At 37.3% G+C, this 115958-nt stretch overlaps 1 protein-coding gene across 1 annotated transcript; it reads left to right on the top strand.

Moving 5' to 3' along the window:
- Positions 1–58702: 58702 nt before the first annotated feature.
- On the top strand, positions 58703–115722 carry GABRA2 (gamma-aminobutyric acid type A receptor subunit alpha2). Its single transcript, XM_062493492.1, has 9 exons — positions 58703–58773; positions 61309–61424; positions 84161–84228; positions 96445–96665; positions 98965–99047; positions 101985–102128; positions 102845–102997; positions 111262–111464; positions 115414–115722. The coding sequence occupies exons 1-9, from the start codon at positions 58703–58705 to the stop codon at positions 115720–115722; spliced, it is 1368 nt and encodes a 455-aa protein (XP_062349476.1).
- Positions 115723–115958: the final 236 nt, after the last annotated feature.

The raw sequence follows: 115958 nt of genomic DNA, 5'->3' as shown, positions 1-115958 counted from the left end.
ATAAAATAAAATAGACATGAATGGCATAAAATAGAAGTGTAATACAAATATGTAAAGCAGAAATACTTGTCATTGATTTTGTTCTTTTAATTCTTTCCAAAGATGTCATAACCCATCAGACTGTGGCTATTTGTCTGATTTGAAAATCTTTCCTTTCAACAAAAAGTGAAATGTTTCCATGGAGATCAGCCAGAGATAGCCAAATGACGAACTTCTTGGCTGTACTTTCGGTTTGGTTTCTATGGTTTCCAGACAAGGAGGGGGTAACGTGAAGTCACTGAGCTTTCTTTTTCTTTCTTTCTTTCTTTCTTTCTTTCTTTCTTTCTTTCTTTCTTTCTTTCTTTCTTTCTTTCTTTCTTTCTTTCTTTCTTTCTTTCTTTCTTTCTTTCTTTCTTTCTTTCTTTCTTTCTTTCTTTCTTTCTTTCTTTCTTTTTCTCTTTTCTTTCTTTCTTTTCTTTCTTTCTCTCTCTCTCACCTTTCTTTCTCTTTTCCTTCCTTCCTTCCTTCCTTCCTTCCTTCCTTCCTTCCTTCCTTCCTTCCTTCCTTCCTTCCTCCCTTCCTCCCTTCCTCCCTTCCTCCCTTCCTCCCTTCCTTCCATCCATCTTTGTCTTTATTTCTGTCTTGTTTCTCTTTTTCTTTTTCTTTTTCTTTTTCTTTTTCTTTTTCTTTTTCTTTTTCTTTTTCTTTTTCTTTTTCTTTTTCTTTTTCTTTTTCTTTTTCTTTTTCTTTTTCTTTTTCTTTTTCTTTTTCTTTTTCTTTTTCTTTTTCTTTTTTCTTTTTCTCTCTCTCTCACCTTTCTTTCTCTTTTCCTTCCTTCCTTCCTTCCTTCCTTCCTTCCTTCCTTCCTTCCTTCCTTCCTTCCTCCCTTCCTCCCTTCCTCCCTTCCTTCCATCCATCTTTGTCTTTATTTCTGTCTTGTTTCTCTTTTTCTTTTTCTTTTTCTTTTTCTTTTTCTTTTCTTTTTCTTTTTCTTTTTCTTTTTCTTTTTCTTTTTCTTTTTCTTTTTCTTTTTCTTTTTCTTTTTCTTTTTCTTTTTCTTTTTCTTTTTTTCTTTTTTATTTTTTCTTTTTTCTTTTTTTCTTTTCCCTCTCTCTTTCTCTCCCTGCCCACCTTATATTTTTGCAGGTTAAAGTTTATTGTAAAACAAGTTGTGTGGTCCCACAACAAGCCCACAACAAGCAAGGGTAATTGTAGTCATCCTGGTCCTTGAAAAGCCTTATGTAGGTCAATTGTGCAGTTTTACATTTACCCTTATTCCAAGATATAGAAATAAAGAAAAAGTGTAAGATTTTCTTAGAATTCTGTGCGAAGTTATAGGGAAAATAAGTTTAAAATTACTACATTTATCTTGACTATGCACACAATGAGAAAATGGTAATAGGATTGACACCACTCACTTCTTTTTAAAGGATACAAAAACTAACAATGAAATACTGAATCTTGGAAATATCTCAAGGCCTTCAGAATAAGAAATGCTGCAGGTCTTACTAGCAATACTAAACTGAATGGAGAAATTTAGTTATTAGAGTAGTAAGCGGGGTAGCTAAAGGATTTCTATACAGTGTCAAGAGAACTCCATAAAGCAAAAGATAACTGTCACCTTGGCTTCTAAATTCTCATCTTTCCTCTCACTCTGCATGCTGAAGTTGTTTTCTTCAAAAAATGTAACATGGTTGTTTGGAGCTGGCAAATACCTCCTTTCCATGCTACTTCAGAGAATGTTGTAAAGCACACTATCCATATTCCAAAGGGTGTTTCCTCTCCAACCTGCTTCACTATTTCTTCCATTCCCAAGTACAGTAACACAACTTATTTCCACTTCTTAATTTTTTTGAGGGCTAATTCAATTCTCTCCTACCACCTTTGCCATGTTTCTGAGAAGGCAGCTTCTGTCTGTTACCACCAATTGCATCCTTCTTTTTCTGGCTCCCTTGAAGAAACAAATTTATGATACCGTAGTAAAAGTCATAAGTAAGAATAAAGAAAACAAGGCTTGATGTTCTTGCTATTTGGAACTCTCTGAAGTGAGGACTGAGTGAGGCTTGATGATTTATAAAAGCTCTTATATCTGCCCAGTATGTACCACTCTACAAATTTAACTGTCCATGCTGTCTCCAGACAAGAAACTGATGAAAAATGAAGTATGTTACACAACCTGCTGTGAGGCCTAAACCCATTCTTTTCCAACAAACAAAAAACAAAGAAACAAGAAAGAGTAAAGAGTAGGACCTAGTTTAACAATTCAAGCCACCTTCTTTTCACTGAATAGACTGGTTAAAGAATTGAAAAAGCTGGCCATGATCCAAAAACTTTGTGGCTTAAATTAAAAAAAAAAAAAAGTTAAAACCCCCCTAGATATCAAACGTAGGGCACAATACATATTGAAAATAAGATTACAGAATAATATTCAGACATATTATATCTTCTTTCTAAAAGCTTCGAAAAGTATTTGAAATCTCTGTAGAAAAGTGATGGTTGGTGGTAGCAGAATAAGAGAAAGAGACCAGAAGGCATCATGAGCCTGACCCACAGTAAATTAGTGAGGGGGTTACAGTACTTTAAACATATGTGCAGCAATGGAAGGTGGCAGGTGCTGCTGCTTACCCTCCAATTGATTCCTGGTAACAGTGTTCACTGTTCTGCTGGTGAAAGGAAATGAAGAGATGGGAATAAACCTTGTAAAAATGGCACAGGAGAGGGTCATCCCTTCCACTTACAGCAGTCTCTCTTAAAATTGTCTTGTGTATGACTACAAGACTGCAAACAGCTGCAAGAAGATAAAACAAGCAGTGAGAATCTGGTACAATTGTTATCTTAAATACCCTGAGGTGAGATGCAGTTTGCAGAAGCATTGCCAGGGGAATCATACTGAAATTGGTCTGTGTGGTATGAGATCTGATTAACATGAACAACTAAAATATTAATCCTTTACTCCAAGATCACTGTATGAATGGAAAATTTTAGGTAACAAAATTTGTTACTTTGATTAAGTAATAAAAAATTAGTTCAAGTCATTCACTAGTGCCCATTTGTAAAGCATAAAAAAAAGGGTTTTCACCTATGTAACAATTCCTAATTGTATGCAATACAGAGTAGAACATATTGGCTTGCAGAATTGCATCTTAACTCTTGTAGAAAAGATTGCCCATGATGGAGAATATTTTCCCGGAAGGTATAGACTGCATGTTGTTTAGTGCATTAGCTTTCAGTGAAGACTGCATTGTGTTATTCATTGCCATTACTCTGCTTTCCTTTAGTTATATAACCTGTTAAGAATAATAGATAATTTTCAAAGTTTTTGCTCATCAAAGCAGAATTGAGATGTGGTCCATGTGCCAGATGTACTTTATAGCAAAATTCCTCCCTTCTACAGTGTGATTCTGTTGCCATTGCCTGTGTGCATCTAAGAACTGTCTCCTATCCTTGTGTCTGGGAAGGGGTCACAGAGCCAAAATACTGTGATGTCAATCAGAACCAGCTCTCATTTCACAGAATTACAGAATTGCTATGGTTGGAAAAAAATCTTCAAGATCACCTAGTCCAGGTGTAAACCCAACACTGTGAAGTCCACCACAAAACTACGTCCCTGAGTGTCACATCTCTGTGCCTTTTAAATACCTCTAGGCAACCTCTTCCCTGGCCAGTCCATTCCAATGCTTGACAAAAATTTGGGAAGGAATTTTCCCTAAAAGTCAGTCTCAACCTCATCTGGAACAACTTGAGGCTGCTTACTGTTCTCCTGTTGCTTTTTACTTGGGAGAAGAGACTGACTCCCATCTGGCTACAACCTCCTAACAAGCACCTGTAGACAGTGATAACATCCCTGAACCTCCTTTTCTTCAGACTAACCAACCCTCAGCAGCTCCACTGCCCTTCTCTGGACACGCTCCAGCACCTCAATGTCCTTCCTGTAGCGATGGGCCCAGAACTGAACACAGGATTCCCAGAGTGGCCTCATCAGTGCTGAGCACAGGGGAACAATCACTGCCCTGGTCCTGCTGGCCACCCTATTGCTGATACAGGCCAGGATGCCACTGATCTTCTTGTCCTAAATGGCACATGCTGGCTCCTGCTTTGTCACTGTCAACCAGCACTCCTAGGTCCTTTCTGCTGGCAGCTTTCCAGCTCTCTGCAGCAGTTTCTCTGCTGTGACCAATCACATACCTGCTGTGTGAAAAGCAACACTTCTTTTTAACACGTGCCAGATGTGCATCCTGCAACATCCATGACTTGCAAGGATGAACAGAGAGCAAGTTGTTCTGCCTGCTCCCCCACACCACAGTCCCATGACTGATCCTGCCACACAGCAAGGATGTGACTGCACTTTGACTGGGTACTGGATGTGCAAATAATCGTGACAGGAGAGGGGGATGAAGCTTCCAGTGCAGCAGAAATAAATCTATGGCCACCCTCTGGCTGCAAGTGTAGGTGTCACTTCCCTCCTCTGCACATTTTTGATAAGTTGAAATAGAATCACATTCCATAAATTATCTTCAACAATCCATATCTCCTCAGTGATACCTTTCTGCAGTGATCTCTGTTGCTTAGAAAAGGACAATAAATTAACAAGCACGAGGGTTTTTAACCACTGATTGCAGCCCTGGATTATCTCCCTGTTATCAGAACTTCACAGGGAAACTGCTGGTTTTCACCCTTCTAAGGAAATCTTTTCCATTTAAACTCATGACTCTCCTTTGCCTCTTTTAATCTTGGCAGAAAGTTCTCCCCAACCTGAAGCTTAGCTAAACATGCTTGGAGATGAGTGCAAGAATACTTGAGTGTTATTCTACCAGTGTAAAAAACAAGGAAAGACTTCTGTGATAAGTCTGAATATTTGGCTTTTGAATAAAAAACTGGAAAAAAAGCTTCAAGAAAATGAGCCTGATGTCATCTAGCTAAAATTTAAAGACAAGGTGATGCTAACTACATGATTTTGCTTAGAATCCACAAAAAGATTCTGAGACATATTGTGACCAATGAAGTCGGAAGAGCCACAAAAGCAGGTGGATGATAAAGGATTCAATCCATGGTGAACTAGCTATGTCTTTGTGAATTCCAAACAACAAAACTTTTTGATGCGAGGGAGAAAGAGGTAAAAAAAAAACAACCAAAAAAAAAACAAACCAAAAAAACCCCCAAAACAACAACAACAACAACAACAACAACAACAACAACAACACTAAAAGCCAAAAAAAAAAAAAAAGGTAAAAGAATTCTTACACCTGCTGGGAGAGCCGTGTGATGTGCTGAGGCATTTCCAGCTTGTCCAGTACATATATTCCCCAACCTTGAGCACAAAATGAAAATGTTAGAACCCTCCACAAGTCTAGCCATCTCTTTCCAGCTCAGCTTACCATACCACCCAACAAGCATACCATGGCACTGCTGATATGAAGCCAGAATTTAATGTAGTTTTAATGCCATTGACACTCACAGCACTTCCTGCTGTAGACATGCAAGAGACTGAGAACTCTACTGGATGTGAATTGCACTATCCCTGTTGCTGAAATTAGGACTGATTTTAGGCATCTAGAAGTGATGTTGTAGATTTTGCATTTTACGTCAGTCAATATCTGTGCTAGAAACTGCTAATTGCGCCAGAACTTGGGAAGTCTTAAGCAGAAGTAATAGATTGGCTACTGAAAAGAATAGCAAAATATTTTCTTTCTTTGCAAAATTACTTCCTAAAAGTATATAGCATGGTGCAGGAAATTAAAGATCTTGAAGTCAATGTTCTGAGTTCTTTGAATACTGAAATTGAACAATGAAATTCAAGGTTCTTAATCTGAATGCTTTGAAGAAGGCATGTTTTGCTCTTTTACTGGATATTATCTGTTCAGGATATTATATTGAGACATCTTTTGTGTGAAAAAATTATTAATGATCTGCTTTAATAGTTTTTTAGCTTAAAAATTTATGTTTATGAGCAGATATATCAAATATCATAGTAAAATCTGTCTCCCAAGCAGTCCCAACAGTGTCTCCATTTGAATGGCAGCAGCAAGGCTCAGTCCTATTCATTCCCATTTCCCGCATCCTTCAGAAGTCACCAGATCACTTGGCCAGTTTAGATAACCTGTCCAACTCAGTGAATTTACAACAGGTGGGACAGCAAAGAGATGCTTTAATGTGAAGATTTTCACTCTAAGAGCATGAGAAATGACGAAAGGGAGGAAGAGACAGGAAAAAGGGATGTTAAGGAATGGTACGGGGTGTTGGGTGTGAGAAAAAGTTATTTGTTATTAAAGAGACATTCTGTGAATGGAAAAAGTATTCTTTTGAATACATGAAGTGGCAGAACAGGAAGTTAAAATTTTGACAAAAAAGAGTCAAACTGAGTGCAAAGAGGGAGGATTTGAAACAGTTTTGAGACACTCCTGAAGAACTCATCTTTGCTAGGGAAAGGTTATTTTTAATTTACATTCAAATTTTCATGTAATATAAGTTGCATCTTTCTTCTAAACACACAAACTAGTGAAATTGTGTAGTGGGCTGTACCAAAGTTTCACCCCTTGTGAGCTAAAACTTGTGGTTTGCAGGTGCAAGTGACATCCTGACCTAGTTTGACTATTGCTTTCTCTCGTTGTTATACACCATTCTGGGACCTCCACGCAAACCAATAAAGACCCAAGCAAGCTCAGGGGTAAGCTGTGTTTTAGTTCCTGTTATTGCACCTGTTGCCAGTGTACTGCCAACACGCCGGGATATTTTCCTGAAGGCCATCTCCATAGCCCTGCTTTGTCGAGAGCGTTCCCCGAGCCGCTCCCCGGTGAGCCGAGGCTGTTGAGCCCTGGTGTGTGCGCTCTGCTGGGGAGCTCGTCCCGGATTCCCGCCGGGAGCCTTTCCCGGCTCGGAGAGGGCAGAGCCCTTCCCGGCTCCTCTCGGCAGAGCAGGAGCTCCTTGCTGCCATCTATTGATGGCACGGCGGAAGGGCCGGGACCGGGAGCCCTCGGGGACAGGGAGCCCTCGGGACAGGGAGCCCTCGGGACAGGGAGCCCTCGGGACAGGGAGCCCTCGGGACCGGGAGCCCTCGGGACCGGGAGCCCTCGGGGACAGGGAGCCCTCGGGACAGGGAGCCCTCGGGACCGGGAGCCCTCGGGACAGGGAGCCCTCGGGGACAGGGAGCCCTCGGGACAGGGAGCCCTCGGGGACAGGGAGCCCTCGGGACCGGGAGCCCTCGGGGACAGGGAGCCCTCGGGACCGGGAGCCCTCGGGGAACCGGGAGCCCTCGGGACAGGGAGCCCTCGGGGACAGGGAGCCCTCGGGACCGGGAGCCCTCGGGGAACCGGGAGCCCTCGGGACAGGGAGCCCTCGGGGACAGGGAGCCCTCGGGACAGGGAGCCCTCGGGGACAGGGAGCCCTCGGGACAGGGAGCCCTCGGGGACAGGGAGCCCTCGGGACAGGGAGCCCTCGGGACAGGGAGCCCTCGGGACAAGGACCCGCCGCACCCCGCCGGCCCGCCCCACGCCGCTTTTACATCTCTGTTCGTAGAGCTAACGAGAGAGGGGGGTTCCTCTCAGTGACTGGATTAGCAGAAAATTGTTTCAATTTGATGCAGGGTGAGCGAGGTTTCTGCGTGACCCGATCTCAGCCCCGGGTCACGGCGTATGAGGGTTCAGAGCTTCAGAGATAGGGAGGGAGGGAGAGAGCGAGGGAAGGGAGAAATGCCTCTGGGGCTTTGCCAGAATGAATTTCACAGTGAATTACAATAAGAGTTGAAAGAACTGGCACGGAGATAATAATAATTGCAAAGCAATGATTGTTAGACAGTTTGGAAGCATGAACATCCCTTTGCAGGGCTGTAGAAAAGGCAGAGGACCACGGAGGCTCCCTCGCAGAGAGCCAAGCGGAGAGCGCGCCGGAGCAGCGGCACAGCCAGGACACTGTGGGACAGGAGCATCTTCCCCAGGACACGGGCCCCGGGCTGGAGCGGGGACGTGTGAGGCTGTGACCGGCTCTGGAGCTTCACTGATCATGGATAGTGTGCAGGGTGGCTCTGGAAACTGCGAGAGACACCTGGGACCAAAGATCTTCAGTACTGGATATTCGTATCAGTGGGTGGGGAAACTGAGTCTAAAGACTCAGAAAGTTGTGGAACTTTGTGTTTTGATTTTTGTGCAAACATCTTTGTGGTTGTTCATGTTTAATTCCCTGAATTGATCTCAGTTTTGTTTCCGTATGGCTTCGTTACATACAATGACTTTCACACATAGGAAGATTCTGCCTGCAGGAGGTTTCTGTCATTTTTCCATACATTTCAGGGAATGGCTACAAGCTGTTTCTCCTATGAATAGAAGAAATCAAGAGATATTTTTTCTTCCTATCTTTGCTCACAAACACCCAGTAAGAGTAAAGTGCCACCAAATTAAATTCAAAGACATTACATGGACATTATGTGTGAGCTGCTTGCTGTTAACTTAATGTTCATATGAAAATTCTAAAATTAGAAAGATAATATGGAGTAGATGAAAGCAAAAAGCCTACCTTTAAAAATTAACCTAAAACCAACACACTGAGGAGTACTTCAGACAAGTGTGGTTTTCTGTCTTACAGAAGTTTCTAATTTTTTTTTTCTGTTAGTGTAATTAAGGATAATGAAAAGATCTTCAACAACTGCAGTCTACATCTGGAAAGGTACCATATTAATGTCATCTCCATTTTTTCTGAGGTCATAGGGGTAAAGCAATATTGGATATTGCACAGATTATTTTTTGTTGTGTTTACCATCAAAAAAGAGTGCATGTAGGAAAAAAAAATCTCTTAGAAATAACCCAGGCTTTTTTAGCAAAATGTAATTAATAGATAAGAGTGAGAGTATTATTGTCTGCTTATTAGGATCCTAGGATTCCTCAAAGGCTGTGATCTTCCCCTCAGGACACTCCTAACTGCTCCATTGAACCAGGCCAGCTGCTGAAGACAGAACTTGGCCAAGACATAGCTGCTGATGCTCACGATGCTCATAATTCCAGTTTTACTTCTGATTTATTTTTAAAAATATTCGTTTGTCAGACCATCTACTTTTCAAAATATTGATGATTCTTAAGTAGTCTTTAACTCTAATTAAGAACAACCTTTCTGTAAGTTATGGCTTATTACCATTATATAGATTATTTTACCAGTATGCAGCCAAAGTTTTTTACAATTGTATGAAAGCTTGAAGTCTTGCTTTCTAAAGTAAACATATCTACAGGTGAAGTTGTAAAATAAGTGAGAACAGTTGATGTTACAGCAACAAGAAAAATTTTTCTGTTTTGGTAACACACAAGTTAACACACTGTTTTTATTGGTATCCCAAGTATATTTCTGTGGTTTATACTTGAATTTTATTGTCGATTTTTCAGGCAAAAAGATGGATATGATAAACTTCTATGAGCTTTCAGCTCATAAGATATACCATTGGCATCACTTCATCACTTCTGTTTTTGTGGTTTCTGTCTGCTCAGTATACTCTTTTATACAGTACACTTACTTTATACATGCAGATCCCCTTCTAAAGCATAAGCATGACTCAATTTTTTGACAAGTTATCTCCATAAGTTGCTATTACAGCTACAGGAGTGATGTGTCTTGTATAGCAAGAAGACACTCTTGTTGTATTGTTTGTGTTTTGACCAAAGAGTTTTTAGATTTATAGCCATTTCTAGAATGGTTAAAATCAAACTTCTACCTGATGTTCCATATTTGATATGATTCATAATGCCACATTCTTGTGTTTATTTGAAAACCTTGTTTAAAAAAGCACAGGATGTGAAGCAATATAAAATTTACCAAACTTCCTTCTAGAATCACTTGCTTTAGACTGAGTACACTTGGGTTCAGAGCTAAGAGGGTGTCTTCCCTTTGGCTTCTGTTAGTAAAAAACAGATTGCATATTCATTTCCTGAACTCGTTCAAGCATTCTGTGTCACCAAGAAAGCAGTCAAAATACAATACATGAGATACTGCTCTTTGAGTGTTAAGGGCATGAAGTTCACTGGAAAGTTTCTTACAACAGAATGTTAGGGCAAAATCAGGATCAAAATAATGGGAATTATATGAACAAAATAATCAGTTTTTATATCAATATTGAAAGCTGTTGATTGGTATTTCAAGAAAATAAAACATTTTTTATTTACTACTGGCTCCTTGATTGCTATTTATCACCTCTACTGAACATGAAAAATGGGATATATATTGTCACCTATAATTAAATTAAAGGCAAAAAAATGTACCTCAGGAATATACAATGTCCTTATTTAAGTAGGAAAGTCTGATTTATGTATTTTTCTCCTCATAGATTTTTCTTATTCTGTGTGTATACATGACTCCTGCAGCAAATAAAAAGCATAAGATTAAGAGGGTGGTATGTCTCAGAGAGGTTATCTGAATTATTTTAGGACTATTATGCATCTGTTCAAAGTCCACAGACAATGGAGAAGCTATGCATGAGCAGATTTGAAAATTATGTTTATCATCATAAAAACTGATATACTATTGATTTATGTTTTATTGCTTGTGAATACCCTAAATTGATATAAAGGCTCTGAAATGGTTCCTGAATTATTATTGTATGAATTTGGCATAATGAAAAAGAACTATTAAATGTGACTTATGAATTGAGTGGCTTGCCCACTGGATTTCATTGTTCATAAAATGCATGACTTTTTACAGTGTTCCCAAAGTGGCTTTCTACTCAGCTTAGGGTTTGGATGTTTTTTGCCTTCTCCAAACACCAATGCTTAACATTAAGACCAATAGCTTTACATGCCAGGTAAGCATCTCTCCAAAACCAGATGCCTGCCATGGAAAGACAATGCCGGGGAGATATGGAGGTGCTGGGACTCTGTGGGAGCTGTAACCATTGGCTGCAGGCATATGTGAGACATGCACTCACAGTTACCTGATGAGATTTCAGCAGACAACAGCCAAAAAAAATCTTGTTTTTACATGCTGTGTCTTTGCAGCACACGTGCCACAAAATGAAGCACTTTGTCACCTGCTTTAAACTGAGATGTTTCTCTGGATGGTAATAACTCTGTTTACTGCATCTGGTGGGCTAATAAAATGCTCATTCCTCAAAAACCACCAGCCTATGGAACTGCATAATGCTTAATCTGTAGGAAGAACTGGAAAGCAATCAGCCTAGTGGTGCCAACTTTTGCCAATTCACCAGGAAGTCAGGGATTACTTTGGGGTCATTGACCACCAGGGACCACCAAAGAGTCTCCCAGGGCAGAAGATTGGATGTGTAAAGGGGAGGGAAAATAGGTTAATGATTTTGGGGAAATAATTGTCATCTCTATGTTTATTCTGGGAGAATCAATGAACATATATGGAATGTGCAGTACATGAACAGGAGCTTTTTCTCTACTCAGCATGCATGATTTTTGGAGGAGATATCCCCTTGTGGTACCCCTTATTCTGACTGAATAAAGAATGCCTGCTTCTTAATGCTGCATTGGTGTTAAGGTGTTTCACTGATTTTTGGTAATACTTCCTTTCATTGCTGCAGTTAGAATACCTAAGTAAGGTAATAGAAGACGCTGAACATGGCAATTTTAAATGGCCAAATAATCCACTCCTGAAGTTAATGTGAAGGTTCTTCTTTTTTCTTTTTTTCATTGCAGCTATTTATGCTAACAGAGTTAATTTGGTAGAGTATTATCCCTTTATACACAAGAGTCAGATTTGTCCCAGTGATTTGAAAGGAAGTATGTCTGCCAGACAGGAGCTGTTAAGTGCCCCAGAAGTCTGAGAGCAAATTAAGACAAATGTTCTTTATATCCTCTCTGATTATAAGGATTAATTATATGTTTCCTTTCCTTTATCTCCTACAGTCATGTTGCTTTGATGAGTGTTATATGGATTAACAAAACAGCCGAGTGTCAGTGGAACTGTGCTTTGCTGCTAAGTTTTAAGTGAAACATGTACTGTGGTTGCTGTTTGTGTCCTGCCTCTCATTTGTGTTGAGGTGAAATTAAGCACCCAAGAGGGCTTAGAATTCTCTGATTGCCTGATGCTGGAAGAGGTCACTTCTGCTTTATGCCAGGTGACACCAACGATTTTGGGTGGTATATGTGTGTGTTTTTTGGTCTGTCTCTGGGAAAAAACAGGGAAAACCAAAGTTATAGTATTGCATGAAGCTTCCTTGTAGAGACTAGTCCAAAAACACCACTCTGAGACACTTTCAAACTCTTGGAAAGAGTTACAGAATGGGATGTTACACTAGGTAATAATCCATTCTACTTAAAGAAGAGGAAAATATTTGTATTACATGAAGGCAATCAAACGTATTGTAAGTGTTAATCAAAGACATGGCTGATGAAATTGTGTAGAGGAATAATCAAATATCCATGAGTGCTTCGGCTAAAAGTCATGCAAACATTCTTTGATATATCTGAGGAACAAAAGACCTTTGTTTAGAGACACAGCTATTATTAAATCATTAATATTATTAATAATATTATAAATAAATATTATTAAATATTGATTATAAATGCTTGCATCCACAGATGAAAGTGGTTCAAGAGCTAGCCCTGTTCTGAAGCAGTGTAATAGTTCCATCATATAGGGTGTGGAAGGTAGGTTGCCAACTGTGAGACATTTATCTATGAAAATTAAACATCTCAAATTTACATGTTTTGACAGCATATACTTGGACCTTTAAAGGCACTCAAATTCTATTTTTATTCCAACCTATGTTTCTTCAACCATGAACCCATGAGGATGTTGAAACAATACAGCTGGGTGGTATTAAAAAAAACCCCACCAAACAAAAACCCATCTCCCTCTCAACCACAACATTCAATAATACCTGTGACCTGACCAAGAAGAAAGCAAAACTTTCAGTGGATGAGAATATTATACCAATCTTCAACAGTGAGGCACCAAACCAGAATGCGCTTCCTGGTCCACTCCTATCTGCATCAAAACCCAGGAGATTTCCCACGAAAACCTAAGAAATTAGAAACCTCCAGTTTCAAAGCAGGAGGCACTTTCATAGGAGGATAATTCGAGGGGCACTATTTCAAAAGATATGACATTGCACCAATTTCTGATACTTTAAAATGGAAGTAAAATATTTCCTACAATGGTTTGATATTTCCTACAATGGCTCTGTTTAACTCTTTTTTTTTTTTCTTTTTAAGGCTGCAAAACTAAAATATATATTTTACTTAGGAAGATTTTAACATCTGCAGCTACATTAAAGAGAGCTGGACATGAGCTGGCAATTGCACACTTGCAGCCTAGAAAATCAACCATGGCCTGGGCTGCATCAAAAGCAGCGTGGTGAGCAGGTCAAGTAGAGTGATTCTGCCCCTCTGCTCTGCTGTGATGAGACCCCACATGCAGTGCTGCATCCAGCTCCGGGGTCCCCAGCATCAGAAGGACACAGATCTGCTGGAACAAGCCCAGAGGAGGCCACCAAGATGGTTAGAGGGATAGAGCATCTCTCCTGTGAGGAAATGTTGAAAGAATTGTTCAGCCTGGAGAAGGGAAGGCTTTGGAGTTACCTGATTGCAGCCTTCGAGTACCTGAAAGGAGCCTACAAAAAAAGATGGAGGGGGATTTTTAAAAGGGCATGTAGTGACAGGACAAGAGGGAATGGCTTTAAACCAAAACAGAGTAGGTATAGATTAGATGTTAGGAAAAAATACCCAGAGAGTAGCAGGCACTCAAACAGGTTTCCCAGAACATCTGTGGATGCCCCATCCCTGGAAGTGTCCAAGCATCTGGGATGCTGCTTTCCCTAGGCTGGCAGGGTTTTTCTCTTGAAACTGAAGGTAGCACTGGAGCCTCTGTAAATTAGTTTGGATGTTTAATTATTTCCTTGACTTGGACATTGCTCTTTTGTTTGTTGTGTGTAAAAAATCTGTTTATTTATTCATCTAAAAAGTGTAAAACTTCTGTATAAATCAACTGATGGGGCTCTGTCTAGGTGTGTCTGCAAGAAATTACAAAGATCCATGACAGTGGTTACCCAAGTTTTAAGCCCTCATATATCATTGTGAAGCATTAGATTTACTTGTATCCTACATGCAAGTCATAAAGAAATGATGAATATGTGCATTTTGTTGTTTAGTAAACTGTAGATCAGCAGTGATAGGAAGGCCAGACAGATAAATGTAGGTAATGCAGTGCCTTTCTCTTTGTTTAAGCTCTGTAAACATGGCATGAAATTGGAGCTCTCTTTCTGTGTTTTGTTTAGTCACATTTTTATTAGCTGGCTGCTTTCTATGCCCATTTCATTCTTCTTTATTACCCTCCTCATCATTGCAAGACATTGCTTCATACATAACTAGACAAAATTGTTGTTTAGAAAGGATATTCATTCAAATAGTCCTGTTATTATTTTTAGAGGGCAAAGAAAAGTGACTTCTGTAAACAAATTTCTTTCTTTTTTACATTTTGTAGAAAAATCCAGGTTTTTTTAGCACACTTTTTTATACACTTAGCTGTAGTGTGTCTGAGGGAAGACATTTGGAAATATTTATTGCCTGAGAGATGAGAAAAAAAAAGGAAAAGTGGTGATCTAGTTAAGAGTAGAAAACATGAATCATAGTGGTTTGGTTTTTCTTTTCCTCAGTCTGGTGTGAAATAAGAGCAACCAGACATTCTTATTGTTAGTCTTTGGAAAAACTACTTCTGAGTGACAGTATCTAGGTAGTTCTGTAAATGTAAATGTAGGGAAACACTCCATGAGTGTCTGTGCATCTCATTTGACACAGAATAGAAAGTTATCCCAGAATGACTTCACATTAATTACTGCTATTGTTCCAGTTAGGAATGGTGCATACAAAAATTTGGCTCGTTGTTGTAACAAAATATCATCCATTCCTATCACTTTCAATACTCAATGAAGTATATTGAATGATTTTTTTTTTTTTTCTGTTGAAGGTGGTATTTGACATATTAAATTATGGAACTGGTCTTTGGGTGATGTGTTCAAGTGTTTTGTAAAAATAAGGCTACCAGTTGTATACAAGCTACTTTACCTTTTATGCCTGTTCAGATATACTTTAATTTAGGTACAGCGAAAGATAAAAGCTTGAAGAAATATTGATATTCCTGGATCACTGATCAAGGGCAGTTAATTACTAAAGCCAAAAGTCCTGCCTAATTTGAGTCTGAAAATATAAAACATGTTGTGACAGCAAGCTTTACCCTTTGCTGTACCTCAGTGTGTGGCTGGAGCTCTCAGGTGCACACACACTGTGCAAGGGGCTGGAGACCATAAAGATGTGTACTTTAAGTTGGAGACAAGGAAATAAATTTTTCAGTCATTTTGGAAGAAACCTAAGAAAAGAGAGAAGCTAAGACTTTTTAATGAAACATACAGCATACATGGTTCTTCAGTGGCTTGGGTAATTAATAATATTTTGCTTTAACCATTTACATATGTATTTATTCTTAAATATGCAATTATATCCTTATGTATACTTAATAGATAGGGTTAATGTACATATATTAAGGATATGCTTGTGTATTTATTTTTAAATATTACAGGGAATCATGTTTTATGACATCAATATTACTGGTGGTAATTTAACTAGTAGTACAGCCTGCGAGGTTGACGGCAAGGATACTACCATGGTATCACAGTACAAGATCAGAATGATTGATTCAGAAGCCTGTATGACTGAAGTCTTGATACAATGACATTAGTGGTATGATTTTGGTTTTGGTACTTCTAGACAAGTAGAGCCCATTCTGAAAAGTGAATGTTTTCATGGGGAAGCCTCACATTAGGATAAATGGTTACTCCTGTGAAACTCTGCTGGACTTTGGGGAAAATGGAAGCTTTGCTGTACTCAGTTCCATCAGAAGCCTGCCTGGGTCTTTTCACCATCACATTTAATTTTAAATAAAATGCCTGTTATAAATATTTATTCAGCTTATTTTAATTTTTCTGAATTCCAGAAAAGGAATTCAGAGAAAAAATATGCTAAACTAACATCAGGAGCCTGATTAAGCTGGGAAGATGCAGAGGTAGGACCAAACAATTCTTAATTTTGTGCTACTGTTTTGTTTGCAAGGTTCCTTTCCTGATAGACTGTAACAGCTGCCAAAGCATAACTTTAATGAAGTAAGGACTGGTTTAGCCTTGACTGTAAATGGTTCCTATGTTGTGCTCCCCTGCATTGGCTGTATTCTTGAGATGCATCCTTTCGTGTAAAAGACCTTTAGAGAGTAGAATGAGAAAGAACAGACTATAAAATGAACATGCTAACAGGAATTTAAATTCTAACCTCTGCTGTTGTGCTGGTATTGTGGCTGATGGAAAGTTTCATTTGAGCATGCTCACTGCAGAAGTACTTTTTGACTAAACAGGACTTTTGTATGAAAATAGGTGCTTTCCCCAGGAGGAGAGACTGACCTATAAAGGACAGCTAAAGAATGAAGCATGCACATTTTCCCGGAAAAGCTACCGCAGTGTTTCCAAAGTTTCACCAAAATATCTAGACTATAATATTCTCCTCATCCTTATGTAACATCCAACATTTTGGTTATGGCTACAGGTACAAACTGAATTAATAGATTCACTGGAAAACTTAAGCATGAAATATAAGAATGCATATACCTCACCAGAAACTAGGTAGCAATGAATTGAGTCAGAAGGGACTGCCGTGCACAGTATTTTGTACATTACTCAGGGAGCTGGAGGGCAGATCAGATTTGGTAGTAAAAGGCTAGAAATAGTGCTCTGAGTGATGAAGCTATCCATCATGAGGATAAAGTCCTGGGTATGTTGTATCAGTACTGACCTATGAAATTTGCCTCTGCAGAAGCTTGCTTTAATACAAATGTATAGAGAAGTCAACTAAACCTTTCTATATATCTCAGGGCTTGTTCATCTTGTTAGATGAACAAGAAATTTTAGCACTTTCCTGAAGCTGCATGGGCTCTGACCCAGCAAATTATGTTGGATCCAAAAGCCATTTGAATATTGAATTTGGGCTATGCTTAAATTCATAGTCTTTTTGACTTACCTGGTTTCCCACCAGAGATTTTTCTGAGAATTTTTTTTTTTGCTACTCTTGAAGTCACCCCTGTCTGTTGTTCATTCTTTTGTAGGAAAGGCAGCAAAAATTTTAGTGTGCATTTACAAATAGCAGGAATTTGTCCCTTGGGAAGAATTTCAGTAATAACTTCAAAGAGATCAAAACGGGAAGCTGAAATTATGCTAAATGTTACTCAGGAATCATGGAACGACACTGTTGAGGTTGTAAAGATAAGTGAAATTGACTATTTTCTGTAGTGGCCCCCTTTTGCAATTTAAACTTATAGGCAATGCTTAATCCTTAGTGAATATATGAAAATACTTCAATCTGTTTTCAGAAAAAAAAAAAAATCAGGCGATGTTTGTCCATCAAATACAAGTTAAAACTGACGAGTCACAGACTAGAGCGTCCTTCTAGTTGATGGTAAGTGGTATTTATGTTCCTCTGAGAGGAGATTAATCTAGATGATTTCCTGGGGTCTCTTAGTCCTTCATGTTCACAGTTCCTAGATGCTAACAGCAAGGGAACATTCAGTCAGTTCAACATGAAGCTAAGTAAAAAATACTTAAGATTTTTTTGCAATGCATAATTAAACTCTATCATGTATTGCCCCAAGATATCATTGCAGACAGATGGCAAACAGGAACCCAAAAAGTCTTAAATTTTATATGTCTCTTCACAATATTTACAGTTGCAGTAAAAGTGGGAATTATAGAAGGGATATAAACATTCGTACTTCTGCTGTTTATCAGATGGGAAGATGAAATAAAATTGGCTAGTGTCAAATGTTCTTATTTTAGAAAAACATACATTGTTTTATATGAGACAAATAGTCAAGGTTTGTGTGCTAAATTCTGTGCTCTTTAATTGAGTTATGGCTTTTTCCTGGCAAAAGCCTATGGAATTCAGCTCAGTTATGCCTTCTCTATCTGAGTCTTTTTTCATGCAGTGCACTGCAAATTAGGAGGCATTAATAACCACAATGCAAGTCCTGAAAAATTCACTGTTTTCATGGGTAGGAAATTATATTTCTTGGCCATCATAAGCCAGCAAACAGTGGCCTCTGTTCAGTATTTTATTCACCACGGGATAGCTTGACATGTCTTTGAACAGACGTTTCAGTGTTTTAGGTGTAAAAGATTCTGTATTGCTGAACAGACATGCAGCTGGCTGACTGGCTGTACTTTGAGCACTAGTGTATTTAGAGCACAGCTTTAGTGAAGTAAATAATAAAAATAATATCTTTTAAGGTTGGTCTTGTGGGTGATAGAATGAAAAGCATGTTCCCATAAGTTTAGGAAGACAGAGATTTTCATTGCTGTGATGCTAAAGTAGAACTAGCATTCATAGAAGATCTAAAAATTTTTTTCCATAATGAAATCTGTTCAGAATGCTGCTAATTTACACTACTGGAATGAACAAATTTAGAGGTGATTTGTATGTACACTATTCATAGCACATCTGAGTGCTGCATATGCTGAGCACCAAATTCCACCAAAGAGAATTCTCATTGAGACTCTGAATTAAGGAAAACACACTCTGCTGAGAGCAGGATTATTGTTGTTGAGATAAAATGTGCAGACAAACTGGATGGATTTTCAACCCAGGGCTTACTGGAAAAAATAAAAAGGAGTCAGCTCTTTTTTAATATACTAGGTTGTAACAGAATATACAATCTATATTCTTCTTAAATAACTTTATGTTTTCTGAAGTGTGTAATAATTTTGATGACTTCAATGTTTTGCCAGTGTTTAAGCTAATTTAATTGATATAATCTATTTAAATTTTTTAGAGCTATTCCATCAACTTAGTGACTATTCCATGAATCAGTCAGGGAATGTGTGAAAAGACAACTAGGTTTTGGAGAAGAAAATTTCCACTGTATTTTCAGAAATTCTCTTCATACCATTGGAACTGTTTCTGACTCTAAATAAAGTCTATTTTGTTTATTTCCAGTAGAATATTTTATTTGGATTTTTTAAAAAATTATTATTTTCTTTTAGGTAACCTAAAAGGAGTAGAAAGGCAAGGAGATCTGTTGCAGGGATGACACATGCCTCATTGTGTATATGATGACATATGACCAAAATCTGGTTAGAAAGAAGAAAAGTGCTCTGGAGGGTTCTAAACAGGTAAGACTAGATATTTTTTAAGTGGAGGAAAAGCAGAAGTTTGTGTTGCTCTTTTAAGCTTCTGTAGGAGTACTTTGGATATAAAAAAAAGTCTCAGCTTCAGTGGTTATTAGCCCAGAGAGCACTGTCAGTCACCTTGACTCCCTTGAACTACCCACTGCAGAGTCAGCAACAGTAGATGCCAGTGTCGTTGCCTATAATTTGGGGGAACCAAGTGGCTTTGGTTTGAAATTAATTTATAGCGCTCTGAATTTTTTTATCCAGAAACATTCTCTTCTTCTGGTTTGATGTTGATTGAGAGGAAAGAGGAAAACACTGTGCACATACATATGCTGAAGTGCACAGGTGTTCACAAAACCACACCCAACAAAAGCTTCTATAGCTTTCTGTCTGCAGCATTATCTCTCCTAGATGTACTAACATGGCATGAAATTATCTTTCACAAATAGAGCAACTGGTTGCTGTGAGAAGTGTGGTGAAAGCAGAGTGAGAAAAACAGCAGAGAAGAAAGGGAAGTTTCAGGAGGCTCAGGAAAAGCATTCAAAGCAAGGAGAAATCAAAGTGTACCTTCAGGGCTGCAAAACATTTTAGCTATTCTAGAAAACACTTTGGCTTCCTGCTGCTTGATTTCTCACCAATAACACAAAATCCCACACTGTCACTGAGGACTGGAGAGTCAGCAAGAGCCTCTTTTCCTTAGCTTGTTCAGGCACCCACACTTCTGCCCATGGCTCCTGAGCCTAGTAGGATTGAACATGCTCCTCTTCGCATACAGGTTCTGAACATGTGGCTCTGGATCTCACTTTTGAAACCTGCTGAAAGAGAAATGCAACAGAAAGGACACTTGTTTTAGTAGCCAGTGTCTGTATTAACATTCAAATATAAATATTTTGGCCTTGTATGTCTTACTGGCTGGTGCTTACTAAAAAAAGTGTCTTTGAAGAACTTGGTCCATCATTTGTTTCTATTGGTCATCTGTAGGCAAATAAGTAGTTTTTTGTAGACATATGAAGTTAATAAGATTCACAGCATTGCACAGTACCTGATACCAGTTTCATTGTTGGAGTTATATGGGTACGTTAGTACTAATAATTCAGTGTTATTAGATCCACTTGCATAAAGAGCTATTGGTACTAAGAAGTAATAACTAGATACTCAACACCTGAATTATTTTTATTAGGAGAGAAGGAAAAGATATCATTTCTGTAGATTCTAAGAGGTTAATACTTGTAGTAGGGCAGCTCTGCACAGCTTTCAGAAAAGAGAGGGCAAATTTCCCTAGAGGGAACAGGAAAACTCTAATAATTCTATTCTTTAAATTTTCTGATGGTTATGCATAGCTAATGAAGTTAAATCAGTAAGAATTTTCCTTCTATTCAGATGAAATAAAGCTCATAATATAATAAGGTTGTGACATATTGCTGTCTGAAAAATATCCAAGAGATTTAGAACCATCTTCCCACATGTAGTAGTATTTAATGGCTTGTTTTTTAAGCATCTTTTTCTAGTTCATTAATTCAAAATGCACTTTTTAACAACAAAAAATTAAAATAGTATTTGAGCTTCAAACTATAAGGAGTACTTCTTTTTCATAAAGACACAGAGTTAGAAGACCCGTTTTCCATACAGAATTTAATAATTATTCCAGGAATGCAGGAATCTTAAAAAAATTAAAGCTTAATATTCTTAGTTAATAATATACTCCTGTATTTTATAATATAACTGGCTAACATCCCAATTTTCAATAAGGGCAAGAAAGAGGACCCCAGAAACTACAGACCTGTCAGTCTCAATTCAGTGTCCAGTAAAGTCATGAAAAAGATTATTTAGGGAGGTATTGAAAAAATCACTAGGACAACACACTTGTCACTTGTCACAGCCTACAGGGTTTCATGAGGGGAAAGTTCTGCTTGTCCAACCTAATTTCCTTCTATGACAAGGTATTCCACCTAACTGATCTAGAACTCCAGTAGATACAATCTTTTCAGACTTCAGCAAAGCTGTTGATGCTGGGTCTCACAATGTCCTTGTGGACAGAGTGTCCATCCCACAGCTGAATAACCATGTTAGGCACTGGGTCAGCAACTGGCTCATGGATCTGGACAGAGACTTGAAGTGAATGGGGTCAGGCTGGTGTCTGGACATCAGGCTGGTGTCTGGTCACCAGTGGGGTTCCACAGGGCTCCATCCTCAGCCCAGCCCTCCTCAACATCTTCATTAGCAACTTGTACATAGGACTTGAAGGAATACTAAGTAAGTTTGCTGATGACACTAAACTGGGAAGTATTGTTGACTACCTCGAGGGCAGAGACCCTGCAGAGAGACCTGGATAAATCAGAGAGATGGGCAATCACCAATCTGTGAAGTTTAATAAGGCTGAGTGCCAGATTCTGCACCTGGGATGGGGCAACCCTGGTTGTGTCTATGGACTGGGGAATGAGAGGCTGAAAAGCAGTGCCACAGAAAGGGACCTGGGGGTCCCAGTCAGTGAGAAGTTCAATACGAGTCAGCAGTGCCCTGGCAGCCAGGAAGGCAAACTGTGTCCTGGGGTGCATCAGGGACAGCATCACCAGCCAGGCAAGGGAGGGGTTTGTCCTGCTCTGCTCTGCACTGGGGTGGCCTCACCTTGAATATTGTGTGCAGTTTTGGGCTCTACAATGAAAGATAGACATTAAGCTATTGGGGGGCATCCAAAGGAGGGCAACTAGGATGGTGGAGGTCTGGAGGGAAAAGCCTTATGAAGAGTGGCTGAGGTCACTTGTTTTGTTCAGCCTGAAGAAGAGAAGACTGAAGAGAGATCTCATTGCAGTCTACAGCTTTCTCCTGAAAGGAAAATGAGGGGCAGGAACTGATCTCTTCACTCGTGATAGGTAACAGGACTCAAGGAAATGCATGAAGCTGAGTCAGGGGAGGTTTAGATGGAATGTTAGAAAAAGGTTCTTCATCCAGAGGGTGGTTGGGTGATGGAACCATCTCTATCAGGCTTGCTGCTGTGGTCACCCAGAGAAGCGGTCACAGCACCAGGAGTGCCAGAGTTCAAGAATTGTTTGGACAAATCTCTCTGGTACATGATGTGACTCTTGGGAGATGATTCTGTGCAGGGCCAGGAGTTGGACTTGATGATCCTTGTGTGTGCCTTCCAACGCAGCATATTCTCTGATTCTGTGTCTATAAATTATATATCATGTGCTTTTTTCTAATTTGAAATTCAACAATGTATCTAAGTTGTCATCTATTTTAAACTAAGGCAACTTGTGTTTTAATACATTCAGAAACCTTACTAGTTGACTATGTCAAGCTATTGAAAGAATTGGCAGAATAAGTGGAGATAATGATCCCTGTAAATGACCTTGAACTGTGAAACCATAAATAGACCGTAAATCCCATTTTCAAAATATGACATGAAGTTTTATTCTCATTATACAGTATGCATGTAACTCCTAGAAGTGATTCAAGCAGAGATGATACATTCCATGACTATACCAGCTTTACCATGAGAACAGAATGGAAAGTGAATTATAGTTTCTTCAGTTATAATAGCTTAATATGATACATGTGACACAATTATTTAAATGTGGAAAGCTTAAAATGCTGACTTGTTCCACTTCTCAGTTGAACTGCCACACTTTATATTTTCACATTTAATGTTTTTACATAAACTGGTAACATTTTCAGTAATCCCTGCTGAATCTCTTTAATTGTTATATAGAAGAAAAGCAAAAATGTTACTTCAGGAAGAACTGGCGTAGCACTACATTTCAAGTTCAAATCTTCCCATATAGGACCAATGAAATGTGTTTAATGACCATGTAACTGGACTTTGTTCTGGTAACAAACAATACCTGTCAGGAAAATGCTGTCAGTATCCTAGTGATGTGTGGTACGTAAGAACATCTCTTCCTGGCTGCTTTTTGAAGGCCTCAGAAGAACCATAAGAAGTAAACATTTTCTTTCTTTTGCTTCTAGGTCTATACAACCTTGGACCAGTGAATATTTCCAGGCTCTTTTCTTGCTTGTCCTAAAATATAAGGAGAGATAGAGGTGCTGAATTGCTTGGAACAACTGCACAAACAAAAAAATGCTGGCTTTTGATTTCTTGGTGCCTCAAAAAGTACTGAAATCTGTGGGAGGCAAGTTATTGCAATTTTATATGTTTCATCTTTTGCAGGAATAGCCATACATTCTTTAGCAATTTATTTCTTGTATCTTTTCCTGAATTCAACACTAGTGGAATAAGTAATTTTCCCTTGAATATATTAGCTCAATGAATGACTTCCTGCTCTAAGTATATATAAATAAAAATTCACTGACAATTATAAGTATGAATTGACTCAAATTCTAATATAATTTGAATTTGAAATGTGAGTTTCAGCACCCAGTAACTTGTTTCCTTGCCAACAGTAACTATGATCTCTTGCTTGTATCTTCTGTGTCTGTGTATAGAAATACAATGTAAGTCTTCAGTAACAAAGCAATAAAGAAATCAAAATGGATAGACAGATCAAATTATACTGCACTCTGAACATAGCTGAAGCAATCTGCTCTTATGCAGCAGGCCTTGATTATAGCTCTAATTCCTTCTCCACATAGTCTGCCTCCTATATTAATGTGTCAATTCAAGTACTCTTTACTCTTGTCCTACATTTGATTAAAAAAGAAAAAAAAATCACATCTGGGCTATATAATTTTAGAATAGACTCCATTAGTAATGGTGACCTTGATTGACCTTATTTTTTGTTTTAGAAATCTGCATATCACATAGTCAAATGAGCTAAAGACCCATTTTCTAAGAGAACTTAGAAATGAGAACGTAATGTTAGTGAAAATAGAGTGAGCCTGATCTGAAATCAGTGTGTAACATTCAATCATACAAGAGGTTAGGGAGAACAAGAGGCATGCATAATCCAGCTGATGTGGTTAGTGGCATGCAATATTCAAAAATATTCTGCAAGTAGTATGGATCAAGTATCTTCACTTACCACACTTCCCCTTGCCTTTCAATATATAGGAAAGAATGTGCAGTACAGTGTAATGATCAGACTCTATATAGGGGAGAATTTATATATGTAAATTTTGAGCCAAACCTGCACAACTGTGCTGCTCCAACCTGGTAAAAGTTCCACTGGGATGTAGTCTGCTGTGCCTTAAAATTCCTGATTTAGACACCTGAAATCCTGAGCTTCCCATTCCAGGATGCTAATGATCATAACATGTTTTTTGCATAAAAAATTCAAATAATTGCTTTCATGATTCTCAGAAAATAAATGCTATCCACACATGTGAAGGTGGGGAGGCATATCTTCAAAAGCTGTGAAGAAGATTTTGTCTGTGGATGTTTATAGGGGAATGGTTGAGGCCTTTGTTTTTGTTTTCCTCCTCTAAAGAGTCCAAACAGATTTACATGGCTTACAAAGAAGTGCAAAAAAGTCTAAAACAGATGTCAAGTCCTAATTTTCTCAAACATTCAGCTTCTGTTATTCATTGCTGTTGTGTGTGGATTCCTATGGGATTTAGGCCTCCAAAACATGTTTCTTTACTGATGAGCCCTTCATGCACTGACTTCTTTTGTTTTTGAATAACTTGAACCTTAGTAAGAAATTAGTTCATTAATAAATGAAGAGGAGTGAATTAATTATGAATTGAGAATGGCAAAGATTGAGATTCTCTGCAAAATTTCTTTGTCGTATGTGCACACAAACTAGGAACAAGAAAAGGTCATACAGAAATAATTTCAGGGGAGGACAAGGGAGCAAGTGAGGAAACACTTGAAGAAGCAGAGCCTGGGGGACTTGCTGCTCTGGAGAATTTATGGCATTCTGTTGTGTTCAGGGTGAGCACTTAACCTGTCACTTGAAAATGGGAGAAAAGCATAACTGTACTGATTAGTAAACTGAGAATAGAGGAGAAAGGGATTGAGGTGGCAAGATAATCATGAGCCTGCTATACGCTTAACTTCTGCTTCTAGAAGCATAACAAATGTAGAAAAAAAATCTGTCCAAACATATAAAATAATTTTTAGCAGAAGTGTTATGATTCTTGTAAAAGTTGTTTTTTGTTAGGTATGTTTTGAATTGCTCTTTTGAAAGTACGGTAGAGAAGCAATGGCTTTGGATTTAATTTCAGGGTTTTACTTCATTCTGTGAAATCAGATGACAAAAGTTAATTCACATTTACTTGAAAAGAGTAGTATCACATGTTCCAAAAAGAAGTGCTGAAGGACTACCAGATGTATCAAAAATAATAATAATAATATGTCAAACAATATAGTGACTGACAATATGGAAAGATGTCTGTAAAAATTTTGTAATTATTATAGACACAGTAAAATGTAACTTATCACTCCCAAGAGTGTCCTTAAAAAGGAAAAAAATGCACAGGGGAATGAAAGAAAACCTGTCCAGAAACAGTCTTCTCTATTTTGCAGTTTTGGCCTTAGGGTTTGTATTATTTATTATGTTAATTCCACAGGCTTCAGAGAGCTTTCTTCTCAGAAGTGGAATGCCTTGAAAAGATATCTTTGGAGGAAACTGTGAAGTTTCCCTCCTCCGAACCATCTCAATTAAAGATTTCATCATGGAATCTGTCCTTACGTGGTTACAGATGAATCAGGCTTTGCTGGAGAGTGAATTACCAGATACATAATCAGCTTAAGGTGAAGAACAGCAACAGAAATAGATGGAGTGACATATGGGAAAAGATAAAATGGCGTTAAAAAATGCATAGCTTGGCTTCAGAAATTACTTCATCTGTGATGGGCTTTGACGATAGTTTGCAGCTATTGGGAAAAGTGTGAAATAAAGATAAGGAAAAAAATGGTGTGAAACTTAGAGTATTTTTGTTTACACCAAGATTGAATTCAGCCATATGTTTTCTGTAGAGGTGGCTGTACATTCCTTTCAGCCTATATCTACTAGATTTTTCAACAGTTTGTGCTCTGTGAATAAAGATGGTATACAGACCTAATATTTCACTAGCTCTTTGCCATCCATATCTCTGCCCAGATCACATTGTTATGTTCATTCAACAGATAGGAAGGCTTCCAGTGTAACAGCAGGCAGTATCCCAATGCAGGCTTGTGCATCATCTGCAGACCCCAGTGGAAACCAACACCAAGACTATGAACCATGGTATACTGGAAGGACCTCAGTCACCTAAATTGGCTTGTAAAACTTTGCACAGAAGGGTGTGGCAGGACAGGGAATTGAATCTGCTCGACTCCTCACTTCCCATGTTGATGTTACTGTGTCATACTTCCTCCCTCTCTTTAGCTAGACATGTGGTTCTATTTGGGGCATAGCATGTGTGGTGGTTTGTAGAGATTTCCTGAAATTTTTACCTGCCAAGCCTTGGGCAGCCTCCAATGGGAAATGTTGCTGTGGTATGGAAGCAAACCTATCCTATGAACAGAAATACCACTCAATTCAGCACTTTCACAAAGAAGGAATAGGTAAGCAGTTAGTCCAAGGTGGTAAGTAGTTCTATTCCTATGATGATACCTCATTTTCTCCAGAAGGAACACAGGTTTTCATACCTGTAAATCTGTTCATTTTATTGTGAATGTTGCACTAAACCACATGAAACAGTGGTCAAAACTGAATTGTTTCAAATAATGTCTGCAATGTGGCCAAATCCTTCCTGCAGCTTTACCTTCAGTTCCCCTTCTTCCTGTTTTTTCCTCTCAATTCCTCTTACAATTTTGTTGGTATGTGAAGCTGGTTGTTGTTTTCTTCTCAGTGATGCCAGGTGGTCACCTTTCCACTGTGGCAGTTTTAGTTAAGAGCTGGCTTCCTGGTAGCTGGATATCTTTTCCCATTAGTTGATTGTTGCTTGTTAATGATTGAGCTGCTGCTTCATGTTTGCCGCCTTCTTTTCACAGCTCTCATCTTGTTTCTCCAGTTGACATGTCAGCAGATGCCCTGACAACATCAAGCATCCCCTTGTGTTACCTCTGCTTCTTTTGCTGCCTCTGCTCTTTTCTGTGCCTGACATTCTGGTTCTTGTTCATCGGGTTTATGGTTTGGAACAAAAGTCTTATATTTCTGAGTTTTTATTGAGCTGTTTATGTTCTGTTGTATTGCTGGCCTTAAGATCTAGAATTTTACTAAAGACAAGGTGGGCTATTTTGAATTTTTTGTTGCATATTCATGGTCAGGCAATGGGTAATTCTGGGTATGCCATGGTGGTTAAATTATATATGTTTTATTTAATATTTTATTGTACAAATGCTTTGGGGATTTTTAGAGTTTCTGTTCCTAACCAGCTCTCTGTGAATTTTATTTGTTAATGGTGTTAACAAAGACTTGAGACTGGACTTTATAATCTATTTCAGAAATGCAATATATGTAACATAATTAGGCTTCTTGATAGGGAAGCAAGACCTGTTTTCAATTGAAATATATAGGTTAATTAGCATGGAATGTAGACCAGAGACACTGCACAGCAAGACTTTGTTTTCCAAATTCTGATCTTCATACGTCAATATGTATTTTTCTATTGGCTGTGCCAATGAACAAATGAATGGTGTGTTTTACAAAATCAGACTTTAAAGTAGGCTGCTACTAGTGTCAAATCTTTTAGAAAAAGAATCAAAGCCAGAGTATTTACCTCAGTGGAGAGCATTAGTCATGCATTAATGGGCTCTTCTAAAATTTTGTATCTGTGTCACACAGTTCCATTTTTGTCAAAAGGACTCTCTGCCTGCCCTCTGTTTGCAAGGAAGGTGTCCTAAAACTATGACTGCTTCATGTATGCTTGTAATTATTTCTGTTCTGAGGAGCAGAATAACTCTTAGGCGACTAAGAGTTTTTTTCATTTATTTGAATTTCATTAATTGTGTACATGTACTTTATTGAATTGCCACTATGTATAGTAATAATTTGACAGCAATAGCTTATACTAAACTACTACAGAACCCTGCGTTATAAGGGGCCTGCAGCAGCACTGTCTCCATTGCTTTCCTGATCACCAGCACATGACTAAAATGTTAAAATCATGTGACATGTGACATCCAAAACCAGTGCAGCTGGTGGGAGTTGGATGATAAAGCCATCTTTGATTATCTCAGCCTCAGTTTTGAATCAGGCACTAAGCCAGAAGGAATCTTCTGACTTATGCTAGAAGCCAGGATGTTTTTTATCTTGGGTCAGAGGGTACCAGCCCATGACTTGGACATTGGATAATTGTGTCCCTCTTACCCTTTTGTGTCTGTTTTCACAATGCAGACTGCTTGGTTCTTCCCATCTCAAGCAGACTAATATGTCAGCTATTCTTTTGTGCTGTTCCAGAGCTTTACCAAGACTCAGGCACTGTCAAAGCTGTCTGCAGTCATTTGTGTGGGAGGCGTGTGAGGGGACTTGCGCATTAACTGTGCTGAAATAATTACTGCATTTGACTTGACTAATAAGTGGTATTTTTTGCCAAAAAAAAAAAAAAAATTCTGGACAGGGGATAGAGGAGTATTTTACTCATTAAACTCTCTACTCACTAATTCCACGAAGATGAAAATATAAAATGCTTTGATGTAAAGAACCAATTACTTCTAAAAGATGTAGGAAGCACTATTTATGAAATAGGCACCATTTATTATGATTTTTTTGTACAAAGTTTAAACTCAGAATACTGAAGTCTTTGGAGAATAAAATGTTAAGTAATTCTGCAGTCTTATTTTTTTTTAGATGCTGCAGTTTCCCTGTGTTGCCATGGTAACATGCTTTCTGTATAATTGCCAGGCTGCCTTACAGTGATGCAAATAAGTAAAGAAGTTGTCACATGGCATGACCTAGACTTATATTTGAGTGGAGATTTACTGCCCACAGAGCAGCAATAACACCAGAGATATCTGTCACCTACAGGATAAGGAATTACATGTTGCTGAAGAGCTGCAGAAACAAATGGCAGAGAATGTGAAGTTCTGGGACTTGCTGTTATACAGGACTAGAAGCTCTCCCCCAAGCCTGCTCCTGCTGAGCTTTTTATTCTCTTATGCTTTACATGAGTTGAAGATCAGAACTTTTATGGCTAACACCAGCCCCAAGCACGTTATTTAGGAATTTAATTTGTCTTGGATATACAGGAAGTCTGGAACAAAAAGATTTGCAAAGAAAGAGTTATAGCTTTTAACAGAAAAATACGGCCTCTTCTCTGAGATGAATTAGTACTGGGATCCAAAGAACTTCTCTCAAAAAGGGGAGAATTGTGGAAAGGGGAGGAGAAAGAGGAAACCAAAAGGGATCAAAGGCATTAACAATTTTTCCTTAGTTTCTGTTCGATGAAGGCAGCACTTAAATATTGCACATTTCAGGATATTTTTGATGTGAACCACAAATCCCAGTGGTTCCTGGGAATACCTGCTTACTGGAACCCTTCTCTTGGCCAAGCTTTCTGCCCTCAGTCTTCACTGTATGGTGATACGTCGCTCCAAAAGGAAGGAAGAACTGGGGTAATATCTGGTAATATCTTAGTGATGAGCCTGGGCAATTTCTGACAAGCAGTCTGAGAGTACTCATCACCACATTCAGCTCAGGCTAAAAATAAGTTTCTTAAAGTACAAATTTAAAAAAATTTAAGTCAGAAAAGAAATAAAAACCCCCAAAGCAATAAGCCACCATAAAGTGCAGTTGTGCCTCGGTTTTGGCACTGCAAGAATTCCCTAGTGGCTCCAAATTTCCCAGTTTTAGGGCACAGAAACTAGCTCAGATGTTCTATAGACCATTTGCTCAGAGGTTTTCCTCTCTTATTGGACCTCTTTGTTCATTTTTAAATGATGGATTCTGCTAAAGCTTTGTCTTTCACTGCCTCAGCATTTCTGCTAGGATAGGTGCTGGAGGATTACCCTATTTTGTTGGGGGTTTTAGCAGTTCTTTCTGTAAGACATTCTTTTGGTCTTTTTAAAAACCATATTTTCCCTAGAGTGAGTTTCTCTCATTGTGTTTAGTGGACTTTCTTCTTGGTTTTCTTATGCATGGCTGTGAACTTACTTCCTCTCTCATGAGGCTGCTTGAAGACCAATAGTAAGAATGATGATTTCTTATCCCTGGGTACCAGGGATTAGGTTTATTTTCTCTTTCCCTCCAAATTTGTTTCTAATTAAATAGAATTGTTGCAACTTCATACAGATATTCCCACCATGTACCTTAATTAGTCTTCCTGGCTTCTGGCTCTTTCTTAAAATTATTTTAAGGCTGTAAGAGAACTTCATCTTCCTAGATTAGGAGGAGGATTCATTGCTCATGCACAACAGAGAGTTTGTGACTTCCAGCTTCACATTAGCTCCTTTCTCAGAGACCATATGGGGCAAAATAGTGAAAATAAAAAACCTGAAATCTCCTGTTTTCTGTGAAAAGGTCATGCCATTGCAATATGTGTCATTGTAATTGTGAGTTATTATAGATACATCATGACTGTTTTCTCCCTGTAAGAGCAGATGTAGAATAAAAAGAGAGAAGTGCAAACTAGGGGAGGTACTATACAGAAAACTACAGGATAAATTCAAATTGCACATAGCCCACAGCCACATGGGAAGCATAATCATATTTTTTTCCTCTTCCTTCCCCCTTCCCCACTCTTTCTTTTTTTTTTTTCCATTGAGGAGAGAAGTATGGTAATTGAATAGCTGTATTTCAAATCATGATTGGATTTAAAGAGTCACTTTTCGTTTTCACAGTATAGTTGGTCTTTGTACTGTCCTTTTTGAAGGAATAGATTATGGATCCAGCTGGAATGGCAGAATGCAAAAACCAGAATGCAATGTCTGAGCATATCTGACAGAGAATATTACCTAAGAAAAACTGTTATACATCCCTCTTATTCAGGAACTGTGAAAACATCACAACAAACATTCTGAGCATTCAAACTGAAGTCCATAGACTTATCACTGACACTCAGGACAGGATAATTCAACTTTTATTATTCAGGACACACAGCTATAGCAATATCAGATTCTTCCTTTTTACTTGTTTTAGAACAAGTTAACATCAGAATTTTAGAACTCTGATGTTTAAAAAATGTATTAATTGTCTGAATAAAAATGACCATGTCCATATGATTTCTCTATTACGCTTGCTTTAAAACTCTGGTTATTTTAAATGTAAGAGTTACAAGAAAAAAAAATTGTCTCTGAAGTTTCTGTACATGCCACCATTTAATCAGGAAAATCACTGCAATTCAGAATTGTTCTCGTTATAATATTTTACACATCCCATTAAAAAGAATGTGTGAGTTATTTGAAGGCAGAATGATTTTGTTTTTGTCTCTATAATGGCACATAGGTCTACTGCTTGTACCCAATGCTAATAAAGATAATAGTCTATAATTGCTATGTTCAATAAAATTCTTGCAAATGGGAACACATAAAATAATTGTGTGAACCTCAGTAAGGTAGATGAAGACTTGCTTATATGAGTCTATTGGGGAAAAAAAGCAAGTATTTTAGTTATGACACAGGAATTTTAAATTGCAAGCTAAGTTTCTTTCCTTCACTTTCTGATTATATTCTGTTTTGCCCTTTTTCACATTCTCTTTTTTTTTCATTGTCCATCCTCTGTTGTTCAAATGAGCCACTGATACTTAAAATCCCAAGGGAAAATATGAGACATTTTCAACTTATGCCAGCTCTTATTTCATCCTCAGAACACCAGCAAAGAAATACTCTTCTTTCCCTCTATTTCTGAAATAAAAAAAAACAAAACAAAACTACTGTTATTTATTTTTTTACTTTGTTAAAGCAGCTTAAATTTCTATTAATCATAGCACTGAAAATAATGAAGGAAAGCTATGGATTTTATGTATCTCCCCACATCACTCTGGTTCTGCCATTTTTATGACAAGAATTCAGAACAGAAACCCAGAACCTCAGGAGTTCTTGCCCTGCTGTTCCTATCAAAGTGCTACTTAGTCTTGGGTATATTACAATGACAGCTTGTTTCCATGCTTGTAACCCCTTCTTCAAACTGAGCAGGAAACTATTTCTTACTACGTGGTCTCCCTGGGGTGTCCTAAGGATTAATTGCTGTAAGCACAGTTCCTAGAACACATGAAGTTCCCTATGAGTATTCGTCATTAAATCTTATATCACTTCAAGTACTTAACCATATTAGTTTTTTTTTTTTTACTTAAGTAGCCCCAGTGATATGTTCCTATTAATTATTTTTACTATTTTTTATTATTCTTAAACACAAGCTAAATGGCTTTTGCTGTGGAAAAGCAAATTCACCAGACAGCTGCTTTCTTCTGCATTTATAGTATACATACCTCTGTTTTTTTTGTTACTTTATTCACTTATGTTTATCTTTGTCAATAAACATTTTACTCCAGTGTTTTTCTGACTCTTATTATTTGTATTAGGGGAAGTAATTTTAAATATTGGAAGCAGAATATTTGCACAACCCAGTAGAAGAGAAATTAAGAAGAAGAGAATCAAAAAGCATCACACATCCTTGCAACTTGCGGAGGTTTCTGTACCAGTCTGAAGAATGAGAAAGGAAGATGTGGCAATTAAGATTTCAGGAAGCTATGACTTGAGCTGACATGCAAAAAAATAGGTATGTTTTTTTAAACCAATTTCATTGACTTTTAATTAGCATCCAGTTAAAATATTGCTTAGAAAGCTGCTCTTAAAACTCACTTCTCATCCACCATTTCTCTATTCCTTTTATTCACTAAACCTGCCTCCTCTCTTCATATGCAGTCTTACATATGCAAACAGAAATTTTCTGTCCTGGAGTCCTATAGGCAGAGGGTTCCATTTCCTGCATTTTTCTGATTTCCTATAAGCATTCCTTGTGTATGCATAAAGGTGTCTAAACATAATTAGTACATTTTCCAAAACCAAGTCAACTCGTCCTCATTTCCACTCCTTCCAGTAAAAAGTACAGTGACTTCCTCCATTAAGTAAACAGAGTTTAAACAACTGATTTGGTTTAGTCTTCAAGAACAAATAGGTAGAGAGAACTAATGTGATGGTCTAAATGAGTTCCTCACCAGCAATGAAGGTATCTCATTCTTTCTGCTTATGTGGTTGCATTCTTATTTTCAGGATTTTCTTTGTTTCATTCTCATTAGTCATTTATTTTGTAGTATTAGCAATGTCAGGATAACTCCAAATGTAGGAATCTTCTCCCTCTCTCCCCTTATTTAAAATAAATAAATACATTGATAAGTGTCATTGTGAAGCTGGTTAATTAATTAGGACATTCATGGCTAGAGCAAGATAACCCTGGTTCCTGCTGTATATGAAATGTTGCAACCAAGATGTACTCCATATCTTCCTTGTCTTAAGAAGTATTTACTAGGGCTAGAAACTAATTAAGGCTGAATTCCACATATGCCTAAACATGTTCCATATCTGGGGGACACATGCAGTTCTATTGACTCCACATTCTTATCTGCAGCCTTAAATTTGATTACCTTGCTGAATCAGAACAAATTATGGAGATGTTAAAAGGGGAAAAAAAAGTTTATTTGCTCTAAATGAAAGAATATACAAGATATATTTTGATTTTGGGAAATATATGCAGTCCTTTCCCACTCCACAGGAAAAAAACCTCCACATATTGAACTTGCCAAGTACCAAAGGGGTATTAAGGTCTTCTGACTTTCAAATTTAAAATCTGCTTTTGATTTGTCTTAGTTCAAAGCCTTGGAGCTGTAATAAATTTCTGAATGACCTTATCTGGCTTCTGATATGTCCTTGGCAAGGACACATATTTGAGGTAAATTAAAATGTTGGACATTCTATAGGAGAACACTTACCCTGGGATTCTGTAAATTCTTGCTTATGAATTTTAACTAGCCTATACTCACATATCAACCTATTCATATCTCAGAATATGACAAAATATTGAGCATATGAAGCTGCTCAGAAACTGAGATCACAGGTGTTTGGTACACCAAAGATCACAACCCACATTTTTCTGTACAAGCAGTGATACATTCCTATGCAGCCAATGCTGAAGATTCCACAGGAGAACTTCCACACTCCAAAACAATCATATTAAATTATTCAATATTTCAGAAGCTTTCCCCACCCTCTGGGGGGGTGGGGGGAAACATAATACTGGGGTGTTTTGTGCATTCTCTCTCTTTTTTTTTTTCCATCCAAGAGTACCCTGCAATGTAGCAAGAGAAATCATCATTTGGCTCCCAGCAGTAAAAAAAGCAAAGCTGATTGAGTCTGGCAAGAACTGACCTGGTTGAAAATAGCCAGAGTGTCTCATTTACTGCATGCTAAGATGGTTGCACCAGGAAAGTACTAATTATATGTGTGCAAGATGGAAACATCTATGTCCTTCATACCTCTTGGAAATCTCATGCTTTGCCTGGTTCTGACCATTCTCCTCCCACACCAAGAGTCTTAATTTCTCAGAAAAGAGCCTGAAATTAATCTTTAAATTCATTTGTAATTCTTGCATGACACCCTAAAAGTTGCACTATACGTACAGTTTTACTGCTCTCAGATCACCTTCTAAGAGTGTGGATATGGTTTTCTTGTGGCAAGCTAGAGGTTAATTAAAAGAACATGCAATTCACTGTTCTTCAATAAAATGTTTTAGTGGCAACTCTCGGTTCTCTGGCCAAATTAGGTTTTCCAGTACGAACCTCTATAGATTCCAAACATGTTCTTATATATTAGCAGAAGTTAAATATGTGAAATAAAGATTTTGGCATCATGAATTAAAATTGATACATTAATTTTTACTTTATAGATTGAGCTTGTGCCCTTATGCAAGTTTATTAAAGAATTAAAGAATATTCCACTGATTTTGAAGGGCACTGTATTAGGGTGATCTATTATCTGTATACACAGCAGCATCTGGGACCAGCCAAACCTGTTAAAGACCTGTTATTTCTAAGAAATAAAATTCTGTGAAGCATCACCAGCCTTGGCTTGTATGGTGGAAGAAAGAGAATACAGGTTTTCTAATGTTGTGGTTATCTGCCCATTGAAAGGCATGTTTTTATAGCAGAAGAAAGTTCAAGATCAGGACAAAACTTGTGATGAGTTACTCTTTAAAGTACTTTATACAAAAGTTGGGGTCAAAGACAATTAATTATTTGGATTCTGTCTAATGTAGTTATTTTGTTTAAGTATTATATGTTTTGATGTTAGAAACTTCTTTTCCTCTCATGACTTACTCATCACAGTGGTTCACTAACAAATGACAATGACTGTATATCATCCTTTAGGTACTGAGTCACTCTGGAAATGTGGATTTCCTGGCTTCTTCTCAAGAGAACAATATATTGAAAAGACCAAATAAAGAAGATGGAAGAACAATCCTTAATGGTAAATTTCTTAGGATATCAGTAGGAGAGAAATTACGATTATAGAACTTAGGGTTGACTTCCCAAATATCTTTGTCCTTACAAAATATGAAGTCTGTCTCTGAAAGTCTCCATCTGGGGCGGTAATGACTTGCATTAGGAGTCTGAGATACATCTACTGATAACCTGATAACCTTAGAAGGCCCAATACACTCAATGGTTTGCATTAACAAGGAAGTGCAAACAGATTACATGTGATCACCCATTAGGCTAAAAATTCCTGAAAACAAGCAAAAAAAGCCAGGTGGCTGCTGCTTTTCCATAAATAATGTAGAAACATTGTGAACCACTGTGGTTTGGTTATGGTTCAACTATTTACTAAGTTTACTAAAAATGGATGTCATGACCCATTTCTGGCACACAGTCCATTCTAGAAAATTTATACTTTTCTGATCCTTTTGCTCTTGGATGCACTGGAAGGCATCCTATCTGTGGCTTTTCTTGTTGCAATAGATGAAAAAAGCTCTTACTCTTCATGCTTTTTTTATGCAGTCTGTTGTCTAAAAATAAGTTTGCTGCTTGTATCTTGATATAAAGCTTTCCTCAATCTTATACTCACATCACAAATGTGGGCCAAATACAGCAAATTCAGGATAAACAAAGCCAGAAGTGCACGCATTCAGATTGAAAATGAATCCTCTTTCTGCAAGGTATAGAGTCCTTTCCTCAAGCTGACAATTAATTGAGTCAATGGACACAGAATCACAGAATATTCTGAGCTGGAAGGGACCCACAAGGACATTGAGTCCAGCTCCTGCCCCTGCCCAGACCATCCCCGAGTCACACCATGTGCCTGACAGCCTTGTCCTAACACACCTTGGACTCTGCCAAGCTGCTGCTCTCACTACTTCCCTGGGGAGCCTGTTCCAGTGCCCAACCACTCTTTGAGTGAAAAACCTTTTCCTGTTCTCTAACCTAAACCTCCCGTGACCCAGCTTCATGCTGTTTCCTCAAGTCCTGTCACTGGTGCCACGAGAAATAAGACATCGCTGCCTCCCCCTCCTCTTCCCCTCATAGGGAAGGTGGAGACTGTGATGAAGTCTCCCCTCAGTCTCCTCTTCTCCAGTGACCTCAGCTGTCCCCCATACAGCTTCCCCTTAGGATCCTCCCAGATGAGATTCTGTCCTGACACTGGGCTGAAAAGAAAGTTAGTTCACTGTGGCTGATCAGTGAGAAACAAGTTTTTCAAATAAGAAGTAAAATTTGTGACCTGATAGGCAAATGCCTTTACACACTACAGTTTGTGAACACATAATGAAACACTCATTCAACTGTGGACTTGATTTATGGCAGACCAACTCAGGAATATACAAGCAAGTTCTAGTGTTGCCTATTTAATTGATTGATGAGAAAGAAACTTGTTGTAATTTAATAAAATTGAAAAAAACAAATGTTTTCAAAGTGTCTTGGGATATGGATTATAAAATATGCAAGACAACCCTCATTTTTTTCTGGATTCCAAGACCTAGGCAACTCAACATATTCGGGCTTGAAGACTCATATTGTGAGCACTCAAACTGCTTTATTGTCTATTTTTCCCAAGATTACCACCACCACTTTCTCCCTTTTCCTAGAAAAAAAAAAAAAAAAGACTGCTAATGTCAGCTTGCTTCACTGTATCTGTGAATATTTTGCTACTACTCTTTCTTGTAATCTCCATATCTGCTGCTTTCCATTTCAACATCTAGAGCAATTTTTAATGGAATAAGTAGCAAGGAAAAAAAATCACTAACATTCTTAATTTCGTAAGATATTTGTAAATATTAACTAAAATCTTTTGTGCACGTATTTTATTATTAGTGCATGTAAGGTTATGACCATTGAAGAAATTGTTCAGTCAAAAAAAAGCCTCAGAGCAGAAACCATATATCTGCTGGTGACACAAAACTCACTGAGTTTTGTAAGTGAACACAGCACAGTATCACTAGGACATCATTGCAGAATGTTGCTGTATATTGTTCAGTTACAGGTGATGAATATAAAAATGTTATCTAGAAAGAAGTAGCTGAAGGATATACTGTATTTATTCTTGATCTTAGAGAAAGGTACAGAATAATATATTGCCACTGTCTTTGCCTTTTGAAAGGAATTTGGTGCTGAGGCATTATTTTTACTTTGAAAACTTTCTCCTTAGAACAAATTTAATTGTTAAAAAACCATGCTGGTAGAGGACAGCCTTCATGCTGGCTGCTCTCCTAAATCAGAATGGCTGAGTGTGTCCCATATGTCTTGGCAGTGAAGGTACCTTGCACTACTAGCAGAGCAGTTGTAGATGTCCCATCCCTGGAGGTGTTCAAGGCCAGGTTGGATGAAGCTGCGAGCAGCCTGATCTGGAGGAAGGAGGGATTGGAACTAGATGATCTTTAAGGTCCCTCCAAACCTAAGACATTTTTGGGTTCTATGAAATACTAGAGCTCAATGAAAAATTAGCAGCAGAAGAATCTCTGGTGGGAGGTGGGAGAAGTGGGAAGGCTTGACTAGAAAAATGCAAGAGTGCTATTTCAAGATGAAGTTAAAAAGCATTTTTAGGGAAAGATCCAAATGGGGGCAATAAAATGTCCAGCATGATGGTAGCAAGGATTAGCATTGCCTAGCAGCTATTAATTTTAGTGTTATATTGGAATTATAACTCTGTGACAATCCATGCACAGGAGGCAATTAGTGGATTAAAATAACATAAATACAAAAAAGGTGATTGAAATCCAATCTCACTTCAGAAACCTTTCTTTGTCTAACTAGCTAAATTGAATTAGCTATTAATAATGCAGTAATTTTCTGAGAGATTCAGCCCATAGAAGTGACTTACTCTTGATATGCCCAGAAAGCAGTCTCCAGAAGGACAAGCAAAAGTTTCATACTACTGAGGTTTCCTGCTACTTATGTATTTATGGCTCCTTCACTAAAAAGGAAGCAGCAGGTATATGCTAGCATCTTACTTTTGATGTGAGATTCAAGGTAAGACTGGATATACATCACATCCTGAGAAGTAGAAGTTGTTCCTGTTACAAATTGACCCATGTATCTAAATCTATTTTTTAATTGCATTTTCAAATCTTCAGGAATAAATCTTTCTTGTGTCAAAATGTTTGTATGCAATAGTAGACATTGTTAGGTCCAACAAATCTCTGTTAAATAAAAACCTTCGTGTCTGACAGTATGTTTGTAAGTACAACTGAGCCTGCCAAATAGCTGATGGCTGACACAAAGGCCAGTTCTGCTTCTCCTTATGCCTCCCAGTTAAGCACCTTCTTTTCTGAGTTCCAGTACAGCCTTGCCATGAGGGGGTCCTGTTCGTTAATTTAATCAGGGACCTGAACTGACAGAAAGTGGGGTACAATTGTGCCAGTTTAGGGTTTGAAACTGATTCATTGCAAGTGAGGCAAATGCTAAAGAAACAGTACAAGGAGAATGTTGGGACCACTTGATTGCAGGTAGGGGTTAGTTTCCTTTAGCTGTAATATGAAACTGCCTCTTACTTGCATATAAAAATATATACACATATGTACATACATACAAATTAACAGATTATGAAGAAGCAGTAAAGAAACAGCTGTGTTAGTAGAACTGGACATGAGATGGACATAGCTTTTCTGCCTTGATATTTACTGACATCTCTTGTCACTTCGCTTTTGCTATTTTCTTCCTCTTCTCCCTTAGGATCGGCACATTTCCAAGTGGTATGGACCAGACATGAGGTCCATGTCCTAAACCAATCCATCTCTGGACGGTCTGTGGAAAGAGGGAGCCCTTTGCCTTTGACAGAAGAGGTGGCTACTGCAGAAAGGCAGATGCCTGAGGACTGTGACTTTAGCCATGGTTCTGTGCAGTGGGCTACTGAGCATTCCTACCAGGCCTCTATTTTGTTAACAAGAGGTCCAGAAACTGAGATCAAATATTGGTCTCCTGACTATCTGAATTACTGAACTGATAGCTTGTTACATGTCCCTGTTTTGGACCATACCATCTCACTTGCTATATCAGAGTGTCCTTAAACCTGTGGACACTTGCCTGCCTGGTTTCATTTAGCAATAGAGACATAGGTTGTATGATTAATAGAAAAGTCTCCAGGGGAAAATGCTCTACATATCCCACAGCAGTAATTTAATCCCAGTCCTTTTAAGCAATAATAACCTTTCATACTGCCTCTAATGAATCAAGTACTTCAGTGTGCAGGAGTAGGTTGAAGGTTCCATTCCCCGTGTCTTGTGATTGGTATGAGTACGTCTTGGCTCTGCAGGCATGAGGTCTCAGCTGTCAGTCCATGAAGGGGCTGGGCTCTTGGCTGCAACTTAAGTCGCAGCCAAGCCCAGTTTATGTACAGAAAGAAAATGTTGCCCAGCTATTAGTTAATAAACAGGATACTGGCATTCAAATTCCATTAACTATCGCATCTGTGAATCTGGCTGAAGTTTTGGATCAGATCATGGAGTGTGTTTCCACACTTATTTTCCTTCCATCAAATCAGTTATTGAAAGAAAATGGAATTTTATCTGAGTGGTTGCATGATAAACACTCAGATGTTGGCACTCACTTGCTAGCACACTTGCATTCTAGGTACCTCTAGTATCTAGGGTCAATCATCAACCCTACTGCAGTTGAATTAATAATGAGGATGTGACCTCAGAAAAAATAAAATCATCTGGACTCTCATGAGCATTTGGAAATGCAATTCTTTGAGATAAAGGTCCTCTTAAATACTGAAAGTGTTAAAAGCTTTGAAAGAATGTCAACGTTAGTATGTTGTCTCTTGCTCTCCTTGTAAACCTCTTGGACAGGATTTCATGGAGAAGATGACTTTGGTTTAATTGAAACACATCAGAGGGCAGTGTTCTGGTGTTGTTTTAATTACAACAGAAGGAAAAAACAGCAATTGAAAAAAGTACTTGAGTAGTAATTTCAGCAGGTACATTGGCAGTATTAAGAAATCTCATTCTTGCTTGTCATTGTCAACAGGGGGGACATTGTTTCTTCAGCTCTTTCCAGTGAATCACCAGATTATCACAAATCAGTCCCCAAGTGCTACTGAAATAGCACGAATTGGAGAGATGAGCAATTTTCTGGTGTACTTTCTATCTGTTAATTTTAAAATCGGTTCATTTAAAATGGCTTTATTTCAGTGGATAATATGGGAAATTAACTTTCTGTGTCCTCCTGTTGCCACCATGGACACATTATTTCTGGGACTAATATGTTTCAGACATACAGACTACAGAGATTTCCACTACTACACATCAGCACAAAGACTACATAGTGAATTGTTATTAAGTGCCCATGTAAAAGGGATGTTCATTTGGAATGGAGAGTAAATTGAGCTGAGACATTCGACAGGACAGGATTTCTATCAATTTTCTTTAAGATGCCCAATCACTTATCCCTGAGGAGAGTGAGCTCATACTGGTCACCATGGTTGAATGTTAAGCAACGAGGGCATGCTCCAGTTCGGTGAAGGTTTTAATGACAAGTAAGCATAAAGATTCAAAATATTTTGTGTCTCTCCAGATCCTGTTAAGAGCTGGAATTAAAATTCCAAAGGGAAAAAATTATCTTCTTTTCCACGCTCTTAAAGAAAAATATATATTTTTGCATAAAGAAAGAAAAAGCTTTCTTTGTAAATCTTACCAGGTGTACTTCACCCATACACTTCTGCATAGCAATTCTTTTATGAGAGCTGTATCAAATATATTTGAAAACACTCTGTTATCAGTTAGAAAGCCAGTGTCTATAGGATGTCAAACTGCTAGGTTCCACTAAATTTAAGTGTTTTATAAGAAGTCCCTTTCTTCCTTTTTGAGATAAATAATTTTTAAGGAAAAAATGAGAGCTGATGTCAATAATTAGACATTCCTATGTTCCCATCTCTTCTCTGATGTTGAAACTGAAATCTCATTTTACAGTCAAAGTAGTGTCTTTTGAGTAAGACAAGGACAGTGAGCATACTATGGATGTATTTCAGAGAGCAGCTGAAAAAGTTAATCAATTCAAATAAAGTCTCCTTCCTTCCTCATTCTGGTACACAAAATTTAATTGACTCAACTATAGCTATTGTGAAGTGTCAATTTAAAATGTTAAAATAAGATTATTGGAAATGCTTGTTTAAATCTCTTTACTACAAGCAGGCAAAAATAATCCAGCCTGTAATTTTATAGTACAGTCTTAAAATTAGATTATATTTAACTCAGATTCTTTACCCAGTGTAACTCATGCGATCTTTGCACAAAAAGCAGTCATTTATATGTTCAGTAGTGCCTCTGGGATGGAAGAAAATACTGCATATTAGGGCTGAAATGTGCAGTCTGTATCACAAGAGTTCACTGGCAAAAATACTTATGATATGGAATAGCAGTCATGTCTCTTGAAACCAGAGAAAAAATATTTCTGTTGATCATGATGACTGAATTTATTGAATGCCTTTTCATTCTACTTAAATAAATTCATACTAAAGGGAACTTTATTGTGAAAAGTCCTAAATAAACACAATTTACTAATGTAGCTGGTTTCAAATATATCTGACATATTTGTGTCCCTGGCTTGATGAAATTTAAGATTTTTTTTTGCTCTTGTATGCTTAAACATTTATTTGGACTGTAACCCTTATTAAACATGTGAATGCTCCATAAAAAAAGTCTTAGAGGGTAATAGAAGAACTATAGCTATAAATTCAGAAGAAGAAAACATAGCAATGCCTTAGTTGGCCTCTTCACACACTTATTTTAAAGACTGATTATTTAACACACTAATTCAACCTTATTATTCACATTAAAACTTCACATAAAATCGTATGCCCAGCATCTTAATATTTTGAAACAAGTGATACAGTCTCTTTGAAATGGCTGGGGAGACATTTGCTTTCTATTCTAAAATGAATTTTTATGAAACTCCTACATGTGAATAAAAAGTTGGGTTAACAGCTCTTTTCAATACCCTAGTGAAATAGTTTTAAAACCCAGTGATTGCTTTGCAAAAACCTCTACACAGCACAGCTTGCATTTTCATGCAACACTTTCCTGTCTCATGTTGCATAAACCGCTGGATTTTAAAGATTTTATCCAAAAAATGTTTTGTGTGACTTGTGTATCAGACACCTTTGACAATAGGAAGTATATTTCTCTGCAGCACAGGAAATTCAAACAAAAATTACTTTGTTTTACAGTGTATATTATTTGAAGTAATACATTGATTAAAAGGATTTGCACCAATGGGGAATGGACTGTGTCACCTATAGGCAGAAACTTTGGCATTAAGTTCAAGTAAGGATTTGCAGATTTTGGTGTTTCTACTTTGCCAGCTACTCACACACTTTCTGCTCTGCCAAAAGCAAATGGATGTTGAGCTTTTCTGTACAATTGGAGCAAGTGTCCTTGAAAATCCAAAATACCCACCCACCACTCTTCAACCAAGCTGACAAATCTGAAGCATATGGGGAAAAGAGTAATTTAACTTTTCGCTATTTTTTTCCCAGGCAAATTCTTCAGAAATCTCAGTGAGAATTGCAGAGTAATAAAACCCCCGTGTCTATGTGTCTGCGTGGTGGGGGGTTATTTTCTTGTTTGTTCTTGGGTTTTGTTTTGTTTTGCTTTTTCTTCCAGAACATATGCCTTCTGGAAATAGCTTTAAAGGAACATAACTTGATAGCAATATCCCTGAATCTTATCATAATCTCCATCCTGTTTGGTTATTCCTTTTGTTTCTACACAGCATTTCTATGGTCCCATAACTGAGATGGAGTTACTTCTGTTGGTATGTATAATTGTTCTGGATGTGGGTAGGCAAGTTCCCATAGTGTCACACTAAAGTAGGACAGTGACTGGCGTGCCATTATGGGAGAGGTGGCTCAGAATGTATTTGGCAGATAAACTTCTGCCTATAATATATAAGACCAAGTGCCTCGGTATTTTCTAAAAATAGAAAGCAGCTTGATTTTTAAAGCAGTTGTAAGCTCAGGAGAAGACGTGTAAGTAACAGGCAGCTGTTCTGGACATTGTCTGAACTCTCCCTCTTTCTGCATGCCCTGTGTGTTGAGGTATGGAACATGAGGTCTGGACTCTGCTTAAGTCCTAGTTTGGATACAGCCTCAACTGCCTGTCTCCACACAAGATACCAGGGACCTAGGAACCTAGCAACAGTGACTGGAAAAATGAGGGACAAGCCAGACTATGACAGGTCCATTTTCCTCCTGGGTGCCCTATCCGAGGTGACAACTGTACATACAGAAGGGAAATTTGCTCTCCAGAATACTGCTCCTCTGGCTGTAAAGTACATGCGTAAAGTGATTTCTTGAGTTTCTTGATAATGTTTGCACTCGACTTTTAGAAATAAAGATATTCTAGCTGAATAAAAGATGATTTTCTCATAGTTATACCCCTTCAAAGTGAACCACCATTGGCAAAACTCTGATGAGGAAATGTAAAATTGTCTTCAGTATATGTATGTAAGTAAATTTTTATCAATGTATTACTGTTTAAATGGGAATTATATCCTTCTGTCTTCAGGAAGGCCTGTAAAATCAAATGGTACAACTAGAGTCACAGGACACATTCACTGGTTGATTGCAATCACAATAAGGCTTGGACACTATGGTTTTAATTTGTGAAGTCCATGGGTTCCTTCTCTAAGGGTCTGAGAAATGGAACTGTGAAATGTTGGCAGGCTTTAATTCACTATATAGCTCCACAGGGAGGATTTTAGAGGTCTGCAAATTGGAAATGTTTGAAACCAAAGTGCATTAGGTCATTATATAAAAGGAGGGAGAGAAGGATGATAAAAATACATATTTCAAAGCTTTATTTGGAGCTCTGGGCCCTTTATCGGAAACATAAAAGTATTCAAGTTAAAACACAGATCACTCTGTCTTAATAGTGGCCCAGCCTGCACTTGTAAAATGGAATAGAGAATGTGCAGAGAGGGCCAAAGGCTTGCCTGGAAGGTAAGAGAGGAAGAGGAAGGGAAAGAAAAGCTGGACACTTGCTGACTAGTAGTTTCAGCCTATACACAAACAGCCTGGATATTGCTGAGATTTAGTTGCATTGTAGTTGATGTATAATTGATTCATTTAAACCTGGAGAAATGTCTTTGTCATTTTAAATCTAAATAAACCCCTTCATCCATTAGAGCATGATGCAGCATTTTGAGGTGTGTGTGAATTTTTAGAAAGCTTGGGCACTTTACTGAATCTCCAGGTGGACAGCCTTCATGCTGTAGTTTAGGATCAAAAGCAAACCCCCCTACCTGGCAGCAGCACTCTCCTGGAAATGCCTTTCTGGCATAACTAAGGCAGCTTCTGCTGGGCATAGCATGACTCAGACATCAGCAGTCCCTCTCCTGGCCAAGTGTGTGAACAGCTATTCAGCTATTCCTTGAGCTCCAGAAGACATTTCCTTTATTTCCATTCACCACCACCCCCCCTCCCCCCCCCCCCCCCCCACCCCGCCCGGGTACTCAATTGCTTTTTTTTTCTGCAGAAAGACGTATATTCTGACTTCGAGTTTTATGAACTTCCTACTACATTTATCTCTGTATTTTGTTCTTTAAAATAGGAGAATTGTCTTTTATGATTTTTACAAAACCATAAACTAACATTTTGCAAAAAACTTTCCTGTATTTCTGATTTGTAATTCTGGATAAGGACCTGGAAGTGAGTTGATAGAAGGTGTAAGCTAGTCTGTTAACTGTATCCCATTGTAATAACAGCCCAGAGTAAGAGAAAACTTTTTGTTCTTTTTATTCATACTTACCTATTTATCTTCTTTAACCAATCAAGGTTAAAAACAAGGCTGTAGAATTCGTTGGGGAATGCATCCCCTTGTTAAATAAAGAAGAGAGGGGGGACTCCTGACCACTGAGACTAGCTTTGACAGATGTTCACCCTGTTGGAAATACACAAATGTTCAATCCAGCTTTAATATAGCAACACAACAGTATCCAATCCAGCTAGTAAAGAAGCTTTTTTGGTGGACTAAATACTTTTGTCCCTCTTCCACTTGTGTAAAACTGACTTCTCTCTACCAAAAAGCATTTTTGTTCTATATTTTCTAGTTTCAATGACATACAATTCCATGTCCAGGTATCTCTGTGTCTCTGGTTCCTAGTTTTAGCCTTAGATATCAAAGTTCCTAAATAAATTCATGAGATAATTTTCTTTCCTTATTATGGTCTTCCATTACCCTTTCTCATTTCTCTGAGATTTATTATCTAATCTTTGCTTGCCAGTGGCTGGAACACATTTGCCCTTTGCTCTGGAGAGTTCTGGGTACAGTGAGAAGGATATGGATTCTAATCACATTCATTCTTAAATGACTTTGTTAACATTTTTCATTCATTTTTTACCTTCCATCCCTTTTGGGATGGAAATGAACAATGCATACCTGCTTAATCAAAATCAGGCCTAATCAATCACAGTTTTTTAGTGTGTAGATATGTATACACACACATGTATGTCATGGTTCATTCTCTCTAACAGAGAAATAATAAATTTGAGGTAGTAGCATATCAAATAAGTTATGGTGATGCTGTAGGGCCAGTTATTTTTACTGTACAGTAAATTATTATTAAAAATAGTTTTTTAATAAAGACTTTGACAGTTTTGTAAAAATACTTTCCCGTTCAGCAGAAAATCTCCAAACTTGATCTTCATCCATGCATACATTTTCATGAGCCTTGAGACACCTCACTTATTTCTGTCTTCTGTCAGCATGTATCTTACTCTTCAGAGTTATTCAGAATATATGTTGTTATAAAATATACTACTGTGATGTCACTGAATCCATATTGAGCCTTAAGGGGAAAATCCTAATCTTACAAAACAAGGGAAAGAGCTGTAGCTTGTTCTCTGTGTCTTTTGGAAGAAGGCAGCTTGTCTCAACCAGCTAAGAAATCTCAAAAAACAAAACAAAACAAAACAAAACAAAACAAAACAAAACAAAACAAAACAAGTTATTTGTGTTTAAAAGTTCTAGAGCAGGAGTGGTTACATATTGTAATACTGTATCTTTTTCATAACCATAATGAGCTGACATAGTGAGGTTGCTTGGAAAAGGGAAGATTTCACGTGTGTGGAATCAGTATACACATTATTTGTTTAAAAATAAAATTTTCTGCAATACAGCTCCATCCAAAAACTGGACAGTGGTGGTATTTAAATATCTGTGCAATAGATGCTACCAGTGTTGCCAAGCTAACACTCAGCAGCAGTGTCAGTAGGCGCTTATGATAAAGTGCTCCTCAGTTTTGTACCATATTTGTTATAAAATTAATGCTATCATTAATTTGAGTTTTTATTCTACCACCAAGCAATAGTGCTGTAACATTCAAGATGTATAGAAATAAAATTGACTCTGCTCCTGCCTATAGCTTTGCCAGTCAACACTGTCTTTCAGTAGAAAATATAGCTGAAGAAGATGAAAGAGGGGTTTCCAGTATTTTCAAGGTTTAATCAAGGAATGAGAAATATATCCCAAAACAACAAGCATCCAGAAAAAATTATCCTCAAGCAGCTGGTTTGCTCCATTTTTCTTACCAACAGTTTTGTTCTTCTCTCTCACAGTCTCCTGTTGCAGCTGTTCCACTTTGCTAGAAACCATCTATGTTCATGGGTACATCTCTTTGAGACCTGTGGTTACCCACCTCTTTCGTCCTTCAGCAGCCACATCTTTTTTTTGCTTTGATGTTTCCTAAAGACACTTTGTCAGAGCTTCCTACCTCTTTTTGCACACCCCCCCCCCCCCCCCCCCCCTTCAGCCTTCACTGTAGTAGGCACAAGGAAAAAACTCTTGACATTCTTCTGTAATACAAGTAATCCTGTCATTTCCATGGCCCTTTTGGACAGATGTTCCAAGTTTCAATCCCTTCTTCTGAAACACCCATTTAAAAGCTGATCATTATTATTCCTGACGGGACCACCTAAGCATCTTATACTGAGGTACTAAAACTTTATTCCTCCTGCAAAAATCTTCCTGGTGTGTCCTAGGGTCACAATGGCTTTACAGTGCCACTTTACATCAGTGATTCAGTAGCACCTCTCTTCTCTGTTTCTGACTAATGAACACTGAATTTAGCAACAGTATAAAAGAAGCTACTTGCAGACATGGGACACACTGTGTGCAGAAGGCCCTGACACAGCTGGAGCATCCACCAGACACATCACCCAAGGGGTACCCAGCATATCTGAACCCCTACACATGATCTTTTGACAATCTCCCATCATCCTTGCCCCTGTTCATAGTGCAGTAGTAGTGGTCACTATCCCCTGAGAAGACTTTGAGGATCTTGAGGAATCTTTCCCTTCTGTGAGCACAATGAAAGCTCTTCCTTTCTCTTTCTCAGTTCTTTTTGTGCACAGTTTTATTTCTGTTTCACTCACCTTTGATGTTTCGCGCCTTATGAAAAGAATATAGCCATTCACAAGGTCTCAACTATTCAAGGCCATAAACGTTTTAAACTCTTACCCTTAAAGTCTTTGAACTCCCCCCAGTTCAGCCTGAATTTTCCTGGGTTACTCGCCTTAATTAGTCCTATGTGCTCACTGCCTACATCTGTGATTTGTTTTAGAGGTTTCCTTACTTGCTCAGAAAAGGATTTCTTCTTTCTGCATGTGAGTAAAATGCAAAAGTGGTCTTCAGTATTCTGCAAGATTATTAATTCAGGAAGATGAAAATCATATTGTCATTCTCTATGGGGAAACCTATTATTATATCACCATTAAGAACTAATTAAATATACATTGTCCTTGTATAAATATATTATGTTAATAGTCCTTCCATGGCCTTATAATACTTCAGGATTATTACAAAACCAATACATGTAGAAAATTCCATTTCTTTTAGTTGATAATGTGTTAATTTTTCTCTACATCCTCAGTCCATCACACCAAAGAAAAGAGATTGTGGACCATATGCAAAACTTTAGATCATAAATATGTTTAATAAATAGTGTATGTAAATCACTAAATTTTTGGGGGACTCATCCTGATACAGCCAGTACAGAGCAACCTGCAGACAAATCTGGGTCTATAGCACTAAAGCCATGGAGTTACCTACTACAGAACATTCACCCTGCTGTCTCAAAGGTGCAAACATTATCAAGAAACTTTTGTTGCTCCTATTGCCAAATTCCACGCTGTTAACAGAATCTGACCTGCTTTGAGGCTTCTTCATATTTCTTTCTCAAAATTGCAGTATACAGGTGCTCTCACTCAAACACAGGTATTTGGGGGAAATAATGGGCTAGTTCCTGCCATTCTTCTGTGAAATACATCCAAAGGATTCACCTTCAAATCAGTCTCTGAAGTGAAAACCCTTAGAAAGAATTATGGGTCCTGTGGAAATAATGAGAATTGGTTGGGGTTTTAACACTACAGCTTGGTTTGCCAGGTAACTGGAAATTCAGAGATACATAAAGAACTTGAGGAAACTCAGCAGTAGTATGCAACTGGTGGCATATGATTAAAGTTTTAAAAAGTGCATTTTGACAGAGTGAAAGTACAAAACATATAAAACAATGAAAACTGCAAACAAGCAGTCTTTGCTTAAATATATTTGACTAGTATTCAAGATCAACGTAAATTTACTCTTTCATTTTCAGCCAAATAAAACCATATTGTGTCATTTGAGAAGACTTACATGGCTTTACAAGAACTGTTTATAATTTCTGAGACTTGTTCTAAATGTGGCTGGTATATTGGTGAAGTACAAAATTCTTCATTACCAAAATACTTTTTAAGTTTAAGGGGTGGAACACCAAAGACTCATTTTACATTTAAAATAATGTTCACTAAATTAAAAGTAATCATAAAAATTAGCTTTGAAACAATAATTTTCCCTGCGTTTTGATGATGTAACACAGCAGCAACTTGAAGCCTGTGATGTTTTTCTCAAAATGGAACAGGCTGGTAAAAAATGCAGGAGGGTGAGAACAAAATCACCCTGAAAAGGAAAGACAATTAGATAAATAAATAATATTAAAATAATTTAAAAATACTTTATAGTCTCTTTGAATAGCTTGATTGATTTGATTTTTTAATTTCTTTTTCAGTGCATGATAAGAATTAATTAGAAGAAACACTCTGTTTATACTGAATTAAAGATAGACCAGCTGCTGCGCAGAAGGAAAAAAAAAATTAATATCCCCCATTTCCTGACTGGACTGAGTCCCTCATGAGTAAAAACTAGAGAAAAAAGAAGACCTTCTCTGCAATCCAAACTACTCCAATGAAAGTATGTAAAAGCTACAAGTCTGCCAAATTGGGCTGCAGATACATCCCTAATATAAACAGTTCACAGATTATCTTGCATGTTTTCGTCAATTTCTTAAATGTCATCTGTTGGTGGTTTTTGGTAGATTGATCTATTTTTTTTAGCTACAGATTTTAATGTAGGCTTTAGGTTCAGAGAAACAGAAAGGTCTTTATACAAACAGCTTATACAAACAAAAATTTCAAAAACTAAATAGAGCTCCATTCAGCTGCAATTCTTTTCCTTGAAGAAAAACTGATTGGGAATTGTAACAGCCACATACACTTTTTTGTTTTTTTTTCAGTGGAAATAGTCCTGTTGGGCAAATACATAATTCAAAAAATACACAGTTAAAAAAATACACAGTCAAGGATATGATGATATGACGTTCCTGGTGAGCTGTTGCCTGTGGTAAATGGGAAGCAAGCGAGGAGTGGGAATTCTGTGAAGACTGTAAAGTTGGAGACTTGGTTAATTAGATTAAGAAAAATACTCTTTTCTTCTATGCCTCTTCAATCTCTTACATCCCAGATCACTGTCCCTCTGCCTCTGTTGTTTGTGACAACAAATAGAGATGCTTAGGGAGAGTCAGCACTGGGAAGCATCTTGTCCCAGGTAACAGGCATGTTTGTCACACCTGGCCATGCTCATGCCTGCTTTTCAAAAGAGTGGCAATTTGGGGTTAGCTAAAAGCTTCCTTCATCAAATTTGGCCCTGCCCTCCCCAGGTAAGGCTGGAAAGGAGCTGTCCCTGTGCACCCACAGCATCACTTAGGGCTTCCCAGAAAAAGGACTTGCAATGCACCTCTAAAGCCAGGTGAGGAAATTGTGCAGAGAGAAAAGGAAAAGCCAAACAGGGAAGAGGGGCCTGTTGTCACGTTCCCAAAATGTGGCATGCAACTTGTGCACCCACACCAGGGACTACTGGCCAGGCCAAGGTGAAAACCTGTCCAGGTTCTTAGAGAAACAACAGAGACCCCCCAGAACGAGCTCAGTGCGCAAAACCAGGTACCACAGAATCAATTTAAAAGGACACAACAAGCTTTCTTCTCAAATAATCTTGGTGATATTTAATGAACTCTTACCGGGGGCACCCCTTTGTGTATAGCAAGCTTGAATAACACCACGAAGAGCTTTTGGTTAACACAGTTCTTACTTTTGTAGACAGTAACATGTTATTTTCTTATTGCAGATGCGCTCTTGTGCCCAGCCGTTGCTGCCCAGACTCCCACAAAAACAATACTGTGTTGACATAAACTATCTGCCATGTGCAACTGCTTATACATTCTCACTACATCCGTGAGATATGAGGGCAGCTGTTTTTACTTGAAAATCCCTTGGCACTAACCAGCAGTTTTGACTCAGCTTTGCTGAAATGAATATTAAAATCCAGCCCAGTTTTCTCCCCCTTTGGAGCTTGGATGGCTACTGCAAACTCACATATGAAAGAGAAAGCATGTTTTGGATTCCCCTGGTGAGTCATCACTCTTTCGCTGGTGATTCACTGCTTGAAAGGAGAGGAAGGTAAACCAGGACTATTTATATGAACTGTCATCCATTTATCTGGTTATTTATTTATTTTAGCCTGGGGCATTCTCAAAGCAATGGAATGCAGCTGTGCTGACAGTGGCAGAGGTCTGAAGCTTTTTCTCAGGCTCTGGGCTTTACTTGTCATCTTCATGTTTGGAAGTGAGATGAGATGGAGAACCTTCATCCAGATCTCTTGTGCTTAAGCAAGGAAGAGTGAAGGAAGGGTTCATACTGCCAGCCTAGGTGCATGCTAGGTGAAATCATTGGGTAATCCAACCTCCTCCAGCAGAACAGGCTGAGGGAACCCATCTAACCATGTCCTCAGGTCCTGGGATGGTTCTCATCTGCCCAGCTTGGAAGCTTCCTGATCTCTCTATCTGTTGGTGTAGCAAGGGGCAGTTTAGGAAACAGCAATACTTAGAGCAGGCACTGAAATCCAGCAGTTTGTTTATGCAATTGTCTATATTATGATTTAATTGTCATCCTGCATACTATGTCATCTGCAGTGTGCTGAAAAGCTAAATTCTTCTTTTAAATGCATAAAAAGACTGTAATGGCAGTTCATTAACCCAGATATATATAGCTCCAGGCTTCTGCAAAATGTGAGCAGACTGCTATAAACTACAGCAACACCCCTAAGCAATTATATGGTTTATATTTATTCCTAAAAAACATAGGACATAGCTCAACACTTTTCCTCCTAGACTCTATCAATGAAGAAGCTACATTTGTGTTAACTCAAGTATGGAGCAATGTGATTTGTTGTTGTTGTTCTTGCTGAAGCTAGGCAAGACATTTCATGTTAGAACTGTCTTATGATTATGTTTTGTTACTGATGGAAGAACACCTTCGTGTGTGTTTTAGCTAACATTAGTCAAAGACAGGAGGAAACTCTTTGAAGTCCTGGGAGGCAGAACCATTTTTAAAACGCAAACTTTTTGCCACCCAAGATAATGTAGTCTTGTATCAGCAACAAAAGCTTTTCTGACTGGGAGCAGTTATTGAAGAGACTGCTAATTGAATTCTGGCCATTTTTTTTGAGCAGCACTGAAATAAGGTCAAAGGATGATTTTTTTTTTTTTTAAATTAGGAATTTAGAAAAGCATTCTTTTAAAAAAAATTAAAAGGGCTCTTAGTAGGAATAAACACCCCATGATTATTTTCTGCTCAAAACCTGGTGCTGCCCGAACTGCCACTTTCAGCAATTTTCAGGCAATCTGAAGGTCTGTACTGTGCTTTTTGTTCTAGAGTGACTTGTGCTAATTCACAAAAGACAGTACTTTTTGAAACACTTTGTCTGAAAAGTTCATCCCTTCTTAATCCCTTTGTTTGACATACTATACTCAATTTAGCTTAATGCTTATTTTAACTGATCTTTCATGTTACTGAATCCCCAGAAGCAGAATTTAAGTAATTAAAGAGATACTTTAAACATAGAAATATCACCACTAAATTGTGTTATCTGCCTAGTGTCTGCATTGTGGTGTGGGAAAGAGATGTGCAGAAACACATTCTCTAAGAAGTTGTCTCAGGTTCTGAGGTTGATCCTGTGGTCATTGATGAATTCATGTGCATCAAACATTATTTAGGATGGCCAGTGTCAGCTAGAGACAAGGGGAGATGAGGCTTTGGCAGAAACAAAGATAACTACAGACAAATCATTCCTCATATTACCAAGCTGCAAAGTCAGCACATGGCAAATTTTCAGGCCACACAAAGTGGCAGAAGTCTAGTGCCTTTCCTTTCTTTCTATTCCTGGAAAAAGGGTTGATTTAACTGGCCCTACATGTGTAAAATTTTCTCTGAATATCAATGTCATTGTAGCAATATATACGGATTTTGTTTTGAGATTTAAAATATATTCAAACGAAGTGAAACTCAAAATAATTCTATGGTATAACACTGATTTTTAGAAATTAAGTATATTTCTATCTTTCTAATAAACATGTTCTACTTGCCTCAAACTGGAAAAACCATAGATCTGTGTTGCTTTACCTTAGAAACATCTTCAGAGTCCAAGAAATAATTGAGTGAACAGCTGAAAGATAAACTGTACTTATACAAATAACACAAAAGTAATTATATTTGCATAACAATTTAACATGTATTTTGATATTCAGAATTCTGTCTTGTCTACTCAAGCAGAGGTCTCATTTTTAGCCATAAAGCAGAAAACAGATTTTCAGATGAAGCGTTGCTTTTATAAAAGCGGATCTTCCCTTCTTCTCAACTCAGACCAAGAGTGATTAGCCAGTTCTATTTACCTGAGCTTTCCCGTCCCAGCTGGCAAATGTGTTATATTGCCCTCTGTCGCTTGTCTTACATTTCTCCTGCCAAGAAAGATCTGCTCTAAAAGGATGATGAAAGTTTCACTACTCCTGATAGACAGCAAAGACTCTCTGCTCACTCTTTCTCTAGATATCTTTGCGTCTGGAAAAAACTAAAACTCCTCTTGTGGCATTTAAGGTCCAAATCTGGGAGAAGTTATAATCTTGGGAAAGAAGAAACATTTATCAATATTTAAGGTGGGAAAGCTCATTTCAATTTCCTGTTCTGCTGAACTTCTCAGTGCACATTGGAAAGCAACTTAAAGCCGATTACACACAGCTGAAATAAAGCTGGCCCTGGCCCTTTGCTTTTGCCGTTCAGTCAGGAAGACTGTATGAGCTTTCAAACAAGCACAGAAACTCTTCCCAATCCGTAAGTGACACAGTCAGAGTTCCTGACTGTCACCATCGATCTGTGAGTCACAGTCTAAGAGTTACTCTGACCCTTACAACTGCATACCGTTGTAAGACATTTTATGTGCTTCCTTGTTATACACGCATCTAGTGTTGGATGATGCATCTCAAAATAATTTCAGCTCTGGGAAATTTGGGCTGCAATTTTGCATAAGGAGGAGGAGTTTTGGACACCTGAGTCTTCTTACAGATATCTGATTTCCATCATAATTGTATGATGAAAAAAGCCATCTTCCTTTTTTGTCAGACTAGCAGTACCAGCATGATGAGACAGTGAAGGCACTGACTAGGTCAAAATCTAATTCCACACCCCACCTCAAGTTTTATTTCTTCATTATTCATATAAATAAGTTAACATACACGTTTAAAATTACATAGAAATTATGTCTTGGACACATCTCAAACACTTGAACTTATGTTTAACTATTTATTTAATATAAATAGAAATTTTAAAAGGATGAAAGAGCCTATCAAGAAATTATTATAATTTGAAATATGTTTTATGCCCTTTTAGAGATAACAATTTTTATTAAAAACATAATTCATGCTAAAAAAATCCACTGCTTATCACATACAAAAATTTCTGATATATCACTTCAATTTTCACATATATGCATAATTTCATTTAACTTGAGTGATTATTGTTTATATCCTTACAGCTCAGAGTGCTGCTGGCCTAGATATAAGGGTGGGGATTATTCTCAAGCAGTACAAAGTAAATGCTCATTACCTCAATCTGCCAAATTTTTTTCTGGAAATGTTATACTGAAGAATGTACCCCAGATCAGAATTAAGTTCTATTTTGCATTACTTGATTATGTCCATGACAGAAAATGATTACTGTGACCTCCCTAGTGGCTACAAATTGGAGGTATTGTTTTTGAGTAATTTATTTTGTCTGAAGGATGTTGTCACTCTGTCATATAAATGATTCTTTTAAGCACAGCTTTAAAGTAAGCATTCAATCTAGTGTTTTGCAGGCTGGATAATGACTAGGCCTTGGCTTAACCTCTCCTGTGTCTCTATTACCTCTAAACTCTAAGTAAAGTGCTTATGAAATGTTATATACCTACCCTGCTATTCAATTTGTGCTCACAGAGGAAGTCATTCCAATTTCACAGGAGAATTCTGAAACATCATTTATCAGTGTGTGCAGAGTTTTGAGATCCCTGGCAAGAGGGAATAATAGGATTGTAAGGTCCTTTGTTTGTTCTTCACATTTTTTAAATATCAAAATAGGGATTGAATTCTATTTATATATTGCAGCAAACATAGCAAAAAAGAAATAAAACCTTTTAAGTAAAAGATTTTACTTGTACATTGAAAGTAACAGTTTGTAGACCTGCTGCCTTTCTATGGATTAATCCAATTCCTATTCAAACCGAAGGCATGACTCTCCACATTGTAGGGTGCTTGCATCAGGACTCAGGAGAGTCCCACAAACCCAGGTGATGTGTTGGATGCCTCATATCACTTAGAGTTAATTGTAATTCAGTAACAAATGACAGCATTCAATAGCATATCAAAAATAATAATGCAGAAGGAAAGAAGGGCTCCCTGCTGACTGTGCACCTGAGGGGGCTCAAGTGCACTTTTTCTAGCCTCCTAGAAGTAACACATTTAACATTTTTGACCTATGCTTGCATGTAACCCAACAAAACGACAACACCCCAGCAATACCACAGTCTTCTCCCCAAATACTTTCCAGTTCACTGGCAGTACAGGTTTTAAGTATGTGAGCCTAGCAGAAAAACCCTTCTCTCTTAGTAATTATATTGCCTCTGATTTTTCATGTTGCCACAGTAGTTTGTCCCTGTACTCAGCTTTCATGTGATTTGGGAGGCTTCACAGGGCCGTCCAGCTTCTTTAAAATGGGTTTGAGTGGTCATTTTAAAATTTCACATTTGAAGCATGACTTCAGTGCATGAAGCTATGGTAAATCTCAAAGAACATCACAGGTAATAATTGTGGTTAGAGCCAAAAAGCCAGTACATTTTTCTTGGGGAAGTCTATGAGCACAAGAACATTATAAATGCATACCTACCCGATGTGGCCTTTGAAAAATGACAATATGCTATCAAAGCAACAAGGAGCCACTGTGACTGATTTCCTTAATGAAGGTGTTTCTTCTATTTTTTGGTGCAACTTACATATGAAAATTAGATTATAGCTTCAGTATTTTTATTACTGGAAGTGTGTTTTGAGAAGGAATGCCATGAATACCTATGGAAAAAAAAAAATCATTCTGCTTGGATTACATAATACGTTTCATACAAGAATAAATCACGAAGACTCTTCAGTTTCAGTGATTTTTTTTCCCCTCCATTTTGATATCTGTGAAGTCACTTTTTCTCAGGACGAGCAGTTAAAACTTGTTTTCTTTACTGTGAGGGTTGATTCCGCATCTAGTATCAGTTGTTAATTCCAAATGCATGGGATTTACAGGCAGATCCAAAGAAGACTTTAGATTGGCCATAGATACCTAACTGGCAATGAACAGAGCACATTTTCACATCTGTACAGGGAAAGATGAGGGCTTTGTCTCTTAGACACACCCAGGGTGAGATGTCTGCTGAAAGAGTGTTTTTCAGATTTCAGTTTTTGTTACTGTGTCCTTATCTTTGTCATTATCCACAGTTTATTTTGCTAGTTATTCTAGTCATACTCTAGCTGTCACTTTACTAGTTATTCTAAAAAAAACCTATTCAGCTTATTCCCTCTCTCTTCTCAGTCTTTCTCCAAGTTATTTAATATTTCAGAGTTGGAAGGAACAAATTGTCTTGATAGCCCAACTGTTTTCCTTTCTTTTGTTTCTCATCCTCCACTGTGGAGTCATTAAACCACTAAAGGAGAAGGAAACAAGGACACCTCCAACTGCAAACTGCAAAAATTAGGAAGCAGGAGCACCCCAATTCTATAGGTAACCTAAGAAATCTTTTCTCCTTCTCTCCTATTTTCCTCCCCTCACCCCTCTGCCCTTCCCCCCACCCCCCCCAAATCTGTGCATCTTATTTCACATGTTCGTTTTGGAACTCGTATTGATTCAGGACCAAACTTCATCAGAATAATTTCAGTTAAACACAATAAGCGGGACACTGACATTAAGAGAGGATAATTGAGTTGGTGCTTTGGGCAGTTAAGAGATTGAAAGGAAAGGAGATAGATAAGGATTAGTTTAAAAACAAAAAGGAAGATGAAGTATTGCCAGCGTTATTTAATTATTTCCGAGTTAAAAATGCGAAATGAGGGTACGCTAAATATAAACCCTTATCTTTAATTATCAAGTCTGTCCTGTTCTACTTGTACTAGAGAACCTGAAATCAATGGAATGAATCCCAGCAGCGATCCAGTTACTAGCGGGGAAGGACTGCATATACGAAAGGAGGGCAACGTGCTTTAAAAGACAATACAACAGAAAGTAATACAATTCGAGGGGGGAAAAAAGGAAAAAAAATACAAGCGAGGTTTGTTTCCTTGTCAGCCTGCATCCTGAGCTCACATTAAATGACAGACTTTTCTTCTCTCTGCATTCCAATTAGACTGTGCCAATGGGCAAGTGGGGAAGGGAATATTAATGAGGGAGCCGGGGAGCGGGTGGGAGCCCGGGCTGGCGGCTCCCCGCTCCCGCCGCAGTCCGGGGGAGCGCGGCGTGGCCGCCGGGATGCGCCGGGGCGAGCGCGCACTTGACCGGAGGCGACCGAGAGCCTGGGGAGGGAGGGAGGGAGAGCGGGCTACGGAAAATGTGTTGTACCGGGCTGGGGAGCGCTTTTCGCCCCGTTTCTCGTTCGCGCATCGGCGACCGTGCCGCACCCTCCCGCTCCCGGCTCCGAGGCCGCGGAAGCCACCCCGGGCCGGTGCCGGTGTCGCAGTCGGTGCCGGCGTCGCCGCGGGTGGGGACCCCGCACCCTCTTTGCCCCGCGCCCCGGCAGGCGCGGGCACGCACGCGCGCGCCCGCCGCTCGGGGAGCGCTCGGTCCCGGCCGCGCTCGGTCCCGGCCGCGCTCGGTCCCGGCCGCGCTCGCCGCCGCCCCGCGTTCCCCTCCGCCGCCTGCCCCGCTCGCCGGCGGCACCCGCCTCCCCTCCCTCCTTCCCTCAGTCCCTGCCTCCCTCTCCCCATCCCTCCCCGCCTCGGCCGCCCGCTGCTCCCAGGTAGGGTCCCCGGGGGTCCCCAGGTGCGGCGGGCAGCGCCTGCCCGTGCCGGGGGCTCTGCCGCTCTCCCCAGCTTGGCCCCAGCAGCGGGGGCTGCCCACGCCGCCCCCCCGGCGGCGGCCGCCGGTGCTTTGCCGAGCAGCTGTCAAACGTGCTGGGCGCTCGGCGGCGACGGGGGGCGGCTCGCCCGCGGTCCCCGCACCGAGCCCCGGCGAATGGCATGACTCTGCCTCCCGCCCGCCCCCCGCCCCCCCGGCTGCGGTGTGCCGTAGTGAGGCGAGGGGTGGTTAAACCCCCATCCTCCCATACATACGGTTTTTATTTTTTGTCCCTTTTCGTCTCGGGGCTTTCACATCACGGAACAGGAAAGCATCTGATGCGCCGGCTCACATGCCGCTTCTGATCATACGTTGCCTCCTTGCACAGAGCAGGATCGTTGGGAAAGATGGAGATACAATAAGTTGCTAGTACTGAAAAGTGCTGCGGAAATCCAGTGGTTCCCTTTCTCCAGTGAATTGACATATTTTCCTCGGGTTAAGTTGAAAGCACTGCTTGGCGGAGACTGACTGTGGCTGAGAGTGGGTTTGTGTTTTTCTTGCACCGTTAGGTTTTGCGAAGAGCAGCGATGAAGAGGAAGCTGGCACTCTCCGAGATGCGGTTGGTTCTTCTCGTTTTATTGGTGTGGCTACCAACAAGGTGAGAGGATATTTAGTTTTGTGGTTTGGTGCGAACATGTGTTACAATCTGCAAAGGGTGAGCTTGTGTGAGGGGTTATAAAAGTATGGTATGTAGTAACGTAATAATAATAATAAAATCTTTCTTAGCTGTTTGAATGCAGTATTACACAGTTTCTAGAGCAAATGCAGTAGAATGCAGTTTAGGGACCATAAAAGCCTGATCTCTTGTCCTTTAACGGTTTGTGAATTGATGCTTTATTTCACCATTAAAATAACAATTTCTTTAAATGCTTTTTTGGATCTTAAAAGGTTTGAGTTACTGTATCACTGTGATTCTGTACCTTACAAAATGGAGAAATAGATTATCATGAAGTCACACTGCAAATCACTGTCTTTAAAATAATGCTCATGTATTTATCAATATGGACATATCTTTTTTTTTCCTTGATTTTTTTTGGTCAAACATAATAGAATTCAAAATGATGCTTAAGCTTTAAACCTCTAGGTGGAGATAGCATACAACTTCACAATCACGTATAATAAAACAATAGCATCATTTATTAATCAACTTTTCTTATGCTGTTTAAAGTTCTCAATTTCTAAATTGCAGCACAAGAGGAAGTAATTATTATTACATTATACTTTTGTGTTGATCACAGTTCCCAAACACGCAATTAATTGTAGTTTGTAACTTTGATATACTTGCTTTGGTTCTGGCTGCAGTAGGTCTTGTCCTAACATGATAAAGATTGTGTTCTATATAATGCAAGTTTCCTAAGGTTTAACGAGTCTCCAATATTTTTGTTTGTTTCCCAGCAAACAAAATGTTTCTGAAACTATGTTTTCTATTTCATATTTTATACCTAACTATGGTGCAGTATTAGTTGAGTCACAGTGGGCCAGATCCTGCAAACCCTACTCAAGTGAGTAATCTTACTGACGTCAAAGATACTATATATGTTATTAAAGACTTTTGCCTAAGCAAAGTTTGCAGGATGCGACCTTAATTTGATGTAATTGTATTGATCTAAATTTTCTTAGTGGAATCTTGAGTTCAAAACCCGTTGTATCTCAAAAAGGAGCTTAAAAATGGCAGAGACGTATTCTGGTAGTCCATGAGTATAATGATACATTTTACAAACCAAAAATTGCAACTAAGAAAAAACTGACACATGAGTAAAATCACACAACATTTTAATGTTTTCTTTATAAGTTATCTGATTTGGGTCGATTCTATGGTTTATATGTTGGAAAGCACAGACTGCAATAATTTACATTTAAATACTTTATGCTATTGAACTGGGGACCAACATACTGCCTTGTCTTTAATAATTTTACAGTTTGCTTTTGAGAAAATATCACCTAAACCTACTTTTGGTTAGGAGGAGGAGAAGGAAAACATGCTTGCTGTTATGGCATTCAGAATGCCTTCATTTTGATATGATTAGTACTCAAACATTTGGATTAAAATTTTATCTTGCTGAAAAAGGTGTAAATGATCATGTGTGTAGCGTATGATGCTTTACTTCCTTGATATCAATGTGCTGATTTTAAGCAGGTGACACTGACGAGCTCGTGTATTTCACACGCACAGTGCTTAAAATTGTTGGCACAGTAACATTTACATGTGGAAGGCTTTCTGCGTGTCAGGGTTTCCCTGGCACAAACCCTTTTGGTCTGGGTGCCCAGGTTCTGGAGGACTGTGGAGCACCACAGCTGGCTGGGCTGCAGGTTCATATTCCAGCCCCTAACGTGTTCCACAGAGATTTGATCCATAAAGGCTGTAATGTCCCTTTCTTTATTGGGGAAGTTTGAAACAATCATTGATCTATAGATTCTTCTTGACACTTCATTTATGATTCCTTTACCCATCCAACTTTTATAAGGCTTTTCTGCATCTGATGGAATATCAGATACTGCTTTTTATGACAAAATAGGGTTTTAGAAAGATGAAGGCTGTCCACAGCTATCCTGCATCTTGCTAGTCAGCACTGGTGTTCCCTCCCACCAACTGCTGGCGTCAGAGGACTCCCTGAGCATGATCGCTGGAGTTTTCCCTCATGTTAGTTCTTCTGGTCATGTACATGACATGACCATTGGGTGGAGGCAAATCCACAGGATTTATCCAGAGATAGAGTATACCTAGGTGAGGACAGATAAGACAGAGCTGCAAGGAGCTGGGTTTGTACATGGGGTCCTGGGTTATCAGTCCAGGAGTGACCTACCACCAAAGCCTGGGAAGCTCTTCTAGGGTTTTGCACTAGTGCAGCCTCCACTAACAGGTGGAGCTTGAAGTAGTACTCAGAATAATGCAGTGATGCCTACAAGTATAGGCTACTGGAAAATGACTTCCTGGATACTTTAAATAGTATGCTGTTGACCCTTATATGTCTGAATTTGTTATATAGAAATTGTATATTTGTATACTGTTAAATACACCTTTCCTGTTTTAATGCAGCAAGTAAAGGCCAGCCTGGAAAAAAAAAAAAAAAAGCATGTTGAGTGTATATTAAAACATACTTAGCACCTTCTAAAATGTAAAATATCCATTTAGATCAGTGCTGGCTGACTCCCTGGAAGACGAAGCTAAGAATAACATCACCATCTTTACAAGAATTCTAGACAGACTTCTGGATGGTTATGATAATCGCCTCAGACCTGGATTAGGAGGTAATAAAACCAATTAAAGATTGTTTTTTAAAAATCAATTTTAATGTTCGGATTTTATGCAGTGATATTCTTCCTCCAGGGTTTTTTTTCCCTAACAACTGGTATGTATCTTGATAAATTATTTATAACTACATTCACCCAGATGAATCATTTGAAGTTTGAGGAAGATAACATCTATGAATGGAAAGAAGGCACTTTCACACATTTATCTTAAGTAAAAAGAAAAAAGGTCCGGTGTTTTAACATAGTAAAACAGAATGTGAACAAAAATAACATCTAAAGCTGTTATTCCAGTCAGGGAATTTTGGTTGAACAAGGAATGCAGGCTTAATTCCCTGCAATGCTATAGGTGTATGCTTTCAGAAATCTGCACAAGTGTTCTCTGTGATGTATATAAATTCCACATTTTAGATTCATTCCTTGGCCCAGTAAATTCAGTGAAAATGTTGTGATTTTAACTTCTTTGGAATTAAGGTGTCACTGGTTATATGCATTTCTTTTCTGGGTGCCTTGCACTTATTTGGGCATTTGGAAAAAAAATACAGAAAAAGAAAATATTGGAGGACAGAGGTCACTGCACTCCTGTGCCATGACTGTCAGTTATTTTTCAAAATGTCAGTTCACATTTCGATTTTGAGGCTGTATGCCATTTTATGTCAGTATGTGTTATATCGGCAAGAAATTTAAATAATTTTTATGGTGTTGAAAATATTACTGCGTACAGAAAAATCTCTATGACATAGGGAGGGGCTGAATATCTTAGTTTTGACAATATTTTAACTACTACTGTTGTTTATCTGTATTTATACTACATAACATTAACATGTATGATTCAAATATACACTTCTACTGCTACTATTATTATTTTTAACTGTTTTAGTGATTGTAATTTTCAACCTGGGGACTGTTTCAGCTTGATGAAACTAATTCTAGTGCAAAATCCTTGGGAGCCATTCCTGCTCCTGTTGATTTCAGGAAGATCAGGCCCAAAGCTAGAGGCATGCTCCAACTCCCATGGAAATTACAATAACAACTCTGATCAAATTAGGTATTAGTTAAAGCTCAGAGTTTTTGTCCAACACTGTTCTGTCCTGACCTGTGGCTCTGTTGCTGTTCTGGTCCTGGAGAATTGTGGCTTGCATCTGACACAGCAGAAAGTGAGAGCTGACGCTGACTGAAAGGAGCTTTTTCATTATACATTACTTTTAACCAAGGATGCCTTTTCATTTCCATTTCTGGCCTCTGTACAGAGGAGGCTTGCAAAATGTTATATATTTAAAGACCTTTTAATTTAGATAATTCATAGAACCCACAGCACTGTTGACGCGAGAATTTATATAGTCATGTTTTACATGGAGTTTTGATTTTTTTACAAAATACCAAAATACTCAAATTTAAGAACTTATGCAGAGTGTAAACATACAGTGGCTTGCAGAAACGTTTCATATCACCAAGCTCATGTTGAATAGGCAGGGCTCTTAAAATCATGTATTTTATTAGAAAAATAATCAAAGTTTTCTTGCTTATGAGGAATGAGCCATTTAATGAGAGCAGTCTGAAGTTCCTTTGCATATCAAGTATTTTTTAACATTGAAATTACATTGTTGAGAAAATGAAATAAAGAAAAAATCTAATGCATTTTTCTTTTATATTTTTCATTAAATTTTGCTTCCACATAACCTCCCTCTTTTTCTTTATGAAGCCTCATAGTTAATTAAAACATACTCTGAGAGCAAAAAATTAAAGAATTAACATCTGTTTGATATTGGCATACATGGCAATCAACCCATGCAGAATATGTGTGAAATGAAACTGTGTCATGCATATTAAACCGTGGTGATTCATGACACATTAATCTTAATCTTCAAGAATACTTCAGTTGTGGATGGATGGATTCTTAGTTTAAAAGAACACATGTAAATGGCAGTTGTGATAATTTATGATACAAAACAAACAAATGAAGCTTTTGTACATAGCATAGTGCATAGTAATTAGGTACTTTAATCGTTCAGGAATTTTCTTGCAGTTTATTCCTTTTTCTATATTGACCTGTAGTCTGAAAAGAGATGTGGAAATAATTAACCTTTTTTTTTTGGTTGTTGTTTTTTTTTGGGTTTTTTTTGGGGTTTTTTTTTTGTTTTTTGTTTTTTAACACTACGTGCCTGGTAAGCCCTGGGAATTTCTAAAAATGCTTTTGCAAGAGATTACTGCATTCTGTCCATGCCAGACATCATTAATTTAAGATACCTAGTCTCGGTTGTGTTTCACTTCCCTTTATATGAATCTGAAATAGCTCATTTGAAACCAGTAGAATGTTTACTTTGGCATAGCAGTTTCCATTATTGTGCACATATCACTACTGTGACTCAGATCACAATCTGGCCTTACGTGCTATAACAGAAATAGTCCAGGATCTGACATGAATTCTTCTAAAGTCGTCAGAAAGCAAGAGCTGCTCATCAGCCCACTTTCATTTGCTGTGAAAGACATTTTCAGAGATGTCATAGAGCAAGAATATAGATCAGTGTTAAAAAGTGGTCCTTTAGTAATGAAATGTTTTGGGGTAGTACTGGCATTTTATCTAGTTATTGACCAACAGAAGGGAAATGTATAGGCTTCTTGAAAGACTGCATAATAAATTCAGCTAAGTAAATGTCTGGCTGGGAGGTAGTTCCTGCATTAAAAAACAGATTTGTAATTCATTTTACTGTGAGACTTGGTGTGAGTACTGACAGTATGTAACTTGATGCTTTACTGATGCACTTCAAAACTGAGCACTATTTTCTATAGACTGTTGAGGAAGGCTTAACTTTTACTGGTGGCACACCTCTGTCAGTTGAACAGGTTTTGGCTGTTGACTATTGGCTGTCCTAGCAGCTGGGATCCTTGAGTGATGTGTGAGCACTACAGTGAGGAAATAACCTGCAAAATGGGTGTGGGCAGGGAGAAGATGACACTGCACCATCCCCTGAAGCCAGATACATCTCATGTGACTTAGATATACACCCCAACCTACTGTATTAATATGGATAATCACGGGTTTATTCAAGGGCAGATAATCTTTTCTCTATACCCATTTTATGCTAAGCACAGGATTGCAGCTGGAACACTCTTGACTGCACTTTTAGCTCTGAAATGAACTATTTTACCCAAACATTCCATTCCATTTCTGTTTAGCCATCAAAATAAATTACAAGTTCGACTTCAAAACAAATTTCCTGTATCATTAACATTAATTTGTATGAAATATAGCCATGCAAATGGCATCTCATACAGACCTTAGTTGTTTAGGACTTTCTAAAAATCATGAAGGTATTTTCATCTTTTTATTTGCTGTAAGTTTGCAAGATAATTAGGATAACATTTTTTCATAAATCCTTTGCTTTTTTATTAGCATTTTGGAAAGGAAATCCATGCATTAATGGGCACTAAAACTAAGAAAGGAACCAAAATATCTGGAAATGATTGAATTATCTGTCTGCTCTCCTCTGCCCCATGAATAGACATGATCATGCTGGATACTTAACCATTTAGTCTCCATAAGTTATTCAGATTTCTTTACTTTCTCACATCTGAAATTGGTCTTTCCAACTGCTATAGAACTTCTGTCTTTTCTACTCTCTGAAAGTTATAAAATACAATTGAATAGAAAACTTAAAAATTCGAGAACAATCAAAACAAAACAAAAGGAAAGTTACAAGGACAGAGGACTGGACTTCATAGCCTAAAGTTTCAAGTGCCATATTGACATTGATAAAATGTATGGAAATGTCAGGATCCTTCTGCAAATTGTGGTTAGTCTCACCAGCTTCAGGAATGGCATTCTTATTGTAACCAAAGAGTTGAATAGCAATTGTTAAAAAAAAAAAAGGAATATGAGACAGTAGGTAGGTGAAAATTAAATGCACTGTGATTCCATTTTGAAGGAACTGTCTCTACTTTCAAGCGTTCTGATTGCATTAAGCAAGAATCTGCATTGCATTTCTCATACAGAGAGACCAAATCCTCTTTTCCCCCCAACATTTTGTAATCAATTGAACAGGAAAACTGAAGAGAATGGAGGGGAATTCTTGCTGACTGTTGCTATCAGAGAGATGGTCAGCAGTGAACACTTGCAGGTGTGATCTTTCATCTTTGGAGCACTGGATAATTCATTGCATAGAATCAGTGTAATGATGTAGAATATCAGATTTGGTGATTACAAGTTGTGTGATGTGCTCACCAATATGAGCACAAGGGAAAACCATTTTTCACAGATTATCTTTGTCTCCTGCCCAGATCAGGAGAGCTGCATGCATCTCTCTATCTCTGTGTGTGTGTGTGTGTGTGTGTGTGTGTGTTTATCAAATAGCTGGAGGTTTTCAGTTGCCAGGAAACATAGCCATGGTCATATGCTGATAATCTGGAACATGTTGAATTTAGGGCCCGGTATTTATACATCACTGTGATTCAGAGTTTTTAATGAGCTTCGGAAGAGTTTGTAGCTATAGCAGTCCCTAGCTGGGGGACCCTAGCTTGGTTAGTCCCCTAGCCAAACCTTAGAGGTGTTTGTCAGCCCCAATGCAAGTTCAGAGTATCATAATGGAAGGTTGTCTGACTATATTTTTTTCTGCAGAACACTACTAGAAAGCTTTCCCTACCGTTTATAAATGGGAAAAGTGCAGTTCCTGGTCTCAGTTCTGGTTGCTTCCTTTGTCTTTCTTTTTTCCAGGTTCATCTTTTGAAAATGATAATATCTCTCTGGCAGTGCTATTGCAGAGCAATTTAGAGCAGCACTTGCATTTTCTAAAAGCCCACAATCTTTGTGGCTATGCTGGGACACAAAGGAGTAAACGACTGTATGCTCCTCTTTTGGGCATACCTGGAAGGGTCACATGGAATCTGGCCATAACAGTGCTTTCAGAGGAGTCGGAGAGAAACTCAGGTTAATTTATGTTAGAGCTGTGGATAGTGTATGTTAGGAAAAAGCGTTCCTTGTTAAAAATGGAAAAGCAATAGAGAGGAGGATATGAAAATCTCATTAATAATTTATCCAGGGCAGGCAGTGCTAAATCCAAGAACAGAACTAACTCAGTAGCTATAAGCATTCCAGGGAATGATTCATTAGGTAAGTGAAAGGATAAAAAACCCACAGAAACCTCTTTGATGCTAAAGAACAAACCAGAAAAATTATCTAGTATAGGATAGGGGCTGAGTAGCTAGACAGAGGTTATTTTGGTTATTTATGTATTGAAAGTCAGTTAATAAATCTACAGTGAAGATGTAAACATAAAATTAATGCTGCAACTGCGCAGGGAAGTGCAACTGAGGAAAGTGTTGCACAATGCGAAGCAAAAAATTTGCAGAATCACAAAATAAGCTGAGTTGGAAGAATCCACAAGGATCATTGAGCCCTCCTCCTGGCCCTGCACAGCACCATCCCAAAGAGTCAAATGTTCAGCCTCAGATGAGTTAACAGTAATGCAGGTACTTTACAGTATGCCTATAGAGGAGCTAGTCTGGGAGGATCTCCCAGTCCACTGAACGTGTATATTTTGTACTCTTTTTTTTTTTTCTGTCCTGGCAAGGCATCAGCATTTGCTTCTAATGCTAGAATTACTGCAGACGACACCAAGGCTGAATTAGAGCTTTGCTTACTTTTGTCTCGTCTGCAAGGAAGCTGTGGCAGCAGATACTGCAGATTTCTGTGTAGCTCACTGGTGCTCATTGTAAATCAGACTGATGGGGTGGTTACATTTTCCAGCCAGATTTGGTGGATAATGACCAAACCATCAAAACCATCATCTTTTCTCTGTGATGCAGTTATTCTGGGTTATTTGGGAAATGGTTGAGAAGCAGTGGACTTGTTGATATCCAAGGTATTCTACTGTTGACAGCTTTCCACTAAGGCCTTTTATCATGTTATATCTTGCAATTATATTTTTTCTATCTGAAATATGCAACTACTTCTCATTCAGGCTGACTAGTTTAAATAACTAAGTACCAAAGGAATGCAATATTGTAGTTCCAAAGTTTTTATTACCCATGTGTAATGATACAATTTGCATAAAGCCACCTGAATTAGAAATATAGTTATTATTAAATAATCTAACTCTAAAACATTTTCAGAAATATTTAAGCGCATTAGAAATTCATCCAGGATAACTTTAGGGATTTTAATGGATTTAATGGATTTTTACTAGTGGATTTTAACCAAGCAAAAAGTGAATTTAAAATGTAGAAATCAATGTATATGTTGCTTACAATGAAAAAAAAAATTGTCAATCTGTAGAAATGAAGTGATTTTGTAATACAAAATTAATAGTATTCTGGCTTACAGTAAAAAGTGTACTTATAAAGAACATCAGGGAAATCCTTTAATGTTTACTGCTGTGTGATACATCCATGGAGTACTCAGTTTTGTATATTCTTTTTATAGGAGACACACAGAAAATTACATAAATTACATTTCAAATATTTTCCTAAATAAGATATACTAAAAAAAAAAAAAGTGGTATTTAAGAATGTAAGTTATAAAGATCAATTATTCACTTATATAATCACCTAAAGATATTGTGAAGGTTTTGGTGAAGAGCTATTAAACCAGTTTATAATAAAGCATTAATGGTCTTTGACATTTTGGGTTTAGATGTGTAGGACGCAGACAATACTTGGAACACACTGCCCTTCACAAAAGTGAAAAAGTGGACCTTAAGGATATGTTTGGTTTAAGGAAAAATGGCAATTATATCACACTGTGATATGTCTAGCATCACTGGTGATATTGATTTCTGCTTGTGTGACAACAACTAATATTTGAGCAAATAGACATGCATAACTTTCAAGACAATTAATTGACAAGTTTTGAAATTTTATTTTCAATGAAAACTAAAAACTTGGGATTAAATGGACATGGATAACTGTTTCAGCTTCTTTGTGTAGAAAAGGTTGGGGTTTTTGTAACCTTTGTTCTTGAGCCCTCTAATAGCAAATACACATTTAAATAAATTTTCTGTGTTTTAGCACCCATAAAGAAAAAACTCCCACAAGACATTCTGCATAGCACAACAGGCTTGTACTACATCAGGCCTACAATCAATACCTGATTGTGGCAAAACAGTGTTAGAATACTCTTTGTTTATGGCACATAATCTAAAAGGACCAAAAAAGAATAATAATTATTTTCTTCCCCTCCTTAGCTTTACTAGGCAAACTCATAACTATTAGGCCAATGCTGATGATTTTCAGCAGACAATGGCTGTTCAGAGTTGTGGTGGACTTTCCATATTAGTGGAGACCTTCACAATTTGACAGAATATGACCTGGGCAGCTTGCTGTGTCTTCAGAGATTGCTGTGCCTTGGACCTTCCAAAGGCTCTTAAACTCAGTTGTTCTATGATTCTTTAGCTGACAGCCAGCAAGATGTCGAAATATTGGCTGCAGCTTTCCATCTTGGAAAAGGTGAAAAAAAATAGTATGTTAGATCTTGAAGATATAGCTGAAGGAAAAAGTCTAAAAAAAAATCTGTGTAAATGAAAGGTTTAAACTGCTTCAGAACAGTAGTATGCACAGTGTTATACAAATCTTGAGCTTTTTATTCATAAGGATCCCACTGAAAAATATAAGATTTTAGGCAGACAGTATCTGCGAAAATGAAGAGGAACTATCCTTATTTATTTTCTTTGCCACATTTTTCCCATTATCACCTTATGCTGAAGTCCTGAAAAGGTTAAATATGTGAAAAGACAGTATTTTAAAGGACAGGCACTGTATTAAATCCTTCTCAGTTTACTTTGGCAGTGTACAGGGAACTGAGAAGCTACACAGCACTGTGTATGCTAGAGACCAACACCTCCCCAGGAAGCACCCAGGAGCCTCTAATCTCTGCCCTTCTGAAGTGCCCTGAGACACCATCCAAAGTTCCTCCTGCTTAATTCCTCTGTTTTTATATTGCCTTTTTCTTTTCTAAATACCTATCTGTTTTGTCCATTCTTAGAAAAAAATGCCCAACTGTCTTTTTTGACCAAAATTTGATGAATTGATTCCATCTAAGCATAGTGTTACTCAACTCCAGGTGAGACCTGCCATGTAGATGCAGCTGTGTATTTTTTTTTTTTTAATTTTTTTTTGTTGTTGGAAACCCAGCCTTGCCTTACCCTCCTCCCAGGTACAGCTGCTGGCATCCAGCTGCCTGGAAGATTTCTCTTCCAAGGAAACTGGATGGAGGAGGTTGAAATGATGTGAAAGCAGACTCCTAGGTAGGTAGAAAGCAAAGATTGTCCTTTACCCACAGATTGTGTGGCCTTCCTTTTGTGGCAGCACAGTTCCCTGGTGCTGTTGACTGGTCTGAGACAGATCTGTTCCTTCTGGCAGTACTCCTGACTACATATTCCTGTTTCTGTTTTCTTGCAGTGCTACCATTTCGTGACTATCTTTAGAATAACCTTTTTGGTGCACAATCTAGTGCATCCAATTTTTAGAATTAATAGTGTGGAGAGAGAGAGAGAGAAATATGTAGTCAAAAAGGATCATGCAGAAGGACATTGTAATTGTATATTAAAACAGCTCACACTTTTTTATTTTTTACAATATTTTAGTCTGTTTTAATTGTCAATATTAGTGGCTACAATTAATATCTAACACTAATTTCTAAATACTCCAAATAACATATATGAAGTAGAAAATACCCCTGTTTTTCAACAACCTAGCACTAAGGTAATACAAGCCAAGGTGAGAAACCACTATGAGCAAGAAACATGGGAAGGGGAAGGAGGGCAGAACAAAAGAGATGATGAATGAAGGAGGGAGATAAAACTGTCTTGCTAATCATTGACCACTTTTAAACAACTGGCAGATTTAAACAGCTGTATGATAGCTTTTGAAAAAATCCTTTGGAAACTTGAAAGTAGAATAGATAAGAAATTTTATCATTATGGTATATGCATACATTTAAATTTCTGATATTAGTGTTGGCTCAACAATGAGTCATCTATCTCAAGAAACAGCTACAGAGGATGTGTTGCTGTACTATTCACCAAACTTCTAAATTAAAGCATCAGCAGAAGATTTTGAATTAATACTGTCAAAAGTTAATACATTATAATTATAAGAAGCAAAGCATTTTAATATTCCAAGATTAGTCTTTACATATATTTTTATATCTGTTTTTTTCCATGTTAATGCTCTAATGAAATTAATCACAAGCTAAAGGAAATTTTGTTTACCACTGCTTTTTACCACATGTTTACCCTGTTAATAGTTTGCTTTATCACACAGAGTATTTAATCACTTTTTTGTGGAAATTGTGTATAAATCAGAAAAGTATGATTCTGCTAACCTTCCAGAAGTGGGGTTGCTATTTGGGAACCATTTATGTGATATCTGTGTAGCACATGGCTCCTGATTTACATTCCTTAATTCCTTGCCATATGTTGAGGGCTATTTAATAATTAGAGCATTTAACGCTGTGAAAGCAATGTAAATCAATTCCCCTCTTACCTGGGATTATTGTGCACATCAGAGGACATTAAACACTTTAGTGAAGTTGTGCAGCTGCAGGGATTGGATCTAGTCTGACCAAATTGCATTCATTTTTATATGCACACATATTTGATCCTCCCCATGCATCTTTCATTGAACCAGTAGAGATTACATGTCCTTATCTGCAATTTGTTTGGGTAAACCTGGGCGTCCCATGTTCCATCTGCTTAATCTGTGTTTTTATACAGACTGCAAATTAAGTATTTTATAATTGTGTAGTGTTATGACTAATAGAGTTGATTGAAGATAAAATTCAGTGCTATGGACCACAGACATTCACATATGGTTCAATAGAAATCAGTTACAAACTGATGTATGCTGCAAAATTTTATAGACTGCTTGCATTTTTGGTCTTTGATGTGAAAGTAGTTTCCAGGAGTTACCTATCTTCACTTAGCATCTTCTTCTGTTTTAATTTTAGAAATTGCATACTCTCCATCCCTTAAATACCCAGATGACCTGAAAGCAATGTATCTTCTCACTGAATGACTGCTGCTAGTTCTTCTTTGTTCATCTCAATTGCTTGGTGCTGATTCTCTCATCCAAGAGAGGGAATTGTCTTTCAACACATACCGTCCTTTTTCTTTGTTGTATCCATCCTCAGTTGATCTAAGACAATAGGTTCCTCAGACCACTCCTATCAGAAAACTGGGAGGCATTAGAGCTTGTTATGATTATTTCCATTCTTTGAAGTGTGTAAGCCTCTCAGCACAACACCAGAAAGCAGAAAAGGAGTGGAACAGGTGAAAAAGTCTGTGTTTATATTCAAGAATTTAGAGGTGGTTTGAAGGGACAACTCCTACTCTTGATACACCAGCATAATGTTCTAGATATTTCATTCTGAGTGACAATCTAAAGGGTTTTGTAGATGTTTATTTTCACTAGTTGAAATAATAATTTAAAGGCTCACTAAATGAGAAGCAGCTGAAGAGAGTTATATTGTGGTGCATATAAATGAGAAAACCAAAGGTTTTAGTCTTAGATGCAATGCTGTGTTTATATAAACCCTCTGCCATTCTAAGGCATTCTGTAGCACTTCATGAACTTGTTTATGTCAGTAGTTTTAACTGAGCATCAAACAGCGAACTTCTTATCAGATATTTAAATTTTAACTTTTGGTACTGCATCATCTCATGCAGTTTCTGAAAGGAAAAGAGAAGAGACTTCCACCTGGGAAAATAAACAAAAACAAATGAATAAATAAATATGAGAAGGGGAGAAATATAAATGCCTGTTGTTTGAGATAAGGAAGTGGTCACATTTTTAATAATCCCTTTCCATCTGGTGGGTGCTAAAAGCTGTCAGAGAATTCTTTATGTTTTTGCTAGACATTTTGTCTTTAATGACCATAAAAAAAAAAAGAACAGATAATCTGGTTTGCTAGTGCACAATATGCTATTTTTAAAATAATTGACTATTTTAAAATAGTATGTGCAGTAGGTATTACCTGCATTTTCATAAAGCCATATTTTCTGCTTAGCAGAATATGCACTTTAAGAAACTGGATTGTGATTAAACTGATCTTAGGCATTGTTTCAAAGAAAAAAAGCACCCTATGTTAAAATTTATGCCTGTAAAAAGTCCAGCCTATTAATTTAATATTAAAAGCAGATTCCAGTCCCAAATATATAGTCTTTCCACATATAGAAACCTAGCAGATTCTCAAAGTTCCGTGGGCAGCCAGAGGCAAATTCTCTTGTCATACACAAAAATAAAATACAAATTTTAGGCTGCTTAATCCAATCTCTGGGACTATCCTGGGAGTATGTTTAAGAGGAGATTCTGGGAAACATGTTATCTTTAAAGTAGCTTGGGGACATTCAAGTGACTCAGCTGTGGGACTTGTGAGTGCTACAGTACACTTCCTGTAGACACTTCACACAGCCTTAGACTAAACCCTTGTTTTAGTATTAACTGAATAACAGAAGAATAACTGACAACTTTATAACATGTTAAAATGGGACTTAAAAATTGCTTCGTTGCTGTCCATGCCAGCATTTTTTGCTTACTGGGGAGAAGCTTGTTTCAGTATTAAAATGATTCACTGTGAGATAAAGCCATGAACTTGTTGTCTGTCGGGTCTCCTGTTTAGCAAGAAGCTTATTACCCATGACCATCCTCAGAGCTGTCCTACCAAGCAAAAAAAATGTTAAAAATTAAAAATAAAGGACAGCTTGGCAGCCAGTCTGATTTGTGCTGTGTCTTGAAACCGTAACCCTACTCCTTTCCTCCCGGCGTTTCAGCAACTGTGAGGCTCAGGAAAGTGTGAGCAAAGTGTGTGTCTTCATGTCCTTAAACATGCTAGGTATTTAGGGTGCTAACATGCACACAACCTCTGGCTGATTTTAGTAATTCCTCTGGCCAGCTTTTTTGGGAATATAGAGTAGTCTGGATAAACATTAATTTCCTGTACTTCATAGTTATTTTACAGGGCTTGAAATAGGAACTGCTGCCTGGTTGATAGAAGGATTAGGACACTGCCTAATTTTTAAATTTTTTTGATAGTGTGTTACAGTCTTCTGAAATACTATTATAGAATTTCATACAGAGTTACCTATTAAAAATGTATTTGAGGGTCCTGCTGCAAAAAAATGCATTAAAAGTGCCCACTAACACGCAGCTCTATTAAATAAAAGCTCTACCTCCTTCTGCCATTGGTTCCTGTCATGCTTGAATGCAAAGTACAAAGCGTGCAAAAGATAAAAGAGCTGCAGCTCCATTTTTAATGACTATACAGTCCAGGACTATAATACCCAGACACTAAGCACAGACATTAAAATTAATCTGTCTGAAAGGATCTTCATTTTCAATGCTTTCTTTTGTCTGTTGATCTCTAGAGGACCTCCATCAGCCTTTGGGACTTTGGAACATGTGAGTTTCATACTTTGTTCTGATAGCAGCAAGCCTTGGGAAGATGCCAGCTTCTGGTGACATGAGTTCTTGCCACAGAACAAGCAAGACAGTTCTTCCCTGAGCTTCATCACAGGTTCTGAGCTCCAGGGTGGCAACTTTTTTGCTGTGGCTGACCACAGAGATAGACAAAATCCAAAGGCTTCTGCTGAAGCTGGTAATCACTAGGGGAAGACTTCTTCACTGACTTCAGTGGGCTCTGGCATGCTACCCAAATTCCTCATTAAATAATTAACAAGGCTAATAAGCACTGTGACAGAGTCTGTTTTAGGTTAGAAAAAGTTGTGTGTAGCCCAATAATGAAATGCTCTATGTATATCTATGTATTAACACCATTTCCTCGTCATCCCACTGAGTTCTGTGGCCATTTTACAGGTGCTTGATGCAGAAGACTTCTGATGTTCTTCCAGGAAATGATGAGAATTTAGGGGTTGTTTTATGTTTAGAATGTGGGAAAGTCCTGAAGGACAGTGTCCTTTCATAACTTGTACTTTCACTGGCAAGTTGATAGGTTCAATATATATATGAACCAAGTGGCTTCTGAAATCTAACTTCCATAAAATCTAGGATGAGTGATCTTGGTTAGAAAAGCAGCTGGGCCTGTGTAAGTGGTGGGCAAGCAAATAAGCTCTCAACATAAAATGAAGTTTTTGATGAGTCAATAGCCACTATACAATAAAAGAACTTTTTAAGAAACCCAGAATGTGCTATGACTGCAAAGAGAAGCTGGAAGCTGCTACTTTTAAAAAATGATACTGCTGTTAGGAGAAGATGTGGTTTGAAATGCAGGAGGGACTGTCAGACTGAGTGTATCAAATGGGATGATTTATAAATGCTATGACTTGGAATAAAGCACAGAGATTAAACCTGAAATTAGCCTAGAAGTGTAATGCAACAGAATTTGCCGAGGTGTTCCATGACTCTTAACAACTGAGGTCATACAATTCAAACATTTAAAAAAAATAAGAGCGATAAAGACGTCTGAGTATAAGTTTCTACAATCTGAAATAAATTTGGGAATTTTTCTACCTTATCTACATGTTATGGATTTCTTTCTAATAGCACAAAACCTCTAAGCAGAGTAGACAGAAATATGGTCTCATGTGAATAATAATTTTGCCCTCCCTACTTGTGTGATGACACTGATTCAGGTCAGTTCAAATAATTACTGCTCTACTTTATCAAAGTCTGCTCCCTTCCAGACTTCCAGACTTGAGTGCTCTTTTTGTCTTCCTCTGTCTCATTCTTTAGAGAGTGTTGGGGCAGTCTGGTTCATTTAACTCTGTCATGCTCATCCTGTTAATCTGAACGATGCAGTAGTCCTATCTGTTACTCAGCCTGGTGATTATAAACACTCCTCATCCTGATGGAAACTGTAATGTCTAAAGGAACAAGGTTTAGTGCTGATGTTTTACTTTTCATTTGTGTGACGTGATTTTTGTTTGTTGCCAGATGTACTGTGTGTTAGCTATGTTCCTTTTTATGTAACCCATTTTGGCAAGATCACATTTCTTCCAACTGAACTTAACTATGTTTTCAATTTCATGTTTCTATTGAACATTTTGTGCAACTTCAACTAAAAATTGCTCACAGTGGTAGTTTATTTTAAAAGTGGAATGCTTCTTATTTTATTTTATATTTTTTCTTCCTTCATGGTGTGTGAGGATGTAATGAAAAGGGAAGAAAGGGAGATTTGGTGGATTTCATGGTAGTCTTATGGGAACAAGTTTCATGTTGCCCATGTGTTTAGATTCTGCTTCCCAATGATTTAATTTACTTATTTTCAACATTTTGTCTCTCACTTTTTAAATTCTACCATGGTCAACACTACTGTCCATAATTACCCAGTTATCACAAGTATTTATACAATGAAAGCATCCATATTGTATTAATACCTTTATAATAAACCTGTAAATTGGAGGAATGAATACTCTGTTTAAATGATAGGGAAAGAATCCAAAAGTCTGTCTAGATAGTTAATTGCTTTCTTAATCACTTGGCAGTCAATACCTCTGAGATTGTCAAAATGTTGCCGGAGGTGACAAAAGTCTATGAAGTCCAACAGTAATGAGTGAGAGTATCTAAATACCATTTTTTTCCCAGTGTAAAGAACTAATTAAATTATGCACTTTTGGGTTACTTGAAATCTCTTTCATGTTGAAGTACTGGCAGGATTCAGGCTAGACACTGGTTGATTGATTGGCCCAATGTCATATGAGCTGCACCAGTCAGTACAGTACCCTTCTCGTCAGGGATAAAGTACATTCTGGCTTAAACGTCTTAGTTCCTCCCTACCTGATTTGGAAAAGGGATCTGAATTCATGTTTCACACTTCTCAAACCTTTTATGTAGACATGGGGCTTTTGATCATTTCCAGAAAGTGGCTTCTTCCACTGGAGATGTTTTACTTGTTTATTTGTATAAAATAGCTACTATATGTCAGAACATGGACTGAGATCTCTTTTTTCCTGCTGGCCTTTAGGGGCATTCATGGTCTTTGCCAGTTGGCCCCACAAGACTGAGGGCTTAGGTTTGTCAGTTCCCACATCTCCTGGACCCCATATATAGTGGAATTCATTACTTCCAATGGCTGGGCCATTACTGTGGAACACAGGTAAAGCTGTTGAGAGATGTTGGCATATCTCAGAGATAGTGTAGGCATAACTGTCTATAAATGTGGTTCTTAAAGTCGATAAACTGAGTAGGAATCTGTCAAGATGAGTAATTAAAAATGCTGAAGAGGAGCATGCAGCTGAAGCCTTTCCTTACCAACATATGTGAAACAACCAAGTTTGGGTCTGAAAACATTACCAGTCTCCTTTTTATTTGTTCACAGGATGCTCCCCCTTTAGAGCTCATGTCATTTCTCCTTTCCTGAAAAGAGGCACGAGAGAGAAACTGATAGTCGGGCTTAATGGGAACTTCTAAAATAGAGAGCAGCTCTTGTGAAGTGCATGCTCTAATTTAAAGCAGAGAGGTGAACTCAGTCACTTTGTGTCAGGTTGTGTCTTGACCACAAAGGTGGATTTTCTAAGATAGAGCATGCTTCCTCAGTCTTTGGAAGGAGTTGTTCTGCTTTGTGTAAATAATTAGATCTTGAGCAGAGGCTTCAATTTAAGTCTGTTCTATCCCATGAGTACTGCTAGGCTGTGGAATCAGTCTCTTGCTTGTTTTCTTCCTTTCTCTCTCAAAATCTTTCTGGCTCAGTAAATTTGTAATTATTTATAGTTTGAGACTTGGCTGACAGCCAGATCTTTGGGCTGCTTGGCAGCATTGGGATATTTTTGCCTTAAGGTGGAAATATAAGCAACCAGGGAATTTTAGGTACTGACAATATTAGACAGCAATTTAGGAATAAAGGGGATTCAGATAAATAAAAGTGCAAAATTTAACCATTATTATCTGGGCCACAGAGACATTCAGATTAACTTTGATTGATTTAAGTGGAAACTCGGAGCTTAAATAACTTTGTGGAGTTTGTCCAATATACTTTAAGAGATAATTGGGCACCAAAATCAGTCTTAAGCTCTATCCTTGAGCATCTTTCTCAAAATTGTGGAGAAAGCATATAATAAAGTTAAAACTGAACCTCAAATCTCACTTGTATCCAAGGTTCTTCATTCATATGACCTTTTAGAAATGTGTTTAAATTTGTGACCTGAAGTAATCAGGTTTGCAAATTAAAAGTCTCTTGGGAGAGAGAGAAGAAAGAGTAGTAAATAAAACATTTGTGTGTGTGATTTGCACTCTTTTTTTGACTGATAGTTAAGTCTCAAATTTGTCATATACAAGTGAAAATTATCTTAGTAATGTGTAAATGTTCTCTCAGCCCAGAATTTTTTTTTTAATTTGATATGTGATAATGGTGCTAAGGCAGTTTGCACCAGTGTCTTCTACATACAGGACAAAGAGTAAATACTGACTATGATTGTATATCACATTATTTGTGTTGCAGATCTCCCTAAATATCATTCTACCTACACCTAGAAGGAGTTATTAGTTTAGATTAAAACATATCTGAGAATGATTTCCCGTCACATTTTTTGCTACAGTAGAGGAGGGTGTTGACAGTTAAGCGAAATTTTTTTTTTTCCAGGTCAGTGTGTTTTTCTGATAGTTAAAAAGTCTCACTTATCTCTAAAGAAACACTAATATTTAACTGAATTATTGTATTATGGCAAATTCCTGTCGTTTTGAACCTGTTTTAATTATTTCAGAATAATGAATACTACTTTGTTGAAATAAAATGTCTTATATGCAGCCCAAGTATTCTGCTAGTGTAAATGACATAATAGTATTTATGGTACTGATTTACAGGGGTGCTGAATTTCATAGGTTCTGAATAGGTCTTTGGAGGGCCCCTTGTAGACTTTACATTGAGCTGTCAATTTAATAAATGATATAATATCTGTTAATAGAAGTCAGCTGGAATCTCTCAACCTACTAGCTTTCAATTCCTGTCTCTTCCTCCAGACATTTTCTCCAGAATATATTCTTGTTCCAGTCAACATCATGAGAAATTAAGTACAATGTCTGATTCTGGTCTTATTTACACCAATGTGAATCAAGAGTGCAACTGTTAATATAACACTTAGAGGTGTTACTAGCTCTTACTGGTGAACTTACTCTACATGTACTTTGTTAAAGATGGAGATTTAAAAGAAAATCATGGCCCATATGAAGAAATTTTCTTGCTGATAGTTCATGGATAGTTAGGCTATTGGAAGTGAAGTGCAGATGTCAAGGGGAGAAATTATTTTTTTTCTTCTCACAAATGACTTCAATTTACAAATTGGAAGCGGTTTTATGTTGGGCATATGTGGCTTTGAGACTGTTGCAATTTAATAGTGGATAATGAATGAAGATGCTGAAGTTGGATAATACAATTGTTGTTAAGCCACCTAAACCAAAAATAAAGTACTGGCAGAACACGATTTTGAAATATCTGTGTTCCCATGGATTTTGCTGCTTTTACAGCTCCGTGTTGCATGACCTCCTCTGACCCCCATTCCCTGCCAGCCAGTCAGTGTCTTGAGCTGTCAACAGACACACTAAGGAGCTTGTCAGATAAGGGCAGCATGTTGAGTTGGAGCAGCGTTTGATGGATTAAGACTCTGGCTGTTTCACCTGTGCAATTTCTGACTTGTATTACGAATGACATTTTCAAGGCCTTTGGGCAACATTGCCAAGCATGCCCCTGGATACCATATTGCAATGTCAGAACAATGTCAATTCCAGTTAAACATTTTTTATAGCAAAATAATTAAATTAACATCAGATTTTTGACAGCATTTCCAACAAAACTCAGTAATCCTCAGTTAAATTTTCCATAGCACGGCAACTTGACCTCCTTTTTTGTTGTTGTTGTAGTTGTTAGCATAAATAAAGAGCAGTATTTTATTTTCACTTCTTTCACTCTCTTTTTTCTTTTCCTATGCTTTAGCAGCCCTTCAGTTACAGCCTTGCAGTGCTCTCACAGGCAGTATTAATTCTACATTTAAAATACCGTTTGTCTGAATTTTTTTAATAGTATACATTAGAACTGCATATATATGCTTTAAAAGGTCTGTCCCACCAAGAACACTTTTGATGGTTTTTGATTATCTCAGAGAGATTGTCTTCTATTTCAGCTGTCCCAAACCTGTTTACAGCTTTTTTTTTTTTTTTGACTAAAAATTAAAATTAAAAAGAATGAAAAGTCCAACCCAACCTACTAGGCCTGTTTTCTTGTGAAAACTGCCTTGACACATTAATCAATAATATAGCCAGTTTCATGCAAAATAACACCTGGAACCTTTCTGAAGATTTTGCAGTTATCACACTCCTTTCTTCTCTTCTTTTAAACATACATAGAATGAGCCATGTATGTTTTGTCCCTACTCTCTGTGAAGAAAGGACTCTATAGATTATTTTGGTGAGAGAGGGAATGAGTAATACCCAGTCATTCTCAAATGTGAAAAATACTCTTAAAATTTATTTTAATAAAAATAATGCTTTCTCAGCATTCTCCAGGAAAGGGAGAGCTCTCAGGTATGCAGAATTCTGCATGTCTAGCTACCTGACATCACAGACACTGGAACTCTGTGTACCCTGTCAGGGATGCAGGCAGCTGAGAAGGGACATATGAAAGAACGCGAAAAAATTTTGAAAACTGCTGTGAGACAGCAGACCAAAGGAACTCATTGAAAATTTAAATGCCTCTGTGGAATCCTACCGTTTTGAAAAACTGGTAAAGGCTCATGAGGAACCTTTTCATCTGACTTTTCTGATCATCTCCATTACTCAGCCTGGGTTGGTTTAGATTTCAGCAGCTGCAAATTCTCTGCCAAGCAGCCTACTTCAGCTGAGCCAGCTCTTCTACTGAGGAACAAGTCAGCAGGATTTCAGACCATCAGAAAGGGTATCCCAACAGTGGCAGAGTTGCCATAAAGGAATTGGTGATGCCACTGATAACAACTCTAGCTGAGCTCTGAACCACTTTTCTAATCTTTTGATAAGTCAGTGATGTTGACATTTTCCAGTGTGGCAAACACCTGTACTTCACATTACTTACATGTAATGTAATCCCTCTGCCTCAGCTTCCCAAGTATGGAAAATTGAGAATAATAAAATTATTGTCTTCATACGGGAGTTGTTATAATTACCATTTTTTAAAATCCTAAAATGTAATTAAAGTACATAGTAAACAATCCAGATAAGGACAGATAAGGATCTATAAACCTTCTGCAATTTGGTATATGTATTGCTTTTTCTTGCTTTCTGTTTTTTATTTTTTCTGGTAATGATACCATAGTTCAAGTGAGGAAAGGGAATCAGAAGAAACCAGTGTTTGAGAACCATGTGCAATATCATCTTAATAATTACTGCTTTTCTTTTTTTTTTTTACTTCCACAGGATGTGCTTTTCTTCCTTCATCATTAATTTTATTGACTGTATTTTATAGTTTGCCTTTGCCTTCCATCATCTGAGAAACTGATCTGATTGAAGTCAGATAGGGCTTCTTTTTTAACATTTACGACCAAAGCAAGTTAGAAATGGTGCTGTGATAGCCTTTGAAGAATTTTAGGTGTAATGGTGGCAGCTACCATCATGTTATATTCTTTGCCTGAGATTTTTTCCCCTAAAAGAAACATCTTAAATAGAAATTATATCCTTACTCTTTGCCATTCTCATTTCTTTGTATAACCTTCAAAAGCAGTGATTAAGAATAACTTAAGAGCCCACAAGTATAAATAAATCTGCCACTCTTCCTCCCAACAGAGGGTTCATTAAAATCTGGACTGCTTTTAAATATGGGCCTCCATTGAGTTAAGCACTTTTGAAAAACAGGCCTTTTAGTTACGTGCTTACATGTCACTTGAGGAAACAATTTTATAATCCCTATAGAAAAAGATTGTCCTTAACTTTTCTCAAAAAAACAAGTGAGATTTGTATGCAAACACATGTTGCATTGAACGTCTTTTAGCTGAGTATATTCCTTGGCTTTTCCACAAGAACTGACAATCCAGAACTTGTTTGAATCTCTGGTGGGCTAAGTATGATGACTTGTGCTGTTCTTGACAGAATATAAGTTATAAAAACCTGTAACTGTAATGCTTGCTGGATGAATTTTGATTAGAGTCCATTTGAAACTGTGCTTTGTGCTTCTGAATTGTTTGTGTGGTGAGCATATACTCCTTCAAAGCAATAGCTACAATATTTGTTGTAAAAAAAGGAGGATGAATTTTTTCATTTTTTAGACATTGATACTGAAGCCTCAAGTTCAAATTTTTAATTCAGAGGACCCTTTATTGTAACACTCTGTAAAGTAACAAAGAAACAAAGACAAGACTCAGGCTCCTAACACAAATGGATGGTAACAGGAGAAAATCAAGATTCAACTTCTTTTGTCTTTAAGAGCTTGTTATCTTGAAGATAAGGTATCAACAGAAATATCTTAACTATGCAAAATTTGGAAAATAGGAGGCAAAAAATAAAAATCTGCCATTTCCTCCTTAGTGTATTTTTCTCTTTCTTAACACAAATCAACAGGAGGAATCTACAGACTGTTCTAATAGCATAAGTTGTGGTCAAAATTTTTGTTCTTCTCTCCCTTTTCACTGCTTATTTCTGATGGAAGAGTAGTTCCACAAGAGTTTAGAAATCATAGAATAAGGGAATTTTCTTTTTAAATTAAAACTTGGAATGAAAGGCAAGCTTGAAGATTCCACGTCCTGTAGTTCATTATATGCACATATTAAAATAATTCCTCTATGTCAAATAATAAATGAGATAAAAATAACTGATAGCAATAAAATGAGGTTACAAGAGGACCACGTTTCAAAGCACTTGACAGGTGGGGATTGTGCAGTTAAGGATGTAAATTTGTTTCCTGTAGTAGGGTTCCTTCAAATTATAAAAATATATTTGAAATTAGCCTTGATACTCTGCTGCTATGATACTTGATTGTCAGTCATATTTTTGTAACACCAGTACTTTTCATGGAATTATAATTAATATTTTGTGTTATCATTGCAGTACAGGCAAAATTTCACAATTAGTCCCTGCAGCAACATTTTACCTCCTGAAGAGTAGCTCTCTTGTCACTCTCCCATTTCATTCCAGTCTGTGTCAGGTAACCATTTGGAGATGATAATAATATATATTTTTTTTTAGAGAGAGTCTCCCATGGGCAGTATGTAGTCTCTAGTCCTCTGAAATACACTACTGTAGGACACTTCAGCCAGACCCAGGCTTTATCCTTGTTGAATACCAAGAACAGTACAGACTCAGCACTGTTTCTGTCCACTGACCTAAAATTTGTTTGTAAGATGTTTGGAGTAGAAATTAACTCGCCTTGTGTAAGGATGCTTCCTAAGGGATTCCAGAAGTCTCTATGATACAAATAAACCTATCTTAGGACATGCAGTCAAATTGTAGGAGTCAGTCTTTATTTATTTGCTTAAAGCAGACATGATCCTGGAAAAAAAAATTCATTTTTGTAGGAAGGGCTTTATGAAATCCTGTATTATAGCGTCTGGCTGAAGAAGGATGTTTCATTACAGATGAGAACAGATGAATATTCCTTGCCCATGCTCCAGAAGTTGTCCAAAATCACTGCATCTTTGCAGCTATATCCCTTTGAAAATGCACTGCTCCCCATGCAGCTGCTCGTGGATCAGTCCTGGCCTTTTCCTGGAGGCTGGTAGAGACTCTGCTGTCATGACCGAGCACCACTTGTTCCTCCCAGTAAAGAGCAGGGGTTGTACTCTTAGCCTCAATATAATTAGAAGTAAAATTTGCTTATATCATGTATTTGTTAAAGGGCAGCTTTTAGGAAGACAGAAACTATTAACTACCCAAATTTAATAATGATTAAATAGGGAAAGATAATCATAATATAACACCAGGATCACTTATACAACAGACAGTTGTGTCATTTTTGGGAATGGGATATTCTGTGATGAATCAAAATGCATCTAGTTATATTCAATTTTTTCTTTTCCAATCTGCAGCTGCTTTAAGGCAGAGAGTTCCTTGTGTTGACTGTCTAGAATGCAGACTGTTGTTGGCAACTGCTGTAAGAAATTTCTTGTGTACTACCCCTCTTAGGGAATATCATTCTATTTTGAGCCTAATTGAAAACTGAAGATAGAAAACTAAGCAATTCTTTTTCCCTGCAGTACAACATCTAATATTCTGATTTCATGGCTGTCTGACTGCAGTGATTAGGAGGGACATTTTCTCAAAGTGTTCGCAGTACCATAGAAATGTATCAGGAGCTTTGTGTATGAAGGAAAGGAACTGTAGTGCTAAAATATGTGCCACTCAAAACACAGTCCCCGTTGAAAAGTAGGATGCTGTTCTGTTACTATTTGGTGCAGTCAGTAATTGCCTTTTCTCATCTTTCTCAAAGAAAAAGCTATTAAGGATGTAGAAACCAGTCTTCAGCTAGAAAGGCTTTAATAGGAGAGATTGCAACAACTGAGGCAACACCTTTGCAACAAAGGCATTTTGTTTAGGCATTACTGTCCTTCCATGCAAAGTCCAATATGCTGTGGTAATTTTAGCTGGTAGAGAAATGGGATATATGTGTATAGATGCTGATGTTGGTGCTACAGTTGAACAAACTGAAACAAGCTACTCTGAGGGGTAGATGCTTGTTCATTAACCTCTGTGTTAAGTGGGAGAGAAACCCCCATTATTTACAACAGGATACTGGTGAGGGGTAGTAAACAAAGAGAGAAACCATAATCCTGCTTAGAGAGTTAGAAAAAATACTATAAATTTAAAATGTTTGCTTGTTTTTTCTTTTCTTTTTATATCAGATAGTATTACTGAAGTCTTCACTAACATCTATGTGACCAGTTTTGGACCTGTGTCAGATACTGATATGGTGAGTTCCTGAATCTTTTGCATATATGGGTAAATGGTGTAAGATATATATAAACTTCCTTTAAATTTATATTCTTCTTTTACTTATTGCAGATGAATTTGAAGCAATTTCACTGAAATCAGAAAGTGCCAAACCCCATGTAGCTCAAAATTTGGAAATTGGTTTACAGACTTTACATGATAAGTGTGCTTGTGTTAGCCATTTAGTTTAGACAAGTAAATCTTTTGATTATCCCACTAACTTTGCTTTGGTTTATATTCTGGAGCAGTCTTGGCATGGATAAACTGGATTCCTCTTGGTGAAAACCTGGAGTGAAAGGAGCACTCTTAAAATTGGCAATAGACTGAGGGACCGTATGGGCGTCAAATCTAAATTAGACTTCTTGAAAGACAGCTTGGAAGCTGGGTCACCAACATGATTGTGGTGTTTTACAGATCCGTCGTTGATAATTTGCATTGTTTAGTAAGCATTTAAGGAAGTTGGTGGCAATAAAAATAAAGAAACTTTCAGAATATTGCTCTGAATTATAGGGAATTGTTTGTAGGCTCACTGCAAATAATACAGAGATTAGGCAGAATGTTTCACACTGGGTAGAAAGACCTTATGGATATAGCTTCTCTTAAAGGGAAGGGAAGAACAATGTCAAAGTTACTTTAACTACCTGCTTTGCTCCTGTCCATTTCCCTGGTTTAGGGGAAGGTGGTTTAATTGACTCTGGGCAATGTGTAGGAGAGAACAGAATTCTCAGCAAATTCAAGAACAAACTTGTGGTTACAAAATATAGAACATCAGGATAGAATAGGGTACTTGACAAATTTTAAAACAACATCCATGCAAAGTAAGTACTTCACAAACTTTAATTTAGCAAACTTAAACTTAGCCAACCTTAACAAATCTAGACACAAGGTACTTATTAAGGCATTGACAGGAATATTTTAGTCTGGCTTACAGTGTATTTTTAGAAGAAAGGGAGAAAGAAAGAGAAAGAAAGGATAAGAGTAGAGTGGTATCACCATCTGTGGATTTAGTAACGAGACTTGGTTGTTGCAATTTTGATGTCATTTAGTCTCATGCTACTCTTACGAATCCTGCAAGAAATTATTTTTCAAGTGTTTTGAACATTCTTTATTATGCATGAGATATAAAATGCTACCTAGGTGTATCTGTAGATTATTAAAATTTACTATTTTTAAAATCAGACAACATTTCTTTTTCTGTGAAAAAATTCAGGTTATACATCATACAAAACAGGGAACATTATGATGTTATGAACAAGTTTATGGAGTTAATTTTTTCACGGTACATTATACATTTAAAAAGTTATTTGCTTATTGACTACCAGGTAATCATAGCTTTGGAGAATATATTCTGGTGGGGTTTTGTGTTTGTTTTTGTGTGGGATAGTTTCAGTTTTCAAGCTCTGTTTTGATAGTTATAAATGCACTAGTAAGGCTTCACATGAAAGGCCATTTCATAGGAGAAATAGACTTTTGTTTTTGTTACTGTACATGTTGCTGATTCTCTTGAGGTGGTTTTTTCTAATGATTTTAAGTTTATGAAATTGTTCTTATTTTGTTAATAATTTTGTTAAAAAGGCATCCACAGCTATGTACAAAGATTATATGAACATCTTGACCTTGTTGGTCAAGTATCTCATGACTAGATTTGTTTTATTATTTATTATTTTTTTATTATTGGTAAAGTCTTGCATTTATGGTAGTCGTGTGTAACAGGGAGATTATATTAATCCACTTCTAAAGATGAGTACTGAGGCACAAGGAGACTTATCCAAGGCTGTGCAAGTCATCTGTGCTTAAATGGAAATGTAATGAAAAGCTCCCTGAGCCTATTCCCTCACTCCCAACACACTTTTGACATCAGTAGATAAAGGTATGGAGAACTCTGGGTGTTTATTTGCAGAGACATATAGACAGTGCAGTAAGGGGCCAGGTCCTTTGATGCTACAGCTCTGACAGATCTATGCAGAGGTGTTAATCAAAGCATAGTGCAGTGCATCAGAACAGCAGCTGTTACTCTAATGGGTAGGTTTATTTGCAGATAAGTAGATAGATAAGTAAGAGCAGTTTAATTCTTATTACTACAAGCTTCAGGGTTAATTTAGCTTGTTCTGTTGATAATTATAAAATAATTTTGACACGTATGAGCAGTCAATTAGAAAATTCCAACATACGAGTTTTGAAATAATAGCTTCCAAACCATCATGTATTCTGTCGAACATGAAGGTGACATTAGAGTTTTAACCATAAGTACTTTTTCATTTAGGAGCTGCATGACTGAATCAATAATGTAAACTATTATACAGAGGTATTTTCTTCTGTAAATGTTGAAAATGCCGGAATATTATAATTTTTAAAATTTCTTCCTTAAAAGGTTTCATTGGAACAATAAATTTGACTCTTGCCCTTGTCCTTCAGGATTTTCAGAGGATCCCAAATTAAGATTTTTTCAGGAAGGTTGGGTCCCAGCCCCTGCAGTCCTCTGCTATCACAACATGAGTGGTGAGGCCCTCAGTCACTTGAGGTATTTAGGCTGAACACTGCTGTTGCCCAAAACTCTCATGATTATTGATTCCCCTAGGATTCCTTCCATTGGGGTTTCTTAGAGCAATAAAATTGTCAGGTTTGTGACAATTTATTTTGCATGATTTGCTTTTCATTATTCGCATGATTTATTTTCCAGTTTGGTTTTTCCTCCTTGGTCAGTATGCTGTGAAGGATAATGGAACTTAGAAGAACAGAGGTGCTTTTGAAAACAGGAGGGGGACTCGCTGACAAGGGAGATGTTTAATATGCATTTAGAGTATGGAAGAAGGAAGTGGCACACAGGCAGTGATGGGTGTATTGGAGCTAAGGATGCAGTTCTCATGAAGTGGTGATTCACAACATTGATAAAATGTAATTCTAACCTTTGTTGTTGAATTATTATGAATTTGTGAGCTTTCTGTTTTCCTCACTAGCAGTTCCCATCAATGGTAACATAGTATGGTCTTCCATCTGTGGCTTGGTGTGATTGCTATAATGTGGATTTTTATTCACATTCACAGTATCTTTCCAGTATCACAGCTTTGCCAAAAACTAATTATGTCCAGGGGAATTTGATCTTTGACTGATTTTAAGGTAGCTGAAGTTGCCATTGATAAATTCAGGAAGTAGAAGTTGAGGCTGAGATTTTCTCCAAATATGTGAAGAGTCAGAAACCTTTGGTCCTCGTAGTGGATTAACATTTTGACTAAGTTCAAAAGATACTACTCTCTGTTCTGACCAAAATAGTCAGCTACCAAGTCTGTTTACCCTTGGCCAGGAGCCTGTTGCAAACTGTGCTTCAAATGAACAAAAATATTCGGATATCTCTATAATTTGTGTCAAAGAAAAGCTATTGTATGTCAACCACTCTCTTTAATGTCAAGTACGCAGTGCCAATATATAAGAAATTTCAGCTTACTTTTGCAAATGGGTGAGAATCAAGGAAGGCAAAGAAAACCACGCATTTAAACAGATTTTACTTTCACTCTTCTGTCTATTTGAGTTGTTATTTCTCAGAAATGTTCAAATTCAGTATTGTGGAGTTATGCCTTATAGGCATCCAACCCAATCAGTGATACAAATTTATTTTGACATTAGCCCGAGAGAAGAAAAGCTGCATTGTTTAGAAAAACAAATGAAAAACTGGACAGAACAACTGAAAAACAAGGCATCTCTTAATTTTCTGAAGTGTTATAGGACTAAATTCTTATAACAGAAGCTAATTAAAGCATTTATCATGAAATTAAAATGTCTAATATTTGAAAATTTAGAGGTAAAAGATGAATTTGGTTGGATTATAATTTGTAGGATAAAAAGATTGAACATTAAACTTGATTACTTTTCTGTTTTAAAAAATTAATTATTTGAAATCTGGTAGACTGTACCATCATTATAAATCTACGTGTTGCTAACTTAAATTTCATCATTGAAAGCAATGTATTTTTACCTCTTTTTCTCAGACTTGGTGTCTTTCCAGGCTCTCCTGACACTTTGGCTCCTAAAATTTCTCCCATAGCCAGAGACATAACAAGTGCTGATGTCCACAACTGAAAAAAAAAATTAAAAATTTATATATATATATATATATATATATATATATATATATATATATATATATGTATATATATAAAAATATATAAATATATATATATATCTATATCTATATAATAAATGAGACCAATTTACCCCTCAAGCAAAAGTTATTTTATGTAAGACAGATTATGCGAGTATGAAGACCCTTTAAATAAGGTATGCTGTGAAAAAAGATTTTAGCCAATTTTACCTCAGAACAGTGTTTCTGATTGTTGCTTAGATTGGTCTTTTCTGCTTTCCTACAATACACAGTTAGTAGATGGCAGGACTTGAATCAGTTTGGCTTGAATATTAAAACTAAGAAGCTTTATGACACTTTTGTATTTCAACTTGCAGTCTTAGATTTTCATAGTTATTGAGGAGTTTAGTTTACTGTGGTTACACCTTTATTCCCAAGTCTTTTGTAAACTAGTTTTTCCTAGTTTCTTGATGATAGTCTTCCCATTTTTCACTTTGAAGTCAAGGAACAGGAACATTTCTTTGTAGAGATCATCATACACAGCTAGTTCATCACTACACACCCTTTCATCTCATCAGATTTCAACTGAAATGTCACTAAGTGCTTCTCATTTTTCAAATAAAGCCAAAATAGAAATTTTCAACGAAGACTGAAAGTCAAATACTTAGAATAATCAGAAGGGTTGTTACAGCATTCATCACTACAACTGAGGATGGTTCTTTAGAGACAGCCACTGAACTTGGAACACTGTTTCTTTTATTCTGTCTTTGTCTGATTTCCTCATTTCAGTTTGTATTTCAGATTTTGTTTGGGTTTTTTTTTCCTGTGCAACTTATTTTTAGCTCTGTTTCAGGGCTAAATTATTAGCTAGAATTATTACTAGCTACTCATTTTTAGCTAGAATTCCTTAACTTAAGAGAAGTATGAGAGTAACAGAGCTGGTATGATATGTACATCAAGACAGAATAAGGGAATGCATGAAGAGGATTTTTTTTCAAAAGTACTGAAAAATGTACTGCAGTTGCTTTTATGTAGTTATTATTTGAACTCAATAAGAGAAGAGCAAAGAGTAAAAGAAATTATTAATACACTTGGACTTTTTGGGTGTTGGGGAGCACTGGGGAACATCTAGGTTGTGTTTATAATTGGTATGTTTCTATCAATAAGTCAATAAACTTGTTGCTTTATTTCCTTTTATTATTGGCTCAGGTGATTTGGCCTTTAACTTCAGCCTTTGCAAGTGAAATCCATACACTGAAATTTTGATCAGGATATCTCACATGATGTCTTTCAGAGTTTCTCTCCTTTTATTCTTTTGGGAAGGCTTTTTCCCCTGTGCAACATCCTGCCAAGAGGATCAATACTGAAGATGGATTTGTCAGAGGCTGTGTCCAACCCTCTGTTTGGATTCCTGTTCCTGGCACCAGGCATCCACTGTGTTTCAAGCTTGCTCCTTCTCCATGTGTGAATAGAAAAGGGATAATGACAAGTGTTTTTGTTTTTGGTGACAGCAGTGGGAAAAATGTCCTGTGGTCTCTTTTATAAGTAATCCCTATTTGTATCTTTTACAGAACACTCTTGTCCCTCCTTGGTGCTTCTTTTAGACTCAGAGTTCACTCTACATCAGGTACATGGAAAAAAAGAGAGAGAAAATTATTCAGAGAAGGTCCTTTTCATAAATTAATATGAATAGAAAGGCATTTTGTTCCCTAGACACTATCATTCAAACTGGTTAAACACATTTTTTCCAGATTTTTTTAATATTTTATGTTTAGACTAAATGCTTAGACAAAAATGACTGAAGTTGACAGTTTAGACAGAAATAAAAGGCTTGAAACGAGTTCTTCAAATAGAGAAAAATTGTGCTGCAATTCCCTAGAAATATTCCACAAATTCTTGATAGTATTAAAGGTCACATGTATCTGTCAGACATTTCTTATGTATTTAAAAATGAATACATGTTCCTTTGAAATGCAGTGATGGGGTTGTATTTCAGGTTTTAACAGGGCTGTTAAGGGTTTTGATAAAAATAACCAACAGTGCAGTTTCAAACTACAATCCTCCTTCATCAGAATATTTTCAAGGATTCTATTCACTAGTATGTAAGATCCACACTCCAAACGACCTGAAAGGAATTTCTGGCTGTCTGCTATTTCATTCTATGTTCTGTGCTGTGTACACATCAGGAAGTAGGTTTTGGAGAAGAGGAAATGGACTCAGTTTATTTATCTGTGCAGCGAGGTTTGATATTGATAGTGCAAGTACTTGTGCAGAGCCTGAGTAGTCAGTGTTTATGATTGGAGCATTGAGGGGTTCAAAGGAGAGCTCTTTCAGTCCTCATATTGTATGACAATTGCTTGTTTTTAGACAAGAGAAAAGTAGAAAGTGAAAGGGATTTTTTGGTCCAGTCTGGTGAGTGGGCCTGGGTAAAGCCAAGCAGTACAATGATGAAATAGCTTATGCAGACTGTGGTGGTGTTTTAGTCCTTCTGTGTTCCATCTGCACCCTGCATAGATCAGCCCACAGAGACAACCACCAAGATAACCAACTAATGATGCCATCCTCCTACTGTAAAGCTAATTTCAGCACTCACTGAAAATGTCTAGTGTGCAAGTTTAATAGAGTGAATTGCAGAAGTTGCATCACAAACTTAACACTCATCACACCGATGAATATGAGTTTGTGGTAAGTGTGCATATACTGGGCAGGTTATTTTTCTTTGACTGATTGCATTTTTTTTTAATCTTCTGTCTAAACTCCTTGGTTTTCTTGAATGTAAATGTGATGCTTAGATGCATACCAATCATGTCAGTATTCTACAGCACTAGTTACATACTAAGGTTGGTAATATTTTTAAACAAATCCAAAAGAAAAATTGCATGTTTCCTTAAGGCAGATATGAAAACAAGAATGTACATTTTAAGAATTAAAATGAAGAAATTGTACTGATTTAAAAATAAATATTAATATGCATTTCCTATATTAGCTATGTGAGATTTAGGTCCATGAGTCTGCACTATCTCATCAGTGTTTCAACCACAGTATTTCTAACTGTTTTAAGGACTTGATGAAAAGTTATATGTGCCATTTCCCCTTTGCTTGCTTTTAATTTTTTTTATTTGCCTTTTAGAAGTTTTATCTTTTACAGTACTTAAAACTTGGCTTTGTGGTTATATATATTTGTCCCTTTTTGGCTTTAACAGTGGTCAGGAAAAAGACAAATACACTTTAAATAAATTACTAAGAAAAATCTTTACAAGTAGGGAATGAGGAACTCTGGCTTGAGCTATTCGTTAAACAAAATTCTGTGTTCCAGAAGGTAATTAATAAAATGTTCCGTCTGCTTCAGGACAAGACTGCTTGCTAATGGGCACTTACAATTTTTGAGATATTTGGAACACGTCCATCTTTACTCCAGATGCTAGAACTGCAAAAATCTGCCAACCACTTTTGGAAAGGATGAGAGTACATTTTTTGTTGTTTGAACTTCTCCCATACGAATCTGGCTTTAGCAAAAAAAACCCCAAAAACAAACAAACAAACACACAAAAAAACCCATGTAGTAGGGAAGAATTTCTTATATTTGGGTCAGTTAAAGCTTCTGCCAGAGATACTAGCATCTTTTCTATGGTGCGTAGTGTTATGCACAACAATTGCATATTAGAAGAGAAATGAAATATCCTCACCATTTTATTCTTCTGACCATTGAACTGGCAGAAGATCAAGTGCTTCTTAAAACTGTGGCAAGAATCTCATTGTCTGCACCTAAAATTTCATTTAAGGTAGTAAAATACATATTTGAAAGATTATGTTTAGTAATGCTGCATTAGAGTCTGGCTGTATAAGCACCATTTTAGACACAGCACAGAAGGAAGCACTTTCCTGTCTAGAAATTATCACAGGAGTCCTCTGAAGACCTGGAAGTATGCTCCTGTGATTTTGTGGAGATGCTGCACTATATACTGGAGAGTGGCTAGGTCATATCCAGAGAGAACGGGGTTTTTTTTAATTGGAGAATATCTGCAGAATGAATGAAATTAGTATCAGGTATTAATCTGAGTAATTTTTCTAGAGTCCAGATTTGCTTTTGTTAGAACGTTATTCTTGACTGAAAAATAAACATTACACAGCATTTACTACAAAGGGATCAAATATATCGAATAGGAATTAGTCTCAAAATCTTTATGTAGCAACTTTTTGTAGCTGGCTTTTTATCATATTGATTATATTCAAAATACTTCAATACCTTCCTATTCTTTCATTTTTTAACATGATAAACCTCAGTAGGGATATTCATGATTGTAAGCAGAGTAGATTTGTCACAGAAGGGAACATGGGATCAGTGAATATAGCACTGGTATGCAAAGGCAAGGGTTGTATTGTGCTATTTTGCTTTAAATAACAATTTAAATGGACAATGACAAACCTGAGGTCCCAGTACTTCCACTGAAAAAATGCAAATATTTCTGTAGAAAGATAAGTTATTCAAGAAGTATGTGAGATGTTACTACTATTGTGGTAAATGGAAACAGAAGCTGTTTGTCATAATTTGCACCAAACCTTGGTTTATTCCCTGTTTCCAGCTTCTAAATGAGATGTTCTGAAATAAAGATCTCCAGCACAGACTGGATGGTGTTACAAACCACCCTAAAGGTGAGGGTAACTCAGGTTTTTATTAATTGTTTCCTGAGAGTGGATTAGGATGAAACAACACTGAATGATTGATGTTTAGATATAGATAGATATAGATATATAGATTAGATATAGATGATATAGATATAGATATAGATAGATATAGATATAGATATAGATATAGATATAGATATAGATATAGATATAGATATAGATATAGATATAGATATAGATATATATGAGTTAATTTTGGACAATATTGGTTGCAGTGGAAAGGAAGTATGTAGCCATTTTTGTTATCATTATCAATGGCAATATAGTAGTACAAAAGCATAAAAACAGCACTGAAGAAAATTTATAAGGAAATGATAAAATGAGAAAGAAAAGAGAGAATAGAAAGATATCATGACACATGGATTCAACAAGATCTGATATAATTTCAGTATTTGTTAGTCAAAGTGATGGTCACAGTTTTGATCTGTCAGGGATGGGGGAAGCCCATGAAGCATAGAATTCAATGGGCTAATATATGTTCATGTTTGCATGGGAGGGCCCAGACACCTTTCCTGGGGAGGAGAGTTTTTGACACTGGCTTTTGCAACACCTTGGATCTGCTGCAGTTGTGGACCATGTGCAGTCCTCTGGTGGAAGACACCAGCAATGAGTCTGGCAGCTATGGTCTCCCCCTTCCAGACCCAGCCAGGGCTTATTTTCAGCACATCTGCTGAGCTGGTTTTTCTTGTAGATACATTCCTCTCACCTTTGTTTACTTCTCCTTAGACCTGAGATAATGGGACAAAAGTAGCACCTTTATCACCTCAAGTTCCCATCAGGGGGCTTAACTTACTGTCCAGATTTCCAGGAAATCACAGAGACAAATTGGGGAGAGGGAGAGAGGGGAGTTCTGGGGTCTCAGATGAGCAGTTCCCATGGTGGGCAAAGTCCTTCAGTGATAACCTTAACAGTGTTAGAGCCATTAACCATTACCTGTGGATCAGTCAGAGATTTCTCAGTAGGATTTCTCAGAGCTGCAGCTCATTCTACTGCTCATTCTTTCCTGCTCATTCTACTTAGCTGTTGCCATGCAGCAGGTGCGGGTTTTTGTGAAATGTTGCTTTTTTGATCTAGTGTCTTTTCATGTCTTTTTTTTAATTTTATTTTTCTTTTCTATTTTATTTCTCTTGTAATTCTTTTTATGATGTTGGAAGACAGTAAAAAAAAAAGAAAAAGCAGGATCTTTGAAGTTCTTTATTGATAAAACATTGCAAAAAAGTTGAGATTTATATTCTCATCTTTTATGTGCAAGGATGTTTGTCAAAAGAACCTGTAGGACATATCACTCTCTCCTGTTGAATTTCAGTGGAATTTCAAAGTCTTAATTCCCTTCAGGCTCTTCTTCCCAGTTCTTTATGCCTCAAACATCAGTCTTACTGTAGAAATGATTTATTGGTAAAGCCCCTCAGATGCCAACCATGAGGAGGATCTTAGGACAATTGTTTGCCTTTAATTACCTGGTATTTCTATCCAGTTTTCATATACTCCCCTGCTGTTCCTGATCCTCCATGATATTATGCATTTTGTAACTTTCTCTGGTCTGCAAATTAACTGATTATTTGTAAATGGGATTTAAGTCACGTGATATTTAGCAAATAAAACAACATATAAATCAGCAAATAAAACAACATGTAAATGGGCAAATAAAAGAGGATAATTAAATGTGATCTGTCATAGAGAACTGAACAAAGCACTTGTTATGAGGCAGTGTCTCTAGCAGAGATGAGGTACTGAACAAAATCAAGTATAATATCAAAGGAATACATGTTTTAGAGGTTCATGATTTTGTATTAAACAGATGTATTTACTAAATTTTTTGTAGAGATAATAGAAAATGGAATTAAAGAAAACCAAGCAGATTAATTTTGAGTGTATTGCCATGTTAGTTTTATTAAATATTATTTTGAATATTTAAAATTTTTATTAGAAAAATGACAAAATTTTGTTACGTTAATGTACAATCTCTTGGTATAGCTAAAAACTGAGCTTCTGGTTTTTGTCAGGTTAGCTTTTAAGTATCCATAATTTCCAAAATATCTATCTCTTTGCATTTGTTGCTGTTCATAAAGAGAACTGTTTCTCTCCTGCCCCTGTCCTGCTCCTTCACGTAACAAAATTGTCTTTCCTTTATTCCACATGCTCTCCTTAGCCTCTGGCCCTGACCTGGAAAAGATCCTCTCAGCTCTTTGACTCACAGACCAAAGGAGCTGAAGAGTGCTGTCACTTGTCACTGTCTAGTCAGCACTCCTTTTGTATCTCTGTATGACTGATGGAGAAGAACCTTAAGCCTTGTTAATCAGCACACAAAGGAGCCAGCAGAAAATGATAGAGGCTGATAAGTTCCTTGAAGTCACTTTTACATTGAAATCTCTTGAAAATTTTATATTGGTTAAATTTTATCAGGTCTTGTCCATCGTTTAATGGTTTATGCCGAGCAATTGCAGTAGTACAGACTGTTGCAGCATACAAATATTTTGAAGTCATGAGACCAAATTTTGTACCTGTCCAACAAAACAAAATTGCACCAAGGTAGCATTTGCCAATACACTGAATACAGTTTGCTTCCAACATGGTTTTTAACTCTCCCATATCCGATTTATATGCTGTGCTGACAGAAGCAAAACACCAAATCCATTTCCAGTTCCCCCTTGGAGATAGCTGATGAATTTGCATTATGAGTGTCTGATCAGTTTTCTGTTTGTTTTAACATTGTGATTTAACCCCAGCCAGCAACCAACTGAACAGCAACAAAACCCACCAGATGGGATACCCAGCACTGGCTGACACAGGCATCTGGTCTAGGTCATCAGTCTGTTTTTGGTTGCATCCCTTTTTTCCCCAGCTGGCATCAGAGTAAGGTTCCCCAGGCAGTGTGTGTCACCTGTTAATCATCAGCTGTTGTTTCCTACCTACGTTCTTTTGTTCATAAAACTCATGCCACTACAGAGCCTTACATTCCTCTTTGGAAAAATCTTACATCACTCTGCTTGTATATACTGTACCCTTTATGGATTGCCTTGTTTCCTTACTTCCAGGCTCAGCCATCCTCCATGCTCTTGAAATGCTGGGTTACTCTACAGGAGAAGATACTGAAACAACTATTTAGTGTCCTGTGTATATTTTCCTTACTTTCCTTCCTTACTGTGTTTACTGAAATTACCCATGCCACAGATACTTTGTACATCAAATGCAGAAATCTAAATATTGAAAGAGTTCAATATAAAAACAGCAGCTAGCAATCATGAAGCATGTCATACCCATAATACACTGAGTTCCTGTTTATTATTCTCAGTACTATAAAATTTTTTGTGATGACTGTTCCCCCTTGACAATTTTGCTAAGGGAGTTTTGCAAACAAAGCTTTTCTATTTTTGTTCTCAGAAAGCAGATTAGTGTTTCATTGTGTCAAAAAAGCATATATTTATTCCATTACAGGAGTACACAATAGATGTTTTCTTCCGTCAGAGATGGAAAGATGAAAGATTAAAGTTTAAAGGCCCAATGAACATTCTTCGACTAAACAACCTAATGGCCAGCAAAATCTGGACCCCAGATACATTTTTTCACAATGGGAAGAAGTCAGTGGCTCATAACATGACTATGCCAAACAAACTTCTGCGAATCCAGGATGATGGGACACTCTTGTATACCATGAGGTATGTCTGTTCATCTCTACTCAAGCTATTTCCTGATGTGATTTTTCCATTCAACAATTAAATCAAGTTCCAGGAGAACTCTCCTTTGTATAATTTCTCTTGAAGCAGAAAGAAAGCTAGAAAAATGTATGTTTTGTTTCAAGTTCTATTAAAAATCTCTTGGCTGATAATGACTTAGATCACTTTTAAAATTTTTGTATTGAAGATATTGAGCACCTGAATAAAGTTATTTGAGACTTTCAGGTAGAGTTTACCAACTCTCTCTTAGAATGCTGAAATATTGTAGGAGTTTAGCCTATTACTGGGGCTGTTGTACTGAATATGTGAGCCCCTAAGCAAATTTTATTAAGATCAGGGGCAATAAAAAACAATGCAAGAATAAAGAGGTAATAAGGTCTCAAATTCTTTCTAGCAAGAGCTAAAGGGAAAATGTGTCTTACCCTGTAATTACTGTTTCTTTATATCTAATTAAAAATTTTAAGACAGAAATTTTATTTTTTTCAGCTTGTGCGTCATTTGTATCTAAGATAAATATTTAGCTGGTTAAATGTATTAAATTTGTTCAGAAAACAGAATATAGAATAGAAAAAAGTATAAAAATCATATGTACACAGGTATTAGTAATATTTTTATAAGACTGACTTTTTCTTTGGTAACTCCTTTGGAAATAACGTTACCTACCTGTGCAAATCTTTTTGAAATATTTACCCAAATTTCCAGAAACCCTTGACTTAGTTTTTTCTTTTTCTTGGAGAATACTTAATAAATTGAAGTTGTTGTGAATGTCGACTTAAAATCCCCAGCCTAAGTAAGATAGAAAATGTGAACTTCAAAGTTAACATATACTGTGGTAGTTTTTCCATGCAGCCATGCCAGCATCCTCAAAATTCAGGTTTTCTACACAGCTCTGAAACCCTTGGAGTATTGAGTGTTGATGGATAGACTGCAAATGATATGGGACGATGTAGTGGTTGGAGAGATTCAGAAAAGTTTGCTTGAAGTAAATTGAGACCCCTGTGTTGTATTTTTGCTTTGGCTCAAATCAATATTTGAGAATTATCTGTATAAGCTGACTGAAATTCTCTTCCTTCATAGGCTATAGTAATCATATACTATAAATAATAGGAAATACTGTTTGAAACCATTATGGAGTAGAAGCTGGGGTAGGTTAATTATAATTAACTAAGCATTTTCGTTACTTGTAAGTATGCTGGTTCTCAGGGTATGAGATGAATGTGTACACTGATCTAACTGTTTTGCCTAGATTTTAAAGAGTTATTTTTATGGTGTCTACATAAAATGTTTGTGTGATTTACATCAGAGGCTCATGCAGTTCTTTCCTTTGCCTTCAGCTGTTTGCTGACTCTTATCTCTCAGTGCCCCTTGAATACAGATAAACACTCCTGGGGAGTGGAGGAATAGAAATGTGAAATAATTTTTGATGGAAGGTTAGGAGAAAGTAGCAGAGAATACAATGACTAGGAACCACTGGGAGTACAGAAGGATGTAACTGATGTTTGGGGCTGGATGAAGAGGAAGAAAAGGCATACAGAAAAATTCTCTACTCAGAGAAGATTTACAGGATAGGAAGGAGAAACACAGGTTTTTTTCCATGGCCTTTTTTAAAAAATTAAAAATAATGGGGAAGTCCATTAAAAGCTTTCTTCAAATTGTTTTAAATTATTTCTTATTGTACAAATCCCCATATATGATAGTGGGATATTGATGAGGTTTTTTCACAAAATGAGCAGAAGTGGATCCTTTGTTAACATACTGTCACACTTTACATAAATATAAAGAATAATCACTAGTAACATGGAGAATGAACAGCAGCAATCTTTTAATGAGCACAAATATTTTTGCTCTGTATCTTCCATTAAAACTGTAAAAAAAATTTAATTCAGAAGACTGGAGTAGGGTTCTTTGGTAAGTTAGTTATATTTTAGATGATTTTTAAATGAGCCTTTAAAAGCCATATTATCACACATGTTCCTCAAAACATTATGAGAAGAAAATTATTGTTCGTAACAACCTGGCATTACTTAATTTATATTTTTCTTTAAATGACCTTTTTTCATAATTTTGAGGTCAGCTTTTACAGGTTCTTGATCTCATAAGTAAATGCCTTTCAAAGGAACACATGGAGTGGAAGAAGTAAAAGCTGATTTAAATTCTTGTTAGTTTAATATAAAATTTCAATTCAGTCCACTAAATCTGTATGATCTCTGTTTATTTCTGTGGAACTGATATTCTTGCCCTGCTAAATGACTTAATTGCATAGAGGTCTTTTGCCTTTTAGGCTTACAGTCCAAGCTGAATGTCCAATGCACTTGGAGGACTTCCCTATGGATGCTCACTCGTGTCCACTGAAATTTGGCAGCTGTAAGTATATAATGTGACCTACAGCCTTTGGTTAGTGAATATCTAACCTTTGTCAGCACAATTTTGTTTCAGTAAGTTATTACATGAGAAATGTAAACCACGAGATGGGACTTTAAAAAAACATTGTAACCTGACCCATCAAAATCTCTTTTCTCTGTTCAAGTGTTGTTTCTTCTAGCGTGTTTTAAAGATTTCTTTACTCCAGTTAACAACAAAAGCCCTGCACCTGATCCACACTGCACTGGTCTACTTTCATTGCAGTGTGCAGATCATACTGACAAACAGCTGGATGCACACAGCCTGTGTAGTAATAACAAGGAACAGATCAAAGACTTCAATGAGTGGCAAATGAGATTAAAATTTATCCTGACAACTTAGTTTTTTATTGTTAATGATATTTTAAATGTTCTAATGCTCTTACTCAACAAAGGCATTAATGAATGGCGTTATGTGATAAAATTCATTCTTTAGTGCACCTGCATATTACAGACAGGTGGAATTTGACCTCACTGGTATTATTTTTAACAGCAGCGTTATTTCACCTTCTTAGTGAAATTACAGCCATTCTTTTTCTTCTTCATTATATATATTTCCTGGATTTTGTACACTAAAACTTTTTTTTTTTTTTCATTGGCTGCAGCCTACATCCTACATTCTCTGCTGGGCCCAAGAAAGGAAATTTTTTTTTCTTTTTGGTTTTTTTTTTTTTTGAGGAAGCAAGTTAAAGCCTATAAATTCTGCCTGACTTTACAATAATTGTAGCAACCACAGAATACAGTACAGGGGATATGCTGCCACTAAGGACTTCATTAACCACATGATGCTTGTCATAGCACTGTGCCTCTCTGCATACTCTCTCCATCGTGCTCCAAAATCCCTTTTCCTTGAAGTTTGTAGCAAAATAAACAAAGCCTGTGCTTCTGATGATGCTTCCACACTTGAAGGAAATCTTAGCTATGGAGATAAAAGATCATTATAATGAGTACTATTAGCATCATGGAGGCTTTTCTTGCCCCCTCACTCAATATTATATTTGTAATACATAATGCAGCCTAAATAATTAACACCAGAGATAATCAGCCAAAATCAGCTACTGACTAATAATATTTACATAAATGTTCCCAGCAAGACATGTTGGATTTATAAGGTGTTGCGGGAAAAAAGACTCATATGTAGCCTCAAAACAACTTGAAAACTCCTGAAATAATGAAACTCATACTCAGGCCAAATGGCTACTTTCTTCATGAGCAGGTTTAGGTTGGAATCCCTTATGTGTACTAGACTTTGTGTGAACCACTTCCTTTTTTGTCTTTTTATTGCTCTTGATTATTTGTTTTTCTTACCAGCTTGCTGTTTTTTTCTCTCTGTGTGTTTTTCTAATAATAAGAGGAATTCCAAATGTGAGAAATTTGATTTTTAAAAAGTGTATTTCATTTCCCTCAAAGTCACCTGTGCTCCAGCCTGCTGGCACCTTCAGGGGACTCTTATTTCTGTTCATTTTCAATGGCTTCACACACATTTAGTTTCTTTACCTAGGACTCATTTCTAGATAACTATCCATTTTTCAGCTTTTATTCTGGGATAGAATTTTAATGATGAATAGTGGTGAAAATAAGCAGGAATCCTGAGGATTTTGGTTTAACTAAGGCAAGTTTGCCAGTGGTATATATTTGTCACAGCTCTTCATGTACTGCTAATCTTGTGTTGCTAGGAGGATCATCAGCATTTATGAATGTCTTTTTATGCACAAGAGAAAAGCCAAACTGAATGTATGGGAGAAGCTGTAGCTTAATAGATTGCTTTTTTTATTCTTTTCAAAAAGTCTAGCTGACAGTGAAGAGAATGGAGACAAATCAACAATTTGCCATACTGCTGGTTTGCATTAAATCAGAGATATTTTTGTGGAAAGCTGGAAGGATAGATGGGAAGTGTTAAAAATCTCTACTTGCTACCCACCTGCTGGATTTTGTTAGTCATGCAATTTATGGCTAGTTGCATGAAGAAGCTACTTTCTGAGAAGCCTCTAGAGATTTCTCAAGTGAAAATGTTTGCAGACCAACAGTAATGATAATTTACTTTTTAATTGCACTGCAATTATGGCGTAAGATTTAAAAGGTACTTGTCTCAGTCAATCAAAATGAACACACAACTTCTTCCATTGGTGGTTTACCCTTTTCCTTTTATATTGCATTTGTTAGTAGATATTAGACTGTAAAAACTTTCAGGACATACTCATTTTTTTCTTACTTAGTGGAGAGATGTTAGTGCTGTTTAAAATACAGTGTTAATTTACTTTCATACTAGTTTATTTTGCGGGACCAGGCTAAATGTATGTTTGATCACAAATGAACTAAGAGAGCAGCCTGTTTAATGTTGGTGTATCCTCCAAAATAGTGGCAACTAGTGAGATTTAAGAGGCTAGGCAGGACAAGGCACCAGGATGTTGTTACTGCTAGTCTAGATTTCGACTAATAATAAAATTCTTGTGATACATCCCCCAAGTTGAGAGTGGAGACAGTGGAATGTTAGAACTACACAGGAATGAATTTTTAAAAATGTTGTGTCCTAAATCTTGTAAATCGTTTCTGTTTTCATCTGTCTTATCACAAATTATAGGATACGTATAATATCTAATTTCTGGCAAGACTTTTAACAGTGTAGAAGAAATGTTTGTAGTTTAATAGAAATAAATTGTGGTTAATAAGATCACAAGTGAGTGCAAGATCACAAGTGAGTGCCCTGTTCCCATGCAACAATAGGCACTTACTTCACAGTAAAGCTATTTTAAACAGCCAAAGATATTTTTTACCACATAGTTTTAATTTCTTTGGGGTGAGTTTTTATTTTAAAAGTAAGTAGCTCTTGTAATTCTGTGAGTTTCAATGGATGCTGTTTAATTTAAATTGCTGATGAAATGTTTTACCTTGTTTCTCACAGATGCATACACAACTTCAGAAGTGACATACATTTGGACTTATAATGCTTCAGATTCAGTGCAAGTGGCACCAGATGGCTCAAGACTGAACCAGTATGATCTTTTAGGCCAAACAATTGGAAAAGAGACAGTTAAGTCAAGTACAGGTTAGTAAAAGATATTTTGGAGAAAAGGCAGATACTGGCTGTGAGAGCTAAATTCCAGGTGGTGTTAAAGGCTTCTGAAAAAGAATGTTGCAAAATGTGATCTATTAGGCATGTACTGTCCAAGTAACACAGAACAGCACTTCACTGATTCTTTCAAATTATAATTAACTGGTGATAGCAGTGGTGAACTTGCCCTCAGTAACTGATTTTTAAAATTCTATATGGAGTTCCATGTTAAATCCCAACATTTGTAACCCAGGGTTGTGATATTTGTTAAATTTCATATTGTAAATGACACAGATTTTGTCTATTAAATGGTAAAGCAGACAGGTTTCAAACATACTTCCCTTCCATCGTGTTTTTGACATTAAACACTGGACTACTCTGCTAGACTCAAGATTGCTTTCTTGCACATGCTGGGCATGGGATGGACCCCCATGACTGCTTTCTAACCATGATTAAATTCTCAGAGTGCTGTTGTGTGAACGCAGAGAGTTGCTTATGAGCAGAAGCCTTCAAGGCTAAAGTGCTTCTTGGTGCATACAAGAGTTCCTGCAAGTTCCTTAACACTCATCTTTCATGGAACACAGTGGGAATAAGAAATAGCTGTACTCATTGTTTCCCATAAATATAGCAAACTTTCTCTTATCAAAGAAGTGGGCTTTCTTAAGATGATAACCTTTTGTTTTTGTATTTTGTTTGTTTGTGGCACCCAGGTGAATATACAGTAATGACGGCTCATTTTCACTTGAAAAGAAAAATTGGTTATTTTGTCATTCAGACTTACCTCCCCTGTATCATGACTGTCATTCTGTCTCAAGTGTCATTTTGGCTGAACAGAGAATCTGTACCTGCCAGGACAGTCTTTGGTGAGTATACTGACTAGCATTAGCTCTGTTTGCAGCAGCTGAAGATGCTAGAAAATACTTCTGAAGTAAAGGGCTTATCCATTCAAGTTCAAGTGCTTGTAGAATGTGACATGATTCCTAGCCTAAACAGTTTTCAACTGCACCTTACACATCTGCTGAGAATCCCAAAGATTTTGGAAATTAGTACATACAAGCAAACTGTCTTCATATATCCTTGACTCTTTTAAGAGGAAAAAAAAAATCACAGAATAGAAAAAGATTATAATGTTTCTATTTAAAAAGTAAATTTAGTAAACTTAGATGATTTTCTGAAATACCTTACTTGGTATTATTCAAGTATTCTGGTACTTGGTAGATAAGTGAATTTCTAAAATTATTTGTAAACGAGGCAAATTAAATTTGAATTTGTTGATTTCCTTATGTTAAAATTTAAAGTTGAAGTTCTTTTAAGGAAACCCTATTCTGGGGTCTTGGGCAATACTTTTTCACTAATTCAAATTGGAGATTACGGTGAGGCAGCAGACAGGTTCAGCAGAGCAGTAAAAAGGTATTTCTCAAAGTAATAAATGTCTTTCTTATTTTCAAAGCAAAGTTAATTTAGTTTGTTTGCTTTTAAAGAAAAAGAAAATAGCACAATATCGGTGTAGAATCATCCATAAAACATGCTGCATAGAATTGTAAGATTAGTCATCAGTAAACACCATGTACTCTTCAAAAAATAGAACAAACTCAAATGCACATTAAGTATGATGCACCACAAAGCATTTACTCTCACTCCTGGTAGAGAACATGCCACCCAAAGCATTGTGAAATTGTAGGTTTGAATATGAGCCTTATTGGAGTCAGATGAAATAGGTCAGTGATTTCAGTGGGACCAGAATTCTACCATGGTTTACCAGGCAGCTATCAGGCAGATTTTTTTCATCCTTCTTCAAAATCTTCTGTGAATTTATGCATTTTTTGATTATGAAAATGTATGCTCCTGTTTTCCGGCTTTGCAGTACACTGTCAAATCCTTCAATATCTCTGTCTTTACCCTTTTCTGTAGCCACCCCAGTATATTTAGGACAGCGTGACTGGTTTCTTCAAAAAAGGTCTTGCATCTGCTCTTCCTAAAACGCACTTTCTGTTACTGTGTCACTGCTAACAAGGCACTCCATCTATAACAAAGCCCTGGGATAATTTTCCTGAAATGTGTCCCTTCCTGCACACCTCTTTCTTTTTCTTGATTTCTTTTTTTTTTAAATTTATATATATTTTTAGGAATAAGTAGTATCTGCATGGCAGCCTGCTGCTTTGCTCTCCTGGAGTTTAGTATAACGTGGATAATAAAGTGTCCTGCTTCAAGATGTCTTGAGGGAAGGGCATAGGAGGGCTGCAAGAACAGAATCACACCGCTCAGTGACATGAAACCTGAAATCTGTTTCATAAGAGCAATGGGTTTATTGCAGACACAGAAGTTTTATGCTAGTATTTTATTCCTGCTGCACAGACATGCACCCTGTGTGCCACTCAGGGCTCTGTCCCCTCCAGGCCAGTGCAGACTGGCACCCTGAACCCAGGGAAACAAGACACATCCAGGCTCTGCCTGTTGGAGAAACCTTAGTCCTAGAATGCAGCATTTGCTCCTCAGGCTCAGCCTTCTTCATTGGGTTGGGCTGGATTTTCCCTGAGGAGCTATTTCAGGACATTCTTTTACACTCTAGATGAGCTTGTCAGCATAAGCTGCCAATTGGCTCTCTAAATCAAGTGGATCTCCCAGTTGTTCTCCATACCTACTGGCAGGAGTTGTCACTGGGATATCTGATACCCTCTGCTCTCTTGCTGGAATGTTACAATTAGTCAGAGTTTCATAGCAACATAACAACATAACAAAGTTTGTCTATTGCTCTTTAGTGGTTTTGGACTGTACTGAAATACTCTTGTCACTCAGAGCTGGGCTGGTGCACTCAATGTTTCATCGGGGTGGTGCTTTGAAGTAGACTCCATCCAGTGACAAAAGAAGCCCATACTACAGTTACGTTAACGCAACAAGCTACATTCATCAGGGAATATAAAAATTGTAGGGGATATTCCTTTACGCTTTTATGGATCATACTTAATTTTTGGATTTTATATGGCATTGTCACTTGCTAGACACCCATCTTTGCATTTTATATTAAATATATCAATATTAAAATATAATTAAATGGAAGTTATTGATTTAGACAAAGTGTTTTTGTAAATCAATGAGAATCAAGGAGAAATTTATTTCAATGACCTTCTTGAGAGCTAAAGATCAGCCACTGGAATACTGTTCCGCTCAAAGAAACATAAGTTCTAATTATTCAAAGCAACACTTAGCATGTATTATTTCATTGGTGAAAGGAGTTACTTTTCCCTTTCTATTCTTATGCAATGTGGTTTCAAATTCTAGGTTAACACTAGGGGTTGGCATAATGAGGCTTATTTTACAGTTGAGCTCTTTAATCCCTTTTCTTTAGGGCGTCTACTTAATATTGTTGACCTACCCCATCCCAAATGAATTATGACCTAATGCTTCAACTTTGCTTAAATTATTGGAACAAGAAAGTTTTGTCATCTTTGATAAGTCTTGAATGTGTTTTCTGTAGCAGATAAATCTGATTGCATTCTTAATGAAAGAGAATAAGACTCGTTCATAATGCCTTCATTTAGTGCAAGATTACAATCTGTTTCATTTAGTAATGTGTTTATTGTTATGTATCCAGTGTCAACAATACTAGCAAAACTAATCATGTGCACCTTATTGGATTCTTGCTTCATTTTTAGTGAGTCATAGCATTTAGAAGCATCACATATTTGAATAGCTACATTAGATGCAGGTGACAGAAAATCAGAGATTAGTTTTCTTAGTGCTATGGTTATCTATGTTTTAACTCACATGGAGTATCAATGAGAATGATAAAATAAATGTAGTTAGGTATATATTCTTTGCTAACTGAAGCAGGAAAGGACAAAAATTGATCTTAATATTTATTATATTGTCCAAGATGACGAATTTTAAATTCACATAGCTATGTTCTTTTGTCAGTTCACTGTAATAATTTTATTGTTATTCTGCGTTCCTGCATCTCTTTTTACTTGTCTTGATGTGGGTCCTTTCCATGGGTGCAGTCCTTCAGGAATGGACTGCTCCAGCATGGGTCCCCTGTGGGGCCTCAGGTCCTGCTGGAAACCTTCTCCAGCACAGGTTTTCCATGGTGTCAAAGCCTCCTCCAGGCATTCACCTGTTCTTTTGTGGGGTCTCCCGTGGGCTGCAGGTCAATGTCTGCTCCACCATGGACCTCTCTGTGTTCTGCAGGAGCACAGCTGCCTCCCCATGGTTTTTTCCACAGACTGCAGGGGGTTCTCCTCTGGTGCCTGGAGCACCTCCTCCCTCTCCCTCTCCTCTGACCTGGGTGTCTGCAGAGTTGTTTCTGTCACATATTCTCACTTGTCTTCTCTGGCTGCAGTTGCTTCTGCTCAGTACAATTTTTTCTCCATCTTAAATATGTCATCCCAGGGGCACTGCCAGTGTTACCCTTGGGCTTGGGCTTGGCCAGCAGTGGTGGGTCCCTCTTGGAGCTGGCTGGCTTAGGATCTCTCAGGCATGGGGGAATCTCCTGGCAGCTTCTCACAGCAGCCACTGCTGTAGCCCCCCACTAACAAAACCTTGCCATGCAAGCCAAAAGCAACTTTCTAATTGTGACACTAGAGAAAGCGGAACCCAAGAAAAGTTCATATTTGTTCTCTGGTTATTTTTACATGGGAATTGAATAATAGAGACCTGGCCTTTTGAAAAATTCTAGAGATACGAAGTACCATTTCCCATTTAATTGAAAAAAAAATCTCAATTTACTTTATTATTCTCTTCTTTCACATGCGGCAGATTATGTTTTGTGCCGTTAGAGTTATCCCACTACTCACACATTTGTGTTTATAATTTCTAAATTGGTTGTTCCTGGTAAATGTAGATATAATAAGACAGTGATAGGCCTTGGGTACTGGAAAACTAGCCTTGAGTAAGAGCTGGCTGCAAACAAACTAATATGTGCCTAAACTTAGTGGTGTGTGCAGACACTAGCTCATATTCCAGTGGTGGCATAATTGCATGCAACTTTTTCTGGAGTTGGGGTAAATAGCACTTGCCGCTGGGCTTTGGGCTTGTCTGTTACCAATGGGAAATGGTGTTCCACTGCTCAGTATTGATACAGGTACTGACTTCACCCTATGGATTGACACGTAGCTTACTCAACTGATTGAATGAGACTTTTCTGCTTCCCAAGCTATTTAAAAAGGCTGGTTTGTGTTGTTGTTTTAGTAAAAAGGGTAGACAGAGTGCTTATGCTATTTTCTGTAATCATTCTCTCAGTGGTTGTTGACTTACCTGCTGGTGTTTGATCAAAGTCATGGTACACTCCTTTTGTATTGCATTCTCTGGTAACACATATGCACTAAGCAAATACAAGCAAACTATGTAGTAGCCAAATGTTTTGGTGCAATACTTTAATATCATGCTACATACAGAATTGTTTATCTTTTGTTTACACTTCTAACTATTTTGGTCTTGGAATGATAAAATGAAGTAGCAATTTGTATCTCTGAAATGGTCAATAATATTTTCTTTCTGCTGTTATTTTTATTTATGAATTTCTTTGGGTTTTGAACCAGTTTGGGATATCTAATTACCAAAATACATTTGCAATTTCTGTTAATGAAATAAAACTATGAAATTAATTTCCTAAATTAAAAAAAGAAGTTTTTAAATCCTTTCATGATATGTTCTTCAACCATTATGCGTAACTTTGCAAACCTCTGTGATAAAAAGATAAAATAGAGGGAGGAGTAGCCTGAAATTATAGCATATAAAGCACACTTAAAACATTTTGTACAAAGTGTTTGCAAAGCTACAGTACCTCTTTATTACAGAACTGTCCTTTTCTAACTCATTAATTAGGCCTTTCATTTTCAAAGGAAGTGTCCAAACTCTAGCACAAATGGCTAGAATATGTTTAGTTGACCGAAGTCTCTTCAAATTAGAAAAAATAGTTAATACACAAGGGGTGAAATTAGGGTCCAAAAATTTGTCCCTGTCAAGGAGTACCCTGACTTTTCCACATAATGTGGGCATAAAGTAGTCACCATGACAGATTTTAACTTTAATATATATGTGTTAGCTCTTCCAATTTCCACTCTGTTTCTAGTTAGACATTTCTATTTTTTCAGGTTACCTCTTCCACTATTACAAGCATAAAAGAGCTGGTGTTTTCCAGAGGTATAAGTTTAGTGCTGGTGAAAAGTGTTGAATTTGCAGCTCTGGAAATGGATTTTCTCTCTCCAGTAAGCAAATGCTGTTTCAAGAGCAGCACCATAAAAAAAAAATCCCAGACAATCAAATAGCTCCAGTCTTGTCTTGGCTTGAATGGATGAACCTGTAGTGATAGAAGATATTTAGTTTTATAGGCATGCACTGTTGCAAGCAAATCTTGTAAGGATGTTTACTGTTAAGTAAAAAATTCTTGGTCTTCTTTGGAGAAAGGAAATGTCGATGGTTTATTTTTTGGATCTTTTTCAAAGACAAACTGATGACTGCTCTTGGTCCCTTACAAAATATGTGAATGTTTCTTCTGGCATCAATTCAGTTGCAATATCTGCTGGGTGCTAGGCTGTAGAAGATATTCTTGACCTGTATGTAAACTGTGTTTTTTCTACAACATAGGTAGATATGCAGTCTTTACATAGTCTTTTAAATATTTATTGACTACTTCATTGTAGGGGCTATAATCTACTCATTGTTCTTTATACCAATTTTAGTTTTCTAGTGTTATGAAGTAGATAAGCAACAAGGAACACTTTTGTTCTAATCAGTGCATGGGTTTTGTAGGGTTTTAAGTTAAATCTTTGTGAAATAAATGAGTTTTGTTTTACAAGTTGACCATGTTCTTCCACATGAATAACTTCTCAGTCCTCTCAGGTTTAGCCATGGCAAGGAGGCAGGTTATTTCCATTCAGTCCTTTTTCATAAAAAAGACTTGATAAAACTGATTTTTCAAATTAACTATAATGTGCAAAATAATCTGTCTTTTCTCTGAAGAATAATAGCAGTATAAAAGGACTAGAGAATCCTAAACTGACAGATATTACAGATTAAATTTTCTGTCCAATTTTTTCCCATTCACTTCAGGTTAAATGACTGTGGTAGCTTGAACATCACCAAATTTATAGAGTGAAGGAATAAATTAAAGTATGTCAGCCATGGTCTGACAGCATGCTGGTTGATTAGCATTTGGGTCACAAAGTGGTGTAACTTGCTGAACTTTTTAGAGAAATAGTCAAGTGGCAGCACGTGGCAACAAGATATACATTTACAATGTTTTAAGTGAGACTAGGAAAGGTCAGCAGTAAATCTTAAAACAGATTTTTGAAGAAGTCAGTGTGGTTTCCAGAAGATTAATTTATTCTATAAAGTGGGATTTAAACTGAGCAGTACCTTAGCAACTGTATATATTTACATGCAGATAAGGTCACCTTATATCTGAGAAACGTTCACTTTACTGATAATTCTGTATAATTATAATGATTTATCTGCAGCTCAGGACTGGTGTTAAAATTTACATGTGATAATTTTAAATGTAAGATAGGCTGTCTTTTCTCTGAAGTGCTGAAAATAATTATGCCATATGTTCTGTAAGTGTTAGGAGAGACTGAATTCTTTACAAAATATATTTTGTCTACAGACTTTCATACTGTACTGTATGACAGCTGCGTCCTTTTCATTGTGTAGGCTAGTAGATGCCAACAGTGTCATGGCTGATTCCAGGCCAAAACCACTTCTTTATTTTATGGAGGCTGAAAAACAGCAATTAGAGATTTATGTTTGCTAAGGTGTCTTGATACTGTGTGACTCAGCAGGACGTTTCTGTGCGTTGTTTTCCCTGCTGCATAGACCTTCGAAAGCCCTGAGGCTGAGTCCACTTAGCTTTGCTCTGCCACCCTTTCTAGCACCTTCAGAGATGGAGATCCTTTACTGGAGGGATGAGAATTGTGAAGTCTGAGGAGATCTCAGTAGATGTAATTGCTGCCTCTCTTCTCTTTCACACAGTGGCTAAAATTGCTTCTTTGCTTGTAGCAGAAGGAAAATCAGAGCTATGTCGATCCTCCAGAACCCAGGTGACAGATTGCTGACAGCAGAAGATCTGGTTTAGGGGGAGTGACTTTACTTCCTCTTGGGAAGCCTCCTACAACAATTTTATGAGAGTGTATTTGTTGAAGCTGTGATGTGCTGTCACTAATATTTCTGCCATGGCATCTCCTTTGCCTGTCATAGTGAAGTGTAGGTTTGCTGATCTGTGCTAAGTATATCACTTCGTGTCGCTTTTAATTCTGGAGATGTACTTAATGGTGCACCACAAAGGGAATAGTTTAGTTGGTCTAAGTGTGATTCAGCCTGAAAGTGGGAGAACTGATTTACTTAAGGATAAGTATATGGATTTCTACTTGCTAATCTGATTCAGAAAAAGGCTCTTCTCTTCCTTTCCTCCCTTGTATCTTCTTACGGATTCTTTTGGGAGGGAATTTTTTTTATTTACTGGATCCTCATTGTGTAAAAAATACTGCAAAATCCTTTTAGTAACTGCCACAGTGAATGCACAACCTTCCTGTATCACCAACTCTTGCAACTTTTGTTTTCTGAAATATAATACAGTTACAATAATCTGTCATTTCAAATCAACGCTGTTCTAGAAAACAATCCATGTTATCTGAATGAGAGCTTACCTTGCTTATGTCTTTGGGTATGTCACTGAATGGTTAGGAGGACAGCTACTGTAAAAAAAAAAATCTCATAACAAAAGTGTATTTGTGTGGTAATTTCAGTAAATATCAGTGCCCGACCTGCAGCTGTTACAGAGAAGCCAGTTACCAAACATTAAGCTATTATTCATTATCACTCTCATGTTGTTGTTGTTGTGAACAAATTTTTTTTTTTCCTAAAAATAACCTAACATGCCCTGATAGGTTAAAAAATAAGAAAAATCAGCAGCTCATTAAAAAATGGAAGTTTAGACAAGAAATTGAGCTGAAAGTACTTCAAAGAAAAATCCAGATACAACATTCAATATAATTTCAGCAATGTCTGTCACCAGCTTAGAAAAAAAATTTGCACTGAGTTTAAAAAACATACCATAATATTTTTTGGTCTATTTTTGTTAATATTCAAAAGCCAAGTGAAATTGTTGATGTTCTGTGTTTGTGTCCCCTTGCAGGAGTAACAACTGTGTTGACAATGACAACACTAAGCATCAGTGCTCGAAATTCACTTCCCAAAGTAGCATATGCAACAGCTATGGATTGGTTTATTGCTGTTTGTTATGCATTTGTATTCTCTGCATTAATTGAATTTGCAACTGTTAATTATTTCACAAAACGAGGATGGGCCTGGGATGGAAAAAGTGTAGTGAATGATAAGGTAAGTCCGAAGGAAATAGTCCTGTTTCCAGTCAATTAACTAAACCAGCTCTAATAATATTGTTTTGATAGTTTGCTATATAAAAAAAGAAAAAGATGCTTTAAATCAAAAGAATCTAGATGTATTTTCTGTCCCAAACAGAAATCTATCTGCCCTTATGTGGCTAATCTCATTTGGTCTCATAATCCAGATTTAGTTATCAAGAACCACTATTGTTTTATTTTGGAAACTGTCTGTCTTGGTTTTTGTCTCCTCAGATACAACTGTTTATCTGATAATTCATAAAATTTAATCCATGTTATATTGGTTGACCAGTTTTTTTATTTTTTAATTTAATTAGGTTGGAAATAAAAAAATACAGAAATATATAATGCATATTAATTTTCATGGTATGTAAGGTTTATTAAAAATTAATATCCCTATATGGAAGTACTATGAATAACAAAATCCAGAACTTCTGAACATATCCAGTATTCTGAAACTTATCCCTAATGATAGCTAGACATTCATTTTGAAACTACTTTAGATAGCAGATGTACAAAATTCTTCACCTATGATATATTGATGCTTTGAGTAGACAGAAACAGTCATGCCTTAATTTTCTGTTTTTTATAATGGTTCAGCCATGATGGACTGAAGAAGTTTTTACCTGATAGAATTTCTTATTTCACAAACAGAATGAGCTGGTGACACACCTAAATTAGTGTATTTGCAGTTTAGAATTGTAATAACACAGAACAATTATTAAAGCTCACTAATTTTGACTATCTCAGTCCTTGATTTTATCAATGGAAACAGATTTCTTCTGAAAAATGCACAGATTTCTGTGATTCTTTTTAAAATAGGGTAGAATTTTATTTGCTTCCTAAATGATCATAGTAAATGTGAAGCAGGTTTCATGAACTGATTTTTCATCATTTGAATGCATAAAGAAGCAAAATGTCCAGTTAATAGTAAAGGAGGATTAGAAAAAAATGTTTGTTCTTTCTAATTCCCTGTGACTTCTGGAAGGGCATGAACTATCCATAACTTCAGGATCTGTTACCTCCTGCTAGAGGTAAATCAGAGCAAGTTTATCAACATGTCATGAGTGAAGCTTTTCAGACTGGCACACTGCCCTGGCATGGTAGTAGTGTAGGGAGCCCTTTTAAACTCCCTGATCATCCTAAGGTTATTCCTTTCAAGTACCACAGTGTTGCCTCATGATTTTAGGAGGGGAAACTATTTAACAGCTAGGCAGTATTCCTTCCCTAGGAGTGACAATAGCATTCATTACATTCTAAGATTTACATGCCATCCATGTGTCCAGTTCTCTACTTTCTTCAAACTGATTTAACAAAAAGTTAACCTTTTAACATAGTCATAGTTTCTCGTACAAAAATATCATTCATCTTTATTGTGCAGGTCTCATTAATGGTATTACAGATACCTTTTAAAAACACACTAATTGAGTCTGAAAGGAAGGACTTATAAATGAATTAAAGTGTTCCTCTCATAATTTGATTTGGTAATTTGCTCCTTTTTTAGCTGAACGCATCTGTACACCTAAAGCCAGGCTTACTCTTCACCAAATAAAATGAAATGTGTTTCCTCAGTGACAGTCGCCTGTGTTCACATTACATGGAAATTCTTGTCTAAGTGCTGTTGACACAGAATTTGCCTCACAAGAAAGCAGGTGCAAAAAAAGCTACATATTTGATCAACTATTTTTCTCCAGTCAATAAGGAACAATGCTGAATTCCCAACTCATTCCCAGATTCTCTTTTTATGTGACCCCCTTCTCCTAAGACAAGGTATTTTGGGCACAACATCTAACCATGAAGATCTTAGCAAGATTTTTAGATGGCCCAGCTAAATATCAAATTGGATGTAATTTAAAACCAAAATTGCAAAAGGAATAGATGCCTCCCAGTGGAAGTAAAAAATTGAAATGCACCTATATGAGAAATGTCAAAAGAATTCTCTTACTTGCATCACTTCCATCAAATTAAAAATCAAAACAAGCCAATACAACAACTGATGAGTTCTTACATGATCCAGAAATTAACTATTTCTTCATCTGCTTAATTCTATATTTTGTGGAAGAGATGAACTAAATCTAATATTTATTTGCTTGTCTCTAAATTGCATACATATATTTTAAATTACATTATTTTATTGCATTATATTTTATATACAAATTATTTATTTATATGTATGTAAATAATATATATATTGCTTCCTGAGAACCTGCCTTCCATTCTTTCCCGTAGGTTATTAGAAATTCCTTAGTCTGAGATTGCTGCAAAGCACTGGATCAATTTACAGCATTAGTCCTACAGCAGAGCTAGTCTGTGAGCCTATGTATTGGTCTAAAACCCCAAGCCTGTATTCAATTCCTATACATCCCTGTGCCCATGTATACACATGGACTCTCCATTGAACTAGCCCCAGTTGAACTTTAGCCCTTTGAAAGCATACACAATCCCATAACAACACAGAATTGGTGAAGTTGGAATTGACCTCTGGAGATCATTAAATTTATCTCCCCTAGTGCAAGCAGGGTCAGCTAGGGATGGTTGCTCAGGGTCATTGTCCAGATATTTTTTTAATATCTTTGAAGATGAAGATTCCACAGCCTCTCTAGGTCACCTGTGCCAGTGCTAGGTCATGCTCATAGTAAAAATCAGAGGTTTTTTAATACTAAAATGGAATATTCTGTATTTAATTTTGTGCTCATTGCCTCTTGTCCTTCCACTGATTTCACTGGGAAAAATCGAATCTTCTTTATCCTCAGATATTTGCATACATTGATAAGACTCCCCCCGAGCCTCCTCTTTTCCATGTTGAACAGTCCCAGCTGTCTTGGCCTTTTCTATTTCAGATGCTTCAGGCTTTAAACCATCTCTGTGGTCCTTCACTAGACTAGTTTCATTATGTCCTTGTCTCGCTTGAACTGGGAAGCACAGAACTGGATCCAGGACTCCAGATGAGCCTCAGCAGAGCTCAGTGGAGGGGAATGATCACTTCCCTTGGCTGGCTGGCAGTGCTGTGTAATGCAGCCCAGGAGGCTGCTGGCCTTTGTTTCTGTGAGAGCTCACTGCTGACTTGTGTTCAACTTGGTGGTCACCCAGACTCCCTGGGCTTTTTCTACAAAGCTGCTTTCTAACCCTTTAGCCTCAACCTGCACTGGTGCATAGCTTATTCCTCCTCAGGTGCAGGACTTAAATGGCCATTTTCTGAGCTTCATTAAATTAACTCCATCCCACTCTCCTTATCTTCTTTTTTTAGGTTCTTAATCCTGTTTTCATCATTGTTATGCATTTTTTTTACCAATAATTTATGAAAAACAGAAATAGTTCTATGGCTAAATCTCAGCTCAGTTCTAAAACTATTTGTCCAGATTCCTTCTTTTATTTAATTGCAATCTCTTCCTGACCTCTCTATATATGTGTCTATGTATGTATAGGGGTAAACGCATTTCTCCAGAGTCTATAAAAAATGTATACCCTTAAGTGAAGTTAATTTATTTATTAGTGGTATGTTATGATGTGCCCAAATAATAGTCATGCTAGTTTTACATGAGAAAAGGTGCCTAATTTTAATTTTACTACAACAACACGTAATGGTCACAGAAAACATTGTAGCAAACTTGCAATTCTGTTGTAACAAGACTAATGCAAAGCCACTACAGAAAGGTCAACTCTTTTCCAGTTATGCTTAAAATCCCAGTAACAGAGACTTCTTCACATAACTTCAGTAGGGCATTTGATGGTGCAAGAGCAATCCTATGTCACCTCAACCTTCTTTTTTGGATAGACTGGAAATGTCTTTCTTTATATCTGAATTTATAGGCATAGTATTTATTTTAATATTCACACTTGTTTATTTTACTTTTGAAATTATATTTTATTAAGTCTATTCTGGCAAATGCGCATGACATATTTAACTTCCTACTGTCTTCCAATAGAAAAAAGAAAAAGCATCTGTCATTAAGAAAAACAATGCCTATGCAGTAGCTGTTGCCAACTATGCTCCAAATATTACCAAGGACTCAGTGCTACCAACCATCTCCAAGAGTGCTACAACTGCAGAACCCAACAAGGCAAAACCAGAAGCAAAGCCACAAGAAGCAAAGAAGACATTCAACAGTGTTAGCAAAATTGACAGAATGTCTAGAATAGTGTTTCCAGTCTTATTTGGTACTTTTAATTTAGTGTATTGGGCTACATATTTAAACAGGGAGCCTGTCTTACTTGGCTTTGCACCATCAACCTAAAAGCTGACTTGCACTGAGGACTTCAAGCATCATTCTAATCAGATAGGTTGTTCGCTATGTACAGTCCGACTAATAACTGCTAATCTGTGAACCATTATGTACAGTGTGTATATAAATGTCTTGTCTCTGTGTCTCTAAAGGAGGGACACAGTGTTAGTTCATGGGTCTGTAAACAGATAGCACCCATGGCAAATACAGCCAGCTCTTTAACAGTTAAACCCAGGGGACTTCTGTTA

Source organism: Cinclus cinclus, chromosome 5, assembly GCF_963662255.1.
Source record: "Cinclus cinclus chromosome 5, bCinCin1.1, whole genome shotgun sequence".
In the NCBI taxonomy this organism is placed as follows: domain Eukaryota; kingdom Metazoa; phylum Chordata; class Aves; order Passeriformes; family Cinclidae; genus Cinclus; species Cinclus cinclus.
Note: the sequence above shows the minus strand (reverse complement) of the source record. Positions and strands in the feature narration are given on the sequence as shown.

Bases quoted from the DNA above. Each gene is read 5' to 3' on its own strand.
- GABRA2 (XM_062493492.1), top strand. From the start codon at position 58,703: ATGAAGAGGAAGCTGGCACTCTCCGAGATGCGGTTGGTTCTTCTCGTT. The intron at 61,425-84,160 runs GTAATAAAACCA...TTTTTATATCAG, and splicing joins CCTCAGACCTGGATTAGGAG to ATAGTATTACTGAAGTCTTC. The intron at 111,465-115,413 runs GTAAGTCCGAAG...GTCTTCCAATAG, and splicing joins AAAGTGTAGTGAATGATAAG to AAAAAAGAAAAAGCATCTGT.